General features: G+C 45.4%; 3 protein-coding genes and 1 long non-coding RNA gene across 9 annotated transcripts; 1 reads left to right on the forward strand and 3 right to left on the reverse strand.

The window, feature by feature from the left end:
- Positions 1 to 794: 794 nt before the first annotated feature.
- Positions 795 to 33,924, reverse strand: ITM2C (integral membrane protein 2C). 4 transcript variants are annotated; one of them, XR_008734488.1, is made up of 7 exons: positions 26,100 to 26,255; positions 10,977 to 11,114; positions 8,898 to 9,086; positions 8,477 to 8,587; positions 4,471 to 4,621; positions 2,536 to 3,172; positions 795 to 2,358 (listed from the first exon to the last, which is right to left on the reverse strand). XR_008734488.1 is itself a non-coding variant. In XM_027808931.2 (7 exons), the coding sequence occupies exons 3-7, from the start codon at positions 11,049 to 11,051 to the stop codon at positions 3,081 to 3,083; spliced, it is 618 nt and encodes a 205-aa protein (XP_027664732.1). In that variant the 5' UTR covers positions 11,052 to 11,114; positions 30,160 to 30,330; positions 33,807 to 33,924; the 3' UTR covers positions 795 to 3,080. The 4 variants fall into 4 exon arrangements, 3 of the variants coding, with proteins under 3 accessions (XP_027664732.1, XP_055579831.1, XP_005441721.1); XM_027808931.2 differs by lacking the exon at positions 26,100 to 26,255 and adding exons at positions 30,160 to 30,330; positions 33,807 to 33,924 and having other exon boundaries at positions 795 to 3,172; XM_055723856.1 differs by having other exon boundaries at positions 795 to 3,172.
- A 16,013-nt stretch (positions 33,925 to 49,937) lies between these two features.
- Positions 49,938 to 92,174, reverse strand: CAB39 (calcium binding protein 39). Its single transcript, XM_055723670.1, has 9 exons — positions 92,010 to 92,174; positions 70,405 to 70,561; positions 62,994 to 63,158; positions 58,769 to 58,887; positions 55,654 to 55,822; positions 54,861 to 54,920; positions 54,159 to 54,224; positions 53,204 to 53,347; positions 49,938 to 52,338 (listed from the first exon to the last, which is right to left on the reverse strand). Exons 2-9 carry the CDS (start codon positions 70,516 to 70,518, stop codon positions 52,150 to 52,152), a joined length of 1,026 nt encoding a protein of 341 aa, XP_055579645.1. The 5' UTR covers positions 70,519 to 70,561; positions 92,010 to 92,174; the 3' UTR covers positions 49,938 to 52,149.
- Positions 92,175 to 92,983: 809 nt separating this feature from the next.
- On the reverse strand, positions 92,984 to 99,743 carry LOC129737087 (uncharacterized). Of its 3 annotated transcripts, none has more exons than XR_008734533.1 (3): positions 99,041 to 99,743; positions 96,686 to 98,883; positions 92,984 to 95,988 (listed from the first exon to the last, which is right to left on the reverse strand). It is a non-coding gene; the product is annotated as an uncharacterized LOC129737087 (long non-coding RNA). The 3 variants fall into 3 exon arrangements; XR_008734535.1 differs by lacking the exon at positions 92,984 to 95,988 and having other exon boundaries at positions 96,204 to 98,883; positions 99,041 to 99,173; positions 99,476 to 99,743; XR_008734534.1 differs by lacking the exon at positions 92,984 to 95,988 and having other exon boundaries at positions 96,204 to 98,883; positions 99,041 to 99,173; positions 99,389 to 99,743.
- Positions 99,744 to 106,951: 7,208 nt separating this feature from the next.
- On the forward strand, positions 106,952 to 110,031 carry LOC102057697 (transcription cofactor HES-6-like). Its single transcript, XM_014281946.3, has 4 exons — positions 106,952 to 107,492; positions 107,938 to 108,033; positions 108,192 to 108,270; positions 108,709 to 110,031. Exons 1-4 carry the CDS (start codon positions 107,298 to 107,300, stop codon positions 109,152 to 109,154), a joined length of 816 nt encoding a protein of 271 aa, XP_014137421.2. The 5' UTR covers positions 106,952 to 107,297; the 3' UTR covers positions 109,155 to 110,031.
- Positions 110,032 to 120,814: the final 10,783 nt, after the last annotated feature.

Consider the following 120,814-nt stretch of genomic DNA (forward strand, 5'->3'; position numbering starts at 1 on the left):
AGCTGGCTGGGCCACCCTGGGAGAAGCAGCTTTAGTAAACATAATTACTGCAAGATGCAGCTCCCTTCTCCAGAACCCCAATAATTGAAAAAGCATCCAGACACTAAAGACATAAACTCAAAATGCAGCAAAAATGACTGTAACAAGCAAAATGTGAACTTCCTTACTGACTGACCAGAGACTAATTGTGGAAAGAGGAACAGCCAACTTCAGGAACAATATTCTGACACTACCCTACCCAAAGGATGGAAGAGGGGGAGAGAAAGCTCAGGAGAGCACTAAGGGACCCACGATGCTGCACGCAGCAAGGAGGGAAGCCCTCCAAAGGCCTGCCCTGCAGAACCAGCCAGAAGGCAACAGCAGGGGCAGGCCACACGCAGACAGATTTCCACGCAGAAGCCAGGCAGCTGGAGAAGCAAGGCTGAGCGTGAAGATCAGCCACCCACCAGCCACCCAAGCAGCAGAGGTACCTTGCTGTTTCACAGATCTCAGTCTGGCAGTGACCTCCTCACCATGGGCTGCCCTTCAGCCTCCCAGGGAAGTGCAAGGCCAGGGGAAGAGCCCTGCAGAGTGCAGGCATGAGCAGGCACCACAGCGGGCTGCTCAGCCACCTCCCCACACCGCTCTCCCATGACCGTGGGCAGCATCCTCCGCACTGCAGCATCCTCCCACTGCCCAGCTCCAAGCTGCCGCTGGGCTGGCCCTTCCACAGAGATCTGGCTGCTGCCTCCCACAAGAGACAGCTTCACGGAGGGCCTGTGCTTTTCATTCCAAACAAACACACGCTTTACAGATCAGAGGTAAAAGATTTTATTATCCCATAGATTTTTCCTAAGAAGTAAGAGTCCTACCAGACAAAATATACAAAGCATCTTGTATTTTCTTTCTAGACAACTGCATTCTCATTCTATGAAACAGTGACCACATTAGTTCACCTTAAAGAACCAAGGTTTGTCCTGACAACTGCAGATTGCACAGAGTTAGCATACGCAATGACCAGTTATTTCATGCAGAATCAGAAGGAAGGGGGAAAAGGTCTGTATGCTCACCTGAGTGCAGGCTTAGGTTCCTAGAAATTAAGAGAAAGGCAGGGCTTAAATTTACCAGTTTGCTGCACTTCCATTAAGTGAACCCATTCTCTGACACACTTCTTGTCATCCACTCCGCAATGAAAGGTGAGGGCTAGCAGCAAATTATTGTTGGAAAAACACGCTAGAAAAGCAAATACGCCTTTGGCAGTGGGAAACTTTCCTTACCAACCTGCATGAAGTGCACGTAATTCTTCATTTTACATCAAGCTTAAAGCAGAGTGAAACCAAAGCATCCTCCTCTACTTGTTAAAACCTACTGTTTATAGTTGACTAGGTTTATATATAAAAAATAATATTCTCAGCCTCTAAAGACATACTAATTCCCATTAGATTACATTTTGAGATCCTGGTTTGTTTTCACATAATTAACTTGCAGTATTATTACTTAAAAGTTTTATTCTAAAATATATTCATGTTTTTTGGTTCTGCTGAGTTAATGATTGTACTTGCATTTACTTTATCCTTCCTCTTCTAAAACAACAAGCTCATTTCAACAGATGGTGAACAAGTCCCGATTTGCTGGAAACCAATTAACAAGAATGTGCCAAGTTGAAACTCGCCTCATTCTTTCAAGCCAAAAAACTGCCTGCATTTCAAGAACCTAATTAGGTTTAACTATATTTATGGAACAGAGGGAAGAATATTTAATTACTCTGCAATTCTGTCTGATGATCAATAGAAATGCAGTTTCGTTCACACAATTTCTCCGCAGTATATCGATCAGCTGAATTTTGCCTTGTATCAGTATCTGTACTACAATGGTGCCTGCAGATAACGTGATACATGGCTAGACTACAGTAATTGCTATGAAAACAGCTTTCATCAGAGGAGTTACACAATAATACACACTGTTAAAAAAATAAAAAATAATCTGCTTCTCAACTACCAGTTCTGCTGACACCACTTTGTACGTAGACATGGCACCTGATCTGCACACAGATGGGATCTCCGCAACTCAGGAAGACAGGCCCATGTGAACATAACTCATCTTCCCAAGCAAGCAGAGCTGGCCAGGACACACAGGGCTGGAGTAAACCACTCAGCTCCACCTGCAGCCACGGCCTATAGATGGGACATCGGTGGAGCTTTGGCCCCTTGCATCAAAGATTCACCTCTTTTATTTACTTAGGCAGAGTGAGAGCACATCTGCCCAGGATCCACAGCAGCTGCAACTCTGTTAGAGAAAAGACCACACAGCCTTGCACTTCACCCTCTGCTTTGTGACTGGGGAGCAGGGACATGCTGCGCCATTCATGTCATTCCCAGCCTACCTCACTGCCCCTTGCCCTGGCCTCCCACCCACCCTGAACACCCACCAGGATACCCTGCATTGCTCAGTGGGTCACGCTGAGCCATGCCGTGCTCAGGAGGGGCCAGGAGCCGGTCATAAAAGCAACACACAGTTGTTGCTTTTGATGTTTGAAAATCTGGTCTTCAGGGGGACAGCACACGGCAAGCTGGGGCCACCACAGCATGGTTTGGGCAGAAACCCTCACTCTGCTGGGCTTCCTGAATCACCCTGTCTGTAGCCTCACACCTATTCTTTTCCTAAATGCATCTGGTTATGTATTTCTGATCATTACATCAGCATCAAAATGGTAACCCTCTTCTTATGCATCAACTTTCTGTCCTGGTGCCAAGGCAGCCTCAGAGCACTTCTTTCCAGCGCTCCTGTTTCTCAGCCATCCCTCCTACCCCAAACCTGCTCCCAAAAAAAGATTCCCAACCTGTGGTGTGGAAGAAGCTGCATCTAATCCTAGGTTATCTTTGACCACTGTGTAAATTTAAGCCCAGCAAATGTCTCAGGTAGGTAGCAGGGAGAGAAGAGAATCCAACTCTGAGGCCACAATGGGCCCAAGAGGTTAGAGCTGCACAAGCAGGGGAGGGAGTAAAAAAAGTAAGATTACCATGTCTAAAGAGAGGGCCGAAAGCATGTGTGTGCATGTGTGTGCAAGCAAAGCCAAGGAAGGTTACATCTGGAGAGTGTCTTCATGACTTTTTGCAGATAACAGTTTCGACCACAAAAGTGTTCTCAAAGTGACGAATACGATGACAGTTCCCAACCTCACGTCGACTGATACCTAGAAGTGATTGAAAGAGAGGAGAGGGGAAATTCAACAAATGATAATCTGTAAAAGCTACATCAAGTGGAGGAAGGAAAGCACATGAGATGCAACCACTGAACACTGGAATGCAGGAACACAGCCCGTATGAAAAGCAGCATAATCTGGTCTTTGGAAGAATAGCTGTATTCACTAGGCCATGGTTCTGCTCCAGTAAGAGTTGCCATGAGCTGGAGGAACCGCCTGGAAACAGCTGGTTTCAGCTGGCAGCATCTCAGTGTTATCTCAAAGACCAGAAACCCTCATGAAACTGGCAGAAATCACAGGCTGGTACAGAGCATAGCTCTGAATACAGCTAAGGAGGGCTTAAAATAGCCACCCCTCCGGCTGTCTGCATCCCTGCATCCACTGATCCTGCTAAGGCTTCAGCCTCTCTGGGAAACAAGTAATGCTCCCCATGCCCTTAAACAGCAGCACATCAACTCTGGGCACCTCTGCCAGGCAGCTACTGCCTTCTTATAGCAAACCCGGTGGTGCCCTGCTGACAAACAGGACCGTGCCAGGGCTCCACGAGAGCAGCAGCCAGCGTGCCAGCAGCCCCGCACATAACTGTGCAGCTCCTGTGGGGAAAGCATCCACCAACTACAGCCACGGTGACTTCTGCACCCAAACGCATCCCTAGAGATCCAAACCCAAACCGCCTACAGGTTCATGTTTCAGGTAAGACTTTAAGTACAGTATCTAAAAGCAAATAAATACAAATTATGAAATTAAGGAGTCTTTTGCAGCAATATTATATTACATACAGCAATATGCAAGATACATATCGCTGATTTTCATGAAATCATTTTAAGGTAGTCCAATGTTCCCTCTTCAAAACTTTTTCCATAGTATTAGAAACTTTATTAATTAAAGGCAATTCGCAGACCTAGTCTGCTCCGAACAGCTGCCACTGAAGCAGGTGTCTCCATCAGGGAAATTTTCCAAACAGTTCCCAACAGCACTGCTATTAGTTCAGCCCTGGAAGCCCACATGTAAATGAACTGCTGGTTCCTGCAGTCATTCTCTCCATGTTCCTATTCGGCTGACAGACAACAGAAACACAGCGGCCAGCACCCATTTGCAGAGCAGCATCCCAGATTTGGATTTAGATGACTTAGATGGGAAACATCTTAAAAAGATCTCCTGTGTGCTTACACCCACAGGGAAACCTCCCCTCTCGCCATGAAGAGGCCAGCATGGCTGTAACAGTAGAAATAACAACCGTGATGCGGGGGCAAAGCGAGTTAGGACAGCTGAATGAACGAGGCTCTTACGTCTCCTCACGCTCCTCCGCTTCAGCCTGTAGGTCTCCTTGCCACTGCAGAGCCGGTAGATGAAGGAGCCAAGCTGCTCCATGTCACTGACATGCTCGGTCGCGATCATCTCCTCCTGGATAATGTACGTCTGAGGCAGGTACGTCCCTTTCTGAAATGACAATTTCCACCAAAATAAAGCACAAATGGTGCCATGATCTCCTCCTGTCTCACACAGAGCACCAAGGACTGCCAAACTGCAGAAAATTCATGGTTTGAAGGCTCAAACTCCACTTACAAGGACCAGTTAATGTGCGCCCCTGTCCTTGCAGTAAACTGTCCCATGCTACTAGCACAGGGCACACAAAATGGATTAGATCCAAAACCTGAACGTTCACATATGGGGTGAAGCCAGTGTAGGATCAACCCTGCTTTTAAACTAACCTCAGTTTTAAAGGAGGGTGTGCAAAGCTCTAACTCTGCTAGCACAACAAACCCATCTGGAGAGGGATCAAGGCTCAACCAAAATGCCAGGAACTCCACTGAAAATGTGCACTTTACATTGACTTCAAAAGGCAAAACCCAAAAACGCCAGCCCTGCTCAGATTCCAGCAGTTTCCTGAGTTTTCCACATTTCCCCCTGCTCGGTCCATTCATCACAGCCACAATGGCCTCCTGCCCTTGGAGCCCACAGGAACAGGGACTAGAGATGTGCCACAGGCACCACATTTAGAAACACTGCCCTGCGTGGTAGCGCTAGGCACGCTGCCATCGCCTCGGGGGCATCGTCCAGCGACTCTGGAGCAGTGCAGAAAGGTGGCTCACGCTGGGGACCAAGCTGAGGCAAAGCAGCACACACGAGCTCCCTGCTGTTGGGGTTGAGGCTGCTATGAAGGGCAGGGTGATGAGTGGGGTGCCTGGTGGGAGGACATGGCAGAAAGCCACCAGGGGCTGAAAAAAACGGGAAGAGAGGAAATGAGGTACCTGGGGGTACATCCCAGGGATGGAGACCGCCTCTTTTTCTACATGAAAGGGATCTGCTTTGCACTGAAGACTCTCTGCAAACTGATTTTTGGGTGCTCAGGGCATCTTGCAGCTGTCTGGGCATCACCGTGGCAATAAGCAGCAGTGTTACAAGTACAGCGTGAGCTGGGAGGCACTCCTGAGCAGACTAAATGCTAACGAGGCCATGAAGCAATGACACACGTCTGGTCCCTTTCCCTTAAGAAGAATCAAAGAAATAAAAGAACCTGGGGCCAATATAAATATAATCAAGGGGAAAAGTAAGCAACAGCAGTTCAATTTCAAATACCACCTCTTCAGTTTCCAGCACAGAACTAGTTATCTCCATAGAGATGTACCTGGAAACGTGCCGCCTTAACTTAGTGCTGTGCTGCTGGGCTGGCATAACCTACCGGATCAATAAATCTCTCCTCTAATGCTGGAGGACTAGGCTATTAGTGGAAGTTTGTACTACACTAACACAACAGTTCTGGAAGAAATTCAATTATTGATTCTCAGTGGGAGAGTGAAGGAGAGGGCATGCGATATGTGCAGTTACTGGCAGGAGCTGTCATGCTAACACCCAGGGCAGGGCTCAGGATTTGCCACATCCTTGACCTAGTAAGAGGGCTTAGAGAAGCACACATGCACACAATCCAGTCTCTTCATTGTTTTAAATTTAAATAGCTGTGGCAGCTGAAGTAGTCTGGAATCATCGCTCCTGCATCATAGGACTGTGCAACAAGGATGACACCTTCCATTCTCCACCAAGACTTTTAAGGGAAACTAAAGCTTTGAGCATCTTGCATTCTGCAAAAGGTGTGGATCATCCATCATTTAACTGGGTCATCTCCAACTTCCCGCTGCTGCACAGGGGGAGCATTCCTCCATCCTTTTCTCTCAGGTATTTAGGCAGCCCTGTTCACTAAACTGTCACACCTATAGAGAATAAAGCCTGCAAGAAGCAGCAGAGCTGCCATTTACAGGCAGAAAATCACACACAAGAGGCCTGGTGATACATACACGGTGACAGCAGGGCCAAGACCTGAGCGGGCTCTGGCGCAGCTGTGCCCGCACACAGCAGGGACTGCAGGGCAGGCGCAGGGCACGTGGCAGCCACACTGCACAGGGGCACCCCGGCACCAGGCTGGCCGGTGAGGAAAAGGCAAAGGAGCTTCACTGACTCCTTGTGCTGCCAAGGTCTGCTGGAGCAAACTGCTACATTATTCGCTGGAGTGAGCTTTATTCCTAGAAACAGGACTGAAGCCACTCAACATCTTCAAAACTAAATTTTCAGCTGGGAATTAGTCTCATTCATTAGAGACTGGATTCCGAGATGCAGAGAAGGCAAAAACTCTCTGAGTCGAAGGACCAATGCAGCTCATCCAGCATCTAAAAAGAAGCACTAATGAGCAGTGGAGCAAGTCAGCAGGTGATGAAGGTCCCTGCAGCAGGAAGAAATCTGCCCTCTCTGCCTGACACAAGCCACCAGAAAGGTCCCACCCGTGGACATGAAGATCAAAGGCTTAAAGGAAATTCAGCTGGGGAGGGACTTCGGCTTTATCCAGTCCGGTTCTGAAAACCTTCAAGGATTCCAAGGAGGCAGCACAACCTCCCTGGACAATCTGTTACGCTGCTTCACTGTCCTCATGGTGAAACACTTTTTCTGAGCTCAAGACCAAGCTAAATGCTTAAAAACAATGTCTTTAAGGTACGTGCTAAAACCTCCACAGACAGACTGGACACTTACCCATCCCAATAATCAGAAAGTTATTTAAACCCACATCTGCTTCATACTCTCTTTAAAGAATCAAACACATAAGACCATTTTAATTGTATTTTTATCCCCTTTTTAAATTAGATTTCTGAAAAAGACAAAGCATAATTTTTATTGACTGTGAGTTTGTATCTGTTATTTTAGGATGTGACCAGCACTTCCAATCTCAGTTTTTCGCTGGGGCTCAGCTGTCAGCTTGTGCAATCCTGCCTTTTCCATTTCCCTCTCCCCAAGAGACTGGTCACCTGCCATGATCAGAAGCTGTGGCCAGTTTGGAGAGTTACAAGTTAATGCGTGTTGTACCCCAGCAGGGTTCCCAACATATTTGCCAGACAGTCACAGTGCATGAAATTACGAGGACTGCTAGGAAACAAACTGGGAGTTTGACAAGAAGTAGAGATCAGGCTTCTCTCAAGGCACAACCTTCTGCCTCTGAACTTAACCCCTACAAAGTTCATCACACTGCATGTACCAGCAAATAAGCAAAGGGAATTCAAGAAAGACTAAGTTAATTTTTTTTTTCCTATTTTCTTTTAAATAGACCCTCACAGAAGGGAGTAAAAGATCCAGGCTCAGTGCTTTGCTTTACCTGCAAAAGACTGAGATAGATATGCTCCTTCTGCAGTCTTAAAAATCCTGGGGTTTTTTCCCCTGCTGTTAAGATTAAATAGTACTCTATTTTAAAAAGACTGCTTTCAGTTACTGCGATAGCGGCATGGGCTTCTGAACTGAACAAAACTGCTGGTACTAAACCCAATTAATGCCGGCTGTGAGCAAAACCACGTGAGCCCAAGTCTGGTGTTGCAGCCCCCAGCACAACAAGGAGGGCAGCACAGATTCCCCCCACAAAAGGGTAAAAGCTGAAGGCCTGCTATTCCCCAAGGGACACTGAGAGCTCTGCAAATGGCAAACAGCACTGGTAACCACAGTGAGAGTAAAAGGAGGAAATTTTTCCTTTTTTCCCTTGATTTTTACAATGAGTAAACAGCAGAGGGAAGGAATCTGCTGCTTATTTATCTGTGTCACCCTGGTCAGGTTGATCCATCATGCCAGTGTTACCGTGCTGTCTGCAAAATTAATATTTCAGCTAAACCCACTTGAAGCCTTCACTCTATGTGAAGGCTCAGCTCTGTCGGGGCCAGGGCTTACTTCCACAGACACAGCAGTTTTTATTTCTCATGAGCTTCCAGCTGGCACCCACAAGCCAACTCAATAAAGTGCGTAAACCAAGCAGAATTGCAGCTGTACCTTCACATTAACTAGCAGCTCCCACAGGTTGCGAGGAGGCATCACAATGGTGGTGTTCAGCTCGATGACGTAGCACTTATCCAGTGTTATGTCATGGTAAGCAGTCAGACCCTGTGTTCCAAGCACAGAAATTGAGAAATTGAGCCCTTCACAGTGAAATGAGGCTGTGAAAATGGGTGAAAAGAGGGAATTTGGGGAACACAGAAAATGGCTTTAAACGACGAACCTGTCCAAGGACCTCCCTACCAAGCAAGACAAGCAGGTTGGAAAATCTCAGAAAAGGCCTCAGGAAGGAGGACAGCTCAGTTAATAAGATCATCGTAGACATGTGCGACAACAGTGATAGTGTTACACCACGAGTGCAGTGCTGGTGTACCCCAGCCCCGTGCCATGCCCCCCAAAGGCCCCAAGAGCTCCTTACTCGCTGGAAATCGTGGATGATATCCGCAGGGTCACTCCCTCCAAACTGGGGCACTGGGACGTTGATTTGCTCATAGTTCTCCTCAATGTAAATCTTCACGTCTTCGTGTAACTCCAGCTGCCCTTTGAATGGCGAATACAGCGAGTCTTCGTAAAGGACGCCACAGTGAAACACGCTCTCACGGGGCAGCTGTGGGGACAAGATCCAGGCAGAGGTACAGTACTCATACACCCCACAACACCCCACTAACAGCTACAGCAAACACGGGAAGAACTGTACCCATACTGGGTAAAAACTACTCTTTTCTAACATGTGCCTGAAGATATTCCAAGATCAGTCTTTTTACCAGAAAACGTTCTTGATGAAGACAGTGTAAAACACCCTTGTGAAATGACCACGTCTCCCTTCCTGCTAGCCAGGTCCAAAGGGAATAAAGGATTCCCTGTGGGATTTCACAAGGAGTAATTCAGAAAGATAAAGTGACTGTCTCTAGACTCTTAAATTTCATGACCAAACTGTTCACATCCCTCCATAGACGTGGCTTCCAGTAACTGCATTTTTCTACATAACACATATACACTTGGGGTCAGCATAGCATCATTTCCAAAGGCACCTGTAGCTTGGATATGGCAGGTGCACCTAAACAAAGCTGCTTTGCCTCACTGCAAAACAAGAGCTGCTGCACTCCAGGGCTCCAGAAGCACAAGGTATGAGCAAGAGAGCTAACACTGGGTGAGCGACCAAGTTTGAGCTCAAGGACCACAGGGACAAACTGCAGCCACTGCAGACTGAGACATAAAGACCCTGTTGCCTTGGTCTCCAAAGCATCTCTGACCATGTTGAACGGGCTTTGCTGTGTAATTGGATATAAACTGCCATTTGGTATTGCAGGCAGGCAGCTGGGGTGATGACAAGTGGCCCTAAATGGACCAGTGGGCATTTCCCAGTGCCGTTCAGCATCTGCCAAGGGTAGGTTATTGAGTGGGTGATGGACTGAATGCTGTCCGTAACGTGGTCAGTGCTGCTTCTCACAAGGAAGCATCTACACCAGGAGCCCTGCAACAGGGGCCGGCACACTAACACAGCAGGGTGAGAGAGGGCTGAGCAGCCCTACAGCCGTCACAGAGTTCCCAGATCAGGTATAGATGAGCACGGGCGATAAAGCACTGATGTATCTTAAAACAAAGATTGCAAATTAATTTGACAGCAAGAAAATTTATGGAGCAAGGGAGTGTATAAAAAGACGATACTGCTGAGTGGATAAGTGCTGGCTGCAGAGATGAAGGCAGCTGGCCGTCCTGGGAGAACTCATTCACTAATAGCTGCTCTGCAGCAGAACGAGGGCTTCAGAGCACATCAATGCTCTGGGGTTTCTTGGCTAAACTCTCCGCAAGCCACAGAGCTCAGCAGTTCGCTCCTTAAAAAGCAGCTCTGCCCTGCCTCGCTCCCTGCGCTCTGACCCACCACAACGCTGCCAGCCCCGTGCCTTTGCTAGGCCAGGCTTTGCAAAGACTATGCGGAAGAAAAGGTGCTGAATTTACTGGAGGCTGAGGGCTCAACTTTCCATACCATCTCCCACCTAATTTTCACTTCTCTGCTTGCTTTATTAATAGCAGCACCTATTTTTGTTACACCTACAGCATTTCGCTGTGCTAGGGCCAAAAAAACCTACTGCAAAAAGCTGTTCCCTTGCCCGTACCTTCCTGCTCTCCCCAGGGCTTGTTCTGCCCTTGCGAGCCATGCTTTTGGACGGCCTTACCCCTGACAGCAGGGACACTGGGTTTAAAAGGTAGAACTGGCAAGATATTTTTATGGAGTTTAAAAAAAACAGAGGGGCAAAACAAAGCCACGTGGGAGGGGAAGAGGAGGGTTTCTGGAAGACCCGTCCCAGCAGCTGGGATGGAGGTGAGCCTGAGCCTACCACTTAAGACAGGGCTTGCCTGCAGTGCCCAGAGGAATGGCTCCTGAGCTCCCGCAGTGCAAAGCAACAAATAACAGCACCGCCTCTTTCAAAGGTTGGAGCAGCTTGTCTGGCTGCTACGGTTGAAGAACCAGAAGTCCTTCCTGACTCACCCCTACCTGGGTGATGAAGAAGTATCTGTACACATACATCGACGCAAAGACCAAGCCCAGGAGCAGTACGAGGAGACCCATGGTCAGGTAGCACACCCCGCTGAGCGATGACCTCCGGCCTTGCGCCACGGGAGCCGGCTCCTCCTGTGAGATGAAAACGAGAGCGTCCGTCAGCTGCCACTGCAAGGGACTGGAAAATCAACCATGTTGCACGCAAAGGCCACACACGGGTTTGTGGTACGCAACTGCAGGCAGCAGGCACTGCCCTGCAAAGTGACTTCACATCTGAGAGCATTCTGGCAAGAGTAAAACGCTTCTGCATTTTGCTCTCCCACCCCTCCATATAAATATAATCTTATTTATATAAAAATATATGGGTGTGTGAACATACACACATATATGTATACTCTGCTTCCCACCAACCGCTCAGAGCAAAGTCAAGCTTTGTTTCAGTGGGCGATGAGGACTGACTGAAAAAAAAAGGAAATGGAGAACCAACAGTTCCTGGCTACTGAATGTAACATTTGTGTATTTATACTCAAAAATTTGTGCTGAAATGCTGCTACTCCTGCACAATTTTTTCAGGCCAAATTTTTGAGATGGAAATTACTGGTCTCGGAGAGGTACCTCCTGGCCCCCTGAACTTACCCAAACAGCTCAACTTCATTTTCAAACAGATTTGTGCACACCTTCCAGGAGCATGGTCAGAGCATCAAAGGAAACACACCTGCCGGTTTTAGAGTGCTGCCTGATCTATATAGGCAGTAGCCAGCTCACCTCATTACAGCCCTCGAGAAGGAGGGCAGTGCAAAGGCAAGGCAACCTCCATGGGACGACTCATCCCAGCCTACGACACTTTTTTTTTTTCTACCAAAATAACCCTCCAAAACGTTAGGCAGGAGGAGGTAAGGCCTTTCAGAGGCAGATGAAAGAAGGTGGTTCAGAGATGCCCTAGTTTCCACACGGAAGAGCTGAAAGCTGCCCTCAGCTGAGCAGGCTGGCAGGGGAGAGAGGCACCAGGGAGGGCTCCTGCAGATTAACTCCCTCTGCACGCTACATGATCTGCCGTGTTTGATCTGAAAGACTCCACGGATAGCCAGAGACCAGTATGAACTGGAGGGACAGATTTAAAAGCAAACAGCCGCCTCTCATTTCTAAGCAGCATCACTTTTTAAAAGAAAGATGCTTCTTCAGGGTAACATGGCCAAAACCTGCAGGGTGGTGCAGGTGCTGAAGCCCCAAAAGGAGATGCCCCTCGGTCCCTGCCACCCTCCATGGCGTGAGACCAGCTCTGCCCAGGGGACCCAGCAGCAAAGACCTTTCCCTTTGCCCTGACATGAAGCAGCCCGCGCGAGAGCAGCAGTTCAGTCCCAGGCTTGGAGGCAGCATCAGGTCACTCCCACCCTGAGACTAAAGCACCCCAGCACCCCTGAAGCACCTGTGGGGAGCCCACCAGGCGGGGATCCCTCCCACCTCCCCAGCATTTGGGCTCCAGCGAGGCAGATCAGGGGCAGAGCCAGGATCCTGCAACCTGCTCCACTCCCAGCCAATGCGGGATGCTCCAGCTATCGATTTTTTCTTTCCTAGCCACATTCAGACTGATAACTGCAAAGACCAAATTGCTTTGGGAGAGCCACAATTCCAGCACGCCTCCAGAAGAAATTAATCTATATTTATTTCTCCTTCATCCCAGCTGTTGAAAGATCCACAGCACCTCTATTCACCACCAGCTCCCTACACAGAAGGATCAGTACCATCAGTCTGTCACTGCTCCTCCAGCCAAGAAAGGGATGAGCAAACTGAAAACCACCACATTTTAAAGTTCATTTCCAATCTTTCCCTTCGTCTCCTTCTGCAGACAAGGGGCAGCAAGTGTGACAAGCCACAAAGAAAAGAAAAAAACCTCACAAAACCCAACACTTTCCTAGAGGAAGTTTAAAGGCTCTCTGACAATGAACTGCTAGGACAGGAAAGTCATGCTCTATGTCAAGTGTTTCACAAAAACAGATTTTCCCAGATACTTGTCATCAGAAAAAGTGCAGGCAGTAGGGGTGAAGAGGAATTAAAAGATCTCATGCTACTGACACTGAAGCATGGCTGAGAAAATGCTTAACGCTCCGTGAGTGAATCACATCTGAAAGGTGCCAGGTTACCGCGATGGATACTGCACTGCTCGCTTCCTTGGTGAGCTGCAAGTGCTAACTCCATGGAGAGCTAGGGGAGAGGGCTCAGAAGGACACAGCAACTCAAAGAGGAAAAAAAAATACTCCCACTAAAAAGAAAAACTGCATTTGAAGAATGGTAGGGAGGGGCAAATAAGACCTCACTGGTTTGCTATTTTTGCTAGAGCAGCTCTGTGCTCTTTGCACAGCCAAAGACAGAGCAAGACATCCCACTTCTCACCACCAAAGGAGATGAGTTTGGCTCCCTACAAAACATTCCTGGCTTTGGGAAAAATGCCTGAGCTTTGTATTTTGGGACAAGGTGGGGAAAGCAAAGCAGAGCTTTGCCCTGGGATGTTACAAAACACCAGGAAAAAAAAAAAAAAAAAAAAAAGAAAAACCTCAAATTCTGAAGGAGGAAAGAAAAACTCAACAGCAACCATTCTGATGGAGCGGAGATTAAGGCAGTGAGGTTGAAAACGCCACCAGGCAGACCAAGGGGAATAATTAACCACAGTCCTGCAAAACACTGCATAAAAATCACCTGTGCAAACCCTCACTAAAACACACATCTCCACCCCCCAGCTCAGCAGATTAAAGGCCACCAGCCTTTGGTCACTATGAATGAACTACAATTTAAAAGCAACTACAGGTGAGCTGGCACCTCGGCTTCTGGCTGGAGGCTTTCTCAGTGCTGACGGGCCTGTAGACAGAGCAGTGCACGGCCTGCTTCAACAGCATTTCACCCAGGACAACAAATCTTCACCAGGTCAGAAAAATCAAAGAAGCTTCTACCACAGGCTGCTGCCCGCTCATGCCCCAACATCCCTCCTTCCCACAGACCACCACTCCCTGCAGTAGGAATGTGGCTATTTTTAAAAATGGGAAATGCATCGCAGTTCATTTCCATCTGTTCTTGCCATGGGAATGCCTCGCTCCCCAGCAAGGGAGCAGTTTTCCCCTAAGCTAACCTTACCATAAAGAGAACCAGGTGGTCCCAGCAGCAGGGTGCAGGAAAGCCATCCCCGCCAGAAAGACCCCCAGGACCAACCAGCAAACGAAACCATGCACTGTGTTCACGCTACACTCTGCAGATCTGGCAGTATTGCCAGTCTCCATCAATTTTGGTGGTGGGAAAAAGAATTAGACTCAGCAGCGGTGTTTTCCTGAAGAGCAGATTACATCTTTGAGATGCGCATTTCCACTGAAGACAAAATCAAAATATTAACACAAAAAAAATGCTGTACGTTCACCAGCTGTTTAGCAATATTCTGTAAAAATTCATTAACCAGGCACTCTTTCTGCAACAAGCCATTCTACTAACTTTTTGCCTCAAACAGCTATGGATTTTTCTGCCAGAGAGAAACGGGAAAGGTAGGGGTCAAAACCATCCCTGGGCAGAGGTAGGGACAGGTATTTCTGTTCAGCAAATGGGCCTTCCTTTTCTTTTTCATAGTTTTAAACACAATATTCCAACACATGGGCATATTTTACACAAATATCAACATAAGGCCCTTCCTCCCCTCTCCACAAACACTCATTTGCTTCTCCATGAATGAACAGATGTAAAAGCAACAGTAGAGGGAGAAAAGCATGATGTTCAAGGTCCAGACGCTAAGGATGTGCATGCAAGGAGGATGCACAGACAGACCCACAGCGCCGCAGAGTACCCCACAACAATTTCAGGACAGGAACACCCTGCTACTCCATGCAATGATCCTTTCTTTGCTCCGCATTTCTTGGCACCACTACATGCTCCAGTGCTGATGCAAACAGCAGAAGCCACCACTTTGCTGACCCTACAGTGGGAAAACTGGAAGAGGCCACAGGTAGAGCTCCTTGCCTTGTGCAACCCGAAGGGAAGGTACAGCTCACTCTTCCTCCGCACGGGCAATGGGGGAACGCATCCATCTCAAGAAGAGTGCCTGCATGTCTTGGGTTTTCAGCCTACTAACACTTCATCCCACCAGGCGAGAGACAGAGGCAGCTCCAGCACACAAGCCTGAATAACCAGACATGCTGACTCTGCTCTAGTTTGCAGGTGTGACAGCTTCACAGACACTCAAGCCAGCGCCTGGCAGCAGACAGGATACTGGAATACAAAAAGGAATTCCTTTCCTTGGATAAAACAGACTCTTGACTATGCTTCAGCACCCTGCCTGCTCACAGGCAGGACATAGCACAGGCAGCAGACATCCAGATGGGAGAGGATGGCGTTATGGTACAGACCATTTGGTAGAGGAGGCTTGAAATTAGCCTGAGGGGGGAAAAGCATCCTAACTCAGTCTGTGGATTTCATGTCTTCAGGATTTCATGTCTTGTTAAGGACATGATGAAAATGGCTGGTGTCCCGTTATCCGTTTGTTGCTGAATGGCTAAGGAACATCTCTCCTTATCTTTAGGCATCTTTAGGCATTCAGACCCCGGGGGGCTTGGTGGTGAAGAGCCCCCAGGGCTGGCCAGGAGGAGCAGGGGGGCAGCCAGTGTTTGAGACTGGAGCACTTGGCAAGCTAGAGCTCTGCAGATGGAAAGTGAGAAACTATGCACAGGGAAAAGGCGGACGAAGGCAGGCAAGAAGGGGGAGAGGAATGGTGAGAGATACACCACTGCAGGGGAGAGGAATGGAGAGAGAAACCACTGCAGCAAAGGCGGTTCATCCTTGCAGCCACCAAATTATCTCCCATCTCATGCAAGGGGGTGGGGTACAGAAGCCTGGCTGTGCTTTACAGGTGCTATGTCTGGTCCGTAGCATGGAAATCAAGTCCAAAGGCCACAGTAAGAGCAGGGGAAACATCAATGCCTGCCAGGCACTGCTGAGGGCACCTACTGCTGAGCAAACCCTCCTGGCTTAGCCCTGAGCCTTTGGGGACACACCACCAGCAGCAGCTGCTAGCAAGAACCATTCCCAGTGAGGCACTGCCTTTGATATTTCTCATATATATATGTACAGTACAGCATTACAAAAACCCAGATGTTTGATACTATCACTCCTTCATCACCAATGTCTTGCTAAAGATGACAGAAGTGAGGAAATTAAAGGTGTCATGTCATGCCTTGCTCCTTCCTGAGTCACACACCACCTCAGCAGAGACGGGCTCAACTCACAACCTTTTCCTGCCTATTCAGCTTTGGAAACAGCTCCCACTTCTCCACAAACCATCTCTCCTGCATTTCTGAAACACAGAGATTTGAAATCTTTCATTTTAGGTGTAGCAGAGCCTGACAAACAGGGGACACAGCTCAGCAAGTGCCTAAATATATACCCCCAACAGGCAAAGAAGCTTGGGGCAACTAAAAATAGTAGATGTGATTTTGACAACTGACAAATGAGAAGAGAAATGTGATGCAGAGTAAATACTCAAAGGGATGCAGTTTGGAGAGGAGTGCTACCTGAAAGACGTCACCCCTCTCTGGGATGGAAAGACGTCACCCCTCTCTGGGAGCTTGATTGTTTCAAGGGAGCAGCAGCGGGAGCTCTCGACACTGAAGTTGTCCTGATGTAACTACAGATGCTCACAGGCAGACATGGCTTCCTCAGAAGACACAGGTTCGAAACTTAGGAAACTCACATCAGAAAATCTAACTTATCTCACTTTTTACTCATTTCTGGTAACCAAAGGACAATATAGACTACAGGGAAAAAAATAAATCAGTTCAAGGTCTCTACCTCCAGCGCATCAAGTCCCACATTCACTCTCAAAGTCAGTTACTGCTCTACAAAACCGAAGGACTTGCAACAACAGCACCCTCCATTGACTCCGTATGGAAAAACCCCACCACTGACTGCTGGAAAATGGCAGTGCTGCAGCAGTGGGTGTGAGCTGGTACGGACTGACCTCTCTTCTGATGTGCTGGGCTTGGCTTTGGGTGGGCTCTCTCAGGAAAGCAACCCCCATGTCCGTACCGACACAGCCCGCTCCTCTGCAGGCGAAGCAAAGCCTTCTCACCCCCCCACCCCCCAGGCAGCGCCCCTACCACCTGCAGGTGCTGGGCACTGCCTGCAATTGCTACGTATGAGAAAAAGCACCAGAGAGTTTGTGGGATGATCTGTAGAGCAATGAGATCCAGACCTGCCTCCCAGAGAGAGCCACTCCCATCTTTAGGCATTCAGACCCCGGGGGGCTTGGTGGTGAAGAGCCCCCAGGGCTGGCCAGGAGGAGCAGGGGGGCAGCCAGTGTTTGAGACTGGAGCACTTGGCAAGCTAGAGCTCTGCAGATGGAAAGTGAGAAACTATGCACAGGGAAAAGGCGGACGAAGGCAGGCAAGAAGGGGGAGAGGAATGGTGAGAGATACACCACTGCAGGGGAGAGGAATGGAGAGAGAAACCACTGCAGCAAAGGCGGTTCATCCTTGCAGCCACCAAATTATCTCCCACACTCCAAAAAAGGTTCCTCTGCCAGAGGAGCAAAAAATGAGTCCTGTCCTCAAGAGCAGTTATGCTTGGAGAGAGGAGAGGGAGTGAAATAAGGAGAAATACCAGGTAACACCAAGGGGAGGACAGTGCCTGGGCCATCGCCCTGGCAGAGACTCACAGGGGTCAGTGCTCAGCACCAGCAATGAGAGGCCTCTGAATGAGTCCATTACCTGGAAGGAGAGTCCTTCCAGCCTGAAGAGCATTGCTAATGCTTTAGGTCAGAAAAGAAAATAATGTGTGCATACAAGGATATATATGTGTGTGTGTGTATATATATATATGTGGCACATAGTTTCCAAGGCAACCAAACTCCCTACACGCAGTACTTGAGCAACGCTTGGGCAGGGCATGCAGCAGCATTTCCATGGAGAACACAGCTGATGGCTTTTGGACTCAAAGATGCCTTGAAGGATAGGGGGAAAAAAAAAAAAAAAAAAAAAAGGCCTGTAATTAAGAGACTATCACAGCTGAAGGCAAAAAGGTTGCAATAAATGAATCTAATCGCATCTTTAAACAATACCACAGCACGTGACTAGCAACAAAGCCACCTGCCTCAGGAGTCACTTTGCAGTGCTGGAAATTAGAATATCAAAAACAACCACTGGCTAATTAAACCCCCCAGCTTTGTTGCTATATGACAAAGACAGCAGGACGTTAAAAATGCAGCCTAGCATGTGGGAGCTCCTAAGCGTTCAGTGATATTTTCCTTCTCCCTCGTCAGCGAGAGATATAAACCCCCGTTCTTTTCTCCTTTTTCCATCCCTTTCTGGAACTAAGGGGCTGTTTCTCCTCCCTCTTTGCACAGGGGTGAGGAATTCATTTCCATATATTTTTTATTTATTTATTTTTTGGCAAAGGCACAGCTTCCAGCTGGGTTTTTTCCAGCCTCCCTCTCCCCTTTCCCAGGAGTAAAGCCATTCAGAGCATTAGCAGAGCCAACAAAGCCCCTTGTAAAAATAAGGCTATTCTTACCAGGCACATAGCTAAAGCCCCAAGCGTCACACTGAACAGACAGGCAGGCAGAGAGAAAACAAACAGTTGTGATAAAGAGGCAAAAAATGTCTCAACCTGGATGCTTAACAGCCTGACTGCCAAAACGCAGGGTCTGATAAATGTGGCCTGATTTCCAGAAATCAACAGGAGCTGCAGCCACTCACCCCAAGGACAGGGGGAATCAGTCCCTGCCCCAGGGCAGCTCCACCACCACAGCTAAAAGGTTTTGTAGGACCTGGGCAGACCTCACCTGGGAGAGGGAAGGAGCACACTCAGCCAAGGAGAAGGCCAGGGGCTCTTTTGCAACCCTGAAGCGGGAGGCAGCACTAAAAGAATGGGAATTTTCCCCAGAAGAAGAATGAAGGTTAAGCTTTGGCACTGGGTCTCAAAACACCTCTCTAGAGCAATTACAGAAAAAAGGCAGCTCAAGCAAAAGCGAAGCAGAGCAACTGCTCTGGGAACAGGGGAAGCTCTTAAGGTGGGGGTTGGAAAAGTCAGAGACTTGATTCAAGGGTAAAGACATATGCGGGTGGGCAGACACCTGACTCCTTAAAAGACCTTTGACCAATGCCAAAAATATTCGAGAACATTAAGAAACTGAGGCAAGGAAATGCCAACAGCTTTCAGCTTGTTCTTGGTGTAGCTGAGTCCTCCTCTTCCTCCGCCCAGGCGAAGCGAAGCTGCTACCAGCTGCCCACAAAACCAGTCTGCTCGCTCCACCTTCACCCGTGGCTTGGGAAGAAGGAAGCCACAAGCCTGACTGACCACCGAAGTGACAAGCTGTTCCGTGACAGCGGGACCACATGCTTGGGAAGGAGCTGAACATACTTTCCTTTCAGCAGCCACACTCACCTTTTCCCAGGCTAGAATCGTACAATTGCTCCAATATAAACCAAACACACCTACCAACCTGTGCAGAGCTAGACTGGTTTTGCAAAAGGTGCAAAGGATCGGGTGCTGTCTCAACACATTTGATAGCAGAAAATGTTGACAGGGAAAAGACCACCACACACATCAAAGGGTTTCACACTATTTCACCTGAGGTTGCTCACCATCAGTGATGGCTTTGGGTCCTAATGAAGCACCAGAGCAGACCAACAGTTGGGCTGAGGACTCGCTTTAATACTGTTGCTGGGCTCCAACCACTGCTTCCCCCCAGAGAGCTCCATGCCCAGATAGGTTTGGGATCCAGATGACCGTACACTTTAAAACTACAGCACCCACCTCTGAGATTCTACAGTCGGGCAGGCGGAGATGGTCAAAAGCAAAGTAGCCATTCTGGATGTCGCCAGGGGCAAGCCAAGCACTGCTGATCTGATTGTGCCCAATAAAGCCACTGCCATCCCACCTCACTCTTCCACTATAGATGACGATGCCCAGCAGGCCGGTAGAAAGGAGCAGGCAGCATGCCCAAGATGCTTACGAGCTGCAACAGCCAAGCTGCTGCCTTCTGCTGGCTCTGCAGACGAGAGGCAGCATCAAAGCTGTAAACCCATACTGTTTGCTCCGAGCAGAGGGGTCACAGTCCAGCATTTCCCAGAGTTCCAGCTCAAAGCATCTTAACAAGGAACCAGATTTCAGATTACAGCATTTGCCTCTTCCCTGAAAATCAGGGAAGTCACACCATAAAATGAAGTCACTGCTGTCTTTCAGAACAATGACAGCAATTATGTCTTCTCCCAGCAGCAGCGTAGGAAAACCCTGACAGTCAGCCCTACACTCAAAAATTCACTGCAAAGGAACAGTCTCTAGTTTAACAGCAGCAAGAGAGAGGCGGCAAATTTACCTTTCTCAGCTTTACTGTTCAAACCGACTTCAACAGTAGGGCATGGCAGCAAGAAAAACAGCTCAGCAAAGCAAGTGTGGAGGGAAGAAGTAAAAAACCAAAATCCCTCAACACTGTCCTTCTCAAATGGTAACATTAAAAAACAAATGAGAAGAAAAAACTCCCACACCTAGGCTCCCACACATCACCTGGGAAGAAAATACCTAGAATTGAAAATGCCTTTTCCATTTTCTATAAACCCATTAATGAGCACAGATTTGGTAGCGCAAAAGCAGGAGTTGCAGAATGTGAACAAGGACAACTCATCCTCCCTAGATGCTCCATCTCTCTAGACCTGGACGCGGTGCTCTGCTGCATGCGGGCTCCCCTCTGAGCGGTACACAACACCCGTCAGGCCACCTCTCTCCGAACAGCCATGCAAACAGCACGATGCAACGACAGGGTGAAAACCAGCGCTCTGCTTGTCACTGCACAGCACCGGGCTTCTTACAGCAAAGCAAAGAGCCCCTGTACTACGGACGGAGCCTACAGTGCTGCAGCATTACTACACGCAGCATATGCACAACGCTTCTGTCTCATACCTACATTTGGTCCATTTGTACCCTTTTAAACTGCTTCTTTTTAAAGCTTTTTCCCTTGGTTTTCTATGTTTTGCAAAAGAAATGCTGCACCCAAAGCAGGTAAACACAACAGATTCTTCCCATGTAAAGAGCACCTACGTGCAAAGTTGCGTTGGTTTCGGCTCTTCTCCAGCTTTGGGAGCGTGCACACCCCTAGACAGACATTTCAAGTTTCTCCGTCTCCAGCTCTTCAGTCTACATCTCTTTGGTGAAAGACAGTTCCGTGTTTGCAAATTCAGTTGCATTTTTTGCTGCTAGAAATAGTCATTCCCTCTCCTAATCCTCCTGCCAGTTTTAGCCAGATCCTTTGTCATGCTCAGCTGGAATATTAAATATTCATGTCTGGAGTCCAGTAAGATGCTGAAGTCTAGTATTTCACTAGAGCAGATCCTGTAAGGGTATGGAGACATTTTTTTTCCAATTCAGCTGTCTTCCTCCACTTCCAAGGCATCCCTAAACCATGGAGAACCAAGAACCAGCAACGACGCTTCTTTTTAAGCTGACCACTCCATACAGGCCACAAAAAGAAGTCATCACTTTGGCCCACATGGATATGGAGAGGGTCGGGCAAAGGCCAGGAATAATCTTCTGTCACAGGAGGCAGCTTCTTCAAATTATTATCTACCACGTTTAGATCCCTAAATCAAGACCTCAACATGGGGAAAATACCCACAGCTCAGGAGCACCAAGCCTGGACTCAAGCCCGCAAACATGTCAATGAGCATAATCAATCCGCAGCGCTGCCAGCTAGTTTTTCTCCCTCTCTCTGGATTTACAGCTTGCTTTGTGAAAAAGCCTGTTTAAAAGCCTTTTCCTCACACCCCCTTCCTTCACCATCTGTCTTCCACCTCGCAGCCTTCTGCAAGGAATTTGCTCACAAAACCCAGCACTGCACTGGCACAGCAGCTTTCACCAGGCTGGCATGACTCCGCAGTAGAGGGCCAGCAGAGATCCCTGCATGGCCAGCGAGAGCCACTTCTCCCCCACCTGCCCCACACGCCAGAGCCCAGCTCCGGGCATCGCTGCTCACGATGCACCGGTACCTCTGGTGAGGCCAGAAGCAGCGTTGCTGCCTGTGCTGCCCTGACCTGCTGCCACCTGCCCAGAGCACACATCCCCTCGGGCTGGCTCAGGCAGCAGTCACAGCTCGTCATGCCTGCCTGAGGGCCAGGAAAGGCAGGGGAGCGGGGCAACACAACAGCCCCCGCAGCAAGACTGACCGTCTGCCAAGAGCTCCGCACCCACACCGGACCTGGTCCTCACTGGGGAGTTTGACAGTGACAGGAAAGAGAACACCAGAGAGGCCACACTCCCAAAGGGTTTCAGGGCTTTTCCCTGCTACGTCAAGCTGCTGCTGGCAGCCCTGCAGCCCGCAGGCTGAGGCACCCCACCAGGCAGTCGTGCTGAGGTGCAGCCTACAGAGACCACACAGGGAGACAGAAGGGTTGGATGGATCCAGTGCCAGGCAGCCAGCGGCTCCTGGTGGGAAGCTTCTCCCTGACCAGGAAGGGCATGACCTAATGCCCACCAAAAGGAAGAGTCTTGTTGAGTCTTGGAGGTTGTGGATGAGATGAAAGGTGTGAAACCAAAGCCTGGTTATTACTGCAACCAACTAAGAGCAAGACACCAGTCGCACCCACAGGGCACCATTGTGTGCACCCTGGAAAGCCCCTCGCAGCCTCCGAGCCCATGAGCCACTGCCAAGGTGTTTCCAGAAGGCTTGCCAGGCCTGCGGGTACGGAGAGAGCTCTCCCAGTCCTCCGGCTTTGCCCATAAAGCCCTTCCCCCCCACCAGCCAGACCTAGAAGTCATAGCCTGAGCAGACACCATCTCCCCTCGACTTCGATCCAAAACCGAACGCGACCACACACACTGTCTCAGCACAACCATTCCCAGATGCAGGACAACCGGTTCTGCTTTCTGCTTCCTCTCCCCAAAAGGTTTCTGTGAAAGCAGCCCCTGGTGCACACAAGCATCTTCCCGTTGTCTGCAAACCATCCCGGTCCCCATGGACACCCAGTCTGCGCTGCAGTGTGTGCCATAAGGCACGGCTCGCCCTGCGCCGGCAGGGAGGGACATCTGGCAGCGCCTTCGGCCGGGGCAGCTGAGCAGCCAGTCTCTGCTACTTACAGAGCAAGGGGGATGAGAGACACCTCCTTCCTCCAACGTTTGCCATTACACCTGGTGAAAGAGAAGATTTTAATGAAACCCCTTTTCCTCTGGCTCTGGCACACTCTGCCAGAATAACTAGCTGCAAGTATTAGAGGGGTTTACAAGGAATCAGCCAAAAAAATAAGCCCCAAACCAAATTTTGACTGGAGAGCTCCATCGAACCAGTTTTACTCAGTTCCTGTGGATTTCCATGTCCAACACAAATGCAAGGAGCGTATTTCCCAGAGCAGTTAAAGACACAGCATAGGTATGTATTTATTCCTATTTCAGGCTGTAAATCTGGAGTTCAATTAAAACTCACTGAATATTATTTTTCATCTGAGAAAGTATTTTCCAATGAACACAACAAATTATTTTACTGACTGTATAACCTCAAACTGCCTTCTGCTCAAGGCCACTACAGCCTCCCAGCTCCTACTAATAAGAAGAAGATAGTTTCTTTTATAAGCCTTTAAAACGTTGCAACTGCCTCAAAATTCCATGGATTTTTCTGACAAGAGTTCAAATTGCATATTCTTTCTGATTCAAACTGAGCTGCACAGAAGAGAAACAAGGCTCAGCACATACGAGCTTGCTGTCAGGACTCCTCACCTACCACTTTTCAGGACACATTAGCATCACAGACATCTTCCTGCCTGCCACATCTTTGCATTCAGGGAACACCTGCCAAAATTCACAGGCTGCGGAAGCCTCCGCTGAATCATTTCCCAGCTCTGGCTCCTATCACTGGGATTGAAGTTGTGAGATCAAAGAGGAAAGGAATGCATAGCATCTTGTTTGCATGTCACCAATGCCATTTTGCTGCAAGGCAGCTACAGAAAGACACACACAGACAGGAATTACTGGCAGCAGAAGAGAGCGCATGGCAAGAAAGCCTGGCTATGGAAAGACCAACCCCAGAAGTTGGGTGTTTTACAAAGCAACACGCTCCCTCAGTCCAGCTAAGTACAAACTACACCGAAGAACCCAGTGTCAAAGATACCCTGAAAAACAGCATCAGGAGAAGGCCACCTGCCTGTCAGTGGATGCGCCGCTCCTTGGACAGCCCCATGCTGCACTGACTCACCGCAACCTGCTCCTGCCCTTGTGTCACAGGTCTTAGGCTGATTTTCTTACATGTCTGCTGGAATTAAGAGACTGACCAAGAGCCTTTGTTCTAAATTCATATCTTTAAGTTCCTTTGTAGCTCACACAGGCTTAAAAGAACAACATCACACCCCCCAGGAGTCAGAGAAAAGCCCAAGTCAACGTAAAGAACCCAAAACTTATTATTTGCTACCTATGCCAATTCATTCATCTGGCAGGTCCCAAATTGGAATAATTTCGATTCCTGGGACCCGACAGCAGTAACGATGGAAATAAGCTTCTCTTACTTTCATCTTTTATTTTACTATATCTTAAACTCCTTTTCTCACAGTGCTGAGAGAAGGAGATGGATCCTGCCTGACCTCATGCAGGATCAGCAGAACAAGCAACTTCCCAGCTGCAGAAAGCTAGTTTAATGGCAGCATGAGCTGGAATTCCAGTGCAATAGTCAACTTTCGGGGTTGGACATCAAAGGCGAGATGAAACCTACCACCTTGTTTTCTTTGTAATTAGAAAAGGTTAAGTCTGGAAATCACCGAGACATCACAGCTGGCCACATTCCCCCATTACAGGTTTCTATACGGCTCCTAGGCATCAGATTAATAGACGCAATCACGACAGACTGAGCACACTCAGACACTGACAGCACAGCTGAGAGATGCAAGCGTATCCACCTGTGACGTGATGGGAGAGATCATTACGATACAACCTGAACTCTGCAGAACTGAGCAACCCCCTGAAGCCCCTGCTCAGAGCAACCCCCCAGGGCAGGCAATTCCCACTTGCTGGTAAGGCACACAGGAGGCACTCTGCACTGCTGCAGGAACGGAGGAAAACCACAGCTCCCCCATGGTACGTTGAGTCAGGGAGATATTAGGGTCTGATAAACGATCAAACCGTACAGAGGGTCTGAGGCATACAGAAATGCCACTTAAGCCTCCTGCTCCGACACAGTAGTGCTGTAACAAGGCAGACCTGCCACTATGGGTCAGACCCACTGCTCTGGACATCACCCTCCACCACCGTGTGTGGTATGTACCCCAGCGGGCCCACCTGGCCAAAGAACCTCCAAGCTGGGAGTTCTCCAGCACCAGAGACTTCAGGAACACTCAGCTCCTGGCCAAACACAACGGTGCCCGTTCCACCTTCCCCTCCCCGAGAGGGACACCAGCCACACCACCAGTGGTGCATGGCCAGCACTGCCCGCAACACTCACAGCCCGGACGGGGCACACAGCTGTGCCCCAAGGCCCCAGCCACGCTCTGCATCTGCCAGGGATGCCCCAGCGCCTGCATCCACTTGGGGCCTGGCAGGATCCCAGCCTCGCTCCCCTGACACCCACCACCTGAAGCCAGCAGAGCAATTCAACTTCAGCAGGTCAACTCCCACCTCGAAAACTGAGCATTTCTAGACACAAAGCACCTTTTTTTTGCACCTACTTTACTCACAAAGTAGAGCCGCGCGCCCTTACCCCCATCCCACCTTGCTCCAGCCCCAGCCATCTTGTTCCTCGCGCCTCTTCTCCACCCCAACCCTAAGCCTTCAGAGATGTCGGAACCTGAAAACCACCCGTGTAAAATCAGTGCCGAACTACCTTCCCCCGGGCAAAACCACCTAGAGGCATGGGCCGAGTTCTGATGCCACTTGTCGGCGCCGGCCATTCCCTTCAGCGCCCAAGGCCGGCCGCTGCCCACCCGGGACCCGCTCCCCCGCACTTCAGGTGCCCCGTGCCCCCCCGCCCCCGAGCCACATCCATCGCACCGCTGGCTTCTCCTTGCCGGGGCGCCGCTGTCCCCGGGACCGAGTCCCCGGCCCCCCCTCGGCAGGGACCCCCGGCGCGCTGCCGCCAGCGCGGGGGCACAGCCCGGGCCGGCCGCCCCCCCCCCCCGCACTCACGGCGCCCGGGGGCAGCAGCACGGCGCCCGCCGCCCCATCGCCCCCCGCCGCCGCCGCCTTCTCCTTCTCCGGCTTGAGCGCCGGCGGCTGCTGGACACCGATCTTCACCATGGCCCCGCACCGCCGCCCTCCGCGCCGCCGCCGGCACCGGCACCGCCCCGGGGAGGGGCCGCCGCCGCCCCCGCCCCCGGCGGACCCCCGGGCCGCGCCGCTTCCCCCGCCCGCCGCCCACAGCGGGGCGGCCCCGCGCCCCCCGCCGAGCGGGGGTCTGCAACCCCCCACCGGGCACCGGCGGGGGAGGGCTGGGGGGCGAACGCACCGCCCGAGTGCCAGGGACCGACCCCCACCCTCCCCCCCCCCCCCGCAGCCCCCAGCACCTCTCGAGCCCCTCCTCAGGTTTAGGATATGGGGGGGACACGGGGCCAGCGGCAGCCCCAGGAACCCCCGGCTGCTGGCCATGTGGGGTTTTCAGTACCGCAAGCGGCACTGCTGAAATCTGGTCAGCAAATGGAAATTTTAAAAAAATAATAATTAAAAAGGAAACAGAATTTAAGGGACCCCCCCAAGCCTGCAGCTGCATGTGCCTGGAGCAGATGTGCAAGAGAGCGGAGGTGCCACTGGGGAAAACTGGGGGAACAAGCCCAGCTGCTGCTCCTTCAAGGCCTGGGACCAGAATCCCTGGAGGAACAGAGAGTGTTCAGCTGGTCGCTCCCCCAGGATCAGCTCTGGGCAGCAGAACAGATGGATCCCCTTCATCAGGGGGGCAATCATCTAGAAAAAGCCCTTCCTGACAGAAGCAGTGTGGCACGAAGAAGAGAATTTGGGGTGCGTGTGGTGCTTTTGTGCCACTGGTTCTGGTCCTGTGCCATTGGATGCTGGCTGGGGAGCCACAGATACGAAGGCGCTCTGCACGGCCGGATCGGCGGGGCATTACCTGGCTGTACGCAGGACTCACCGAAGCACTTGCACAGCAAGGAGGAAAGAACACATGTTGACAGTTTTGTTAAGGTAACAAAAACGGGGAAAAAAATCATCCACAAACCCCTCTCTGCCAGCCATCGGTAGCAACGAAAGCAGCAAACTGTCAGTGGAGAAACACAGCAATACCCTTACATTGATTCGGTCCACTTAAACATAGTATTTAAAGTCATTATGAGCATTTTCTTTCGATCCGGAAGGATTCATTATGTACCGAGTGCTTTACATCATGTTATGAACTAACCCATTGATAAATCAGTGCTAAATTTTATTTTCAAAAGGCATATTTGGCAGGGATACAACACTGACTCACAACAACAATTGCTCATAGTGCTGACTTGCCATTGTTCAATATTTAGAACCGTTCAGTCCTTCCGGCATCCCGCCACGTGGGTAAAAGTTACATCAGGATTGCAAGTTTTATCTCACACAGAGACAAGGGGCAGCATTTCCAAAACAGCCCCCAATTTTAGGAGCTCAAACTGAGACAAGCTGGTCCCGAGTTTCTGGTGTCAGGAGTGCCTACAGCCAGATCCAAACATCTCCCACTCAACATGCAAACCCAAAGACACCATCAGGATCATCTGTGACAGCAGCTGTACGGCAATTGCTAACTACTCTACTAACGTCTATCACAAATGACATGTAGCCTTAGAGCAAGGAAGTGTCCAGAACAGGCGCAGGGGGGCAGGAATCCCTGTGCCCCAGTTCTCTCAATCCACCAAGCCATCCTGCTTTCTATCCCCTTCATCACTTCGGGGCGTAGATTTGTCCCTGCCTTTTTTCAGGTTGTTTGGCTACACCCTTTCCTCGCACGGAGCTATTCTGTACGAGAAAGGCTGTGCTGCCTCCTCTGCCTCCGCTCCGACAGTCTGCCGGGCAGCTCTCATCACAGAAAAGAAATCTAAAGCCAGGATGCCAGCTGGGGAAAAGCGATATGAAATCTCTCAATATATCTGATAAACAGCAGAGAAAGCCTGACAGGCAAATCTCTAGTTTCAAGGCAGAACTTGCAGAAAAATTGGGGTTTTTTCTTTCAGTTTGGGGCAAACATGCCTCCACCATCCCGTCCCCAATCAGTCTGTGGGACTGGTGGGACAAGCCTGCAGTCACAATAGCAAAGGATCTTCTTCTGGTACTTAAGTCATTTGTGAAAAATATTGAGAGAAATAAGCACAAGGCTCCTGATGTTCATCCGGGCTCCTGACAGAACTGGTCTATTGATTTTCAGAGGCAAACAGACCAAAAGGCAGCACCACACCACGCCAAGCCAGCAGCAGAGCACCAAGCAGCAGGGACAGTGGCTCTGCCAGGTGCCAGCCTGCCAACTACCGAACCGACCTGGGTATTCTCTGGAGTACAGCAACTAAATTCCTGTTTCAAGTGGAAAGTAGTCTTGATCAAATATGCCAGACTGACATCAGAGTGTATGTGGTTGGGGAGTCCCCTGTCCACCTCCAAAGCTGCCCCCTCAGACCAGGCTAGCTACGCCACACCAGGGAGACCCACTGCCCTCCCTGGCTGCTGCTTCTGCAACTCGTGCCCAGGCACAGCTTAAACATCACCACGCTGTAAAACGTGAACTGGCCCCCAAAATCACCTGCAAAGCAAAAACTGCTCCCCATGAGGTCAGGAATCCTGCAGGATGCCGTTAACGTTAACATGCACTTTTGCAAAACACTTTTTTAAAATTACTTTTTCTTTTTTTTTTTTTTTTAATAGAAACATGCACAAGTGCCTCGAACAATCTACCACTTTCCAGTATTTGTGAATACAACTGGAACGCTCATATTAATTTTGCTGTACCACTAAAAAAATTTGCAGGACTGGCAAGGAAGGCAAGTTATTCTCAGAAAAAATGAACCCAAACCAGGTACTTTAAAAATGTATATAACACCCAAATGATTACAAAAATGGGTCAACATTACAGGTCTAAAACTTTAAAGCATCCTTATTTAATGTTTCAACATTTACTGTCAGTCACAGCCATGTCATTCCAAGGCATCTCCTGATTTCAATTATATATCTGGATAAATGGCTCTGCAAGCATTAAGAAAAATCACCGTAGTCATCACATGCCTAGTTTCAAACTAAAATAGTTTTTCAGTACGAAATCTCCTCCAGCTATAGGTCCTTCAGTCTGAGGCTTAGAGGATAAACACTGGCAATGAACTTAATGTTTCTTGTTAATGCAGCTTCCAAAAAAAAAAAAAAAAAAAAAAAGCGTCTCTTGCAGTGGAGAAGTGACATGCTCCTTATAAAACATCTTGCTCAAATCTACTGTCTTTTCTATTATTAAGCAAGCAGGTTTCAATTTAAAACTGCCACCTTACTGACTTCATTAAAGCCGCCTGGTATTTTATTAGTCTTTGATAACAAAGTTTCCATCTCTTGCATGTAATTAAGTTGAATCCCAGGAACAATTTACTTGACTGATCTTTCATTAAGCACAGCAGCATGATAGCACGCTCAAGTAATGAATCGGTGAGAACTTTATAAACCTTTCAGAGAAACTGTCTGCTACCTTGCCAATTCCCACTTCTCAAAAAAGTACCACTTTTTGTAGAAAAAATAAATACTAAAAAGAGTGCACAAGATAACTGCCTTAATATATTCTGAGCCAAGCAAAATGTGTTTGTCATTTACAGAGCTGCATCTATTTCAGAGGTCTGCCTGGTGTATTTATAGTCCCTCACTATATCAGGCTGGAAGAAAATGTGAATTTTCAAGTCCTTAAATCATTCTGCTTTTCCACTGCAGTTCCCATAAGGACTTGTACTAGACAGTGTGCTGCAAGAATGAGCCGAGTTCAGTAATATGCTGAAAGTATACTTCTATTTTACCTTCCTGTGCCTGATCAGTTGGGTAGAAAGCAAGCGACAGGCTGAGCTAAACAAAAAAAATAAGTAAAAAAAGTCATAATCACTCTTAAAGGAACAGATCACAAATGCAGAGGGATGCACTGATGGTTTTTCCTGTGTAACCTACTTCTAATTACCCCACATAATTGCAAGAAGCAATTACCTGTAGCCAAAGGTAGAGAATCAATCCAGTAGGTTCCATGGAAAGTTACAGCACTCACCTGCAGCTGAACTTAGCTGAATTTCTTGTCACTCCTGGGTGTACATGCCACCCAGCCAGGCTAACATGCCAATCCCTACTACAGCTATCAAGGATCGAGTCTTTTGTTCCTTCTTTTCTCCTCTTTGAAACAAAACTGATGGTTTTGCAGCAGCAGGAAAGCCTGGGCCACCTAGGAAGGTAAATGGCAATCTATTACCATTATGTACTTCAAAAATAACAAGTAATTTTCTCCTAATAATAAGAATTACCCTGGATTAAATCTCCCTTCTGGAAAGTAGCATGCTCCAGGTACCTCTATTACCTCTCTTCTATAAACTCTAGTCTACAAATGGCTAGCACTTAGCATTCTTTGGTCACTATTAAAAAAACAAAGTATCTACGTTTCAAAAAGTACACACAGACCAGATGCACAACAGATTTGACCTGAACCATTATGTTCACTGTTGGCAGGACGGACCGCTGCAAGCCAGAGCCAGAGAGCCAGGACGCTTGTTAACATTTGGTTGCCTGCTGTGGCACCAAAAACCCTAAGAGGTATGTGTGAAAAAATGGGGAGGGATGGTGAGAAAGGGAAGGAAAAAGGTGGCTTGGAGACAGCACCCTAAATACCCAGTCTGTGGGTTTATGTCACAGGATAAGCAAGAGAGCATATCAGAGACTGCAAAATTACCTGAACTCTCGTACAGTTTATACTTCCTCTGATTTAGAGGGAGGTTTTTTTTCTACATTTAACTGGGAACATGTCAGGGGTTCCACAAATCAAAGTATTGCAGAAAACTGCACAGGGTACTTTGTATCACCTCTGGAAAGGCTGTGAGCTGCAGGGAGGGCATTCCAGCGGGTGGGAAAGCACTACCGAAAAGAATGGGAAACAAACCTAAAAGCCAAGAAAGCCCAGGAAGTGGGAAGGGCCCTATTCCTCACCTTTACATATGGATGCAGGCATTAAAATACAGATTAGGAACAAAAGCAGGAGAAAGTGAATGAAGAGGAGATGCTGGTTTAAGAAAATAAAAGGCATGAGACTAGGTTTAAGTAGTTCTGGCAGAAGGTGAGTGGGAGGTCTCCGCCCCACAGAGTTCAGCTGCATCCTTCCCCAGTTTCCACAGTCCCAAAGAGGGACCCCCAAGTACAAGACAAGATGCAGCCTGAGCTCTTACTTTCCCTTCTGTCCCCTCATTTCTAATTCTGTATTCAAGAACTGGACTTTTTCCTCTACCTGCTCCCAGCCTTGTAATATTTCGCTTGTCTGATGTTGAAAGAGGCCAGCTGATGTGGAAAAGCCCAGGGCATGTGCCTTCTCTGGAAGCAACAAACTGAACGAAAGCACCGTCCTTCCTGCCAGGGTCCTGCAAACCAAAGGAGCAGGAAGGGATTCTGGGAGGCTGGCTGATATCATACCTGATACGATACCATAAGGACTAACATCATGAGGTCATTAGTCTTCTGACAGGTGCAGGCAAGCGTCCCCTCATCATGTACTCTGCCAGAACAGTGTCTGAACCAACAGGCTCATCACATGAAGTTTCTTAGGGCAGATGTAGCATAGCATCAGTCTTAGCTGTGGGGAGTGAAGCACCAGTGACTCCAGTTTCTATGGTGTCAGGTGCCTGGCTTCAAGAAAACGTGCCTGCAATTCCAGTTCTGAGCACAAGGCACATTTTAGCCAGCTACAGAAAAGCTGAGTAGTTTCAAGAGGTGTCTACTCGCTTACACCAGCAGCCCACAGTTTTCACCAGCTCATGCCCATCCATCATGCAAGTAACATACTGTGAGCAAAGGCGACCCCACCTTTTTCTTATCTCTCAGTTTTCCTCTTCTTCAGGGCTTGCTAAGGGTCAGCAAGTGAGTATGCTCAGCCTGAATAAAATGCTTTCTGGCAAGAGCAAAGCACACTGAAGAGAAAGGAGTGTAACCTGTTCTCCAGTAGATTTTATGCAGGGATGGAGGAAAGAAAATGTTGTCTCTTTCCAGGAGTTTCACTGTTGAAGAACGGGTTTTCAAAGCTCAGAGATAATTGCTGTGGTGTTTCATGACAGCCACATCCTCTAAATGAGTCTGCTGTCTCTTTGATTAGCAGATCTTGATGAACATCTCTGGGTTTTACGTTACACACTTAGAAAACTAACATTACTTTGAACCCAAGGGGGATGAAGTATCACAGGACACTGTAATAATACTAATAATCTTTAGAAGATGGAGAGTTCAATGTTAACTGGCTGCAGGACGGAGCAAGAAGCCTGAATCTCTTCTCCCCCCTTGCCCTTCTTCTGTCTTTATTGAAATTTTTGCCTGGTGCCCAGTCATTGCCCAAAATATTTGTACAGTAGGCACCACCCTTCTTGCCCTAGTTCCTTAGATTTGGCACTTTTCGGTGCCTTGCCATTGAACGCAGTACTGAAAATACACACCAAAAAGAGGAGAAAAAACAGTAACAACAAAACCAGCATGTTAGACAGACACGTAGACAAAAATGTGTCACTGAAAACCCAAGCCAAACAACTGCTTGAACATCCTCAGTTTCACCTTCTTTTTGGGAGGGTGACTCAGTGAACAACCCTTTTGTTCAGACACTCTCTCATACCAAACCTACTGCAAACTGGGTCACATGGAAAGAATCTGCCATCCCTCTTAGCAACACATGGCATCCTATACATACCCGCAACTAACAAAATCTCAGCGTTGCATGGTTGAAAAGAGTTTTTGGTGCACGAGACAGAACTGCTTTTATTTATAGCATCAGCACATATTATACAAACTCACACAAGCTCGGAGTCAGCAATTGGCAGAAACCAATCTAGCCTTTGCTACGTAAGTATTCTCTGCTTTGCAGCCCAAATGAAATAAAAGCCAAAGCAAGCAAATTCAACCACATCTAGTAATTGCCATACTCCTGTTCAGACGGTCCCACGGACAACGGAACAAAGATGACATCTAAGACCACCTTCACCAAAAATAGTTGTTGTTCAAACCCTGACTGCAGGCATCTGTATCTAGGACATCTGACTTCTCTAACCACAGAAGCTTCTTTTAACTCTGAGGCCAGCTACCTTTACAAAGCACCGAGCATGGCCTCATTAGTGCCACCTTCACCCCCCCAACTACTCCCACCAATTTGGCTGGCTTGGCCCAAACACCCATCAGCTTTTCTGGTGAACAAAGAAAACTGCTTTGTTGGCAGATGTGTCCACAAGCCACTACTCCAACTCTAAAAGAGGAAAATTACCTACCAAGAAGAAAGAGGGTACCAGAATTTATTCTTGGTCTTAAGCGATGGGAGTGATCTGCCCACTTCCCCTTGCACTCACCAGCTGAAACACATTCAACGTTGAAGGAGCTAAAGGGAAACATGTGGGCTAGAAGCCTTCAGCTTTCCCTTGCTTCAGCCCCATGAAACTATAAGCAACTCAATATAGGGCTAGAAGCATTACCTATTCCTCCCTGTTATATATGCTCCCTCTTCACTTGTTACTACTATTAACTATCCTTGACAACTTTAAGATACGGAGTAGAATTTGAAATTCAGCTGATGACATGAGAATTGGGTTTATCTTCCAAGGGATAGAGGAAAAGCAGCTGGCTTTCCTTTGGGGAAAAAAAGGGTTGTAGGTACTCAGTCCTATTTACAGTGTCTGGTACACTCACGTGACAGGGCTCTGGCTTCACAAACGTGGCAGCAGCACTTCAGCCTGGTGACCTTACAGACCAGGGACTGAGATCAGGGCCCCTTGCAGAATTCAGTCACGAACAGTATTTTTCCAGGACTTTCATCCTCACCCAGCTTGCCAGCCGCACGCAAATTCTTTCTGCCAGAATCACCTCCTAAGGGACTGAGTAAGAAATAATATTGAATGGTGAAACACTTAGAAGAACAATCTTCTATGAAACCTTTCTCAAACACACATACTTCACTGTTGTTTCTTTGAAAACTGGCCTAATCTCACATGACGCAGAGGGCAGCTACGCACTGATTAAAGAGACTGCTTCACGGGGCCAACTGGACTGCACCGCAGTAAGAAACCAATAGTGCCAATGGACAAGCAATGAAAAAACGTAATTAGCTCTAATCCAGCTAATTACATGGGCCTAATAGTCACACGGCTAAAGCAATCTCTCTGTACTCTCTTCTTGTCCCCCTACACTGCTTGACACCGTTCTGCCCAGGAACAAGGGCAAGTAATTAGAAGCAGATGCCCCAGATTACAATTGGATGCCCAAACTACGCTGCCATCTTTCTCTCTCCCCTCTCTCTTTGTAGCAGAGACACAGTAAGTCCAGATGACTTTACGTACGCAGCACCCTCCAACGGGAGCCTCCATTCCCCTGTGTTTCCATCTTCAAGGCCTATTAAATTGTATCCCTCCCCCCCCCACAATTACCCCTGTTCCCAAGAATGTGTATTCTGCTCTAATCCTAAATATAAGAAACCACCAGTTAGTAGATCATGTGGACACAGCTAGTCCTTGTTCTGCCAGTGAAGATGCTGGTCAGCAGAGCATTTAAAGAGTCTTGTTAATGCTCAGAAGCAACATTTTCAGGTTTATGTTACAGCTGGAGATGCCATGAACATATGTTCTTCCCATATTTTTTTTTTTTCAAAAAAGCACAGCTGCATCGACACAGTTGGCTGTGCCAGGAGCAGGCAAAGATTCAGCACGGCAGGGTGGGACACCGGAGCACACTCAAGGACATTTCAAGCGTGACTGGGGTTAGCCTTTGGGGTATTTCCACAGGTTTGCTTCTGATGAATGGGCTGCCCATACACATGGCTCCCCACTTACATTGAGGTTTGTCTTGGTGAAGCCCTGGGGTGTGCATGCTCCTCCTTCATGGTAAGCCTACAGTGCCCGGCTTAAATGGGACAGGAAGTTGTTAGTTTCATTTTTAATCGCTCGTGGTTCTCATTTCGTTAGTGTTTTTCCAGATTCGTATTTATCCCCTGCATAAGTTTCCAAAAAGCAGAAAGCCTACTCAGCTAGGTCAGACTGTGGAGGATATACCAGTTTGGCCCTCTGCAAGTCACGAGGACATATTCCCCTTGTCCCACCCTGCTCTGCCAAGAGAAATGTAAAAATCTCTCTTGCATTAAGTACCACCATACAGGAATTTATTTTTTTTTTAAATCTCCTACGATCTTTATTGTCCCAAGTGAAAAAGACAACACACTGCAGGTAATAGAGGACATATACAGTAGGACTCCTGAAAACACACATTCAGTTTTTATCTAGTCACTGAAAAGAAAAAAAAAGTAGTCTTATGAGCTGATCTCCCACTCTGTGCTCTTGTGACTTCTGAATCATCTTTCACAGATCTCGGTGAGACACACCAAAACACAGAATCACAGCATCATTTAGGTTGGAAAAGACCTTTGAGATAGAGTCCAACCGTTAACCCAGCACTGCCAAGTCCATCACTAAACCATGTCCCTAAGCGCCACGTCTACATGTCTTTTAAATACCTCCAGGGATGATGGCTCCACCACTTCTCTGGGCAGCCTGTTCCGATGCTCAACTACCCCTTTGGGGAAGAAATTTTTCCTAGTATCCAATCTAGACCTTCCCTGGCACAACTTGAGGTTGTTTCCTCTCATCCTATCACTTGCTACTTGGAGATCGACATCCCACCTCCAAGAAAATCTCTTAACCTGCAGGCCTATAAGCTTGCATCCCTGAATGCACATACCACGCCGTTAATGAGCTGAAAGAACCTCATATATTCAAGTCACTTATTTTCTGGGTCAAGAAAGAGAAGTCAGTGTCCTACAATCTACCACAAACTATACACAGAATATCCATGTTCCAGATATGACCCTGGAATAGTATGGGGCTGCAGGTACGCGCCATGGCACAAGTATATGAGAAGTCCGCGTGGATGCCTAAAGACATATACATGACGAGTTGGCTCAAACTCCTCTGGATACAAGCCAAAATATCAGCTTCCTTAGTGAGGGGCAAACGTTCAGAAGGTGATACACAGCAGCATTACTTTTCTTCAGAAATCTCTATCCCAAGTTCGATGTTTGGGCATAAACATGTCTTTTGCAGGACACACAATTCCAAAAAAAGAATGGAAAATAAAACCTTTACTTGCAAGTCTCGTTTTACAATTCTTGTAAATATTTCAAAAAGGGCAACAGACAGTTACAGGGGACACAAGATACAAACACCTTAAAACATCCCTGTTTGTTAAAATTCCTACTTGATGAGTAATATAGCCTCCAGGTTACTATAGCAGCAGGATCCATCACCTAGGTGACCAAGTATTAATGATGTCAACATTAACCTATCCCTATACACGCTGACACACTGTGCACATGATGAGACCTTAATTTCTTGCAAGATGTTTGTCTGCTTACCGACAGACGGAGAGTACCAGCCCATATGGATGGTCTCCGTGAGGAGTGAGCTTGCCTGACAGCATCAGCCTGCTCTGTTAAGGATTGTTTTAGAGGTCATCACCTGCCTAAGATCTGGGCACCTTAAGCATCCAACACATGGAACTTGATTTACTACCAGTGTAATAGGTAGCAACAGAACTTACATAAAAGCTGTCAGGAAAAGCTTCTGATGGACAAAGAGGTCACTTAACATACTAGAGGGTCTGAAGTATAAATCCACACAAATCAGCAAGAATCTGTTAGAAAATGCATTGGCAAGATCTTCCCCCAAATAAGCATTCCTTTTGGGAAGTCAAACTTCCACTAAGGAACACCAAATCCAATAAATGTAGTAATTTGGGAATTTACTTAACTATTACATACTATTCCAAACCAACCTGTGCTTTCTGTCCAAGGCTTTGAAAGCAAGTCTTCACAGCACAACAGAGCAGAGCAGTCCATGAGCTTGCCTTGAACCCCCAGCTGGGTGAAGGCCAGGAGAGCTACACAGGGTGATCAAACCGCTGATTCCAGCTCAGAGGGAGCCTGGGTGCCTTCGTACAGCACTGCACGTGGGCGAGGACATGCCCTCAGCTACCTGGTTTCACTAATGCTGTTTAATTCGGGATATATTTGACACATTCATGAGTACAGATGTGTTTGTTTACAACTAAGGAACAAATCACTTTGATTACAAAGAAAGATTAAACCCAAGACTCCTGAAAAATACAGATTTCTTTGTAACAACATTACATAACTGGTAACTTCCATAATTTAAAGGGATTTTGGTTGTTGGGTTAAAGGGAATGAAACCGAATTGGGATTTTTCCCCCCCTTTTGTTAAAGGCTGCCTTTATATCCCACAGAGAAATTAACTGAGACAGAAATCTCTTTTCCTCCACTACAATAAATGAATATGATTCATTATTTCCCCACTTTGCTTTAAATATCCCGTCATAGTTGTGGTTTGCTTTGTTCAGCTACTCTCTACTTGACCTGCTGCGATGGCACAGGAAGCCCTCTGTGGTTCTCCTGCCCTTTCAGTACAGCTCTCTCGTCAAGAGTGCTCTGACCTTTACGCATCACTCACGTCACTTGCCCAGCAGATACCTGCAACCCCCAAAGACAGTTTCTTTGATCACACTTTCCTAGATAGTAGGAAACTGTTGACAGAACCAAAGAAACACGCCGTACTTTGTCAAGCCTTTACCCTTATCGAAGCACAGTCAGACTTTGTGCTGCAGTTTAAATTTTCACAAGCAGAGTGAGCTGTTACAGCTTCGCTGACCCTTCAGTAGGCACGAAAACCTCCCAAATCAAATTTATGTGTTTGAAACCTAAGTGTTCAACAGGGCTCAGCGCCGGGCCCTGCCCGTGGGGCACAGCAGCCCCCGGCAGCGCTACAGGCTGGGGCAGGGGGCTGGGAAGGGCCCGGCGGGACAGGGCCTGGGGGGGCTGGCTGGGCCGGCTGGGCCGGAGCCCCCCGTGTGCCCAGGTGGCCAAGGCGGCCAGCAGCGGCCTGGCTCGTGTCCCAGGCCGTGTGGCCAGCAGGGCCGGGGCAGTGCCCGTCCCCCTGCGCTCGGCACCGGTGCGGCCGCCCCTGACTCCTGGGCTCAGGGTTGGGCCCCTCAGGGCCAGAGGGACATGGAGGGGCTGGAGCGTGTCTGGAGACGGGAACGGGGCTGGGGAAGGGTCCAGAGCACAAGTGCTGTGAGGGGCGGCTGAGGGAGCTGGGGGGGTTTGGCCTGGGGAGGGGGAGGCTCAGGGGGGCCCGTATGGCTCCCTACGGCTGCCTGACAGGGGCTGCGGGGGGGGGGGGGGGGGGGGGGGGGCGGGGCGGGCTCTGCTCCCAGGGGACAAGTGACAGGACAAGAGGAAACAGCCTCAGGTTGCACCAGGGGAAGTTTAGACTGGGGATCAGGAAAAATTTCTTTGCTAAAAGGGTGGTCAGGCATTGGAACAGGCTGCCCAGGGAGGTGGTGGAATCACCATCCCTGGAGATGTTTAAAAAACACATAGATGCCATGCTTAGGGACAGGGTTTAGTGGTGGACTTAGCAGTGTTGGGTTAACAGTTAGACCTGATGATCTCAAAGGTCTTTTCCAACCTAAATGTTCTATGATTCTATGTCTGCTTCCTTATCTTTTGACTGCCTATTGCCCCGTGTTCCTTACACTGAGTAAATACCATGCTGTCTTCTACCTCTTTATCCATGCACGGGTTGAGCAAAGACCATAAGAAGCCAAGTCCTTCGTCATTCTGGAGAACAAAAGAATAACTCTGTTCCTGATAAAGCCAGTTTTCTTGTCCATCTCTCGCTGGCTGACGATGGGATAACACCAGCAGTGGAAAACAAGATCAAAGTAGCACTGGATCCGAGAAGATAAAAGACAGAATTCACAGAGAGGGCAACCTTGGGCAGATGAGAGAAATAAGAAACATTTTCTACAGCAAAGGATATTTTACACTGAGGCTAGACAAGGGCAAAAGATGCTAGGAGAAAACAGGGCCTCTCTGTTTCAGGAAAGAAGACATCTGCTGGCAGAGGGCTACTGGGCCCTGAAAGGTTCAACCTCAATACAGAGAACACTTGAGCACTGGCAAACAAGAGCACGGAAAATGAATAGAAGTTTTATTGTTTGCTGAGAACTGTACATTGTCTGTTGTGGATAAATACAGCCTGAATTTTGCAAAGCTTTTGTATCTGCTTGCTTTCATCATGAAAACACCCTTCAGAGGTGAGCCACTAACCAGGAAGGCCCAAGGGCTCCCAGCCCGGTCAGAGGAGAGGCTGGAGCTGCCGGGGGGCTGCGGCTCAGCCCTGGCTGTGAGAGCCAGCTAACAGCACCAAAGCCCGGATTCTGTGAGAGAGACACCAAAGGACACGCAAACCCCGATCTGCTGATGTCAGGGAACCGTGTCACTTTGAAATTGTCAGACACGTTAGCAGAGGTGAAAAGTATGCATCTATTGTAGTTAACTGACGAAGAAACTCTCCATGGCTTTTTATGTGTGAATTCCATGAAATAATGTTTTTCTAGTTCACACCCCTAACAGCCCTCTTCAGAGGATTGTATACCCAAGGTCAGCATGTCTTTCTGGACAGCTGGGTGCCTTTAATGAATAACTGAACTTTGAATAACTGAACAGTGAATTTAATTAAAATGCATCACTTCACTAGAGAAAATATTCAGCACGGGTGACATCATGGAATACTGCGCTCAGTGCAAAGATACAAGATAAACAAGGAACATTTGGGGTTTGCATATCACCCTGCATGACTTAACCTCCTATTACTTTCTACATTTTTCTTTGGAATATGTATTTATATATTTGCAGGAGATATCAGGCTAACCGAACATTTCAGAACTGCCAACAGCTGCTCAGATGAAAATCTTACCATTATGAGATTACAACCATGCTCAACTCTCCAGAAACAAGACTTTCTTCATTAAGCCTTTGGTTGGTCTTTCCTGGAGGAGCAGTGAAATGCTGAGTGCTTCTAACTCCGTAATTGTGAGAAATCAAACGGGTCCTAAACACTGTCATATCATTTTGACTTTCACTTTTATTGCTCTCAAAACTAAGATGCAGTAACACAAAAAGCCAGAAAGATTCTGTCTGTTGTTTCAAAGTGCAAGAGCAGCTCATGACAGCACCTGAAAGGCAGTAGCATAAAGCTTCGTATTTTACATAACAAACAAGAGAAACATTACATATCTGTTTCTTTGTGGGGAAGGCTCACACCAGAGAAAACCCAAAAAACAGGATAGAACTGCTGGAACAAATCATAAAAGATCTTCAAAGGAAGGGGGCACAGAACCTTTGGACTATTCTTCCCTTTTTGTAATGCACAGAGGACATGAAAGGGTTTTTTTGGTAATTCTTTCTCATTCTGAAAGGATTTTTTTCTCTTTTACATTAAAAATGCAAGTCTTGCCTTGAACAGAAGGCTCTGAGGCAAACTGCATAAAAGACATGCACAAGTCAGGATGAGGCACGCTGGTAAGGACATTTGGTTAGTGCCCATCCTGCATTTGATTCTCAAGGCTGCAGGTGAAAGTCAATAAATATGCAGATTCAAAACCGAAACTAAACCAAATTTAGTTCAGCTGCCAACAAATATTTTTAAAAGTGCAAAAATTAACATCTTTAAATTGCTAATTTTAACTTTGAGAAAAATAACACCCTCCATAAATTCACAGCTATCTTTGGGCAGAGGAAACCTGTCCTTCATACTTGAAGTGCAATTAGTGATAAATAAAATGCCTTTTGCGTTGCCTTTGACAATTTATATTGAAGGTCGGTGGCTGGATGTTTACTGCAATCTGGTCTGTAGCCAGTCTCTCTAGGTGTGTCTGGAAGAAGTCCCCCTTAAGGAAAAGGAGTAATCAGTTTGCTAATCTAGTCAGATCGCCTGTGCTATTGGGACTTTCAGTGAGCAGCAGCAGGACAGCGACTGTGTAACAGCCTGGCCTGTTCCCAGGCTCCAAGAAATGCTTTAAGCTGACTTGCATCCACATATGTTTCAAAACAGAAGTTCTATCCCTAAGCTGTGCTGACAGAGCAACGCTGGACTGCTGCTAAAGTCCAAGTGCTGGCCGTGACACCATGTACCCAAACCAGAACCAGAGCCACTCCAGCAGGCAAGCCAGCAGTTTATACTGAAGCTAGAGAATGAAAAGTACTCCAGCGTCTGGACAGGCTTAATATAACACTAAAGTCCATGTCTGGGACACGAGCTTGAGACACTTGAGCTCAGCCCTAAAAAATGAACCTGTATGGTTCAGACTAAAACAAGAGACCCATCAACGCGCTATGGAAGGACACTTCAGCATTACTTCATCTTGAAGCACTTCACCTGCTTTTCTCCCTCCTCTTCTCTTCCCAACATGATATTGTCTTGCACTGCCAAGCCATTTCTTCTGTCCAGAAGCCTGCTTTTTTTCCCCAGGATGTGTGCTAAATTGGGCAATGCTTCCCTAGATAGGCTTTAAGTTACCTTTTGAGACAGGCTTGAATCCCAAATTCTTTTTCTGCTGAAGGGAACAGTACTTTCTTAGTCAGGTGGTCTCTTTTCTGAGTGGAAAAGCAGCAGAAAAACTGGAGAGACTTACTTGTGCATCAACAGAATGAACTTCAACACTGAAGTCTGCTGTGCCTGCAAACATGCCGATAAATTTCTCCCCAGCATACTTCTAATAGGAGAAGGAATCCTTTTTCTCTCTCATACTGGCTGATGGTGAAACTATCTGCTAAAAACACAAAAAGGCATCTTATTTGTAAAGGGAAGATGTAGAAGTCAGTAAGAGGAAGCAGATACGGGGCATCTTATGACATTTTAGCAGCTTCTTTCTCAGGGTAGAACTAAGCTTTCAAAAGTGAAAAAATTACAACTTTTCCCCTGTTCTGCTGATGTGGTGGTTTTGGTGGATTGCCTACTGCATGTTGAGCTAGGGATGCTGAGCGCCTGCTTGTGTTCTCAAATTCATGTGGCTACGTTGCCCTAGTTAGGATTAAATGATACGTTACATGCCAAGTCACCCTCTGCTAACGCCTGCTAGATGTTTTCTGGCATCAAGTTTTAGAATTGGAGGTGGCTGGGAATTTTCCATAGGGGAGATCTGAAAGAGAATTCTGTTTCTGAGAAAATGGAAATTTTCCATGAGGGGAAAAAGGTTGGTTTTGCCATAAAATTTTTTAGAAGGTTGGTTTGTAAAGAGGATCCAAAACCGATACGTAATTTTGAATTGGCCTGGACTACCCAAATGGTTATGTGGTTCTGTGGAATGCCCCAGAGGATCCTTATCAATTTTGGATACTTTCAGCTAAGACAGGCCAGCCAGAGAGCCCAGACTCAGACAATGCGAGGGCTGTGACTATGCTTTTCAGATGGCCCTGTGCGACTGCCTCATTTCTGACAGCTGTGGCCACCAGTATCAAAGGTGCCTGCAGGACAGGTGGTGGTGTTCAAATAATCCTCCCCAGTTACAAAGCCTGGTAGAATGTTACAACAGCCCCATGCAGGGATCTCCACCTGCAAGACACGGACCCAGGCACAAGTTTTCCAGTAATGGAGGAGGCACTTCTCAGTAATCCCCAGATGCCTTCTGAGCTAGCATTTTCATCTCCATGTCCTTTCCTCTCTGCTGGAACCACCTCCTCCACCAGAGAAGACAGCATCCTCATCTCTCCTATCTTCTCTCTGCTCCCATCCCTTCACCCCTTGTACCCCGACTCCCACTCCAGAGTAACATCCCTGCTGGCTGGTGCCACTCAGCAGCTCCACATCGACACTGGGAATGGTTGTAGCTATCTCCTCCTCTCCATCCCACTTCCTCTGCTGGCTGCCTTCACCTCAGAGGCACAAACTCCGCCTGGCACCAGCAAACCGAGCAATGCACACACGCAGAGCCTCAGCGGCCACCCCATGGTGCTTCCTACCTGTAAGCCTGTCACAAGGAACATGAATGGGAGACAAATCCATTGGGAAGCAGACTCCCTCCAGTCCTGTGCTTATAGAGCAAGAGTTTCTGCTACATTTGGGAACGCTCTCAAGGGTTGGCTTTCATTTGTTTCTTTTTGCATTATAAACAAAAATAAATAAAAACAAACAAACAAAAAAAAACCCAAATAAAAAAAAAGTGACCCCTTGCGCTTGGCTAAAAGGAGGCCCTCCTCTGCCCGCTGAGTACTGATCAAGAATGCCTTGAGGCCTGGACTGTCCTACAGGCCAGCTCTAAAGCCCTCCAAGATACCCACAGTCGTCTTTTACATTTCACTGGGCTCTGGATCAGACCACAATATGCACAGAAACATCAAGGAAGACAGATCCAAAACCTGAAACTGATGCAACCATGAGCAGCCAGTTTCTGGCCCAGACCTGCTTCTGCACCCTCTGCTGTTGTGGAGACAAGAAGGGATAGGAAACTGCCCACTTTGGCGCAGGGGTTTCTCTGAGGTGTGGAGAACCTCAGATCAGAACTGCCAGTACTCGTATCTGGGTGGAGATGCCTTCTCATGTACCTTCTGCCTCCTGGAGTTAAAGGCCACGCTGTAAGATAAGGACAATTAAATTAAACTCGCCTCCTAGCTGTCACAGGACTTTTGACACAATCTGTGGACTTTTATTTTTTTCCCCTCCAAATAAAGCAAAACCTCCCCGTACAGTGAATGTAAACCTGCAGACATTGCTGACCTCTCAGAAGCAGACCACACATGTCCAGAAGCTCAGCCGCTGCAGGCTGAAGGACCTCACTCCAGCAGAGTGCTCCAGACACCATTACTTCCAGCAGCCTTCAAACAGCTCTAAACCGTGCTAGGGGATAAGGTTGGAGAGATGTGGAAATGGTGCAAAACAGTGACACGAGTATCATCGTGCAGTGCTCTCCAGGAGATGCTGCAGACTAGTCCTGAGAACAGCCTTCATGTTAAGCTACAAAGCCATGTCCAGGCAATGTTTCGAGCTCATTTGTCCCTTTGGTGTACCAATTTAAACACCGCTTGATTTACAATTGACTTTTCTTATCCTGAGTAAGACAGACAGCAGTGGAGGGAACCAGCATCTGGTCAAAATACTGATGCTGACTGCAAATTGCAAGGGTCAGTCTGAACCTGGGCACTATGGGCATGCGTACCTGTCACTTCTGGCAGCGGCACAGCAAATCAAACCTGCTGCAGCAGAGAAAGTCTTTTTAGGACTGATGGACTGAGACAAGAGGAAATCAAAAATCTGATCTCCTTTGCTGAGTTGAGAAGATTAAATGCAGACTGCTGTCTGGTCACAGGATGATGCAAATACAGTTTGACTTTTTGGAGAGCAAGGTTCACCTGTACCAACACCTTGCCAGCTAGCTTGAGATCAGAAGGAGACTGTCCCAGTCACCTACCTACAGCACAGAAGTGACAGGAAAGATTGCAAAAGCTCACTTTACTGACAGAGCCCATTGCTGATGCTAGGAACCCAAATATACGGGTTTATACAAACAGGTCAGCATTTTGAAAGCAGAGGTAAAATTCTGGGTGCTTTATAAATCTGTTATCAACTCCAGGTATTGCGTGCCCCACACAGCTGTGTGTGGGTGTTGGTAGCACCTGGCTTCCTAACATTATCTGGTCAACCAACCCCTATGCCAAACCTGAGGCACCTCAACTATTAGTAAAGATCATGGTGGTCAAACATGCTAGTGCTGCTCCCATCCATCTCCACATCACATCAAATTCTCCTGTGCTTGACACAGTGCTGTGAGCCCCATATGTGCTGTACTAAATCTACTCTCACTTTGCGTGTTTGCTGTTTCCTAATGATATACAAAGAGTGGCCTATAGGAAACCACATGTTGCCTGCAGCAATCATACTGGGTGATAAACTCTTTACAACTGCAGAAAAAAATCATTAGACATAAATAACTGCACTACTTACACAAGATTCAGCAATTACAGAACATTTCCCAAAACATCCGTAAGAGCCCCTTGGAAAAAGGACTCAGAAGACAAATAGCAGATATCAGAAGGGAAGTGCAAGAGTGGAACAAAGTGATTTGCCAAGAGGATTGGGATCTTTTAAGTGAAAAATCAAACTCTGTAAGAGAGGGATTAACTAACAAAGCAGAGCTGCAGAAAATAGCCTTTGTGAACTTGGGAGTTCTGGTGCTCCCACTCCTTGCTTCTGAAGAGATAAGGAAGATTTACAAACCCAGAACAGAAACAGCTCAGCTCACATGGCTGATTAAACACAATTATCCGAGTCCAAGACAGGTAACACAACACTGCTCTTCACACTGCAGCGCTGTGTTACAAGAACACCGACAAGGCTCCAAAACTGGAGCTTTTCTGACCCTTTGCTTCATTGCCCTATCTTCTCCATATTCATTTTCCTGGAGTATTTTATCTAATGGGAAAGAGGTCTGGGGGATGAGGCAACTGCCAGGTCAGCCAGAAGACTCGCAGAGAGCTGACTCGGCAGCCAGGGGCAGCTGTACCGGCAGCAGTGCCAACTCCCTCCTGCCCAAAGCTGGCAGCAGAGCCGGTACAGCTGGTGACAGCGAGCTGAAACCACAAGCCACACAAGAATATTTCACCTTGAGTGTTACCTGCCTGGCAGGTGTTCTTCAAAACTGAATTGTGGTTTACTGCTCATCCTGAAGAGCCATCAGCCAACATAAACATCAATACAATTATTAGCAATTCCTAGGTTTTGCACATCTTTATTAGTAAGATAAGGAGGACTTTCTTTTTGGAACTGGGATGTCTAAAATGGTCAATAACTTACTGCACTTATGAATTTAGCCTACTAGCTTTTCCCCTTATGAACCTTATACTAGAGAACACTACAAACATTAACACTACCTGTGCACAGCTGTCACGTGTTACCAGTTACCAAAAGCACAAGGTACAGTCAAGGGAAATTTAATTTACAACAGTCAAGGCCAAAAGAAAAAAAAAACAAAACCAAAACATAGCTCAGAAAAAACATTCAGCTAAAAGAAATGAACTCACAACTCAATGCTCTTTTACAAGTTTCTGTACAGAAGTTCAAATTACCCCATACTACCCTTCAGTTTATATTCATATCAAAGATATAAAGGGGAAACATTTTAAAATTGCAAAGTAGCAGTAAGGAATGAGAACACGTGCTTTCCCCTGATATTTTAATAATTTCTTTTTTGTCACCATGCCTCTCCCCTTCCACCTTTGCAGGTTTCACCCAAACCAGGTGAATACCCAAGAGAAGGGAAGACTGGCATTAGAAATTGGAGAGCTGGGCTCCAGCTTCCCAACTAACACCAAGAAACAAGTATACTTTCAGCCACTGCCCATCATAGCTCTTTTGCACTTTGTTCTTTGTAAAATATCTGTTTCTTATATTAGAAAAACTGAAGCCAACATTCCAATTCTGTCATATAGCATGTACCATATTACTTATATTACTTTCTGGTGGCCTACAGCCAAGTATGGCCAACCATTTAAACTTTTAAATTAACTAACAGATATTTAAAAGCTATTCACAACTTCCAATGAGCTCATCCTATGCTGCTCTGTAAGTCTGTAACTGTTCCTGCTATGTTTGCTTTATCTGTTTTTTCTACAATACAGAATCTTTTTCTTTCTACAATATTGCTCTAATGTGAGTTACAGCCAAGATTCAACCCTAACCTGCATGTCTGTATTTCATAAGGGCTCTTCGAACACGAAGCGTGTGGACCATCACAAAGTTAAGCCTAAAGGATTTCCCTATGGTTCTAACAGCCTGAAGAAACGTTACAAGAACCTAGCTCTGCCAACGCGCTGCTTTTGTTTGCGAAATCGTTCTCCTACTTCATTAAACAATTTCTAGGGCAAATACATTTATTATACATAAAAAATGTAGTATTACTGTAAATTCTTAAACGCTGTTTTCATGTAATTGGATATTAGCTGGCGTAACCCTGCACTCTAATTCCAGAGACAGAAAAAGATGAGGAAATTCAGCTGCTGCAAGCTCATTTTTACAGCCAGGTGAACCTTTGCACCTTTTAGTCTCTCCAGACTCTATTTCTCAAGCTGTCTGGATGCCTACAAGTCTGCAATACAGTCTGATTTTCTCTTAGTGACACATTTGCCTTTAATTCCACACAATCTGTAGAGGCTATTAAAGAGCTGAGAAAACTTGGCCTGCTCACACCTCAGTTGTTTAAACACTATACTACACATACTGCATGCCTTATTTAGATGCTTCAAATTATAGTTATGAAGGCTTATTTATTGTTGGAATACACAACATTCTTAAACTTTCCCAAACAGCTTCTATTCTGGTTTTTTGCTCAAATTAAATGCAAACCTAATCCTCTCCTGCAAGTCTCTAAATAACACTAAACAATATTAAACTCAGTTTGGTATGTTTTAATAGAACCTTGTTAAGTGACACTCACATTTTTATCACTCTTTCTTCATGGTGGGATGTGAGACATTCCAAAGGCTGCCACAAAACGAAGAACTGTAACAGGATCCTCCATGACAGCTCAGTATAAGGGATTTGCTGGGGAAGAAATGGAAAAACACCTACTGTTGATTTAATTTTAGGCAAGGAGAGTGGTTAACTCCCTTTGTAATAATTTATCTTAAATATTACATACATAGCTGTTTCAATAAAAAGCAGCATATATATATTTATCACTTTTTTCCAAACAGACCCACCCCCACTAAAACATATCTAAACTGTATCTTTGTATTACAGCATATTGTTTATCTTCCTTCACTCCAAACATGCCCTGCGGATCACTCCTTTAGCGTTACCATTATCAGGAACCTCCATCATCACCTCCAGACACATGATCCCATGTACCGGAGTTACACTCAGCCCCATACCACAGCTGGAAAACTCCTGTGATTTATGGTATGGAAACCTTTAGCATAAAGGGTCCATCCATGAAAAGTGACGGAATGCCAGTTCTGAACATGGCATTTCTGAGCAAGTAAACAAAACATCCTTCCTTTTGTTGCATAAACCAGTATCTCCAGTGTAAGCCCACTAAGTAAGAGCTTGCCTTTGTATTTTGTTGTGAATACAACACACTTAATCTAACTATAATTTGGCTGTGTAACTCAGGATCTTGTGGTTGGTGGTTTTTGAAATACAGAAGGGAGAGTCAACAGATCTCTTGAAATAGGAAGCAGAACAGGTCTTTTTTCTCATAAATTTCCTTCAAAAAATGCAACATACTGAAGTGTCCCTCTCCTCCCTTTTAACTTATTCCCGTACTTTTTGGTTTTTGATATTTTGACTTGCCTCCAGTCACGTGATATTTAACTTAGACCTACCCAGGTACACTTGTAAATACAGATTACATACACTGGAAACAATCCTTCACAAGCTCAATGTGCTCAGATTAAGTTGAAAGAGATAACATACAGAAGAGCAGGGTTATTTTTTCCTCATTATGATACTAACCATCCACTTGAATGATAATATGCTGAAAAGCTAAAAGAAACATCACGTGAAACGGCCTTTGGAGAAAGGGGTACAGACGTATCATGAAAATAAACAAAATGATGACAGGAAATAAAGGTACTGCACCATACAAGATGGCATCAACTCAAGAGAACAGCCACATAAGGGAAAGCAATATGGACAGCAAAATTATTTAACAAAGTGGTCAGCAAAGGTCTAGAATAAAGGCGGGGAGGGGGAAAGGGTAGCAGCAGCAGAAAAACTGGTGAAGTTGCCTGCTAGGAATGACTTGGCAGGATACGAACAAAAACAAACTTACTGAAAGTAACTTTGTCCACGACCTGTTCCCACAGGCTCCAAGGGCAACTTTTACTCCGGTTCCTAGAGATGGCAGCTCCTACAGCAGGTCCTGCTGATCAGCTCTGTAGATAAACACATTTTAAGTCAGTGCAACAGCTCCTTGCATTTCTCATGCCTCCTCCCACCAGGGCCATTTCATCCGAACACCCAGTCAAGTACCCCAGTAACCTTCTTGTAACTAAAATCTGCAATTTGTTGTACTACAAGTATAAACTACTCCTTCCCCTTGTAACCTGTGATCTTACTGTCGGAGGAGAAAAATACTAACAGTTTAACACCTCAAACAGGTGTAGCCTCCAGCGGGAACTATAAAAGAACAATTTTTTTTTTCTGCAAGGTAAGTACATTCCTAGCAGGAAATCAGATTTTTCAGTAATTTTGCTAAACAAAACAATGCTAAGAATCTGCATTAAAAACATAATTTTTTTTCTTAAATGTAACACACATTTCTGACTGCACCTTGCATCACTCGGGGTGTTACCTGTGAAAACTGGACAAAGGCAGCCAGCTTCAAAGGCAAACAGACCATAAGATTTCCTAAGGAAAGAGTTAGCAATTGCACACACTTTTGGCTCCTGAAATTTAAAGAGAAGGGAAGAGCCAAAAATTATCAAGGATTCACTTTCACTTATCCTATGGGGTCCCGTCTCTAGACAGGATGCAGGAAACGGCACCTCCTCCTTTTGCCCTTGGTCACACAAAAAAGGAAGGGAATCAGCTAATAACGCTATAAAAGAGAGGATACCAACAATTAATTAAAACTGATTACATCTCTAATACAGCTCTCTGTCTTAATTCCTAAAATGTGTTTTGCAAGCTAGAGTTTTTCATGATTTAAAATTACTTCACTTTTAAAAGGGAGAAAGCTGAATGCCTCTAAGGCAATAAGGGAGAGCAGATACACATCCACAGGAAACTCATCCTCTTCAGTAACACAGTAAAGAACACACATTTTTCTTCAAAATTTTATTTCAATTTAAATTACGGGGCCAGCCAGATCTTTTGGATAAGAAATGCGTTTTCCTCAGGAGAAATGAAATGATACCACGGAAGTAGAATTACAATTGTATACATCTCTTATTTAAAAAAAAAAAAAAAAAAAAAAAAAAGCTCACATTTAAATAACCTTTAGTAATACCCTTAAGCCTTCAAGCAGATAAGAAACCACTTCCAGAACAAGTTTTTTAATACGAAGAGCACGTCAAATGAGCTTTAATTTAAATACAACTTCTTTTCAAAAGCCAACATTCAAATGTTTCCACATACTAAAAAAGTCACCGTAGCCATTGTTTCCAATGCCTAATATAGAGTAACCTCTATCCCAGTCCAAATGTTTTCACTTCTTTACATATATAAATCTTCAGCACGTCTACATTTTTCTAAAGAGGAAGCCTTAAATGTTATGGTGAGTAACTTGGCAAATAATGTTTTCCTCCACTCAGCTATGATAAACCAAAATATAATAGACTGTTAGTACTGAACTATAATACCATCTCACGGCCAATTCTGCTTGCCTGTGATCTTCGGTAAGAGTAAGCTATTTTCTTTCCTGTAGGCAAAATGAATCGGTTTGCAAAGGACACATTAAGAACCTCTGAAAGACCAATTATAACGTTCAGAGCAACTTTAAACAACTGAGTGAAAACACTCAATTTTCTGGAGGTATCTGACTTTTTTTTGAGAAGGACTTCAAATTAGCTTGGATTGCGAAGTATTTTAACTGGGAAGAGGACAGGAAGCAACAAACATTTTCTATAGCGTTCGCAATCAGAGTCAGCCATGCAGAATTTCAACTTCCAGACTCCAACCCATTAAGTTTGCTTCATTGTGATCTTAGCGTTACTATACGATGGATAGATACAATTTTAATAACATCATTTAGCTATATTTAGTAGATTCCTTTTGTATGGTCACAGTAACAAAAACATGGTGCAAAATCAGTTGGGTTTGTTTTTATAAATACTGATAGTTTGCAGCATTAAAGAACAAAATCAACAAAATTAAATAATTTTGTTACCCTAGGACAGTATGAATTTTTTTCGTGACGTCGAAGGGAATTAAATCATTCACTTACACAACTACCGTACTGAGTTATTTACTGTAAGAAAGAAATGATGCACTGCAGGCTCCCCAGAAGTAAGAGGAATCAATATTAATTTAGCATAATCTTTGCCATTTGCAGAGCTGGTGAGCACAATGCTAGTTTAATTGAATAAGGCCAATATTATTCAGTAAGAACATAGTATAAAGGGTTCCAGTTCTCTATTTCAGCCTACCCTAACTGATGGCACCCCATTAGATAAGTGAATACAAAGATTTTGTTTGGTATTTTTTCCTTTTAATGCTGCAGTACTTAAGATTGTTAAATCAGCATTTCCATGTGATCTGAAGTATTCAATTACATATGAGCATTCATTTTGCAAAACTCAATATTAGGTAATAGTTACAGACTAATACAATAACATTCCTCTGCTGTACAAATTAAATCATATTTTAAAGAAATGAGCAGCCTAGGAGTTATATACAAAAGAAACCAGCAAGCATTGTTGAAATGAAATGCAAAATGTCACTGCTAGGTCTACTGTCTGAAATACCTTTAAAGTAAAATTAACAAAAACCCTTAGAACATATTTCCAAGTTTACAAGTCAATTCTCAGGAAATTCAAATCATGTCAAAAAAAAAAAATCTATAAAGCAGTGAAAGGCATATATACATTTTCCTTATGAACCTTGAGATTTCATTCTTTTAAAAGTTGCTAAGTTTCAGTATCAGTTTATTTGCAAGACAACTGTTTATCCCAATAAGCTCACATCTTAGATACATTTCCCCTTTGATTACAAATAAAGCACTGCACATTTTTTTTTTTTTAATCAAGGCATATAATCTTATAGTATGGTGCCAGGTATGCACAGGTCACATTGTGCTCATATCTCAAACAAGGTAAGTGCAAACATACAGATTTATTCAGATTTGCAAGCATGCAACCTGTTACTTAACTACATTAATACCTTCTCTCCTAAACCAAACTAGTATCTATATGTTTGCTTTCACGAACCTAGAATCTTTCTTTTTCAGGACTCCTAATACAAGCAGTGTCTTTGAATTCTGAAATGACACAAATATCAAGAAAGTCCACATTGTGCAAGAAAGCAGCAGCTATGTTTTTCAACTTGGACTAAAAAAGAAAAGAGAAAAACAAAAACCGTTCACTGAACAGCAGATTAGCAGTAATGTTCCTCATGAATCGATAAGAGTGCCTGATGCTGAATATCTAACAGCAAATGCTGAATTTGGGTTTAATATTTTAAGGGTTTATTGGAGATTAAGCTTCTTGCTGTGCTGGTCTCTTCAAATCCCTGATCTGTTTAACTAAATAGGTCTTCTCATCATTAAATTGTTCATCCTCGGTCCTGTCATTCTGAAACTTGCTGAGGAACTCAATAAGTTTGGTCTGGTTCTTTAGAAGGATGTCTAATATAGGCTGTGTCTTGTTAGGGTTGGCTACAAACACCTGCAAGAAAATAAAAGGCATTTAGCATAAGAGTAGGAAACAGAATGCTAAGTTAGAAAACAAACGTAGCCAACAAAACAGTGATAACAATAACTTAAAATGATGTTTTAATTAATCCATATCCTAGCATCTCTACAGAAAAAATAATGGAGTAAATGCAAGTTTTAAAATAAAATTACTCCTTATTTCTATTAGAATAGAAGCTGAACACCAGTACCAAAGTAAATTAAATTTGTGGGAGGTGACCAACCACAATACTCTCTGCAGAAACCGCTAAAGACACCTCACAGTTAAATTCTGTAGCAAATGCACAGTTTAATTCTGTAGCAAATGCAGTTTCATAAAAGTTCACTGAAAACTTTCATACCTCAAGCTGTACCTCCAAGCTCTTAGCTATTTGCTTGTATGCTGCAAAGTCATAAGATATCTCTTATAATTTGCAAATTATAATTTAGGCTTTGAAATTTAGGTGACGACTAAAATACTGCTGTCCTTCATAGATCACGCAGCATGATGAAAACACTTCTGAAGACCAGGATGCTTCATGATTTCACATGAAATCATGCGTTCCTCCTTATCTTACTGCACTTCACTTTTCTTATTTCCAAAATTGTCTGAGAGATCACACTGACAATCATACGAAAGTCCCTAAGTGGTTTCTAAAATAGTTTTCAAAAGATACAAAGATAGCTACTTGTAAAGATGGTTCATAATCGAGACAAACATTTGCTCTCTCTTCATTTAACCACTTCGCAGACATTAAGATAAGTTCCATTTAGGCCCAGCTAAGTAGTTTACTCAATTAAACAACTTCTGTTGGGGTTCTTTTGTTGTTTGTTTTATTGTGGGTTTTTTTTAAACACACCTTAAACACATGAAAGGCCTCAAACTGAATGTTACGACTCTTGTCTCGTAGAAGATTCATCATTAGTTTGAGATTTTCAGGTTTACTGATGTACTTCGTCATAATTGTGAAGTTGTGTCTGTCCAATAACAATTCACCAAGAAGCTGAAAGTGGAGAACAAGACCGAATTAAAAAATGACTGACACTGGACATAAGAAATAACTTTTTCATAAGTGCTTTCAAACACACTGGTGTGTAAATACAGTAACAATAGAACTCAAATGTCCTGAGTTTCTAAGTGCAGGGTGCATTGTCCTCTTATTTCAATGATTCAGTTTCTCCTATTTCTCAAAAAGTGAAAAAAATCACCTTTTGTTCACTCCTTGTTATAAACTGGAATTGAAAGGGAAGTCTTTCATTCTTTTTTCCCCATGATTTCTTTGGGGTTTTTTTCATTTCTACAGAAGCTATACACCACTAATAAGAATGTGTTACAAAAAAAAGTTAGTACTTCCAATGAGAAATACTTAACACTTCTTTTGCTACCTTCTTTGTCCAGAAGGGAGTAAAAGGGTGTTCCCCACAAGTACCGCCCTTGCTACAAGTTTTATATTTATGTTACGTATTATATTTATGCTCATTATTTCTTACCTACTTGATTGTAAGGTTAGCACTGCTCTAGTCACATATCAGGTGAATCTATATTAAATTATTTGTGTCCTGATTTGTTGAAGGAAAAACCAACAAAAATAAACATACTTGCATACAGCCATTTCTGCATAGGGAGGGAAATGACTTGGTATGTGCTGGACATTAAAGAAGAGTAGCTGATCCCAAGATTTAAAACATACGAAAAATTAAAACAAACACACCATCCAAGGCAGTTACTGAAGCCATTTCAATTAAAGTCAACCCACCTTGAAATGAAAGGAATTATCTAACTTTGCATTTAAGAAGAAAGTAAAATTGCCTTACCTTAAGTGACTGTCTCTTTGTCACATAATTTTCTGAATGAAGTAACTTCTCATATTCACTGAAGAACTAAACACAGAATAAAGAGAAGGGTTATTCCAAGTGTCATACACACTCTTCTTCCAGTTTGTTATAATAATAGTTTGGAGGAGATGCAAATCCGTAACAAAAACGTAAACAAAACCTGAAATCTATGTAGGTTCCTGGAAGTCACTACTATTAAAACACTGTATACGCTTAAAAAAAAAAATTACTCTTTTAGAAGCCTTTATGTTTAGATTGCAGCGTGGTGGAAGTCGTTACCTCATTATTTCTCAAACTATAACAGCTCCTGGAACTGAACACTGTTCATTAATTTCAGGATTCCTCAGCAGGTGGAGGAGGGCTATCCTGTATCCTTTGGATGTTACAGGTTAATACAGACAGAAGACAGACAAGGAAAGGGTTCCCTCTAGTGGAAATATCACATCCAGTTTTCACAGAATAGATTTCTGCTGCCTTCTCTTGTTTTTACAGATTTCCGCATTCAAAAATAAGGTCTTGACCTTAATTTTACTGCTTGGCAGAAATGACTGTAAGTTTAGTTGGTTTAATATTGTGTGTAAATGTCCAAAAACAAAACTAAACAAGGAATGAAAATACTGCTTTCTTCCAGTAACATACACAGCACTAGAAAATTCTCAGTATTAAAATGTATCTGCTCACCCTATCATAATGTTGTTCCAAAAATTCTGCACTTAGCAACTTGTGTCTTGTAAGCAAATCCTGTAAAAAAGCACAAAACCAGTATTATCACTAAAATATTTAAGCAGTACATATACATCCTCATTAAACAGTACACATAAGACGTCCAATAGAAAATTTTGCTATTTTATTAAACACAGGTATTCAGGACATGAATGCAGTTACCTGAACACTGGGCTAAGGATCTTGGCGCCACTTTAGAAAGGTCTGTGATGTGTTATGTTAAATCCTACAGGCAAATAGCCTGTGGAATTATCACTAATAAATGCCATTTATGGGTCAAGGCTATGCTCTGCACAAAACTATACACAACCAAGGTTAAGACTCACTATTTAGTACTGGTAAATATTATGCTTATAGTCCGATAACTGGTTGTTTTAGGACAACAAAGAATTTTCCCAGGCAAAGCGTCAGCATCAAATATACTCAGATTCATAACAGAACAAAAACGTTTGCTCACTTGAGGAGCTGGAGGCAGATATAAAAGCCCCTAGAATAAAAGTGCACACTTACTCAGCTAATTCACGACAGTCTAAATCTTGCTTTCTGAACTAAGTTTGGCAACATACTACATATATTTAAAGGTATGTCTTGCTTTCTGAGAAATAAGGAAGAAAAGTGTCAAGCCTACCCATCTGCATCAGTCCTATTGCCTGCCCCAGGCTTGTTTTGTCCAAGAACATAACGCATATCATCTGGGTTCACACAGCCAAGAACTACAGAAATAACAACTCAAGTACCGTGTGTAAATTACCTTGAATGTGGCAAATGCATCCGAAGCAATGTCAAATGTTGACATTTCCACGTATCTGAAGAAATCATAGAATTGTTCTGACCACAAGATTATTTTAGCAAGTGGTTCATGCCTGATGCATTCTCTAAGCATTATTCCACAATTTAGAGCAATTTCTGGAGATTCGTACCTATTGGGGAAGAAAAAAAAAAAAAAAAGACAAATCAAAGATTCTGTATAATATTTTCACAAGCTAACATTGCAACACCACATTGCCAATTACAGTTCTCAGTGCTACCAAGTAAACAGAAATTCAGAAAATTACAGGTACTTACTTCTGCATTAAACTGCCCTTCTAAATATTTCTACAAAATATTACTGAAATCATTGCCAGTTAAACGCCAAATTATAGCCAATACAAATGACCTTCACAAACCAAGAAACAAGACTAAATAAAAAATATATTCTTCATACTCAAAATCAGTTCTCTTTTTTCATATCGGGGGGATTGCAGACATCTGGAAAAGCAAGGAGTGATTTCTGTCTTGAAAGCTGTTTGCTTACACACGACAGCAATTCACATAAAGCTATCCATTATATGAGCATGAAGAGTTAATAATACCGGACATAAATTTACGTCTCTTCTTTCATTAAACCGTTTGTCAGAATGAGCAACTACTCTACACACCATGGGCTTCAAGCTTGAAATTCTGACAACAACGTCCTCCGATTGTAAGGACAATATTGAACACCACCTCTGCGCCTGAATCTTTACTGCCTCTCCTGAAGCATCTGCACCTTCTTAGAAGAGACCTCTGGAATATGTCCATCACCGATTCGATGGAAGCGATAAAGCCATCCCCGATGGCTCCATTTAGAAATTGTAGCTACACTTCCTTGGCAGGCTTTCTTGCTCAAATACTACAGGGTTCTCTCAGCCATTTTTAGCGTACACCACCAGCAGCTGTCAAAATCTCACAACAGTGTCTTTAGACATATTTGATGGAAATAAACCTTTGCAACTGCTACTAGCTCCTTGTGGACCCTGGGTAAAGATGGAACTGCCTTTTCAAACCAAGAACTCATCTCAGCATGGTGCAATACAAGCTATCCCAGTCTACAGAAAATCTACCTGGTTTTGGAGCAGTCAAAGGTTCTTACATACTTTCCTGCCTCCCACCTAAAGAATCCTTCTTTGTACACCATTGGCAGCTAATTTAAATTCACCAGAATAATTCAGGAGCAAAGTATCATTGTGCATACTAAGCATCAACTATATAACCCTACAAAAACATTTTCTAATGAATTAATTTTCACGTTAAATCCTGCAATACTTTCCCATTTAACTTGTCGTGGTGATTTGAAATCTACTGAACTTTTTGCAGCTCATTCCATAGTTTAAATTTACATAAATTTGACTCAGTTGGATACCAAACATAACATTAAGTCACTAAGCCAACTAAATGCCCATTTCAAGCACCCCGACTTATGAATATGTGTTTCAACAATCCCTGTCAGAATAATGCTTTCTGAAGAGCGACAACACAGACTAAAAATTAGGACAAATGTGTAGCAGCCCTCATTCAGTCACCTACCAACGACAGCATGCTGAGAAAGTAGTTTCATCTCTCTGCGCTTCAAATGTCTTTGCCTTCTTTTGTAAATTATTTTGAAGTAGCACTGAACCAGTATTTTCTTTTGTGTTATACCACAATTAATAATCTTTTTGTACCTCTAACATTTAAATCTCGTTTCCCCGCCCCCCCAAAAAATCAGGGCTGTAATCAGGGGGAAAAACCCAAACCAACAGAGCACTTCTGGCAGACAAGTGTAGATCTTACACTTATATGAATTGAAGCAAATATTCCACACTGCCTCTGGTGCTAAACCTTTGGAATCAGCACGAAACAAAAAGATGTAAAATTCCTGCTTTCTCCATAGAGAAAGTTTCTTCTACAATCCATCTTCCAGTGCCTTACACAAACGGCCAAGATTAGGTAAAGGCAGAGATGTCACAGTAAAACAGCCTAATATGCCATGTATGTGGCAGTTTAGTCAGCCTCTCTAATGACTACTATGAACTAGGAAGAAGGGAAAGGAAAAACACAATAAAGCTTCCTGTTTAAAATATACTTGATCACCCTCACATCTCAATGCTACCAACCTAACAAAGGCAAGAACATCAATGAGCAGCATGGCCTTTTCATACAGCCTCTAACTATCCCAGTAGGTGGAATAAGTACTCTTCAGCTGCAGCAAGGTTACCCAGCAGCTTTAACAAAAATTGTAAAACCAATACTTGAAACAGTTGCATTTTTACAAAAGTTTATTAGTGTGTGATCAACTTTTCTATCCCAAAATAACACAATGGAATTGCATTTTTCAGACCTTTCTTCATTAATGTTATTAGAAACACGAGCAATTTTTTTTAAATACACAGAGCACATTCACAATTATTCTAAAAAAAAATGATCGTAACATGAAAATGTTAACAACATCTTATTGCTTTCATGTTTGAGATCCACACCTCTACATGCGCAACACGTATGCAGCATAGATGATTCTCCAATATCCAACACACCAGATAATAAAAGAATAGAGGAAGCCACAGCCACCTGGCATACACCATACGCCCCAAATCATTCTTTGTTTGAAGAAGTTTGAGTGCATTTCTGTCACTACAGCAATATAAATCACTATGAATAAAAAGTTTAAGACCAAACTAAGCCTGGGGTAGCACAGCAAACTGGAAATGACAGTGGTTACAGGGGGAAAAGAAACCACCAGCCTTCAAGTCTTGATGAATAAATTCATAAGGAAATAATTTAAATAGGATAAAATAGTATACTGAATGGAAAAAGTCTGCATTACCCCAGCAAGAATATTTTAGGTCACTAACAGTTCTCAATTTTCAATTATACTTCAAGCAGTAGCGTATTTTTCATCTTTTATTACTCAAATTTTCCTTTACTTAGGGGAATTACAGACCCCATGACAAAAAAAAAAAAAAAAAAAACAAACACAAAACTAAGCAAAAGGAGAAAATAAAGGCACCTCAGAACTCACTGTTTCTCCGTGAATTTAAAAATTTCTTACTTTACGTAAAAGCATATTTATGTTTTCACAGTGTACCTACCCTTTTAACAGCATGAACAATATATTCTGTTGAGTGCAGATGTATTCAACTGTGGGAGTTCTTGTACCAATTTGCCTTCTGAGAATGTTGTTGAAAATTTGCGCAACGTCTTTTTTGCCCTGTCAAAAACATCAGCAGTTAAACAAAATACTTAAGTCCACTAGGCAAGTTAAAAATTAAACATTATGATAATCTCATACATTCATACAACATGAGTTCTGCAGTTCAGTCAGCCCCTGCACCATGAACTTAAGTAGATCAAACATTCTGTTTCTTTATACCCACTTCAGATATGCCAAAATGCTCAAAACATTACATCATGTTGCAGCCAGATGTAATTTACATTAAGAAAGGCCAGTTGAAGATTCATCAGGTATTTCTATGTAGCATCCATCTCCTGAGTGTGTTTTATACTTCGTTTTGCTAATCACATACCATTTTTTAACTCTGTTCTTGCCTGGAAGCGTGCTTCTTCAATATTCCATTACCCTCTCCCCTTGCCTAGGAACACTTAATTATACATAATTAAGAGCGTGCAGAGCACTTCTGACTGCAGTGTTAACATCCAACTTAAAACTGTAACTTATGGAAAATAAATAAATAAAAACTACAAAGACAAATCATCCACTGACCTAAAATACAAGTCTCACACTTTCCAACGCACAAAAGAAGTGTAAGGAAGACCAGGACGTGGGAAACCAGCACAGATCATACACAAACTAACGGACAAGGGCAGCACCAGCCAGTACTAAAGGAGCTGGGAATGTTCTCTGTTGAACATACATACATCTCTTATGTATTTCTTCCATCACACCATAGTTAAAAGTGACAAATGGGTACAGACATCTAACAAAAAGCCGATTATAAGTATAAGCACTTTTCAACTGTCATTCACACGCACCATTTAAAAGCCAGATTTTGGCAATTAACTTTTAATTTTGGATTGCCATAGAGACAACTTCAGGACTATGTGTTATCAGATCTAATCCAGAAAAAGCCTAGGCAAACGTGTACTAAGCTGGACTTGCAAATAAAGGCTTGTTCAGCAACTCCACCTGAAGGTTCCCTGAATGTTATACACAAAAACCACACAGGTGTTTCTTGACAATCTCCACCTGTACTATAGATGCCCTGAGTAACATCAGCATTTCAATGTTTTGAGTCTATTTTACATTTTTTACATTTGTTTTCACATTTCAGTAATGTACAAATGTTTTTATATTTGAGTAAAATGCAGCGCATATTTAGTTAGCAAGAATGTTAAGAACAGCAGCAATTATTTAAAATTATTTTGGTTTTCTAATCAACATCAAGAAGACTGTGTAAGAAAAAAAGCAAATGTTTTTAAAAACGTAGGACTGTAGTTTTACAAACAGCGTGATTTTGAATTACCATGGACAGTTTTATTAGAGTGTTGTTTTCAGGATATAAGAGTTTGTTTGTAAACGCTTGTTTTCTCAATTACAATTCCATTGAAAGCCAGCCCAAAGCAACACCAGAACTCTTTGTTCCGAAATGAGTAGAGCAGTGTTTCCAGAAATTGCCTTACTCAAACTCCACATAATATAGTCATCAACTCTCATTCACTAACATTGCCAATTTTGCACTGGATCTCACAATTTGCTTTGGATTCGCCAGCAAGAACAGCATTTCCTTATTATGCACATAATTGAACTGATAGTGGTACACAGTAATACCAAAGCTAGTTACTGTTAGAAGGATGTATTACTATGTGATCTCATGGCCCAACAAGGGCAAACAGACACTGAACCCTGTGCCAACAGTCACGACTCTGAGAGGTGAGAGGGAGACTGTGCTAGTATTGTCTTCCAAGAAGGATTCAGGCTCCCTTATGCAAAAGGAGGTTTTGTTTTTGGGTGGGTTTTTTTTCTTCGTTTGAAAAAAACAAGAACAAAACCCCCACAATTCCACAAGGGATGCCATCTCTTCTACAAACACACTAGCACAGATCAGCAGGGAAATAACTGACCGGTTGGTAGGACTGACAAGTAGATGGTTGTGTGGACTGCTTTACTTGGAAAGCAAACTTCCAGACAAGGACATACTTTTAAACAGGCCTTTGCATACAGCAAGGTCTGGACAGTCAGACAGTTTCTTAATTAAAACATTAAATTTGTTACTTTTCTGATTTTTACTTTGTTACTTTTCTGGCGTTTTTTACCATGTTGTTCAGATTCAAATACATCTCAGACAGTTTTAAGAGTCAGAGTGAACAGTCCCTGTCTATTAATCAGCTATCTATTCCTGTTCTACAAGGAAACCTTCCTCAGGAATGACAGTGAAGTTCTTGACAAAGCAAAAAAAAAAAAATTAAAAAAAAAAAGACCTTTAGTTCATTATTGAACAACCTCAAGCTGGGGGGGCAGGGGGGGGGGGGGAAGGGCTCCAGAAGGAGTAAACGCTAGACCTACTCTTCAAGTTTAAGAACCAACAGGAAACCAAGTTCGAATCTCCATTGGTAACGGAAAAATCATTTCAAATGCAGTAAAGCCCCAACCACAGAGATGTGGGATATCAAAGCTAGCATCTGATTGATGCTGTAACAGCTTAGAAGCATTATGGGAGCACAGGTGTGTTGACATTGATTCTAGGGAACAACAACAGCTGGACAGTCTGCCAGATCCCATCCTTAAAAAGCAGACATGGTCCAGCCTAGAAAGTGGCATGAATGACTGGATCTCTCTCAAGGGGGAACCGTCATATCCTGGTGTAACAAAGCAGCAGAAAGTCCACAAGCAGGAAACTACTTGCAGTCTTTCCAAGTGCCCCTATTGTAAAATGAATAGTTCTCCTTACTGAGAGCAAGCCTGTAAAAATTGTTATCATTCTTCATTACCAGGAGATAATGACGGTTTCCTTTGCTAATAAGTGGGCTGAGTAAACACCAAGCTGATAAGAATCTAGAGGTCAGCAGAATTCAGATGACATTTCATTATTTCCTTTCTTCAGCAATTAAAGGCCATCACATCTCAGCATTCCTGCTCAACTTTCCCAGGTCTCCTTGCTTATTTAACAACTTGAATGTTTTATGTTTGGTATAAACAGTTGTGCGGGTTGGGAAAAACCCCACCATATTACAATTAAAGACAAATCAGAGTGAGTTATGGGTGGGGTGGAGGGGAAGAGAAGAAAGAACAGGGGAAAAGCCATTGTTTTTGGAATGTCATAATACAACAGGACTTTAAACTGTTGTGTTTGCATCGTGAACAACTTGTTTATGAAACAATCCCATTTTTAAGCAACCTTAAGTGGGATGGTCTTTATGGTCAAGGCTGTAGAGTGAGATACATGGGGTGTGGGTCCTTCCCTAGACAACCACACGCCTCCTGCAGAGCCTCAGGGAAAACAGGAACATCCAATCGTACCACAATTTCTTATAAATAAATCGGGTGATTTTTCACTATGGCACTGGGAAGCTAGATTTTTCCACATGATGTGGTGGCAAATACCAGATAGAGGTTTTTATAGAGATATGTTTGAATAGAAATAAGTATTGCTATTTGACGTACTCAATAAATATTTGGGTTTGCTGTTTTTTTAACAAACAGAACAAAGATGAGGAAAACAGAAAAAAGTTGTATCACTTGTTTATAAAAAGAGAGAGAAACACACGACTGTTAATAAAACTAACAGCTCTAACTATTTAAAACCCTTCATAAAAGTTATGACAGTTCTCTTCTCCACATAATTTAATGAGATCAGAATACAGACATGCCTTGTAGTATTATAGTTTGTGTTTATTTAATGGTATTACTACTAAGAGATTACCCTACTGTGCACACAACAATTAAGAATTATTCCATCATTTTAACAGAAATATATTATCAGTATTAGAGGTTTATCTACTTCAGTGTTGTGTGGTTTATGTGCCTAAATTCACAGATTTCATATTCTTTATTTGCTTAATTTTCTAGGTAGTTTGGAGCACGGACAGAAAATAAAACATCACAGAATCACTTAGGTTAGAAAAGACCTTTAAGATCAAGTCCAACCATTAACCCAGGACTGCCAAATCCACCACTAAACGATGTCCCTGAGCACCACATTACTCGTCTTTTAAATACTTCCAGGGATGGTGTTCCAATGCCCGACCACCCTTCCAGTGAAGAAAAGACACTGAGAGACGTCTTAGCCAATTAAAGTGGTAGGAATTCAGATGTGTTTATGTTAATATATACAATATAAGAAATGTCAAACTTCTTACCTCAAAATCAATTAGCTGCAAGTCGGCTACTAGAGTACTAAGAAGACCACTGTTGTACAGCTCTTGAGCAAGCTGTGCCACAGCTTCTGTCTGGGGTTCTTTTTCATTTGTGCCATACAAGATTTCTTTCATGGCAACAAGGTTTTTGGAGACCTCCTCAGTGGCCTAAAGAAAATGGGAAAAGAATATAGTTAGAGCACAATGATGTTTGTCTTTGTAACTGTACTCATTATTCTTAACATCTGCAAACTTCCATTTAGAGGAAAAAAAAAATCATCAGGAAATGACAACCTGTTAAAAAAACCCAGATAATCCTTTTCTGCAAATAAGACAGTTAAAGGTATTAAAAAAAAAAAAAAAGAGGCAGAGGCAAGACACACAATTTATTTGACAAGTTAGCAGAAGTAAAAACCTCTTCCTTTTTACTGCCTTTAAACTCCTTATTCAAAAACTCCCTAAAGAATAGCAATGGGAGAACCCAACAAAGTGTTCATTCTGTAAAACTGTGGTACACAGGACCAGACTGGAAAATGACATGGAGACACATGCCTGGCTCTAGTGAACTGCTCAGAGAGACCAAATGTATCCCTCATACAGATTTTGCATTCATCAGGTTTTGTCAAATAATGTTCCAGTCAGTGGGGATGAAATTTTTCTTTTCCAACTGACAAAACTTCCTTTAATTTTCAAGTGATCTCAGTATACAAGAACAAACTGGCAAACAGACCCCTAAAGAAGTGCACTTGAAAGAACACAGCGATACAGGAGACAATTAAAAGTCTAAGATGCTTCTTATTTGAAGCCCATCTTATAGAAGACAGACAGGTCTGACCTCTTACTTAGGGAAGCTAGTGTACAGAATTCTTAAGTTGCTGTGACAGGCTGGAGCAGCATTCAGCAGTGGAAACAGAGTTATCTCATGAGTAAAACCAAAAACAAACAAAAACCCCCAAAACAAAGCAAAACATCAGCAAGAACACTCCTAAACATCCACTTCTGAATCTTAAAACACAGTTATCTTGGAGAGAAAAAAAAACCCCCACACTACTCCTTTTAATAGGTATGTTTACATAGCTTGGGGGCAAAATGCTGAAAATTATCATCATAAATAGCTGGTTTAATTATATTGTATTAATTCTTCACATGCCTAAAAAGTATGAATGGCTTGTAAGTGCACTAGTTTTTAGTAATTAGATGAACCTACCAACAAGGTATGCATACACTTCAGTGTGAAGTATTTATGATTGATAGCACATGAAGAATTAATGAAGTGAAAAAATGATCGCTTTCTGGATATTGCCTGTCTCATAAGGGGTATCTACAAAGATTTCACATGTGCGCGTTACATCTAGAGAGGCTTAAGATCAGCATGACCCATGCACTATTCAAGCCAAAGCCATTCCAGCTTTGCTAGGTATGCACGTAAGGATTCCATGACCTTTAAGGAGGCTCCGTATCATTTTTAGCTCCTCCACAACTTTCCACTCCCTGCTGCCTCCCTCTTCTTGCTAATTGCAATTCCTAGTCCCAGTTGTCTCCTCCTCAATTGAAATTCCAAAGGATTTTCTGTGCACTGTTAGTAAGACAGCAAGAAGCAGGTGCTCGGTAAGACTGCTTAGATTCATGACAGCTCCTGAGGACGTAAAATGAGAAAGCCAGCTCACCATACTGTAGTGGTATTATGCCACACAACTGTTCTATTTCTTTAAAATTCAGACAAAATATCTCTTTACTAGGAAAAGAACAGGAACATCTGTCAAATGCAGATATGAAGAGATGCCTTTGATGCATGGCTACCAAGAAAAGAGGAAACAGTAATAAAAATTCTATTACAGTTTGTCCCTGCACACTAATTTAGAAAGCAAGATGAAAGAGGAAGAAAGGCAGAGGTTCAAGTAGCTACCTATTTTAAGTAAGATGGTGGCAATACAGAGGGCACGCCTGCAATTAAAAAGAATGCCAGTGAGGAATTTTTCATATGAAAACCCCAGAAAAGAGAACAACCCTCTCGATACTTTAATAATCACACCACCTGCTCAGAGCCAACCTCAGAGTCCTATCAGGTTGATCAGGCTCATGGCCAGCCATGCTCTGAACAGCTCCAAGGATGCACACTCCACAACCCCTCCAGGCAACCCCTACCAATGTCTGACCACCTTCATCATTAAAAGATACTTGCTTGCATCACTTCAACTTAGGACAAACTATCATTTCTGGATACGCACCACAAATACAGAAATACAAGGTTTTCTGATAGTAGTGTATCAATAAGCAAGGTCTTTTGATGCACTACAATTCCATAAAAAATGATACTTCTATATTCCCTTCTCTTGTACTCTAAAACTCAACATCAAAAGGACTAGCAATAAATGCTTACAAACTTGTTCTAGAATCTACTCTTCTATATTCCATACTCTCATATTCCAAATAAGTGATGTGCAGAGCTATTTCAAATGCAGCATGGAATTTAGATAGCTACAGTGAAAAATATAATGCTACATTAAGTATCAATGTTAAGACCCAGCGAAAAACTAGTAAAAAAAGAAATCAAGACAAACAAGAGAATCTTAGCTAGCATTACTTGCAAGATTTCCTAAGGTACTGAGATCTAAATAATTGCCTAATGCACTGCTTGCTTTTAACAAGAAAATAAAAAATTTCTAGAGAAAAGTTAACATGCACAATGGAGTTCATTCAAAAATCCACGATCAAAAGCGGAATTCACTATCAGACACCATGTATACAGTAATACAATACATAAGCAGATATATTTTATATATGCGCTATATATTATATATACTCTACATATTATAGTCTATAAATAAATACATTATATATTTTATATAGTAAAATTGTGTGTGTATATATATATAAAAATATATATACCCCCAACACTGAGAAGGAGCAACCATGGAGCAATCAGCATTTCAGCGAAAAATTCTGTGACAAGTCACATTTGAAATTCCATGGTGCCAGACAATCAATACCATTTAGAGGACAAGTCAAATTACAGAAGTAAAATGTAAAATAAGGAAAATAAAGGAAGTACTTACTTCTCTATGCTTATCAAAGACAGGAAGATATTTTTAAAAAATCAAACTAGACACCTTGAAGTCACACATATGATTGTCACACCAGAATAGCTGCATGTCTTTAGAGCTATGAATCATTATGATTTATTCCAGTCTCTACGGTATTTCACTGATTTTTTTCCAAAACTTACTATTTCCTTAAATGCTAAGCAGTGCCAATACCAAAAACTTCATTTACACTTGTACAGCTGGAGTATTTGAATTTTATGAAGCAACACTTGCCTTTACTTAGAGAAATTAATAAATTAACTATGCATATGCATAACAAATTTATAATTTTACTTCTTTGTAAATGACGAACTCCTGATTGAAATCTGATCTATGGCAACACAACATAATATTACATTTGGACAGCTGAATCAAAATAGCATATCACATTGTCCCATACATATATTATACTGTCCACTGTATAAAGCTGGTAACTTAAAGAAGAGACACTGACAATGCCCGCAATAGTCAACTGACATGGGTTAACAACATGTCTAAAACAATTATCCAAAAGCCAAAACTGGAACTGTTATGAGCAGGTTAACCCAAGGTTAGAGGGTAGAGAAGAACAAGTTTATTACATGAGTAAATATTTACCTTCACAACAGTAAACGTGTGCCACAAATCAAGTGAACTGGTAGTATAAAAATAAATGCTGATGTCAGCCAAAGAGGCGGAAGAGATGCGAATAAAAGACTAAGTAATAGGCTAGATCAAGGGTAGGTCCTTTATATGAAATTTTCCTTCCCCTTCCCTTTAAGCCCCCCCTTCTGAAAAAACACAAGTAACAGAAAACTAACAGCATATGTGATGAATGTGTTTTCAGTTACAAAGCACTTGACATTTCAAGTTTCCCTTCCAAAATGCTAACAGACAGCAAGCTATCGCCTCTACCCTAAGTACAAAACTGCAGCCAACAAGCAACCAGAGCTGCGGTACACGAGGCAGACTGTCAGCAGCGAGGCACAGTCCAGCTTTTACAGCCACGTCAGATCTCAGTTCCTAAGCAGGTACCACCAACTTAAAGAACATTTCAAAATGACCTGGAGCATTACCTGGTTAGTTTTTCTCCAGTATTCACAGAGCTCAAGAAAAGGTAGTTTAATATATACTAGAATTCACTTTTTCAAATTTCAGATTTTTATTTATAAAACAAATTTTCCAGTATTACAGGGTACAATGTTTCTTAACTGAAAAAGGTGTGTCATGGTCACCACTGCTGTTTTACGTCTTTGGCTTTGAAGAGCCTCTTTAATTTTGATTATGAAGAATGCACAGGAATACACACTGTCCAAGCTCTAAAAATCTTTCTTACCTCCTTTGCTTTTTCTTCCTCTCACAAAACATCAAAAGTTTTACATTTCAGCCTCAGCACTGAAAAAGACTGAGGTTATTTGTTTAAACATAATTAATTACACTTTTAATTTCTAGGGGAAATTATTTGTCTAATTTTCTTACAAATACGTATTTCCAAGTGTATTAGGAAACTATCAAAGCGCATCCTCTACACAGCAGCAAAGTATTTTCATAACAGCATTGTGCTGCTAATGCACAGTAGGAATTAAAATGAACTACATATTAAACCCAAACCCACTGTGGTACCGCAGTGGAAAACCTTTGGCACCTCAGCCAGCCACAAGGTACAACACAAAAGAGCATTTACAATTAATTTCATTTTGTAGGAAAAATATTTGAAACAACAATTAAGTTTTGAAACATTCAGTTCACTTCAACACATGCTGAAATATTTTTTAGCCTAGCCTACATACACGTTTCAAATTCCTTATGCTCAAGAGTAGCAAAAGTATGCAACTATGTGTACTTAATTTTATGAAACAAAGCAGCATAGGAAAACTTAAGTATTCCCTGCACCCAAAAAGGTGTCTTTACCACAAACAGTAATCAACACTACGTACCATGTTGCTAAGGGCGAGTGGGGAGCGGGGAGAGAGAGGGAGAATTCTGTACAAGTCTAATCACTAATAAAATGGAATTATAAAAAACTCTGGCATTCTTCTCCTTTTCCTAAAGGGCAATAATTTATGTGCTTTATGTGCAGTGAGTTTTTCTATTTCTGTTCCACTAATAGCCAGAGAACTCACCCTCTCATCAGCACAGAATTCTTCTCCAAAGGAGACTGGAAAGTTACACTGTAGAAAGGATCATCATAATAAAAGGGGTAGTGAAAGATAAAAAGATGCCTTATTATCGAGATATGGGAATGCAGAAATTTTTCTTCTTTTTTAATAATGGCTACTGCTCAGACTCTTGCTGTCTTTTAACTCCAAAGTTATTCCAGTAATTTCTATACACTGGATAGGAAGAAGGCCAGAATTCAGCGTGTTTAATCAGGGCCATACTCTCAAAGATGTGATGACAGGTCCATAAGATATTGAAGAACTTTATCAGACCAGCAAACAATTTGAGAATATGAGATAAACTGCCACAACCAGAGTCACCTTCACGGACACCTTGGCTTGCCAATGAAACAACTACTTTCTGAAGAACCTCTGTATGAAGATGTGGACACTGCTGTTGTGAATTTTCAGATTCAACAACAGCATCTCCTTTGTGAATAATGAGGATGACAGAGGCCAGCACTACCATATGCAGCTCAGCCTTGTAAATGTCAGTATTTAACCCTCCTAACTAGTCTAACCTAGTGAACATGGGTTGCCTTCTTTCCTCCTTCAAGCAGAATGTGTTGCTTTCTATAAGACACAGGAGAAACAACTTACAGGTTTAGCATATTAGTTCATACCAAAGCAGCAGCCTCACATAAACAAAGCCTTTAAAGAAGATGGAGGTATGGGATTAAAGGCCAGCAAGAAGCAAATGGTACATAATAATCTTCAGCTACAGCATCAAGAACACAGGCATGTGATACAGTGCACAGCTATGCACAATGGAATGAAGCTGGTCTGTTCCCCATTAGAGGTCTAAGCAAAAAGAAAAAGATGATACAATAGAGCACGGATTTTAACATCAAGCCACATCTCCAGGAATTAATAATGAGGCTGAGATGAAGGAAGCAGTGCCATGTCTCATCACAGACTCTTCAGAATGCACCTACCCCTCCTCCCCCCTGACAGATGTCTGTCTTCATTAGAGAAAGAAGCAGCAGCAAATGAAAATCCTCTCAGTCTCCACACAGGCCTGCAGAACAGGCCATAAGACTTTTTTCTCCAGGGAGAAACAGTATTAGGGAAAAATACTACAGTACACTGCAAGAGATCTGGAACATACCACATGCTGGCACTGGGGTAGAAGATGCCGGTTTAAAAAAAAATATTGGGATAAAGATGGCAATTCAGTTAAGACCCGGATTTTCCTGCACTTGAAACAGCATTGCCAAATCTAGGTGAAACCGGATGTACAGAAGCTGGCCACATTCTGCTTAAAAATACTGGTGAACATAAAAAGACTGTGACTAACTCCTATATGGGACTCTCTAAGAATGCCAAGAATGGCACAAAACAGTTAAATAAACCTGGGAGAGGATCCAAGTGGGGTATCACAGCTTGCTTCAAAAGCTGGTAGATTGGAGAGGCTGATGTTTTGTTTGCTGGGTTTTTTCTATTTAGTTTTGCGTTGGTTTTTTTTGGAAGTATTGGAATCTATGCCCTTGTGCTGAGATTTTCAAGAAAAACTTCATCTAAATAGTAAACACCCCTACCATACAAGTCACAGGGTGGGATGCAGCTGCACACAGGTTGAACTTGAAGGTAATTTCCAGTAAAGCTATCAAGACTACCAGTCGAGAAGCAAATGACTGTCAACAGGTACAGATCCTGAAGCAGCAAACCATCCTACCTAAAAGAAACTGCACTAGCACAGGAACTTCACAGCACAGCTACTTTACAGCACAGCTTCCTGTGGGCTGAAGAAAAGGCAAGGAATTGTAAAAGCATATCCCCTAATAACATCCAGGGAGACACAGAGCTCCTCGGTTTCAGTAACAGAGACACTCTGGTCTGTGAATGTTGGCATGGACAAGCACAGACAGAACTATGCCCAGCAGTAAAGCCACTACGGTGGACACAGGCACCTGAACACTGTATGGCTGTGAGCTGCTTGTTAAAGAGTGCAATGTCCTACAGTTCCAAACCAAATTATTTGAAGGATCCTATCAGCTGCCAGTGGCATAAAAATGCAAAGCCAACCAACATGAAACACACCTGTTCAAAGGTACATAATAACTTACCCTTTACCAGAGTGTAAAGCCCCAAAATAATTCCTAATTGATTCAGTTTCAACAGCTGTAAATAATTTCTCACCCTGCCCCCCACCCCACCAATTACTCTTCAGTAATTGGCAAGTCCCAACTGTACCTTCTCTGCCTTTTTGTCAGAGATATCTTGCTTTTCTAGAACTGCCATACTATCCTTCAGGTTCTTCACAATGTCTGCAGGAGACTTGTGGGACTTGCCGAAGGGGAATGGCATGATTGCGAGCCACAAGGTCTTCCTTCTACAGCTCCTGCTTCACCTGGAGAGGAGGAGCAAAAAAAGCATGTTAAAAATAGAAATAGGAGGTCAGTATAACAACACACACGAAGATCATGAGAGTAGCAAAAGCATTTATATGTGAAATAACCACCCTTGACAGCTGAACTAGAACTTGCTATGACAAACTTAAATGCTGTGTTTCCAACCCTTTTAAAATAGAAGATACAGAATCTAAAAACTCACATTAAGATCATCACCTTATGCTACAGGAACAAATTAAAGAGTACATTAATTATATCCAAAGCCACACGCTGTACAAACGCCACACATGGGCAAGACTAACAAGAATAAATTCTTTCAACTAATGCTGCCAAGCGAAATGCCTTCTTACATTAGGTCTTTGACACGTAAGCCATCGTGTCTCAGTGGCTCTGCGATGACTGTCCAGACACATGCTTTTACCCCTATTCACTCCACAACAAATGCAAAGTAAACCGCAAAGCCTGCACCTTAGTGCAGGAGCTACGAGCATGATGCAGACGAGGCTACAGATGGCAGCTTATTCCTATGTCAAAACTCTTGGTATGTCCTGGCTTTCTCATATCAGTATTACTGTAACTTCATACTGAAATACAGTCTCACCCACACTGATTTTATGGGAAATAAAATTTGTCGCTAATAACCAGGATGTAGATAAGGCACTTTAAAACATTAAACCCAAACACCTGATACGGATCTTTTTCAGAAAGATAAAATTTGTCTTATGGGAGCAATTTTCATTCCCTAAAAATATTTGGCTCTTGAATCTAAATGCCTTCATTCTTCCGTACATTTACATATATTTGCTTTTACACACACACATTCACTTCTGTGTGCATAATAGAAAAGTATTTCTAACAAACCAGTAACAAAAGCTTTTGTATGCTCAACACATACACCCCCATTTAAACAACAATAAAAACTTCTTACAAGTGAATTCCATAAAGCATACTTCTATAACTCTAATCTACACAGAAAAGAACAGGAAATCCTGTATTAAAAATGCTGACAGTGCTACTTCTGCTACACACAAAGGACAGCTGAAGCTGACAGAGCAGACTACACTGTCATTACAAAGAAGGGATACTACCCTGAAAATCAGTAATTTCTATATATATACAATATCCATTAAGTTAGTACCAAGTCAACTATAACAAGCCCATGTTAAAGTTTCTTATCTAATACCATGCACTTTGATCCCTGATTAAAATACCAGCTTATTCACCATGAATTTCAAAATGTTAATCCTGATCTTATTCAATCATGTTTTGATCAAGGATTAACAATAACAATTTGTTGCTATTTTTTAGTTACTTTGATTGTTAACACAAACAAGCTGGGATGGCAACTGGGCAACAATTTAAAGGTGAAGAACAGAAGCACGCAGATCTTTAGCCAAGACAATTTCCATAAATAGGTATTACTGGTAACCAGCTACAGAGATCGTACCTTCACTGTTCCAGTGCTGCAACTAACCTAACACAGCTGATAAAAGCCATAAAGTAGGTAGCTGTCAATCAGATTACTTTCAGATAAAAGTATCAACCAGGTTGAGATTGGATATTGGGAAAAAAAAATCTTCATCAAAAGTGTTGTCAAGCATCGGAACAGGCTGCCCAGGGAAGTGGTGGAGTCACCATCCCTGGAGGTGTTTAAGAGATGTGTAGATGTGGCACTCTGGGACATGGTTTAGTGGTGGGCTTGGCAGGGCTGGGTTAACGGTTGGACTTGATCTTAAAGGTCTTTTCCAACCCAAATGATTCTATAAAGGTTGAAACAACACCTTCCACCAGCCATTTCCATTCTTAACAGATCACAAGGACATTCTGTTACTTTTATTTTCTAGTATAATAATTGTCTCATAGTAATCTTTCGTTAATCTGCACAAAGGAGGGGTTGTAACACTGAAATTACAAATGCAGGACGGGTAGCCTAAGAGATATAAAAATGCCCATGCATCTGTCCTTAGACAAGAGAATTCTATGCCTCAACTTGGTCACATGTAGCAGAACAGAAATCGATGTTTAAGAAATGCATGACTGCTCATTGTTATTTAATGAAAATGTAGTAGCGTCTAAAACAATGTTTATTGAAAATTACAGTATTTTCACACAGGGTTGTTGTTTTTTTTCTAGAATGAGACAGGTGTGAAAATAAGTACAACTTCCCTACAACATAGATGACATACCTTGAGCACCACAGCAACATTTGAAATAGTCCCTTTATCTCTCCCTTTGATTACTACTCCTGCCAAATTAAGATGAGCCCTGAAAACAAAGCTGGATCCTTTCACACTTGCATATCATCACTGATAATGATAGTATTTAACAACTACTCAGCATATTCATTCTGAAAAAAGGCTATGCCCATGTAACAGCAGGATTAGTTCAAAAAGTTGCTAGTCTTAATTCCTTGGATTATGTGTTAAAACAGGATAAAATCCAGTAGGAATCAAAACAGTTATTTGAGAGAATAAAAAGATCCTATGCACTCACAAAACTGGTATTACAGCAATATACAAAGAAATCAAAGCCAAGAAAATGTCTCTGCACACTCATTTTCTGGATCACAACTAGGTTGCTTCTAAACTAAAAGGCTATATGGACAACTCATATCCTATATTTCCATATGTTGTAATGGCAAACAACTGTCCTCATGGTGTGCCCAATGTCTAGGTTTGCAAAACTTCATCTCCCTCCAGATAGAGCTCAATTTCTTCTTTAAATTAAAAATAGTCTACAACTTTACTTATTCATGAAACCTTTCTTTCTGCATAAATCAGATACACAGACATGCAATGCATACATACACAAGTCACATAGAAGTTTTATTGTATGTACTAGCACATAGTAGAAAATAATCAATTAATAAAACTTCACTAGCATATATTTATACTAAGCATTTCTCCCCAAATCAGCAGTTCCTGTACAAATTTTTCAAAAGCAACTTAGAAAAATCAGGAATGACTGCCAACACCAGTAAGACGGAAATCTACATCCTTGATTACGGAAGGTGACATTTTGCTTCGAGGCATTTCATTTATTGTATCAAAATGTAATAAATGTATTGTTTCTGCTATTTCAATTTTATTACTGGAAGGAATGCAGTGGCACTGCCAGGAACATACATCACCTGGGGCCTCAAGACTGAAGACCCCACCAACCCTGAAGCAAAATTCTGTTACTGAAGAACCTGTGCCACATCCTAAAAAGAAAAAAAAAAACCAGGAGCAGTCCTTTGTCTCTCAGAGCTGTACTTCATGCAATGAGGAGAACATAGACAGGCTGTTCCCTTTTCAGCCCAGCAAAACTACCCCAAGCAGAACTCTGTGCACAATAGACAATGACAACATCTGTGTGAGATCGGAAAGAACCGCAACCACCCACATCTGCAAAATGAGAAAAAAAAAGGAAACAACACCAAATGACATTTTCTGTAAATAACAACAGACTTTACATCATGTCAAATGATAATTGTTTCACATTACTAGCACCTGGTTGCCTTGCAAATTCATGATAAAATTCTGATTGTAGCTTAAGAAAGGGGTCACAGGACTCTAAAAAAGTTAAACTGCAACAAGTACACGGACAGCTCTGTGCTGTTGGGCTGTTTTGCTTTATCTTACCTTCCCAGAAACCTCACTGCTTTTATCCATTTGTTAAAAGAGACCATGAATGATAACATACAAAACTCAGGCTTTCTTAGGCATGCCTTCTATTTCACCGATACTCAAGCATTCCAAACATAACAAAATTTAAGGTTCTCAGAGCACTGGTGTCATGGCCACATTTAGAAATCTTAAATGATGTTATAAATCCAAATGGATTGTCAAATAACAATATGGCATGCAGCCAAATACCCAGAGATTTAAGCTCAACTGACACAGAGGAACTGACACACACTCAGGCACACTGGGACATTTGGGCTTTTGTGATAACAAGAGATAGTAGACCCACTGTTTCAGATAGTATATAATTTCCAGCTCTGTCAATGCAGCATGCATCCGTGCAGAGTTTGCTTTATGCATAAGGCTTTAGATTTTTTTATTCACTGCATTGACCACACAATCAATTAATGTCCAATTTAAAAATAACACATTCCATATGTCAGATTGGTTTTTTAACCAAACAGACAACACAAAGCCATTTCTCTGAGGACAGCCCTCTTGCATCAAAAAAGTACTACAAGAACAAATACAGAAGCATGATAAACAAACCCTTCTCTTCTAATAAATTTTAATTCTCTAAAGAACAGATTCATTACCCTGGAGTATGCTTTCCCTTGTAACTGTTAACTTTTTCTTATTCAAAGACCCAGAAAATGCATTACCCATGTAACAGAAATGTGTGCTACAGTTTAAAACCCGATTACTTAACAGAAGGGGTTTTTTTTGTTGTAGGTGGTATGTTGCTTTTTAAAAAAAAAACCAAAGAAAAAGCATATTGTAAGATGCCTGCATGACTATTTCCAAGAAAAATACAGTACAAGAAATAGTACAATAATACTCATGACTGCAGTGACATGTGCAGAGTTACTCCACAGACAAATAAATTACCAGTAGTGAAGTCTCACCGATGCAGGCTTTTAAAGCTGTAATGAAGGGAAAGGAATACCAGCCATATTCACAAAGACTCACAATCAAATTCAGCCTTTCTGCTTATGACATACCCATAAATTACCACAACATAAAAAAGCTGTAACATTTTTTCTCTGCATAGAAGTATAATCCATAAACAAAGCATCAAATTCAAGTATTCACTCTATTCCAGCTCAGGAGAGCAAACATTTGCCCATCTCCCATGCAAAATGCTACTTAAACAACATACAAAAAACTACATTCCCTATTTTGTGAAACAACCAGGTACAATAAACTCCATTTTTTACTCTATTATTAGGTCTCGTGGCTTAATTGCACTATATTAAGTCTTCAGCTAGATCTAAATCTATAAAATATACAAATTCAGCTAGAATTTAGTGACTACTTCTAGGAAGCTCCTAACAAGGGAAAGAAGAGGAAAAAAAAAAACCTTCAGCCACTTCTTGGATGGAACTGCACACATTAAAAAAAATCCAAACCTAGTGAAAAAGCACACGTAACATCCAGTTGATGTGTGTATAAGAAAATTGCTGGAGATCAAACCAAACAAACATAATTTAAAAAAGGCCAAATAATTAACGGTAGGGTTCGCCAAGATGGATGAGCCAATAGCTGGCTGACACTGATGGGAAGGTTCCATTCCCCCTCTGCTCCCAGTACTGCACACCCTCCTCCGTTTTTACGCCAGGGCCAGCTGATCCATCTCACAAAGCTATCAGAAAACTAACACATAAAAGGAAATTAAGCAATGAGTAGTGTGGGGAATGTAGAAAAAAAACCCCTTTGAACAGCAAGTAGTTGTGAATCAGCTCCCCCATCTCGTGATCTCACCATAGGTGCAATTCATGGTAAGGCTGGAGCTGAATCAACAGGAGGACTGAAGGGGGAAGGTCGCTCTCCATCAGTTATTTTGAGTTGTCTGATATTTTTCTGAATGCCCAGCGTGCTGACAGAACTCACCAAAATGGCAGAAGATAAACCCAAGAAACATGAGGGGAAAACCAAAAAAAAGATTTCTGGAAGGTTCTTAAGGCACCCTCAGCTGTGAGCCAGAGCCAGCCGAAGAGGTGAGCGCTGGGGCAGGCAGGGAAGGGCACACCACCACCACCACCACCTCCACCTCCTCCTCCAGGTAGACCGAGGCTGCCAATCTCTACCCTGAAATTGTATCGTGTTGATTACATTCAACAGTGTTAATAACACATTGGAGATTGACTTAAGCGAGTATAGTTAAGCAAGTTAATCAGTCTACAAAGGCAAAATACCTAGATTCACAATAAACAGTTGGGTCTACTCTGCATACAGATTTTTAATTTACAATTTATCAGTCTGTTACTGACAAAACATGCTGCATCTTGCTAGAAAGAGGCAATGTTTGTATTAAAAATACAACACAGCAGTGTGTGTTTGTCCTGATAGAACTGATTTCCCCTCAGAACCTGTTTTTTTGTCGTTTGCCTCTTGGATTAACAAGGATCATTAAGCCAGTATTGAAAACAATAACGTAAATCAGTTTTCATCAGGTCTTACTGTTGTTAGTTCTGCTAAAATTCAGCGCTGTGAAGTCTGGTAGGAATGATAAAAACAGAAACAGATCAAGAAATTATGCATTTTTAAAAGCACTGCCTCACTCAGACTCCAAAAGGAGGACTGACAGCCATTCCTTTGATCCAAGAACCATTTTTTATGCAAGCTACCATGCTCCTTGGGAAAAGAATATTCAAGTACTTCAAAGCCAGAAGCAGACAGCATATTAACTACTCAGCCCTAACATACAAGATTATAGAATTTTACAGGTTATCGGAATATTTAGCCAGACTTAAGTTACTGACTGTACTTTCCGTAAGTACCATTAGTGAAAAGCGCAGCAGCTGCCCCGCGCTGCACCAAGGCACACGCAGCAGCTGCCATGGCATGACAACAGCCAGGTGCCCCTCTGAGGCATCTGAAATAACCTCTGCCAGCTCAGCGCTGCGAATTCCTGGCTACAGCACATCTTCCTGAAAGGCCTTACCACCTCTAATTGCAGAAGTACAGTTGACTGAAGGCAGCATCCATTATTTTCTTCAGTCTATGATTCAAACTGAGTACTCACATTCCTCCTTAAAACATTCTTCCACATTTCTCACATGCTTATTTTTCTACTACGTCTTTCAGTATCCTGGTTCTGGATATGTGGTTTCCCACAAGATTAAACAATTTTCTAGAGCCTCAGCATTGTGCCAATAGAATTTTTTCCATTTTCTTTTTGATATGCTAAACAAATCGAAACACGACAGCCTCTCATCCAAAATACGTATCTAAACAGTGTACTTTATTAGTACAACCTCACATGTGAAGCCTTCCTACCATGGTGAAAATAAGACTGATAAAAAGCAGAAGCCACACCTCAAATCTACTTCAGGTCTCCAGCATGAACTATTTAGTATAACCATGGCTTTACCTGCATAAGCATGCCATTAACAGAATGGCTATGGTTGTAAATGGTAATTACTGGCACTACCAGCTAGCAAAATTTAAGAGTAGACTCCAGCTGCAAGGCATTTTTACTATCCTCTAAATACTTCTGCACACCTTTTCAGCATTTCTTTCAACATAACTTTAAAATGCAGATAGAAGGGCTGCAGCAACTGTCTCACATGTAAGTAAAACATTCAACATACTAAACGGCTAAGGCAATCAGTGACCTGTTTGAATCCGTTGCGATATTTTGCGAGGAACATAATTTATATACGTAAGTTTTCTTGCAAGACAGGCACGTTCATCTCATATCTGGCATGTTGCACCCACCACTGAACCCTAGCATCTTTCTTAAAATTCACTATTAACTTGTTCTATCAAGCCTGCAGCACACAAAAGCTTTAATCTGATTCAAAAGCGGTTTCACAACTCTGCATCACAATTATTTGCGGTGAGAGCCACTTACGAGATTAAAATTGGAGAAAAAAAAATAATCCCCTAAGAATGGTAACTTTATTCAGAGAAAAATGAAAATCAAGAAAACAATCTCTGCTGTAACACAATCAATTAAATGAACAAAAAAGATCAATTCAATGGATTCATGAAAAAAGAAAATTGGAAAATAAATTTCTATATAAAAATTAAATACAAAATGTAAGATCGCTTCTCACTTTCTGAAAATTTCAAAGCAAGTCAGTCCCCAGCAGTTCACAGTCCTGCTCATTTCTTTAGCACCAAATGCCAGCTGATTCCTTTCATTAAGCAGGCTTCTCTCTTGCCATTCAATTACTGATCCTTCAGCCTCTTTGAGAGCCCACCCCTCCAGCAGACACCTGCCCCACGCTGGGAGAAGCGAAGGGCAGCTACTGCCATCAGGCTCTACTAGCTCACCACAGCCTCCTCTAACTACGTTACACTTTGTGACTTGTACGTTAATATAGTCATTGCAGTCTAACACACAGCTACAGAGCCTCTGCAGAAACTTAAGTAGAAATTGGTTTTAAGTAAGGCTGCTGCTTTTAAGGGGCTTCAGAGATCCTGCATAAGCATAAAAGGTTGTTAATACTAATGCTTAGTATCTGAGATCCCAGCTCTTTCTCCATATTCAGGGAAATCTTATGACTCAGCTTCTTTCCCTGGTGTACTGTTTAGTTACCCCACCCATGCATTTCCCCACAAACCTTACTGCTATACTGCAATATGGTATACAGACAAGCATGTAAATGCCTCACCCATTCCTTGGTAAATACATATTTTAAAAAAAATAATAATCACAAGTTTCACCTCAAAAAGTAGCTGCTATCTCTAACACACGTACACAATAAAGAACTTACTTCAAGCTTCAAGAAAAGTTGTCAGACAATATGCCCACTTCTGGCCAGGTTGAAGCTCAAATAATTTTCTCATAACCTGGCATGAGAGTCAATCCCCTGTTGGCTCAGATGCCTTTACCACATCATCACAAAACCCAGAATATTTGCTACATGACAAAAAACACTGCAATTATGTACGTGCCATTCTACCCACCCTTGGAAGCAAAAACACAAAGCAAGAATCTCCTTTGTAACTACTTCTATTCCTTGGTGTATATTACACCCATTCCTTTCCAGAGGTTTTCTCTTTACTTAAAGACTTCTGATATGCATCTCGGGGTTAATTCTGAGAGTGACCTGGGAAAAGGGGAGGCAGAAAGTATGCTGCAGTTTTATCTCTGAATTCATTTCATTTCACATAGTGCAATACGGTCTACAGTTAACAACATTCCAATAACTAAAGATGGTTGTATGACTATCAAGAAACCGCACAGGCGAAGGGCAGGAAACCCCACCAGCACCATGACATCAGCATTTAGTTTTATCCAGAAAGCTAGTGCAATAGACAAATGAAAAATAGATTATCTAAAACATTAATTAGTTACTTAAGAAGGAGGATGAGAATCCTAAGTCCTAGCACAAAATAGGAAGGGAAATGCACGTGTGCTTTTGGGGCATTTTGTTCTGAAGAGAGCAATTAAACCGCAAGAATGGTCCTAGGATTGCTCCAGATGCAATCCTCTAAGGTGCCATTTTCTTTAGAGAATATTCTCTCAATAAACCAAAAAAACACACATAAAGCCATTCTCTAGAAGCTCAAGTAACAAAGCTGGGAAAAAAAATTTTAAAAAAAAGTATTTACCCAAATGTAACTTCAGTAAGAACCGTGTCATAGTATTACTTTTAAAAATATCATTTAAGAAAATCAGTAATATTTTCCCCATGGTTCCTTTACTTCCTTTGAAGACCAAATTCTGTGCCCTCCTAGAAACTTTGACTGTTCAACCTAAGTTTATGCAAGTTCAACTTATCATAGCTCTTCACCTAATTTATCTGAAGAACAACAGATCTTTAATAAACATAGCCTACAAAGTAACAAAACACTTAAGGAATGACAACATTAAAGCATGAAGTTAATGGGCTGTAAAACAGTGATCCCAATGCAGCCCAGGAACCTAAAACACCAACTTAAGAACTGGGAAAATACATCTGGAGTATGCATCTTCCCTAACTGATTACTACTGGCCCCTGCCATAGGCAGAATATAACAAACTAGATCAGTCTCTGCTTTGACATATTACACCTGTGCAGGCTTCCCTTCCAAAACAATCAACGTGGGATTTCACCATTAAAAACTGCTTATGTTAGACTACTGTACAATTCACCTCAGTCCCAACAGCCCCTTACAAACTAGCTGAGATGACATGCAACCAAGCATAGCTTAATGTCTCCGGGTTTACTTCTGCGCATTAGCTTGACACAAGTAGGGCTGAAACCCAAAACGAACAGGCACAGCAAGCTGCACTGCAAAGAGAAGTTGAGTCAATGCTCAGACTCCCCAGAGGTGACTCTGAGACTGCAGATGACTCCTCTATTCTGCCATTCTTACCTCTATTGAGATTCTCATTGGCTTGACGCAGAGATTAAAATGTAAATTATTCTGAGATCAACTCTCATGAATCCAAGCTGATTCTTGCTACATGAAACTGAAAGAACTTGGCACGTTACTCAATGACTACATATCTCCTCTGCGAAAGGGAGTTCCTGACAAATAACCTATGGGAGTTATGTACTGAGTCACAGAAAGCAGGAGGGTGATCAATAAACGACTCGGAATCACGACCCCAGCATTTACTGTGAATCCTTTCCTTCTCGTTCATTACATCCTCATTCAGTAAAGCGAAAAGGTTCTTCAGTGAATTCTTTTTCCTTAAATTATCTCTCACCCAGTACTAGGAGCTGATCTACAGACAGTATCTGAGCTGATCCATAAGGTCACTATCTATCTGACAAATTTGCCTTCTGTCAAACTATTTTTATGCCATGGTCTCTGGCACTTAAACAGTTTTTATGACAATACAAAGGGTTTACTGACACAGCTCTGTTAGTAAATCCTACTAGTGCAGATACAGCTTATATTAGTAAAAAGCACAACCTCTGACCATGATAACTGCAACTGTGCTAGGGCTTTACTGGTTAAGTACCTTTACGAAGAGTGCTCTTTCCTTCACACTGCCAACCAACAGCAGTAAAACCATAAATCAAATTCTCCCAAGCTAGCTGTGTGGAGGTATCTTTTCATATGGAACTTTCACCCAGCTTTTGTCAGATGAAAATCCTTGCTTCCTCTGGAGTACCCTATACCAAGGACAACACAGCAGATGGGAAAACAGCGCAAAGATCAGCAAAATTAGGGGCTAGCCAGGAGAAACTTCTCTTTTTCCCTAAATACCCAAGATAATTAGCTTCACGGGCATCTCTTGAAACAGAAAAAAAACCCAATACGTTATAGGCCAGAACACATCTGTGACATTCAGATGTATACCTCATTGCTACCAAGACACCAGTGTGATTGTAAGACAAACTTATGCAAAGTCACTGGCTGAAACTTAGCCTGAACAAAACTGTCATGGGTTCAGGAAAGAGAAAATACAATGATATTACAATCTCACTTTTCAACTAAACTAGTCATCACTGAACTGACAATCAAACTGTGTGCCATGATAATAAAAAATAAACAAATAAGCAAACAAAACAAAAACTTAACAGATAATTCACTCCATTCTCCCAAGAAAAAAAAAAAGCCACAGCAATACAGAAATTCCACATAAATAATTTCAAGATCATAATATAAATAAAGCAGCCATTTAAAAAAAAAATAAATAAAAAATGTGTCCTTTACACAGTTCCTTCAAATCATCTCTGTTTCTCCTGCCAGTTCACGTTTGGTCTAAATCTTCAAAGTCACTAAAGGATCCAATTTCAGATACATAAACCACATCACACCTCAGCTGCCAACAGGTGTGTTCCTTTGGGGCAAGGCAGATCACAGAGCACAGAAAGATACATTTAAGGACAGAGACGATGCATACCAGGGTTAGGAGAACTATCCGTGGCACAAACCTTTAGGAGAGATGACGCGAGAGCCAGAACTTTTAACACCATGCCCTTGTTATTTTCCTTTTGTATATTCTAAGGCAGAGGGAGAAGAGTTTCAACTTAGCCCTGAACTCCAGTTCATGCTGTTAAATGCTCTACAGCATAGGAATCAAGAAGGGGGAATGATCTAGATGAGCCCCCAAAATGTGTCCAAGCTCTTACCATGCCAGCCTAAAAGTCCTGATGACTCACAAGACACCAGTCCAAAGATCTAAGATACAGCAGGGTATGTCAGTATACACGCTCCAAAAAGCCAGATATTCCTGAAAAACCCATATGAAAGTCCTCTTCCCTCCTGACACCAGCTGCGAATTCCAGTTACTGAAAGTTATTTGTACATTAAATGGAACCAGAATAGAAACAATGTGCCAGATGCCTGTGATACATCAGATACACAAACACGATGCAGTTCATCTGTCTTTCCCTTTTGGGGACACTTGGGTTATCTCTCCCAGTAGACCTCAATTTACAAGAAAACTGCTTCCATCAGAGTAACAAACATGAGGAAATAACAACTTTGGGACAGGCAGGTAGAAGGTCCTCATAAAAACTGTAACATTTTAATTTATTCCAGCCAAAACTCACAAGAAAATACCTTACAGTTCCTGCTTGCTAGAACTAAAGACAAGCTGCCCTGAAGTTTCAAGAACTGTTTTGGCACTGAAAAAGAAGACAAAAGAAAAAGGGGGCAGGGGGGGGATACCACAGCAGAAAGGTACCTTTCCAAAAGGAAAACTTCCCAACTGATTTTTATTTCAAAGTGACTAGCAATAGCTGTGGTAAATGTGTGATTCTCGAAGGCAGAACAGCCCAGAAGGTTCACAAACTGTAAGCAAAACTGGCACTGTTGATATTTTCTACACATGAGTCAGCATTTCTCCTGCAACACACCTAGAGGTCCACAAACCAAAACTGTTTGACAGCTAACAGTCTAGAGACAGCAAGTAAAAAATTACACTTGTAATAAGAAGCGACTAATATTAGGCCAACTAACACAGTGGAAAAATTGAAGCATCTCTGAGGGACAGTTTCCTTATCTGATCTGCTAAGAAGCACTGGACTGGAAAAAAGGAACTACAAAATTGTTTCGCAATACTAAAATAAGAGCTCCCAACTTTCCTCTAATGCAATTACTGTGTAACACTACCAAGAGAAACTTGAACGCTATCAGAAGTTATCATCTCTACAAGTTTACCCAAGGAATGATCACACATCATCTCTGCAACTAGTAAAAAACTGTTCCAAAGGACAGTAGATCTTCCAAAGGGCTGACATCAAGCTCAAGTGGAAATGCGTTTTAGCTGATACCTATACTCCTGCATTGTGTATTATTAATTACTTCAGCTACGTCAGTATCCCATCACCCCCTTCTCTTCCTTAGAGCTACATGGAGAAACATAAAACAAAAACAACCTTTAAAATTGTGAATTGGTGCACCAGCTTAACACTAGTTTTATTTGAAGAAGGTATTACAAAATTTACTTTGATAGGAGTTTACAACAGTATAATGTTATGGCTCTCTACATCACCAAGAGGCTTCAATCAAACCATCAATTACTCCAGAAACAAAACTTGGCAGCTATCAAAATTCACAACCTTGGTAAACTCTGAAGTTATTCAACAGCTTTAATTGTTTCCCAAAAAAAAGAAATTTTTCTGTGCTGAAAAACTTCTCTTAATTACATAGGCGAGCCAAAAGAAATCATAATTCTGAAAAAAGTTTCTATACTGTAGTTCTATTTTTAACAACAAAAGTCATCAACATCTTAGAAAAATGCTATGTTTAAGAAGGAGAAGGTAAGGCTATGCTTTCAAGACTCTGGTTTAAAATTGTAACTTAAGGTTTGACTGTAGTCAAAATGTACTACTAGGTTATAAATTCTGTAAGACAATCTGTAATGGCATCTTTAAAATTTCTAAAAATAACAAAAATAAAATGCATGCAGCAACAATCTTGGAATCTGAACAACCATCCATTAGTTACAGAAGTAAACCAGGGGACTTCACAGAATTCAGGTATCTATTAAAATACTGTTTTTTTCATCAAGACAAACAAGATTTAATTAAACAATGTGAAAGACACTAGTGCTTTTCATATTATCCAGATCTCCCTTTTAGCTCCTGAAATGTCATTTTAACTTTCCCATTCAAAATCATTTCAAAATTAGTTTAGTCTGGTTATCTAATTTAGGGACTTGATCAAAGTCCAGGTTTTCACACTTTTGGTATACATCTCAGAGGCATGAATCCACAACACTGCAAGTTAAGAGTACCATAATAAATATAAGTGACAAGTTGTAGAAACTTCTGCTGTACTTACTAATGCTTTTCAATGCTTTCAAGTAATTATGGATGTTAAAAATAACCTGTTTAGAGAGGAAAGATTCTGTACTTCTGGCCAGCAATCCTTCTCCTTGTTTGCTAAAGAGCTCAAGAACGGCTACTTCTGCAACACAGATCTGACAGCTCTTCCTAGATGTGATACTTTTAAGTCCTCAGCCTGCATAAATACATGAGGGGAGACCGCCAATGCCAGAGGGAGAGCAGAACTGCTCTGCAGACTCCAACAGCTCAACTGCAGCAACGCTGAGACCATATTCAGCACAATTCCTAAGGGAAGCAAAAAGCCTTGCACAGTCAGTCTCCAAGGAAAAAAAAAAAAAAAATCCATCTTCTGTTGTATGTACACTATAAATCCATGCCTATATGGCTGTTAACATTTTTTTATTTATACTAGTGCACACAGGCATATATACATATAAGTTCCCAAAGAAGAATAAAACCCCATAAATATCTCTTTCAAGATAAATAAAAAGGTACATATACAGGTAGGAATTATAATCACCAGTTAGAAAGCTGGGGGGGGGTGGAGGCTCTTTGGTTTTTTCCAACTTAAAGGAATGAGGAAAACTGACATGAAGTTATCTCACAGAATTTAAAACTTAAATAGTCATAAGTTTGCCGTCATGCACAAATGCCCTGGAGTTCTTGTAACTTTTTTGGAAAAAAAACCATAACCCTGAAATAAAGAGGCTCTTTTGGATCGAAGGATGTTAATTCCCTCACCATAACACATAGGTTAAGAGTAACACCAGTCAGACTGCACAGCTGTGCCAGGACTCTGCTCAAAATGCTCTGTGAATGGATGCAGTTCCTAACAGAAAAACTGTTTACTGCAGCTCCACCCTATTACAGAGTTAGCACAGTTTAAATATTGCTCAATGTCAATTATAGATGTAAAACGGAACTATGTTAGTCAATACCGATGACTCAATACACCACTCTTCTTAGAGATTACGAATCTAAATAATCATGTCCAGAAAAGCACTTGTTCAGAAAACTTAGAATATTTCAAGAAGCTTCCTTCATTGACAAGCATTATGTGAAATCTATGGAAAAAGACAATGTGACCTGGTCACTGGAGCTTGTATTTGCTTTCAGACCATATCTGAAGACAAGCTGAATTTCTCATGTTCAAGTAGCAAGGCCCTCAAGTCCAACATCCAACACATCAAGACTTAAGGTTTTCTAATTATTGTAATTATTTCAGTTTTCCTCAATGGCACTTTAAGAGAAGCCTTCATTCATTCCACTGACAAATTACACCAGACTACAAAAAAGACAAGTCTTCCATAACAACTTGTCCTTATTTGATTTTGAAGCTGGAAAGCATGCAACAAGGCAGAGGACAGCAAACCAGGTCCTTCAGTCAGGACTCTAAAGTACTGCCCCAGACAGCAGAATCCTACCCCAGATCATCCTTTCTCATTAGGCAACACATAACCCAAGTGCCTAATTCATGGTCACTGCTGAAGTATCCATCCTCTTCTGGGAGCCCAAAATGAGATTCTGAGACTAACAACTCGTACCACTGCAGGAATTCAGCTGCCTGAATGACGACTGCCACTGCAAATGCACTAGAAGAAGCACAGCTGGTCTCCCAACTGTCCCTTCAGAAAAATCACAAACCTCCTACCTGTCTTGGGCCTTGAAGCATCTAAAATGACGCTAGATATCTATGTTTAGCCAACTGAATCTTACATCATGAGCTGATGCCACTGGAAACAAAGTTTGGAAGTGTAAGCTCTCAAGTGCTCCACCAGACAACACATACATCATCACACATTCAAACACAGGAGAAAATTATTTGTGCTTCAGCATCGTTACCTGAAAAAAAGTGGGAAAATCACCGTGCTGCTGAAGAACACTGTGAAATGTACTTTCATTAGTATCTGTGAACATTAGATCTGTGAATGAAAAGCTCAAAAATCTGGAATCTTCCTGTCTTCAGACACCTGAGTTTCACGCAATAAAGCAGAAGACCAAATACTACCTTGTGACTAAACAAGTACTCGCAAAGGATGTCTCTGCACCAAGCATGTTCTCGTGCACTGATGGGAAAAAAAGTTCTGTTGAAAAAAACCTACCTGAAAACAAACACATAAGCAAACATTTCGCACCACATCAGTATAAGCAAACTGAGGTTCTGAATTCTTCGTTAACTTTTGAGAGATTTGCTTCCTCAACATTTTTCTAATACAGTACTGAGCATATACAAAGTCTTTATCAAGAACTGTGCCTCAACTCTCTCCGCTACAAGGTATCACTTTAAATTCCCCTGTAAAGTTTCTCCATCACTAGCAATCTCCAGTCAGAAGAAACTTAGGACTTGAATAGCAGGTGTTACAAGTTAGAAGAACGATGCATTCATCAACTGTGTGGGAGAAACTTCTCAGGCATCACCTGTGTTACAGACATGCATGGAGCCTATCACTAAGGTCTCATTTAGGTGGAATAAAATCCCCTACATTGAAGTCTTACTCCTCTGTGAACAAACTTTTGTTTTTATTTTGCTTTTACAATGTATTTGATAAAGTCAAAAAGTTATATGCTGGTTAATTTTATAAATCATTACAATATGTAAGGCAAAAAAAGAACTAAAAAAATATTTTGGTATATATATTAAAAGGAACATCATCTGCCAAAGCAGTAAAGGGCACATTTCACATGTAACAGTCAAAGTAAAATATACTACACAAGTAGCTTTCGCCTCATTTCTACAACTGTTAACAAAAACTCTTGAAACTGCTTACCCAGAGGAAAAGCTCAGAGACTCCACTGCAGCAGGATGCTCTGCACGTGTCAGCACACACATCTACCACACCACACAAGATGCTACTGATAATTCAATGTCTACAGGTTGTATATTTTTCAAAGCAACCTCCTCAGCAGATGAGCTGGGAAGCTGGCACGGCTCTGAACGAATACTTGAAAAAAAGGTATCCATCCGTTGTAAGCCTTCCCAGGTGAGCTCTTGACCAGGGAAGTAGAGAAAAATGACAGGCATTTCACACACACAAACAACTGAACCTAAGTACTTCTCTCACATTCATGCACATTCAACTCCCCAAAAAGCTGACATATTAATTCAATTTAATTTATAGCCAGGTTCCATCTTAGCTATTTTTAAGTGTCACATTGCAAATCTTGCAGGGTTTGGAGTTAAACTTATTTACATTCTTTTAGTGAGAAAAACTGATTTGTTATCAATAAAAATTGATTTTTTTAAAAAATACACAATGGAGTAAGGATCAAAAGCAGCACACAGCAATTTTTCACTGATGCAGCCATTTCACTGTGAAATATCTGACAGTATACCTGAACATTTTAGAGTAACTCCAAGCAGTAACTCCTGAATAACTTCATCCAAAGATGTTTCTGAACTTAGAAAAACATGTTACACACTACAGTTCTGTACTAATGATAACTTCTCAAATTTTTAACTGTCTTGCTATATTTAATTTTTTAGTGATGAATTATCTGAGTGTTTGAAGGGGAGGAATGAATTACAAAGCAAACAGATCTTTAGAAAAGACCTAGGTATTTTATTAGAAGTAGTAGATTTCCAATAAACAGAAAGATTAGCTACAACATTCAGTGATTTCCCCCAGAATTTTATGCCCTTGTGAACAGGCTTAAAGTTTGCTTCCTTTTAGCATATCCGAAGTCCACAGCCAGGAACTTTTTATAGTGTCTTTTGACTACATACATGAAGTATTAGCCAGCATACTAAAACCAAGGGAGTTAGAAAGCAAACTGCAGTTGTTTATTTAAACGTAAGCAATTTACTTTCTAAATTAATGTTGTCTGAAAAAAAGCAGGCCATGAAGAATGACCACAGTTACGCCTGCAAACACACAGTAATTTGGCTGCTTCCAGTTTGGATCAATCCTGAACTCAATCCTTTATAAAAGAGTATTTAAATACGGACAAACGAAAAGTGCCATTTTATCATAAGGTGGAATTCTGAAAGCACATAAATCTGCTCAGGCTAAAGAAAGACCAAACTCACATGACACCAGTTTAAGCCCTAAGTACTCCCGAAGCATGCATTTAAAAGCCTAGCTCAAGTCCGTTAAAATAATTCAAGACAGCCTCATCTTCTAATTTAACCTTTGTGTTTGCACTTGGGGGGGGGGGGGTGTAGGGAGGGGAAGAGGGCGGGATCTCAGCATAAAGTTTCACCTTCTAAGTGAAGACATTCAGCTTCCTTCTGGCTCACAACTCTGCATCTTGCGGTGCAAGAAGCACAGTACTGGTGGAAAATACAGGGAAAGAGAGAGCCCAGATGGAAGGGAATGAGAGCTGAACTTCCAAACAATTCAGACTAATAAACACCCTAAATCAGAAACCAAATTGGGGAAGTAGTGTTCTAAAAGTTCTCCTTTTAGAACAGCACAAAATCTTAAGCCCTAATAACAAAAGGAATTTTTCTTCATTCTTGGGGTTTATCTACAGCTACAAAAATACAGTTACAGTGAATGCTATGACTTATGATCACCAACCAACTAAAAAGGTTTTTCTCCAATGTCATTAATACCTGGCTTCAACTGGCACCCAAGAAGAAGTGAAAAAGTGCATGCAGCCCACTAATTCCTTACCACAGATTGCTACATTTACAAAATTTCAACTACATGATCTAGAAAATACTGGTTTTGAAACTCAACTCATATTTTTCCTTTGCACGTTATTCACATAAATAGCTTCAGGATATTGTAGTACTACTAATTTTGAAGAGGCAAATAAGTCAAATCAAATTTTTGATAGAAAGCTGCGAGATGCCTCCAATTAGCCAAAGATAATCATACATTAATAGCTGCTCTTGTTATTAAACTATATTATAAAGTGTCAGAAGTACAGAAAAGCAGGGCCAGAAGAGAATTCAAAAGGTCATCTAGGCTTCTTCCCACACCCTGCTTCAAACCAGCATCAACTTTTAGAGCACCATTCATAAACTCTACACGCAGTACCAAAAAAAGACATCATTCTAGTGATGCGTCTAAAGCCTCTAAGCGCATCACAGAGATTATCAAAGCCTTCAGAAAAAAATTACTCAATAATTAAGGCTGCAAACATCTCGTTAAAAAAATTTGCAAACTCAATACATAACTGATTCAGAAGAGAGGACACTGGTCACATAAATTCTAATATTCAGAAAAATGCCACGAAACCTAGTAAGCGCAGCATGAACAGCACAACAGTAAGGTCTCGTTCGACTACCACCTGTTAATAAAAGACATGTTAGCTCCCACGATAGAACGCAAAATAGATACCATTCCCCCATAAATAAATGTTTCACAAAAGCAATCAAGGAATTCCAAGAGGTGGAGTTTTCTTAGTATTATCACACCCCACTGGGAATACACATTTGTCTGCGCTTGAAAATATCTATAAAGTGTATAATTATCTCTCATAAACATACTGTCACAAAGTATTACTTAACTGGCACTTCTATTTAGTCTCTTTTGTATAAAAACATATCTTAAAAAAAAAAAAGTATTGCTTTACAATTCTCCATCTACAACCATGCATTAAATGCCTACAAAATGCATCAAAGTTTCAGAACTCCACATCAACATAAATAAGAGAATAAAATTAACTGGGAAAAAACCCCAGTGCTCTCAGCATTTATAAATATTCAGCAGCATGTTAGTCCACTGTCCTGGTTTCAGCTGGGACAGAGTTAATTTTGGTTTTAGTTGCTGGGGCAGTGCTGTGTTTTGGATTTGGTGTGAGAACAATGTTGATAACACATACAAGACATTTATTCCGCTTGCTCCCTGTGCCACCAGTACTTTTTCCGACTGACCAAGGAAAGTCCCCAACGACACGTATATCACACCGCTATCGAGATAACAGTTTAAATACAAGTAAATTTAAGCCACGTGTATACTAGCTGGCTGACCCAACAGTTTCTCACATCACAAGACAACCATAAAGCTAACTGTAAAATACAATACTCTTTACAGCAGTGAGTCCATGGCAGAGTCCTACCAAGACACGGTGCCATGGGGCATCATGCCACTCTTATACATCAGACAAGCGGCCAATTTATACAGGACAACTGAAAAAAGAAAACATGAAGTCATTTCTGACCTTGAAACAGGTACCATCCTTATCCTAATTCACAGACTATTTCTTGGCCTTTTTTTTTTCTCTGCAGTTAAAGGCATGTCCCACATCAACAGGTAATAAGTATTAACTAAAAGTACACAGTAAACAGTAAAAATCTATTATTTAAAAGCTTAGATGCCAAGGTGCAAGCTCAGGATGTTAAATTTCCTCTGACAGTATATGATTTCATGAGCTCTTCGCGTTAAAAAGGAAGACACGTTTCCTGATGATGAACCGCACTGCTGAAAGGAAAACACAGGGCCTTAAATTAGAGTTTCGGACAGGTAAGTTTAAAGAACCACACGCACACAAAGCTTCGCAATATTTTGATGCTAATCAAATTGTATTTCTGATCTACATTTAAACTGTTCTTCCAAGCCTCGTTACTCGCCTCACTGAAATTACAGAGCCTAGGTCACGTAATTTAATCTTTGACTCATCATGCAAATTAAATCACACCATTCCCATAAGACAGCATATAGGTTTTAAATAAATCCTACACACCTACACAATCACCTACCAAAAATTAAATTTTCTTTTTAAAAAATTTAAAAAATAAACCAAAAAAATATCGGTTACACCCTACTTTAAATACTAGTAGCATTTCACAGGTTTGTAAGAAAATAACGATGGAAAAAAACTTTTTTTTCGTTTATGGAAGACAGTGATCTCGCCGTGTTAGCTTTCTACGGGACAGCCTGCAAAAATCCGAGGATCTCAAAGGCCGATCAGGGCTACGAACAGGAGTAACAATTGTAGGAAGAGGCCTCGGAGCTGGACGCTGAGAGGCTGCGTTAAGTGCCTGCTCCGCACCGCCAAGCCAGCCCGTGTAACAGAGGCCAGAACAAAGCCGGCCGGGTGCCCCCCTGCCCCGGAGGCACCGGGGGGGGCAGCCTGCCCACCGGCGTGCCCTTGCCGCCCGGCTGGGCCGGGGCACCCCCCGGCACCCCGCAGCACAGGCCGGCCGGCCGCGGCTCCCCGCTGGCGGGCTGAGGCGAGCGCTGCGCAGCCCCGCGGATCCGCCGCACCCGCGCACGGCAGCGGAGGCGCTTGGGGAAAAGGCGCCGCCGCACCCCGGGCCCGCACCCCGCCTGCCGCCGGCTCTCACACAGACCCCCCGCCAAGCGGCGCAGACCCCGCGGCGCAGCCCCCCTCCCCGCCAGCGCGGCCGGCAGCACCCGGCCGGTCCCTCCCAGCACCGCCCGCCGCCCAGCGGGGAGACGGCCCCGAAAGCGGCGGGCACCGGCCGGGCCTGGCCGCGCTCCCCGCCGGCCTCCCCCCGAGCGGCCGCACGGGCCGCGGCGGCGCCGCCTCCCGACCCGGGGGGCAGCGGCGGACAATGCGCGCCGGGCTCGCCGGCCCGCACCGCCCTCCCCGCCTCGCCTCACCACCGCCCGCCGGACTTGGGCCCGACCCACCGCCGGCCGCCGCCGGCCTCCCCCCGCCCTGCCGCGCCGCCTCGGTACCTCGGTGCGGAGCGCGGCCTGGCACCTCCTCGGCGGCGTGTCCGGCGGGGCCTGCCCCTGGCGGCCCGACCGCCCCGGCTCCGGCGGCTGGCGGCGCGGCTCCGGCGGCTGCAGGCAGAGGCGCGGCGCGGCCCCGGCTCGCCCGGCCCCCTCCCCCCCCCCCGCCCCGCGCTCTGCTGCGTCGCAGCGGCCCTTCCCTCGCCCGGCGGCGGAGCGCGGCGGCGGCGGAGCGCGGCGTCGCTTCCGCCCGCTGCCTCACGCCGGCGCCCCCTGGCGGCGCGGAGGGCCGAGGGCGGCGCTCACACGGGACCCGCGGGGGAGGGGGGAGCCCCAGGGAGCCCCGTGCCCGCCCGCCGCGAGTGGGCGGCCTCCCGCCGGGGGCGCGCGGGGGGCGGGGGGCAGCCCGGGGGCGGTGACCGGAGACCCCCGGGCCGGGACCTGGGGGACGCTTGGGCCTGCAGCGCTGCTCCTTACTAGCGTTCCTGTGACTATTATCGCCCGAACTCCATCGTTGATTATTCTTGTATTATTTTATTCTATTTAAATATATTCTTATAGATTGATAAATATATAATAAGTATTCTACTTATATATTAATAATATATTATTATTATCGTTCTTTATGACTGCTCTTTTGTTCTTTATTAGTATTTTAGCATTGTATTTATCGTTTTATAATTTTTATTTACTATTTTGACACACACACACCCTTGCCCTGCCCTCCTGCAGACCCCTGGCACCGGCCATGAGCCCCTTGCCCCGCCTGGCGAACCTGGGCGTGGGGCTGGGGGGCAGCATCGGGCTGGGGGGCAGCGCTGGGCTGGGGCTGGGGTCAGCACTGGGGCTGGGGGGCAGCGCCGGGATGGGGGGCAGCGCCGGGATGGGGGGCAGCACTGGGGCTGGGGCTGGGGTCAGCGCTGGGGCTCGGGGGCAGCGCTGGGCTGGTGCTGGGGGCAGCGCTGGGCTGGGGGGCAGCACCGGGGCTGGGGGCAGCCCGCTGCATCCACCCGATGGCCGGGGAGTCCCAGCCCGGATGGTTCCCGCAGGTTCCCAGCGCGGCGCAGAGGGGCTGCGGGGGCTGCGAGCTATTTCTGTGCCCCTGGTGGGCAACAGGCACCCATTGCCCTGGCTGTGTGAACACGGATTAGCCTGGATGGACGGAAGCCCACCTCTGTCCCGGCACAGATCATTAGCGCAGTCTAACACACCAGGAGATTTTGAAGCAGAAAAATACATTTTTAGGGAACGAGTCATGAATTTCTTACACGCCATGAGGTGAAGCCTCACCCGGCAGGACCGATGCACTGCTGCTGTGCAGCCTGCCTGCTGGTTTCCCGAAGTGCCCAGACGCTTGCCGGCCTGGTTTCTCAAAATGTCCTGCAGCTCTTCCTGCCCTGCTGCGCTCCACGGCTCTAGCGACAGCATCTGCCTTCAGCTTCTTTTTAATTACGCCTCTCCCCATTGCCTTCCTGCACTCCCCCATTGCATCACTGGGGAGGGTTTGGGTCGGGCTTCTCCGTGCCGTAATTTTTCCCCGCAGCAGCGTGTTGCTCCTCTGAACTTCACGGGTCACCGTGGCCTTGCCTGCTGGATGACAAGCGAGTGGCATCAGCGGGCAGAGCTGGCTGCGGTAGGCCCTGGGATTCCACCAGGATGATCCCACCAGGATGATCCCACCGGGATGCTGCACTGGGCACCGCAGCTCCTGCTGGGTGGCTCGAGCTGTCAGGCACCAAGGGGCTGAGCCCCCCTTGCTCAGGCCGTGCTCACAGCTGAGCGAGCTCCTGTCATACAGAGTGACAATTTACTCCAGCTGCGGCGAGGCAACTGGGCAGCTGAAAGGCAAAAAGCAATTTGTGCAGCAACACCTGCACCAGCGCAATGGGGTTTGCACAAGGTGCTGGACCTACGCGCTCCCCTGGGGACTGCAGGGTCTCCTCTGCCCCCCCAGTGCCTGGCAGGTGCTCCCTTCCCCCAGGCTGGAAGTTTACTACATAAAAAAAACAAAACAAAAAACCCCCTCCAACGTTAGCAAAAATAGTTCTCACACCCAGGCACCAAATACCATCCCCAGCTGTGTGGGGAGAGCACAGCAGCCTGGTGGGGCTTGGCTGCCAGGCCCAAGCAGCGTGCTCAGCCGTTGCACTGCCCTGGGTTCCATGTTCCGATATAGATCCTGCGTACTCAGCGCTAGCTGTGTCTTTTAGGAGCCTGGCAGCAACCTGCAGTATTTCACAGTCCGGCTTCTCACCCCTGTGAAATGGATTTTCATTCCTGGACCCTTTGTATGTCATCCGCCTGCAGCATCCCGTCGCCTTCCCTGCTCAGGATCCCCTTGCCCTCCTCCAGTTCCCTTGACTTGCCTGCAACACGCTGTGGGAAACAGCTCCTGACAGCAGAAGAGATTCCTGGTGCCCTCTCTGATGTGGAAAGATCTCACAGAACGTGTGAAATGCTCGGCCAGCAGTCTTCTTGAATCATCCTGCTTAGTCAGCTGTGTGTTCCAGCTCGGACACAGAAGTGTTTCTGACCACGCTTTCAGCCATCCCTGCAGCTGACAGCATGGAAGCACAGAGGAATTTGCACCGGGAGGTGCAGCCGGGCAGCTGCAGTAGCACTGGGTCAGTGGGTACTGAATGAGTACAGAACGAACAGGCTCACACCCCAAAAAAACCTATTTACAGTAGAAAGCACAAATAAATGTAATTGCCAGCCATATCAGTTGGGTGGTTGTTGGGTTTTTTTCTCACAGGGATGCTGTGATTTATCCTCAAATCAAGGTGCCGACTCAGAATTCAAACACATTTTAAAAATGTTATTGCAAATCACAAAAACTAAGGGTAGCATGTATAATTTGTCAGAAAAGAAACACAATTGCCAGAAGAATCATAGGGAAAAAAACCCCAAACTTGTTGCAAATTCCTTTCCTGGACAGCAAGAAGAGCAGTACGTCATTCTGCATTCAGTACATCATTCCCTGGACCGGCACTGCGGGACCCAGGACCAGCACGGCGGGATCCAGGTCCAGCCTGGCAGCGCACCAGTGCCTCTGGGGGCTGCCCCTGCCGGCCCTGCTGTGCTCAGCACCTCACGGGACAGGACAGAGATATATATATGTATCAAATATATATAAAAATAAAAGATACAAGAGCGAGCGTGTGTGTATATGTGTATATATTTGTATATACTTGCTTATATCCCCCAAACATATACTTGCTCTTATATAAAGATACAGGAGATGATGCAGCTCTGGACCTCTGGGTCCACGCTGCCTGTACGAGGTGACGGGACCTTGGGGAATGGCTTTGCCAAGCTTGGGCCCGTGGCGCGCAGTCAGCGAAATGCTGGCCATTCGTATATCCCACTTGTGAGCTGGAAATCGCTGCTTTCAAAGCCACCGTGGAAAGGGTGTGTATGTCTGAGAAATTGTTAACCTGTAATTATGCTAAAAACGTTCAAGTCTAAACAGATAATATTCAGGGTACTGACTAGAAAGAAGAAGGAATTAAAGGCAAGCACTGGTACAGGGATTCAACACCAGCTCCTGGAAAATAGCTATCGCTTTACCAATGACCACTGGAAAAAAGATGGGGCAAATAATGGGCTCGGTGCGGCTCCCATCCCCGCGCAGTATGCCACAGGGAAATCCCCCAGCAGAGAGAGCGTGGGTTTGCTAAGCTCTGAGAAGCAGGAATTAAATTCAACACGTGAGAGAGCTCTTAGTGCACTAGCAATTTGCTAATTCACAGCCACGACTGAGACATCCATTGTGAATTAATTAATCCTTGCAAATTAGGAAGTGAATAAACATTAAAAAAAAAATCCGAGTTACTTCACCAGGAAAAAGAAGGTGGAAAGGCAAGTACTGGGGTGCTTTGCTCAGGAGGGACAGACACAGAATGGGATCCTAGGGGGTTTTGCTGCTGGTTTGAGGCCCGGGGAGCCCTGCTGCTCAGCTTCTGCTCCTCCAGTCACCATCCTACACCAGCAAATGGCAAAAGTAGAGAAAAATAATATGCCATCCTGTTAAATTAATCCTCCTTTGAGCCGCTCTGTTTTGCCCACCTCTTTTCTTCCCTTGGCCATACCCCATGCAGGATGCCAGGTCCTGACTGGCAGCAGCTGGCTGCCCCGGGCCAGCTCCCTCTGCTCCCCAGTGGCCAAGGGCTGGTGGAGGCAGGGAGCCACAGCACCGGGCTGGCCAGACGCGTCCCTCTTGTGATGCCAGAGCATCGTGCTCATAGAGTGTCATTCACACCCGGCTGGTCTCCCTAAGAGAGCTGCAACACAGCTGCCTCTCAAATGCCAATTCAAAGCAGGTCCCCAGCAGCCCCGAGGGTCTCTGTCCCACCCCTCCCCAGGGGTCCAGGCTTATTTCTTAATCCCTTTGCTACAACCTCCTCTTCCTCAGCACTTGGTGCAGGTGAAGTAACTCATTGCCTCATTTATCTTTTATGTGTTCCAGGTCTATAATGCAGCAGGACACACATGCTCTTTCCCTTGGAGGGTGTTTCCTCCTCTCCCCCACCACCCTGCTGCCAGGGGAAGGGTCCCGAGTGCCCCCATCACGTCCCACACAGCATCCCCCCTGGTTCTGCAGCCTGCCATCGCCTCTGGATGTCACCACCCAAAGCCCAGACAGACACAACCCCAAGCAAGATAAATGCCAGTCCTACCGAAACTCTTGTTCTTAAAAGTTTGGAGGAACGAGAATCCTGCGCCTTTCCGTGGACTTTGGACCAAGCTGAAGTGGCTGAATTTAATCACCCAGGTTTCGCAAGTGCTGCTACGGTTCCTGGAGCTGCATTTCACCCGTTACTGGCTGAGGATGCTCACTGCAGGCTCTCGAAGCTTTGCTCAAAGAAACATCTCTAGGTGAGCATATTGTTACCTTCCAGTTCATCCAACGAATACAGAATGAACAGGCTCATACCCCAAAAAACCTATTTACAGTAGAAAGCACAAATAAATGTAATTGCCAGCCATATCAGTTGGGTGGTTGGTTTTTTTTTCTCACAGGGGTGCTATGATTTATCCTCAAATCAAGGTGCCAATTCAGAATTAAAACACATTTTTAAAATGTTATTGCAAATCACAAAAACTAAGGGTAGCATGTATAATTTGTCAGAAAAGAAACACAATTGCCAGAAGAATCATAGGAAAAAAAAAACCAAACTTGTTGCAAATTCCTTTCCTGGACAGCAAGAAGAGCAGTACGTCATTCTGCAGAACCATGTCCTTTTAATAAACTTTTTATTACTGCGGAGCAATTGGATATTACCTATAAAGAGCAGCATTCACTGAAGTTGGAATCTACTACTAAAGGCAAAACAAGATTTCTGTCAGCGTGGTAAGCATGAAAGATAGAAACAGAAGCTGTCCTGAAAAACAGCACCTTGTAAGAATGTGTTTCCTGAGTTAAAAAAATAAAAGGAAAAAACCTAGACAAATACATCCATTAATTCGATAGAACTGGAAGCAAATATATCTGCGCATCGCAAATCATTTAGGAAAGACACCAGGCAGTGAACACTGGTGAAACAATGGAAAAGGATATTCCATACATTGGCAGGTGCCTTTAGTTTTCATCCTATACCATTACCCATAGCCGCTGTACGGTAAGCAATGGCAGAAGGCAGCCCCAGTCCAGGAACCTGTGCAGGTGCCCCCCAGGCAGGCAGCCCACGCGAGTGCTCTCGGTGAGGAATGTTTTGTCCTGCTGGTCACCCAACATGCCTGAATGACCATCATCCCCGTGAGCCAGCCTTGCTCCACGTGTCCGCGCAAGGGCCAGCTGCCACGTCAAAAAATTCAGGAGGCTTTGGGAGAAAAGCAGTACGGCAGGAACTTTCTCTACCGACCTGAATTTCACCACCGATCTTTCCAAAAGGACTGCTTTTCTTCTATTATTTCTCAACACTTTTATTCTCCCACTTTTACCAAATCAATTCTAAAATTAGAAAATCATTGAAGGAGAAAGGTTTTTCCTGGCTATGCCGGTAGGTTACACTTGAAAGCCAGGGAAGGGGAACTGGAAGCCAATTGCTCAACACTTCCTCAGGCTCAGCACTACCAAAACAACTGAAAGGTGGTGGTTTTTTCAGATGATTTCCCTATTTTTTTATGTTTTAAAGAAATCATGAACCAAGTTTACTAATTCAGTCCATATTTAAGTAGCGCCCATTAAGCTTTGAAGCCCACACCCTCTGGATAACACTGCTATGCACTTCCTTAGTGCTTTACCCCTTCAAAAGACTCTTCAGAAACTAATTAATTAGCTCTTATAGCAGAAAACCGCTGCAGTGAATGGCATGGGTTTAGTGCTGCTGTTCAGCTAGGTTTGGTCTCAGCTGCTGTAGAGCTGAGTTAACACAGGAGCCATTGCCATGTCACTTGACACTTAAATCTTTGTCAAGCCACTCCAGTAAATACATAGGGGGACCTTCCCTGAAGCTCTCCAAATCTTTTCTGTGCCTATCCTCCTCCTCTTCCTGCTGATGGGATCCCTGGCTCCCGAGGAGGAGGGCACTCCAGAGCTCTGCCTGCTCCCACCTTCAAAGTCAGGCACTGGTTTGGGGAAGGGCTGAGCCCCTTTCTCCCAGCTCAGTAGGATTCACTTTTGAAAGAGAATTAGTTCATTCCCATTCTACGGGGAAATCTGTATCTTCTGAAGGTCTTCCGTGTGCGAGGAAGTTGCTGTCTGCACATGTGTATATGTACGCACCTGGAACAGGGAGATGGGAGGAAGCATCACCTTTGAAACACAACAAAACACCCAGCTGATCCCAGGTGTTCTTCTGGAAAATTCCTTGGGGAGCTCACATGTGTCGTGGCCTCTCTCGCTTTCTGACAGAGTGAACCCAGGGCACAGCTCCTATTGTTAAAGATAGACAAGAAAGAAAAAAAGGGTTGTGACAGTGGGGGGGGTTGCTGGTTTGGTTTTTTTTTTACATGCCTCATTATGGAGAAGCTGAAACAAGCGCAAGCCCTGCTTTCGCCCTTCACAGACTGGCCCGTGGAGCATCACCCACCTTCTCACAGCTCCTGGCTGCTCTTCGCCCCACTGGGGCTCAGGTCTGCTTTCCACCCAGCGACTATGCCCCGAGAGCTGGCAGGGCTTCCTACACCCTTTGGTTCCTCCAGAGGAACATGAAATCCTCATCCCTATAAAAAAGGACAATCTCCTAATATATTTGAAGAGGAGGGGAGGAAAAAAAAAGACATTAAAGAGGGGAGAGATATGGTTAAAACCAGACAGTATTTATAAACCAAAAAGCAGTATAATTTTTTTTTTTGCTTTAATTGGTAAAAAAAATAGATGTAAAAACGCAGATACAAAAAAAAAAATAGCTTAGAGAGCAGGATGTGATTTTACATACAACCAGGATGGACTTGGCTCACAAAGGCCAGGCACCCTGCAGCTCATGCCCTCCCATCCTACACCCCTGTGTTTTCTGCTGTCCTACCAGCAGCCAGGCTGTCCCAAGACTGAACCAGCAAGTGCAAAAAAAAAAAACCCAAGCGAGTGTTTCCCCACTTCCTGGGGTGCTGCAATCCCAGCCCTGCAGCACCAGAAATAAGCAGCACGTAGGCAATGCTGTGGCTAAGCCCGCTGCCCCCCCGGCCGTCCTGCCTCCCTGGCAGCAGCTCCCCTGCCCACGGCCCAGGACAAGGAGCTGGCAGGGGGACTGCAAGTGGCTCTCCCTGCGGAGTGTTAGCGATGGGTGGCCTTGTTCGTGCTGACAAGGTATTTTGTGTCAGGGGGTCAGGATGTGGTGTCAGTACACGTATACGCACATACTATAAAAAGAAAGCTGCTACGGGCACGTGGCCAAGCCGGGACGAAAGCTGCATTTGCTCACAGTTGCAGAAGAGATATTTGTCTCACAAAGGTGAAACTTAACCCAGATCTTTCTATGGTCTTGGGAACCGAGAATTTAAGAAGAAATGGACTGTGCAGGATGTACAGGCGCTGGGATGTGCAGGGGTTGAGATACAGGCTGGGATATGGGGTGCTCAGCTCTGGGTTCTGACATCTGGGGAACCAGGCACCCACGTTGCCATGAAAGTGAAGCTTACTGAATAAACCAAGCACCAGCTGCATTATAGATGAGGCCTGTTATCAGGTGACATCTGGTAACATCACACAGAGAGTGTGAGAAAGCCCAGAGCTGCCCTCCAGAATGAAACAACTCCTGGGATGCCCCATGAGGGAAGTTCAAAACCCCCTTGAATGCTCCTTCAAAGCCCCCTACACCCTCTCCACCCAGCTTGGCTCTTCCCCCTTGTACCGCCACTTCAGCACCAGCCAGGGGCTCACCCTTATCAGCCCGTCACCACCCACACGGTTTATCAGATTTTCTTCTTCCTATAAGGTGCTCTTGGCCCAGGAGCCCAGCTGCAAGCAGCAGCTTTCTAGCTGCAAAGGAGCAGATAAGACTTCCTCGGTGGCCGGGAGCCCTGCTAACCTGCCAGGAGGGAGATGGGCTTGAGCAACGGCAGGAGCATCAGCTGATCCTTAACAGGAAGGCTGGATGGTGGGGTGTGAGAGAAAAGCTGAGAATTGTCAGGGGGGTACCAGCCTCGTAATTATTTCCTACGCCAGGAATCCACTGCCGATGATGGCAGAGCCAGCTGGTACTGAGCGAGCCAAGCTGGGGCTAGTGAGGTTCGGTGCACTTGGTAAGGGAGCTGGATCGAGGGGCATCCACAGGATTTCCATGTGTCCAGTGCTGCTTCTGGAGCTGGACTTCCCCTATAATGAAAATACCTCATGTAGCACTGTCCAGTGACATGTATGTCCTCCCTCACTCCACCTGTAAATGTCTTTGGAGCCGGTGAACCTCCAGCTGCACTCCTACCCCTGCCTACACCATGGGGAGTCACACAGAGTGCTGCCTTGACAGCCCACCGCTTGGCCACAGACATTGAGACCAATCTCCCAGATCCCCTCTGCCTCTTCCCCACTCACCACACGCCCCACCATCGCTTCCCAGCCCTCTGCCAAAATCAGTGACCTGGTACAGACGGTGTCACCCAGCCCCAGGGATTTCACTGATACAGCCTTCTGACACAAAGGGTGGCTGGAGCAGCCCCTCGCTGTGAGCTCGGAGGGGTCTTGTGGCCCCGTGTGCCATCACGGATGGCATCTGCCGCATCAGGGCTGTGCTCTCAGCTGGCTCTCCTTATAACAACAAATGACTGCAAATGCTCTTCTCCATGCCCCAAGCACAGATAAACAACCCTTCATTTTTCTGCCCCAGATTACTTCCAGCACTGTCCCATCCTGGCTGGGTTGCAGGACACATGGTCCCCCTGGGGACCCTGCACCAGCCTGCGATGGGACAAGGTGAGCACAACATCCCGAACTGAGGCCGCTCTGAAGACGCAGCCCTGGTGCGTCACCAGCAGTGAGTAACCTCCATGTGGCGGCGGTTTCCATACTGGGAGCCAGCCTGCCTGCCCAGGCACCACCAGCACCCTCTGGACCCAGCGTGTCCAGTCACCGCGCCAGCATGTCCTGCTGCTCCTCACATCCTGCTCTTGCTGGAACCTTCTGGGAGCAAACCACCCTGGGTGCCACGGGGCTCTGGGACAGCCTGCTTGGGATTCACAGCTATGGAGAAACCTCCAGATTTAAACCTTTTAAAGGAGAGCTTTACCCCTCGTTTTTAGACCTCAACCTTGAACCAGGACTGGCCAGAAAAGTCCAGACAAAACCCTCTTTATTCATAATGACTAAAGCCCTGTAAAACAGACTCTCCTCAGTGAATGTTTGCTCATGGCAAGGCGGGACTAGAGCCCATCCCCGAGGGAGGGAGTGGAGGGTGCCCTGTGGTTGCACACCAGGGCTGACCCCCTCTCCGTGCCAGCCGCGGCCGCTGCCCCCACCTTGCCTTGCCCTGCCTGCTCCCACTTCTCCCGCAGCCGTGCTTCGCCCCTCGCCTCACAAACCCCACATTACTGCATGTGCCCAAAGCAAAGCTGCTGTCATAAAAGCAGAGGCAGCAAACTCACACACAGCTGGGAGTGCTGGATGGAGCAGGACACCCCTAGCACCCCATCCATCCCTCTGACAGCCTGCCCACGGCACCTCCTGCGGGCCGGGGACCCTCGCTCCCACACCCAGCCAGAGAGATGCCTCAGAAGAGGACAAGCAGTCACTTAACTGGGGACAAATCCAGTCCAGATGCAGCCCCAGCCTTCAAAGGAGAGGAGATGAGGGGGTCCTGCTGTGAACCACGCGTGCAGCAGACCGGGCAGCACTCGGGAGCACCTGCTCATCTCTCCTCCCACCTCCCACTCTCCCCCGGCAAATCCATCCCCCCAAAAGGCTCAGTCGCATTAACGAGGCCATTTTGTTAACCGGCCAGGGGCCTGGGTTGGACTCAGGGGCTAACCTCAGTGCCGCACAGGCCTCCTGGTTAGTCCTGCCAGCTTGTGAGCTGGTGCCTGCAGTATCACCCCGTGTTGCAAGAGGCAGGAGGGACCGGCCAGGGCAGGTGCACAGGTCTCTGGTGACATGCAGCATCCTTCCTGCAGCACAGGGGTCCTCAGCCCAGCTGAGAGGGCTCCTGCTTCCCAGCCGCCATGCAGGGAGGACTCTGCTGGCAGGAGAAACACGGGGGACACCCACAGCAGGGGGCTGGGGTGCTCGCCCCAGCACTCGACCTCCAGAGAGGCAACACAGCTCCAGCGCACCAGGCTTTCCCCTCCAGCCCCAAGCAGGGAGGAGGCACGGCTGCCCCAGCACAAGGCAGCCCCGCTGGCAGGAGCAGCTCTGCCCTGCCTGCAGCCCAGACAGAACGGACTGGGACAGAGATGAGGCAGAACAAAGCTCGAAGGAATAAGAGAAATAATCATAGAGCTCCTCAGCTTTAACAGCAAACCATAATTAGTTACTTTCCTCTGGGAATTTTCTTGGTTCTGCTGCCTTTTCTCTAGGCTTCTCACTTTTTTTCCTCTGAAGTGCCTAAACTGAAATATTACCAGCTTTCATGGCAAAAACTTATTTTAAATCATTTCGTTTTACCAGCCATTGAGAAGGAAAGAGGGCAAACAAAAGGCTCACCGAGAATCCTTTTTTCTCTCAATACTTTTGCCTCCCATTAAAAAAACCTTCTTTCCCCAAACCAGTTTCACAAGGATATTTCAGCTGGTCCTAATCAATAGAGTCAGGGGCTTTTTAATTATTATCTTGGCAGAACCTCTTATTTAAAAGCTTAATGAAAGACATCCCTGCTGCCCCATAGTTGCTGCCGTGGCTGGCCGGGGGCTCACCGGTCCTCAGCCAGTGATGTGCGCCAGTGCCCTCCACCTGTTGATGCCCTGGGGCAGCCAGCCCCCCTGCAGCTGGCCCTGCAGACCAGCTGAAACCATTTAGCACCTCCAGAAGGCCGGTCCTTGGCCAAAGCACCATGTTGGGTGCCCCAGAGAGAGCAGGTGGGGGAGAGGAGGGGACACCCTTGCTCACAGCCCTGGGGATACGGCAAAATTCCCTCATCCCGTGGCCACCGGCTGCCCTGAACCCCTCCTCGGTGGGACTGGGGGCCACTGACCATTTCTCTGCTGGTTATTAGATTGTTCACGGCTCTCAGGTTTGTTTGAATAAGGCCTTTTGTTTGCCAGCGCTTTCCCACGTCCCTTCGTTCACTAGGCAGTCGCGTGTCCCGAGTCAAAGAGGAGCCCTGGCTGCCAACCCCCAAAGAAAGTTTTCTTCGGAGCAAGACATCTGCGTCGGAGGGAACCTGCCAACATCTGCCACACTTTTCCCCTTTTCAAGAGCCTTTCTTTCCCTCTTAGAGCGCAGGAACAGATGTTAAAAGTTGTTTTCTTTCTCCAGGGTGTGAAAGGTAGACAAATAGCAAAAAAGAAAACTCCAAGCAGCGCAGCGCTCGCCCCTTTCTCTTCTTTTTTTTTTGGAAAGCCCAGGAAAAAGGGAGGCTTTGTTTCCGAAGGAGAATCCCCTTTTCAGTGAAACCTGGCAGTGGGCAATGCAAAAGGAAAGCGGGAATTTGCAGAAAGCTCCCTTTAATGCTCATTTGCATTGGCCTGTCGGGTCCCTACAATCCCCAGCACAGATGTCAGCCTTCCCCCAAAGCCAGGGCAGCTCTCCCGCCTGCACCCCCCACGCCCCCACCCCCCGCCTCCAAAATAAAGGCCTTTGCCATGACTGAGAGGTGTAAAATAACTGTTTACAGCCAAAGCTGCTCTTCTTTTTCACTGTGGTGCTGTCTTACAAATGAACCTTGAAATGAGCTCACCCGGAGCAGATGTCAGTGGGCACGCCAAGGGCCCCGTCCTGCCAAGGCTGGGGGCTCAGCTGCCCTGTGCGGGCTGGGCACGGACTGTCACTGAGCACCAGGGGCCACCACACTGTTCTTAGCCCCCATCACAGCCGGCTGTCCCCAGCACCCACCAGCTCGCTACCAGCACCCCTCTGCCTGCTTGCTTCACAGAAGCCGCTTTGCTGGGGAAGCCTGTGTGTGACCCTCGGGCAGAGCATCCCCCTCGCCCCTCACGGGGTGAGAAAAGCAGGAGCAAGGGTAAGGCAGAAGCAGCAAGTCTGGGCCAAGGAGGAAATGGAGGGTGAAGGAGAAGATGCCACCACCACAGAGACCAGAGAGACCTTTTCTGGTGGTGCTGGTGACTGGCCAGCCCCTAGGCCACTAACAGAGAATCATAGAATAGAATTGTTTAGGTTGGAAATGCCCTTTAAGATCATCAAGTCCAACCATTTACCCCAGCACTGCCAAGTTTACCACTAAACCCTGTCCCTAAGTGCCACATCTACACATCTTTTAAATACCTCCAGGGATGACGAATCCACCACCTCCCTGGGAGGCCTGTTCTGATGCTTGACAACCCCTTCAGGGAACATTTTTCCCTAACATCCAATCTAAACCTCCCCTGGTGCAACCTGAGGCTTTCCTCTTGTCCTGTCCCTTCTCATCCGGGAGCAGAGCCCAACCCCCGCTGCCTGTAGCCCCTGTCAGGCAGCTGTAGGGAGCCATACGGGCCCCCCTGAGCCTCCTTAGCAGGAGCCTCAGCTGTGCCTGGCCAGGGATGCCGACAGGCACAGGACATGTTCCACAGAGCTTTTAGGTAACTCTGCGTTTGCTGACACCTCCGCCAACTCAGCTGGACTGGGAGCCAAAGTGGTCTCAGGCTTCCCCCTGCTGCCCTGGCTGCCTTGGAAAGGTGCCTGTTCCTTGCACAAGGTGCTGGTAGAAGGGTGTTTGGGATGCGGCACAGGGGGCTTCTCTCCCCCACCCTTCGCCTGAGCCAAACCCACCTGGAAGCTCTGTGCCCAGGTGACAGGGAGGCGCTTCCAGCCTCGAGCACCCTAGCAAAGTGCCCAGAGCCAGGGCTGCGCCCACCCCATGCCCCCCTACCCCCGCGCAGGGCAGAGCCCTACCCCAGCCCACCCACCCCCTTTTCCACACCAAGCTGCTGGAGTCATGCAGCGAAACAGATGCCCCAGCTACGCCTTTTATAAATACCAGCAACACTCCACCTCCCCAGGCAGGCTGGAAAAAGCTTGAGAAACCAACAGAGCCTGCACTCGTGAGCAGCCAGGGCTGGCTGCCGTGAGGGGCTCCTGCACAGGACTTGCTTTCACCATCTGTGTGGGGGACACACCTGAGATAAGGAGCCCGTCCCTGCTCCCTGTACCTGGCACAAAGGAGAAGTTATTCACCTTCCCCTCCCAAGCCCTCCTCTCCCAGCACAGCAGCCACACCAGCCCTGCTTGGGCCCTTGCCAAGTAGGGCACTTATAAAACCAGGTAACTGCACCCCAGCTCCGCATCTGACTGACAAACAACCTCTGCCTGAGAGATACCACGTCTGGGGACATGTTTTCACCACGAGCCCCAGCAGCAGGGCGTACAGCCATGCTGCAAGTGTGTTTGCATTTACACACAGGCAAAAACACACCCACGTGGCGTTGAAGCAAGAGACGTGATGTCCTCGCTGTTTTGCTGGGGTACACCCCCACCCCCGGCCAGAGGTAGGGAGAGGGCTCTGCAGCCACGGCACTGCACTGGCTGCTGGGGAATCCCACCGATGGGGCATCCCACCGACGGGTCAACCCCACTGACAGGGCATCCCACCAACAGGGCATCCCACTGATGGGTCAATCCCACCGATGGGGCATCCCACCGACGGGGCATCCCACCGACGGGTTGGGCTGGCTTGCAGCCCTTCGGCACCGCTGTGGCCGCTTCCTCTCCATTTCAATTAGGTGACACATTCGACACCAACCCAAAGGGCTTCACCTGCGGGACTCGACAGGACGCTGCCAAATCCTGCTCATTAGCAAAGCAACGGTCAGAAAGCAAAAGCAGGGTCACGAAAAACTCCTTCATACTCCCCCCCCGCCCCCGCCCCGCCCTCCCCCAAACCAGGCAGGAGGGATAAAAGTGCATAAAAGTGCAGGCTCATCCTGTGCCAAGTCTGCTCCAAAGGCCCATCTGCTTCTGCACTAGCATTTCAGAGGAGCGAACAGAACACCCTTCCCCCCCCGAAAGCCACCCGGCCTCCCTGCAGCATGGGGAGGGGGGGAAATTAAAGTAGTCAAAATCCCACAGAACTGACTCTCCTCCAGATTCATTTGCATCTGCAGCAGCCTGCAAGTTTAATATTAAATTCCACGCAGCAGCCACAAACTGAAAAAATTTTGTATTTCCTATATCCGTCCGTGTGCAACAGAGAACTCAAGTTCCCAAGAGATAAATAAAGCTCCCATGGTTTCCCTAGAGGATTTCTGTGATGGAAACAACCTTCCTACTGGTGTCTGCTGTCAACAGATTTTAATCGATCATTACCTTGTAATAATAATTCCTGGGAGCAGGAACTCCTAGCTCGAGCACTCTATTATGAAATGAAGAGGCTGCTTCAAAGATGTGAAATGACGAGGGCTGAGGTTAGCAGGTAGAAATAGGCATCGCTTCCAGGAGATAGAAGGGGAAAAGATGGGCAGAAGGCATTTTCCCAGGTGTAACTCAACCGCTCCTCGGCTATTGTTTGCCTCCCTGGGAATCTGTGCAAATTGAGCGAGGAGCCATGCAAGCTGCTCAGAGCGCGCCCATTTTCCTTCCCTTCTTTCCTAACAAAAGATCCCTCCAAAGCCCGGCGTCGGAGGCTGGACATCTGTCGCCATTTGGGGGGGCCGGCGTGGTCATTGAAAAGAAGCAGTGACCTGTCAGCTTTGATTGATGGCCACAAACCTCCGGGCTCGACCCCTCGTGTGGGAAAAGAAGTCCCGCCAAGGCAAGTCCCCTTTCACATGCTAATTCTGGGTTATAAATACAGCAGAGGAGCCGCACGGCAGCAAAGAGCCCATCGGGAAAGGGAGAGACCCACCGCCCAAGTGCCTCCTTCCCATCCCGTCCTCCCGGCGTGGCCAGGCTGGATTAGAATGACCGCCACCACCACCGCCGGTGGCACCCACAAGCTCGCCAGCACCAAGGAGGAGAGGAAGGTAGGTCCCCTCCACGCCACTGCAGCAGCATCCGCAGGGATGCCAGCACCGGGCATGATGAGTGCCGCGGCTACAGGCACTGCTTCTAGGAAAGAGAAAGGGGACAATTTTTGTTTTCTTTTTATTATAAAGGTGCTTTCTCTGAATTTAACCCATGTGGGTGGTTTTGCTGCTTCCTTTCTCAGCTTTAGAAAATCTTCTCTCTGTTTTGTTATGGGTAAACTCTGCTTAAAACGAATGGAAGTGGGAGAAGTGGGAGCTGCTCCCGGCTGAGGGACAGGCCATGACCAGAGCTGGGGGTGGTGCAGTCTCCATCCAGACCTTGTCCCGGCCCAGCATCGCCTCACCCCACGCTGGCGACACGGCTCTGCCCTCGCTGAACTGCAGCAGGGAGGAAGAAAAAAATATCAACTGCAAGTTTCCCCCCTTTTCTTTTCCCTGCCAGTTAAGGAAACCCCTCATTGAGCGGAAGCGAAGGGAAAGGATTAATAACTGCTTGGACCAGCTGAAGGAGACGGTGGTGGGTGCTTTTCACCTGGATGTAAGTGCTCATTTTTTTGCTGCTTTTTGTCCCTTTGTTGGTGGAGGATTGGGCTGGTTGGTTTGGGGGTTTTTTGAGGGGGGTGTCTTTTCTTTTGAGCAACTAGACATGGTACAAACCCTTTGTCGCCTCTAACTGCCACGTTCTTTCCTCCTCAGCAGTCTAAACTGGAAAAAGCAGACATCCTGGAGATGACAGTGAAGCACCTGCAGAACATCCAGAGCAGCAAGCTGATGGGTGAGTGCCCGCTGCGCCCACCCTGCCAGGGGTGCCAGCAGCGCTCATCCCCTGCCCACTCCGCAAAAAGCATCTTTCAAACCTGCTGGGGCCCGGGCTGCGGCTCCGTTTGGCTTTCTCCACTAGATGGGGAGATGGAGCTGGGCACAGGTTAACCCACGGGAGGTTATTTTTCCTTCCAGAGCTGCTTTTTGGTCTAGTTTTGCCCTTGGCGGTGGGCAGCAGGGCGTGGGGGCTGCCTGCCTGGGTGGCTCACACCCTGCCTCACCTTCCCCCTGTGCCCTGCGAATGATTCACCTCGTAGTAAAGCCCGGTGGGCTTCAACGAGCCTCCAGGGAGCTTGTGGGCGAAGGGAAACCTGATCAATGCTTTTAAGCAGGACCCACCACGCAGCTTGTACCCGCTCACCAGCTCCCCTTTGTCTCCTCCCCAACGCAGCTGACTCCAAAGTGGGCCTGGAAGCGCAGCAGAGGTACAGCACCGGGTACATCCAGTGCATGCACGAGGTGCACAACCTCCTCCTCACCTGCGAGTGGGTGGACAAGACCCTCGGGGCACGGCTGCTAAACCACCTGCTGAAATCCTTGCCCAGGTCTGGCGAAGACACCTGCAAAGCAACACTCAGGTCCTCCAGCCCTTCTCAGCAGCCTGTCTTGACACCAAAAAGCCCCCTAAGCCCTAAAGGGAGCACTCGGGGCACAACCCCATCACAGGAGCGCTTCTACCCTGCCGAGAACAAGCAGGCTTCGAAAAACTCCTTCCAGCTGCCATCGCTGTCAGGTTTCAGCCAGGTTGATGCTGCACCGCCCAGACAGGTCCTGCAGCCAAATTTTTCCCATAACAACCCTAGAATGGGGTCATTAGATATGTGGAGACCGTGGTAAAGTGTGTTTTAAAATGCTTATCCTAACCTTAGACACTCGCACGTATGTATCTTATAGATATGTTTCTTTAAAACACTTGTGGAGCAAGTCTGTTCCTGTAGGTGTACTAAAGACCAGGGTACTTCAAGCCGAAGTAAACCTATGTGTAGCCTGCATTGTAGAAGGCTGCTATTATTTTTTATTTATTTAATACATCTAAATTATTGTATAGAATCCTCTCGTGCTCTTTAGTGTATATTAATTATACAGCTTTCTTGTCTTACATACTTAACATAATTAACTTCCTATTAATAAAAATACAAGACAACAAGCAACCACCCCCCCTGGCACCAAGCTTACCTCTCGGCTCTCACACACGCCACGGAGATCACTTTGTTGGATAAAGGGGTAAAGGCCCGATCTCTTCTACTTTTTATTTTGATTGTTATCCTTGTGCAGCTGTATGAGATTCCGGTTCTGATTCCTGTAAATATGCTGCAGAGATGAGGAAAAAAAAAAAAAAAAAAGCAAATGGGAGAGACTTGGACTTCTTTTAGGCTGTTTAGAAATGCTCTCTGGATTGTTCCCTCTGGGATGTGCTGTTCCCAGCCACCGGGATGCCCTGACATTACTGTTGAACTAGGGAGCTATATGTGTGTATAAATATATATATATGTATATATGTTACATATAGTTATATTTAGGGGTTATGGTTTTGTTTCTGTAACTAAAAGTTCTAAATAAACTTTTGAAATATAATGATTGATATTTCTCCTAGCCTTGTCCTATCTGCTCTGAATAAACAGATCTGCTGTTTATCTGGGGATCTGCTTTTGTTTTCTGCTTTCACCAGTGGGTTTTCCTGGATCCAATTGAGAGAGATGGTTTGGGTTTTGCCCCTGATGCTTTGTAGAAGCAGTAGCACACACACACACGCAGACAGAATCACCTGGATCACAGCAGCGCTTAAAATGTTACGAAAGAAATCAGGAGTTGGGTCTATCAGCCTGGATCAACGCTTCAGCTTTTACTTGTAAGGGAATCACAGGGATAATCTAAAGGGCAGGAGGTAAAATCCCCTTTAAATTGAACCAAGGAGACCGGGACAAATCTGCTTAGCTTGTTGGCAACATTTGGTCCCTGTTTTCATCTCAAAGGCAGTTAAAAGTTCCTCACAGTTAAAATAAAAGAGCAAGGAGCCTTAAACAAACACTGTGCATACTAATTAATGGACCTGCAGTTCAGAGGGGCTCATTATGCAGCGAGATCTATTTGATGCCGAAGGAGTGAAAAGCATCACCTCTGGGTTTAGCATATTTTTCTGTAAAGCTCTCCCTTTTATCCAGCCCTCTTGAAAAGCCATTAGGAGTGGTGGCGTAAGGGTGGTAGGAGAAACAACTGGCCTACACATGGCTGCGCAGAGGAAAGGCAGGTTTCTTCAGCCGTGGGGTCTGAAGGCAGGTAAAAGCACAGATCTGTACAGATTTTACCGCAGTATCACTTTCCACCCTCTGCTTGAAAACAAGGAACGAGGACTTCCACCTTTCCTGATGGGAACCTGCGGAGTGACCATCAATGCAGCAAATGCACCCAAATCACCCTACCGCAACCATGCAGCAAACAGCAAAGCGCACAGAATACTCAGGGCAGAGAAAACAATCAGGCGAAGCAAACCACAGAATTTAGGCAGAGGAAAGATGTTAAAGACCTCCCCGGTTTATTACCAAGCATGTTGCTGAGCTTAGGTAAAGCCCCCATCGAACCAGAACCCCATGGCTGCACCCGCCGGGGACCCGTTGCTGCCCGGTGCGGGGGTCCGCAGACCCGTGGGGCAGGCAAGGGGGCGAGCTCCCTCCCCAAGGGTGGCCTGAAGCTTTCTTTTACTTCTAGGTGGTGTCAGTAATGCATCTCATGGCGCTTGTGGCTGCTTTATTGCTACGCTAGGAGAGGCTGTGATTAAAATATTTTACTATGGTTCCACAGCATCAGCTCAAAAACATACTTTCCCCCTGAAAGCTGTAAATCCCCAGTGACTCATGATCAGCTAGGGTTACCATGCTGAAAAGAGATCAGTGGGAAACACATATTTCTTACCATCTCTGCTTGTTTACTTTGTGCATTTGAAAATGCTTTGTGGTTAGCGAGTTTTATTATTTCCTGTTTCTAATCAGTAGGTTTTTTTCAGTTGTGGGTGTGGAGGGAAGGGTCACATGGCAGCTGGTGAGAGAGTTTTTAAAATAGAAAATCAAGACTGCAATACTTTGCCAACAATCTCCAGGAACAGTTTTAGTACAAGATGCTCATTTTTCAGTGCCTCCATTTCAAACCAATGGTGACCTTTCATATGATCTCCCCGTCACATTTCCAACTAATGCTGCAGGAACCCATTGTGAGTTACTAGTTTTCAGTAAAGAAAACATTTCTCCAGAAAGGCAGAAGATTGCTCATAGCACTTCATACACACAAGTTTCAGCTATTACTTGTGTTTGACAAAGGAACTCTGTATTTACTTCAAACCCACCTGGTTTTACCAAACCCAGGAATGTACAAGAGCGATAATATGTTGCTTTTCAACATAGGCACCTCTCCACCTTTTTCTCCAAACCCCAAAACACATTGCCAGCTACTACCATCTTCTCCCCAGGAAAAAGGAGGCATAGAGCAGCTCCCCCCAGCCAGCTGGCTGCTGTGGAGTACATAGCACTGCCCTCATAAATTGGTGTTTGAAGCTGCACCGTCACACACGCTCGGGACACAGCAGCAGGATCCGTACAGATGCTATTTTCACCTCTGCAGCAGGCGCCAGCAGCTGTGCCTCTTGGGTGCCACAGCACAGCCCAGGGCTCAGTCCCCCAGCACCCAGAAGAGGCACCTTCAAGGCTGCACCACTGCTCCCACCTGGGCCTGTGTGCCCAAGGCGCCGGGGGTCTGGAGGCACAGATGGCTGGGATGCTGCACACTCAGGTCTTCACCTCATATGCAGACTGGAAACGGCCAAGACGAGCGCCCAGACCAGATTCCTCGGCATGGGCATGGCCAGACAGACCTGTTTGCTAGAAGCGGTTGCAAGATGCATCGCATCTCACCCAGCGCACGCCGGGCTGGGACAGCCTGGTGCCAGTCTGGCCTTTGTCCCCTGCCAAAGTGCTCTTCCAGATGTGTACTGGTGGGCAGAGCATTAAAAAGCAGAGGCCAGTTGCTATGTACACGGGGATGTGGGGAAGGCTGGACCTGAGGCTCAGGACCCCCATATGCCTTTAACACAAAGCAATTACAGATGTATATAATAACGTAAGCCCAGGTGGACGAAATACCCACGTGTGTAGCATCTCCCTTTATATTAAATGCACTCCTAGACCAGCTCTCATGGAAACCAACAGGAAAACTTATTTCTCAGCAAACAGGACTAAATCCTTTCCCATTTGGAAAGCACAGAGGCTCATGAGTATGCAAGAAAACTTGTGGCCCTGCCATGCTGTCCTCTCCCAGACACACACATACCTTGGGGCCTCTGAGCATCCCTGGCTTTTCCCTTACTCCTCCTCCCACCCCAGGGCATTGGAGCAACCTCTTTCTGCCCATATGGTCCCACAATCACCCGCAGTAACCAGCTCAAAATGCTTTTGGGATTTAGGAGTGATGTTGAGCCCCTGCAGATCGCTACCCAAGAGGGCTGAACACGCTGCTTAAAAAGGGAACGCGAGCCAAATTTTCAGCTGACTGCTTTGTTGAGGGCTCACTGTGGCAAAGAGGAGACTCTGGGCTGCTGGCGTCACCTCTCCAGGAGCTGTGGAGGGGCTCCTGATCATCTGCACCCACAAGCAAGCCACCTTGCAAAACCCCCTCCAAAAGCAATTCTGGGGCAAAACATTTTCAAACTGATTTGCACCACACTGCTGTGGCTGCCAGTGCTTGTACCTCGCTAGCCAAGTACTTCTCTTGGGAGGGAAATGAAAACAAACCCATCGACAGCACACCACCAAAGACTTCACTTTCCCTTTATATATGCCATTATCTCAGCTCCCAGTGTATACATTCCTGTCTTAACAGGGACACGCTCATATTTCATCTCATGAGAAGTAACGTTGTGTTGAGAACCTAACCCAAAGTCTGTCACATTTTTCAGAGCTTTCACATACTCATGAATAACGCAGCAGAAGCTGAAGCCAGCTCTGGATCCATTCCGCGCTGCTGAGATGTTTCATTTATAACTCACAGCCCTGGGGAGGATGTGGCTCGCTGCCCAAGGCATCACCACAGACCCACCAGAGCCTGGGAACTTGCTCTGCTTCTGAGACTCTCCTACGGTCCCTGCATTAGGTGTTACAAATCCTACTGCACGTTTGGAGTTAAAAAGCACATTGGAGCGTTTTCACCAGTTTCCTGCGGCTGGAACCACCAAGCAAAGGGACTTCTTCAGTTGATCCCACATCTGCTGCTACAGAGAGAGCTGGTCCTCTAGAAATGACTCAAAGGGGCTCTTCTTTGGGGCTGGAGAACCGTTCCTTTGGTTCTGTCAAACAGTAAATGCTTTTCAGGAGGGTTGGGAATGGTGCCTCCTTTCCAGGGTCTCCTTCCCAAGGAGGCCAGGGGAAATGGCAGGGCAGAAGCTTTGTGGCTGTGGGCAAGCCGCTCGGCAGGGAACAGCTTGGCTGGGGTAAGAGAAAGGATGGAGAAACCACTGCCAAGCTACCCCTTCCTTCACTAGGAGCTTCCTAAAATCCTCTCCCCTCTCCGTCTGCCCCTGCCCAGCACCCCGTCAGCACACCCGCGCAGCAGCACTCTGCTGCAGAATGACTTTCACTCACACTGGCGTGAGGATGCGACCTGGTTTTAAACCCGCAGCCCTGAAACTCCCTCTGCGCAGCAGGCCTAGATAGCTCCGCAGCAAATTTCTTGGCGGAGAGGAGAAACCCCATGGCCGGTCTTGCTACCCCATCAGAAATGCTGTCCTGTGCTGTAAGGAGCCAGTTTACTGCCTTTCACAGCCACCTGATGAAGCGCTCACCTCCTTACTTTTATCCTCTATTGATACGGACGTTTCTGGCAGCTCTGGTGTACTGCTGGCACACTCTGTGTATTTAAAGCACAGGACTTAGTCAGCTGTGTGAAATAAGGCTTTACATAAAACACACAGGCATTTCCACAGTCCTAGCGTGGCGTTCGCCTCGCATTCCCACACAGGCTGCGCTCACCCTCGCAGCCCAGCACCCTTACAGGATTGCCCAGGGACCCGGCTAGCCCCTCAGGAGCCATCTGCCACAGCCCCAGCACTGCTGACCCCTGGGACATTACACCACAGTTCTCCCACCTCTAGCTGAGATGCTGGTACTTTTCAAAGCCCCCAGCGCTCACCAGGAGATGCATCCCATAGGGAGGTGGAGGTCAGACCGTTGTGGGCCATGAGCATCATTGCTGGTGGCTGCTGAAGGGAGCCAACCCTGCAGGAAGCACCTTCCTGCACCCTTCACTCCAGGCTGCTACACTAAAAATACTTCTCAGTGGAGAAACTGTAAAGCCAGAAGCGAGCCCTACACAGACACAGGACTGCAAGGTGAGGAGAAACCCCAGAGCGGCTCTGGAAGGCCTCTCCTTTTTGTCCCAGCTAGCCAGTGGATGGAGTATGGATCATGCCAGGGAGCAGGTAACCTTCTGCAGCACAAGCCATGTGCAAAACTGAGCCTAGCAAATTGCTTACTTTCCCCCAGCAACCTCCCCCCGCAGTCACACCATCTCTCACAGCTCAGGGTGTTTCTTTCTACTCCCTATGACTGAGAAGGGAGAAAGAAATAAGCATTTCCACAGAATTCAGAAGAGCAGATGTTAGGCAGGATGGTGAAGTGAGGCAGGAGAGCCACGGCTGAACTCCTTGGGATGGAGGAGCTCTCACAGCAAGGACAGAGCACCCCTGTGCAGGAGTTGGGACTTCCTGGGTCCCTCTGGAGCTGTGGGAAGAACCGCTCAGGAGCAACCACATAACCTCAAACCTCTCTGTCCCCTGCCCTACCCTAGTTAGCCTACATGAGTATTAAAGTACAAAGGCAAGCACTTTAAGGTATGCACCTTCCCACTGGAGAGGCTGTGAGAACAAGCAATCCGCCTGGGATAGCAATCACACCACTTCATGCACTCCTGAAAAGTGCTGAGATATTATTTTGATAGGTGTGATAGGAGAACCATCCAGACCATTGAACACAACGAAAGCAATACCTGGACAGACAGGTTCTCCAAACCAGATGCATTGTCAAAATCCTCTGGGGAAAAGGAGACCGATGCCTCCTGGTGATTCCCATAGTTCGGCATTGCACTCAGGAACACACACCTATTAGAAGATCTCTGTGGCAGCCCAAAGCTTTGTCCTCTCTCATCCATAAGAACCCAGGAGCTGAGAGCACTTTCCAACACAGACCCAAGACCCCAGAGGAACGCCCTGAGCCTTGGTACAGCTTGTCTCAGCCATGGCTTTGGACTTGGTATCAGCTGCCCCATGGTTTTTCTGAGCAGCCGCAGCCGCAGCAGCTAAGCACAGCCCCACCAGACAGCTGAGCTTGTTCTAAGCCCAGCTCTCACCTCCAGCTGCTTCGCACCTGAATTTTTCCAGTCTCCTACTTGGGGGTGATGATTGTATTCATCTCTGAGATCTCTAGATGAAAAGCCCTAGCAAGATGCCAGGGATTGTACAGATTAAAGAGATGAGGCAGAACTTGAAAAGCACCTCTCCAGCCACCATATGAATCACTTCTCTACCCTCTTCCCAACTCTATCACTTGCCTTTTCCCAGTCCCTCCATCCAAACATACACTTGCTACTGCTGGAGCCTTCCCCGCTGCTTGGGCAGTGCCTGGCGCAGCCTTCCCGCAGCGCCCAGCCTTGTCCGATCCGCACATCCCGCCAGACCTGTGCCCTCCGACCATCCTGCCCTGTGCGGGCAACAGTACGGCCAGCCCAGGTCTTGCTACCTGACCCAGCCTGCCCGGCTGACGCGGTGCACAGCGCCAGCCCTGCCCGAGCTCACCCCGCTGGACGAAGGGCATGTGTCCTGCCAGGTCTGGCATTGCCTGTCCTCCCACAGCTGACCTAAAGGCAACATGCAAGCACAAAGCTGCGCTTGGGAAGGTTAATTTGTGTCTGGGAGATGCCTTGTTTTAGTGGAGTGACCCTCTGTTTCTTTCAGAAGGGATTTTTTACAGCCCTGGCCCTTTCCACCAGGCTGGGAGGCAATGCCCATACCAGAGCAGCAGGCTCTGCCCAGCATCTCTGCCCCTTCCAGCTGGCGGCGGTGCCTGGTCGCTCCAGGCGCTAGTGATGGATTGGGGCACCGGGTGATACTGGCGATACCGGCAGCTCAGCGAGGAGTGCGGAAGCCTTGGCGTTAAAGCTGAGAAGAGCCCTTGTCCGTTCCAGCTGTTCCTCTGACAGCTGCAGGGAACCCGGCACTGCTCCGAGCACCCACCGGCTGAGTACGCTGCCAAACCCGGGTCAGAGCCCAAGGGCGGCGAGCGCAGAGGTGGTCCCGGGGGTGGTCCCTGGCACCGTGCAGCTCTCGCTCAGGTTGCTCAGCCCAGCTCCAGCACCGCCAGCATGCAGCACACCAGCCAGCGGTACTGCCGGCAGCGAGGTGGGCTGGCGCACCTCCCCTGCCACCAAAACATTCCAACACACAAGCCCTTCGCCTCCGCTGCCCCGATCTTCTCCCGGGGAGATGCTTTTACAACAGGAGAGGGTGGCAGAAACCTTCCCAAGGAATCCCAGGATGGCCGCAGTTACTTTCTAGACCACAGCAATCCCAGGGAAACCCCAGCATCAGTCTTGATGGAGGTCTCAGCAAACAGACATGGAAGAAGAAAACCATTCTGGCCATTCCCAGAAACATCCAATGTATAAAAAAGAAGCCTATGTTCTTCCTGATGGCCCACGCTGACCCTGCTGCAAAGGGGGAATACTCAGCCCTCGCCCTGGCAGAGCGGAGCCTGCAAACACTTGAGTGCAGGCCGTGCTGCAGGTGTACACGTGGGACACAAGCATGGTGACCTGTGGTTCCCAGAGAGCTAAACTTCAACACCCACTTGAGACCACTACTCACCGAGGGCTGAAGGTCACATAAACTCAAGGGCGGTGTCTGCGTCAGCAAATAACTGTGTGATAATGGAGATCAGTTGGCTAAAGGAGCTGGGTTTGAGGCTCCTACATCTACCACGTACGCTGCTCAAGGACGTTACTTCCAGCTGGATTTAGGCACTTGGACCAAAACCCTGGACACGCATGTGGCTCACAGCTGCCCAGAGGACCAGCTGCTGCTCTCAACCACCACGGCTTCCTCCGCAGTTGGAGAACATCTGGTGCAAGCTCAGAGCAGAACTTCTGATTGAGTTTCCACCAAAATGAACTCAGTTTGTGTGCACAAAAACGGCGCCGCCAACCGATATGGAGCACAGAGAGTGGGGACAACTCGGAAATGTGCTTCAAAGCCACATGGCTGCTCCAAAATGAAACGCCAGTACAGTTGGAGCCTATGATCTCTCAGCTCCCACTGGTTTTGGAGGGAAATATGGCTACCCCAGATGGAGCCTAAAGTGTTTCCACAAACTTTTGGTTTCACAGCTTTAATCCTAGCCCCTCGGGGGGGATTTTTACACACCTTTCCCCTTTCATCCAGCTGTCTGTGTCTATATCCAGCTCCTGGCAGGCAGATCAGAGCTGCCTCGCCCAGCATGCAGACATCTCTCCTTCCCTCAGCGCAGGGCAGGCGCTGCTCCAGCTGCACGTAGAAAGCCAGCCTGCAGTACCCTAGGGATGGGGAAGCAAGTCTGAGCGGGAAGGGATCTGCCTGCCAGGGCACACCTCTCCACCCCAAGGGCCGCCGGGCCAACAGTCTTGCGATGCTTTTGGGTAGCACCTACCTGTCCTTTGCTGGACAGGGTCCCATGGCGAGCAGGGGGTCCTGCTCCACACCGTGCACCTCCACCGCTGCTCGTGTGGTTGGGGTGGATCCTGAGAGAGGATGGGCAGATTGAGGCAGGAGTCAGAAAAGTGCCCACAGCAGAGGAGCAAAGCAGGCAGCATGGTCTCCCTTGAACGGACCGACTGCTGCCAGCTTGGGAGGACAGAATTCTCTGTTTATTGGGGATTTTGCCTGAAATGGGAAATACTGGTTTTAGTGGCTTTCATCAGTCAAAGAGGAAATGCAGAGAGAAAAATGAACAACCAGGAGAGCAGGTACACAAGCTGTATGGTTTAGAACAAGAGCAGGTTCACTCCGGCACTTGCGTGTCTCTGCCATCCTCAGCCAGAGGTCCCAAGTCCTTCCACAGCTGGGACATGAACCACAGCGAGGTGGACAACAACTGCTTCCTCAAACACAAGATGTCCTTGTCCCAGCTGAGCTTTCACATCTTCCACAATACTCTTTCCAGCCTTGTCACCTCTTCTCAGCAAAGGGCTGAGGAGCAGCAGATTCCAGCTGCCTCAGAGGCACAAAGCACCTGTGGCCGAATCGGGCCCCCAGCTGCCCGCACTGCCGCGTGGTGCAGGTGCCCTCATGGTGGTTAGCCCTGCCGGGGCTCGGCGCTCACCGCTCCTGCGGTGCCGCCACCTCCAAAACCCCTTCAAATATATGTGGAAAGCCCTTCTCAATAAATATGTGAAGGCAACACACGCTCATCTTAAGGGACATGGCAGTAACTCAGCAACTAACACGGTTTCTTTGGCCCACCATATATATCCATACGTGTGCGTCTCTCTGCGTGCATGTGTATACATAGAGAGAGAGAGGTGTACATGCATGCATGTTTGTACATACCCACATAAGAAATATCTGTCAAACTACTTGGGAAACAGAAAGATCAGGAGGTGGCAAAACGCGAAGAGAGTAAAGCCAGTACACAAAATAATTGCTTCTCCACGATCCTATGTTTTTCCACAATAAAGCCAACCATACCGCAGGCAGAAGAACCAGCCCGAAGCAGTGGTGAAACCTGCAGTGTGGAGCAGAGGGAAAAAAACAGAAAGAAAAATAAATGGAGCGTAAGGTGAGCAGCAAATTGCCCCATACCTGCTGCCATCAGTCCTACCACGGTGTTTTTTTGGTGTGCCCTGACTCCCCAGGAACGCTGAAGGAGCCAGGATGAGCTCCTGGGGCGCCCCTTGTGCAGCATGCAGGCAGCTAGCCTGGCACGGGTGGGAAGCCGGGGCACGTTTCATTCTGGGCTTCCGAAGGTTTCCTGCGCTCACAGGCAGGATGAAATGGCTTTGAGGTTCTGCAGCTTGTTTGCTGTGGAGAAGGGGCCGTGTCTTTTTTTGCAGGAACACTTCACAGGTGTAAGAGCAGGAGGACCACCATTCTCAGGAAAAAGGATAGAAATGCTAGTTATGTCCGTGCTCCCTGCCTTCTCCAGCACCCTCAAAACCATCAGCTCCTCGTTAGCATCCCCCTCTCCCCAGCTCAAAAAAAGTCGTTTCCAAAGGTTGGTTTGCCCTGCCCATTCCTAGTGACAGAGCACGGAGCGTATACATTAAAGGAAGGAGACACTGCATTCCTCCGGGGGAGATAAGGAGGCGGAGGGGAGGAATGTTTTCCCCTGCAAGTCTGTGCATGACCCGGACCCAAGCAGCATGCGAGTGGCGGCTCCCCAGCAGATGACTCTCCAAGTGCTTGAATGCAAGTCAAGGTGGCAAAAACTATCAGCCAAACGACTTGCCTGCATGCAGACAGCCTGTGCAGACCCCCATGGGGGACACAGCCAGAGGCCACGGCACAGCACTGTCCAAGGGCTCCCTGCGTGCCTGAGGACCTGGGGTTTACTGAGAGCTCAGGTTTTGGGTGCTGGAATATCTGGCTCTGGGGCACTCTCAAGAGAAACCCACAACCTCAAGGTAGGACGGGGTATGGGCATGTGAGCATGGACCCACAGGGGCGCATACAATGGGTTCCCTGATGAATACTCTGCTCCAAATGATGGAAGCCCACCACACATTCCTGCTTCCAGATACAAGCATGGATCGGCCATGCCTTACCCACGAAGCACTGAATACTGCCTTAGGAAGAAGCACCCTCGCTCTCCCCATCACTGAGCCAGCAGCGACTGAGCGGGGAGGTACAGTGTATTGGCTGCCAATCAATTGATACGCGTCCAGCTCCTCTCACCTGCACTGAACCAGTCTTGCTGGTGCAGCTATACTGGCAAAACTCCCCACCACAGCAAAATCCACCAGAGGAATCAACACATCAGACAAGCAAAATCAGCTTCGTTTACCCAGCGCTTTTATGCTGGTATAACTGGTAGGGATTTTGCAGTGAAGCAGCATAATTAAAATCAAACAAACAAACAAACCTTTGCCACCAACGTCCCGACTGACCAGACCTGACAGCATGGGGCTGCTTGATCCAGGTACAAAGGACTATTTCAATGGCCAGTGAAAAACTCTCATCTCTGGGGTGAAATAGAGATGCAGAAGGTGATTTGGCTGCTGTAAGCAATCAAAAATACCGTAAGCAGCTGGAAATGGGGGAAGACAGAGAAGCAGAGGAGGGCTCTTAGCATGAGGCTTTGCTCACCGTTACCCTGGGACTGATGTATTTGGCCACCAGCCTGGAGACCGTGCAAATTTGGGGATGTACACGTGCAGGAGTGTTTGGTGTCCAACAGTCAGGTTAGAGACAGGAATCTCCCCTGTTTGCACCG

Source organism: Falco cherrug, chromosome 11, assembly GCF_023634085.1.
Source record: "Falco cherrug isolate bFalChe1 chromosome 11, bFalChe1.pri, whole genome shotgun sequence".
Lineage (NCBI taxonomy): Eukaryota > Metazoa > Chordata > Aves > Falconiformes > Falconidae > Falco > Falco cherrug.

What these genes read in the sequence shown, in the direction of transcription:
- ITM2C (XM_055723856.1), bottom strand. Translation starts at nt 26,210, where the DNA reads ATGGTGAAGATCGGTGTCCAGCAGCCGCCGGCGCTCAAGCCGGAGAAG. An exon ending in GATACTTCTTCATCACCCAG is followed by an intron (nt 9,087 to 10,976) that starts GTAGGGGTGAGT and finishes TTGTCCCCACAG; the next exon opens with CTGCCCCGTGAGAGCGTGTT. An exon ending in GCGGAGGAGCGTGAGGAGAC is followed by an intron (nt 3,173 to 4,470) that starts GTAAGAGCCTCG and finishes AATCACTTCTAG; the next exon opens with GTATCAGTCGACGTGAGGTT.
- CAB39 (XM_055723670.1), bottom strand. Translation starts at nt 70,518, where the DNA reads ATGCCATTCCCCTTCGGCAAGTCCCACAAGTCTCCTGCAGACATTGTG. An exon ending in CTGACAAAAAGGCAGAGAAG is followed by an intron (nt 63,159 to 70,404) that starts GTACAGTTGGGA and finishes CATTTTCTTTAG; the next exon opens with GCCACTGAGGAGGTCTCCAA. An exon ending in AGGCCTTTCATGTGTTTAAG is followed by an intron (nt 52,339 to 53,203) that starts GTGTGTTTAAAA and finishes ATTTTCTTGCAG; the next exon opens with GTGTTTGTAGCCAACCCTAA.
- LOC102057697 (XM_014281946.3), top strand. Translation starts at nt 107,298, where the DNA reads ATGCTAATTCTGGGTTATAAATACAGCAGAGGAGCCGCACGGCAGCAA. An exon ending in GCACCAAGGAGGAGAGGAAG is followed by an intron (nt 107,493 to 107,937) that starts GTAGGTCCCCTC and finishes TTTCCCTGCCAG; the next exon opens with TTAAGGAAACCCCTCATTGA. An exon ending in TGGGTGCTTTTCACCTGGAT is followed by an intron (nt 108,034 to 108,191) that starts GTAAGTGCTCAT and finishes TTTCCTCCTCAG; the next exon opens with CAGTCTAAACTGGAAAAAGC.